General features: G+C 51.1%; 3 protein-coding genes and 1 long non-coding RNA gene across 13 annotated transcripts; 2 read left to right on the forward strand and 2 right to left on the reverse strand.

The window, feature by feature from the left end:
• The first annotated feature begins 22215 nt into the window (after positions 1-22215).
• Bgn (biglycan) lies at positions 22216-27434 on the forward strand. Its single transcript, XM_077106744.1, has 7 exons — positions 22216-22463; positions 22788-22900; positions 23444-23657; positions 24289-24399; positions 24615-24708; positions 24810-24948; positions 26304-27434. Exons 1-7 carry the CDS (start codon positions 22223-22225, stop codon positions 26499-26501), a joined length of 1110 nt encoding a protein of 369 aa, XP_076962859.1. The 5' UTR covers positions 22216-22222; the 3' UTR covers positions 26502-27434.
• Positions 27435-34574: 7140 nt separating this feature from the next.
• On the forward strand, positions 34575-104390 carry Atp2b3 (ATPase plasma membrane Ca2+ transporting 3). 9 transcript variants are annotated; one of them, XM_077106691.1, is made up of 23 exons: positions 34575-34790; positions 52225-52413; positions 52830-53163; positions 58998-59195; positions 59306-59563; positions 59998-60123; positions 60759-60884; positions 63786-63827; positions 65591-65755; positions 66377-66591; positions 67251-67493; positions 68013-68254; positions 73020-73254; positions 76701-76880; positions 77004-77091; positions 77556-77662; positions 78833-79024; positions 81059-81272; positions 81564-81775; positions 83132-83239; positions 85518-85700; positions 90402-90515; positions 101048-104390. In XM_077106691.1, exons 3-23 carry the CDS (start codon positions 52956-52958, stop codon positions 101366-101368), a joined length of 3777 nt encoding a protein of 1258 aa, XP_076962806.1. In that variant the 5' UTR covers positions 34575-34790; positions 52225-52413; positions 52830-52955; the 3' UTR covers positions 101369-104390. The 9 variants fall into 9 exon arrangements, with proteins under 9 accessions (XP_076962806.1, XP_076962801.1, XP_076962805.1 ...); XM_077106686.1 differs by having other exon boundaries at positions 90402-90555; positions 101048-101171; XM_077106690.1 differs by lacking the exon at positions 101048-104390 and adding an exon at positions 90022-90088 and having other exon boundaries at positions 90402-90484.
• LOC143638800 (uncharacterized) lies at positions 85673-98574 on the reverse strand. The gene is made up of 3 exons (XR_013154632.1): positions 98258-98574; positions 95803-95921; positions 85673-85739 (listed from the first exon to the last, which is right to left on the reverse strand). It is a non-coding gene; the product is annotated as an uncharacterized LOC143638800 (long non-coding RNA).
• Positions 104391-109513: 5123 nt separating the features above from the next.
• Positions 109514-120240, reverse strand: Ccnq (cyclin Q). 2 transcript variants are annotated; one of them, XM_077106693.1, is made up of 5 exons: positions 120034-120240; positions 117331-117514; positions 115622-115754; positions 113597-113824; positions 109514-109983 (listed from the first exon to the last, which is right to left on the reverse strand). In XM_077106693.1, exons 1-5 carry the CDS (start codon positions 120149-120151, stop codon positions 109954-109956), a joined length of 693 nt encoding a protein of 230 aa, XP_076962808.1. In that variant the 5' UTR covers positions 120152-120240; the 3' UTR covers positions 109514-109953. The 2 variants fall into 2 exon arrangements, with proteins under 2 accessions (XP_076962808.1, XP_076962807.1); XM_077106692.1 differs by having other exon boundaries at positions 109514-110043.
• Positions 120241-141095: the final 20855 nt, after the last annotated feature.

Consider the following 141095-nt stretch of genomic DNA (forward strand, 5'->3'; position numbering starts at 1 on the left):
TGGTCAGACTCCAAGGGTGGGCTGGAGAAGCTAGGCCTGGGAAGCTGGGAGGCTGGAAGGCTGTGAGGCTGGGAGACTGAGGAGATATGCTGGAAAGAAAGCACCTCAGGTCACTGAGCTTCTCTGTCTGCCCTGTAGGGCTCAGCCATCTGCTGACACTGGAGGTGGAAGGAAATCAGTTGCATGATAGGGATATCTCCCCTCTGGCCTTCCAGCCTCTGCACAGCCTTCTCTACCTAAGGCTGGACAGGAACCTACTATGGACCATCCCACCTAGCCTGCAGGTGAACTGGAGCCTCAGGATAGGGAGGTGACATCATTACAGTCCAATGACTACAGGGTCTGAAGAAGGGCATAGTGCAGCCCCTCAGGGGAATTTTTACAATGAAACTCACAGGACTTTGAAGGCAATAGGCCTCTCCTCAGCCTGAGTTAACCTTCCCAAAGCCCAGAGTTGGACCTCCTGGAGTGCTGTGGACATATTGAGCATCCCTAAGTAAGGCCCATATTCTCTCTAAGCCACAGATTCCTGAAAAGGTCACTACTATTGGTGGTACTCTCTGAGGGTGTATCATGGGGACTCCCAGAATCCTTTGCATGGATATCCAGGGACCTGAGAGTACCAAGACGATGGCACCTGGATCCCACAGATGGGGCTGGGTGGAAGGGGGCAATGCTAGTAGGCAATGGAGACAGTCAGAACCAGAACCTGGCTGAGCCACCAGTGAGTGGCAGGTGGGCCCTCACCGTGATCTCTGGCTACATCTTGGCACAAACCTCATTGAGGAGGTGACAGAGAGTGTGCTGAAAGGCAGCCACAGCCTCAGCATGCTGGTGTTCAACAACAACCGGCTCCAGGAGGACCAGCTGGTGCCCCGTGCTTGGATAGATCTCCCGTGAGCATTCAGAGAGGAAAGAAGGGATCAAGGAGAACCAAGTGGGGAAAGTAAAGAGGGTGGTATGGAGCCATAAAGCCCAGGAGAGGCCAGAGAAGGCCTGAGACACCAAGAGGGAAACTTGTTGCTTGGGCCTGGTCTTAGGTGGGTCACTCAGGTCACCTCCCTCCCAGTCCTGTAACTATCTGGTCCTCTGAATTGTTGCCAGCTTCTAAGGCCTTCTCTCCGGCTCTCCTGCCCAGAGAGCGAGGCTCCCTCACACATCCATACCCAGATCTGCCCCAGCCGGTACCCAGGAAGCCTACCAGAGGCAGTGGCAGCAGAGAGAGTTGGCTTAAGGCTAATTTAGCTATGAGGTGACAAGGACAGAAGGGACATGGAAGGGAAGGGGCAAGGCAAAGAGAAGAGTCTGTTTTCTTATGGCTGCCATCACAAAGCACCACAAACTGGGTGGCCTGAAACAATAGGAGTGGATTCTCTCCCGGTTCTGAAGGCCCCAAATCTGGAATCTAGGTGTTGGGGTGCTGTACTCCCTCCCAAGTCACTAGAACAAAATCCTCCCTTGCTTCTTTCAGCTTCCAGTAGCCCCCAAATTGTTCCTTGGTTTGTGGCAGCATCACTTCAGTCTCTGCCTCTGTCTTCATTCTCTTATAAGGACACGTGTCATTGGATTTAGGGCTCACCTGGGTAATCCAGGATGTCCTTCCTCATCTCCACATCCCTACTTTGACTATATCTGCAAAGACTTCACTCACTACAAGAAATGTCTAGCATGACTCCCCAGATTTGGTGTGGACAACTGGGTAGGGGATGCTGGCACTTACAGGTCTTTCCCAGTGACCAGAGGCTGCAGGGTTAAGGAACCAGCACCTGGTCTTGGGAACAGTGGGGAAGGCCCGGAGAGGCTGAGTGCCAGGTCACAGGCTGAAGAGGGTCTGGTGACTACCAAGACAGGGTGGGGCTGGAGTGGGGAGGGGAGGTGGGGGTCCCCAGACAGTCCTACCGCCATTCCCTGAACCAGAGCCTCCCGCCCTGCATCCTCATGTTCCAGGAAAAAGTTACCAGGACGTTTGGGTTTAATTATTCCTTTTTCCTCTCCCCCTCCTGCCAAGGGGGCAAAGGAAAGCAGACAGCAGCCTGGGAGGGGCCGCCCAGCCGAGTTCCACTCCTGCTGCCTGACTGCCTGCCGCGGGGCCTGGGCAGGGGGCTGGCGGCCAGTCAAGCCCAGGCAGCACAGCCCCTGCCTCTTCTTGACTCGTCTTTTCTCTGCTGGTGGAAGGGGAGGAAGCTACGGGTCTGCAGAAGTGGAGGCAGGGGAGCTGCCCACAGGGCTGAAGCACTCTCTGCTTCTACAAATATGCAGAATCTAGGTTTTTCTCTCTGCTGGGGTCAGGGCCTCAGGGGTCCACCATGGAGCCACAGGGGGCTCACAGTGACCCTGCAGATGGTTTCACTCTGAACTTCATCATCAGCTTCCCCGCATCCCTATGCACCAGTGGACACTGAAGTCTACATGATCCCTCAGGGTCCTTCTGGGAGCCTGGTTTGTCTCTCCCTGTCCATCTGCCTTCTGCATGGCTGATGATAAGACTGGCTGAGGCCTGAAGAGGACAAGAGGAGAGAGGGAGGGCTCTGAGGCCTAGGATGTAGAATGGGGGGTTGGGGGGTGGCAAGGCACAGAGGGAGTGGAAGGAGTGGGAGAAGAGTCTGCTGTCTCTGCAGAGGTTGGTGTAGCTAGCCCTGCAGAGAGAGAGGAAAGCCCCACCCAGTTCCCCTCTCCCTAGGCTTTAGATGACAAAAGGTGAAACAGAAGCCACACAGGGTCAGGCCTGACTCAGAGTTTGTTTGAATCCCTGCTGTGGAGAGGTCCAGGTGGCAGCTGCCATCTAGGGTCAAATCCCCAGGATCCTTTTGGGTGTGGGTCCAGGATCCTGATTTGGAGTTTTAGTTTCTGGAGCTCTTGCAGCTGGGCATGGCACATTTGAACCACCAGCTCCCTGCACACCTGTGTCTTGCTCCACAGGAAGTTGGGGACCCCTCCACCTATCTCATAACTGGCTGGTGCACGTCCCCCCTTCAGGCCTCAGGGCCTACAGTGCTTGATGCTGCATCACAGCCTCATCGAGTGCATCTCTGGCTATATGTTTGCACACATGAAACCGGGCTTGGGGTTCCTGCACCTGTCCCACAACAGGCTTCGTGCTGATGGTGTCCATGGCATGTCCTTCCATGGCCTGCGTGCCTCTCTGGCGGAGCTGCTGCTGGATCACAACCACCTGCAGGCCATCCCGCGAGGCCACCTGGGCCTCAAGGGTCTGCAGGTGCATGTGCCTGAGCCACAATAAGATCAGGTATGGTTACCTACCTGTGACTTTCTACCCGCAGTCCCCACCCCCAGCCAGGGGAGGGAGAGGCGGCCTTATGCCAGGAAGCCTTTGGCCTTATGCCAAGCTGCCTTTCAGCTTGACTAGAGTGGTCTCCTCATCCACAGTCCTTAGAGGCCTAGGAGAGGCTGAGGACAGGAGTAGGGTTTTCACTCCCTCCCCATAATCCATCCATCAGTCCATTTTAGTTGTCATGATTGGAGGCTATGCCCGTGACTGCCAGGCCCAGGCAGCCAAGGAAGAGGGCTGGAATAGGTGAATCTGGACAGATTTAAGCCACATGCACTGGCTCTCCAATGTCCATGAAGTCCCTGAGCCATGCCCTAGATGCTGCTTCTTTGGCAGGGGCTTCAGAGGGCCTGGTTCCCACCCGCCTTCACTAGGATCCTGCAGTCCCTTGCAACTGGCCTCCCTTGCTGTACCTGAGCAAAAGCGTGAACAATGGAGGGCAGGGCTGCAGCCCAGAGTAGCAAGAGCAAGGGCTGGGGTCTAGTCTCAAGTGTTCAGCTGGGTCAAGGCCAGAAGGGAGTAACAACTGCTGCAGTGTCAGGAGCCCGCCTGACCTTAGCCCCGGGTTTTGGTCTCTAGGCCTCCATCGTAGCACTCGTCTCTCTGTGGGTCTCTCTCCTTCTCTCTCTCTCTCTCTCTCTCTCTCTCTCTCTCTCTCTCTCTCTCTTATTTTAATTGTAGTTGGACACAAATACCTCTGTTTTAATAATTTTTTATGTGGTGCTAAGGATCGAACCCAGGGCCTTGCACATGCTAGGCGAGCACTCTACTGCTGAGCCACAACTCCAGCCCTCTCCTTGTCTCTTTTTGCATGGTGCTTTCCCCTGCTTTGGGGGCTCTTCTCTCCCCTGATCTGCCTTGCTACCCCCTTCACAGTTATGTGCCCCTGAATTCCATCTGTGACAATGTGTGTGGCCCAGGACTCCAACCTCATCTCCACACACCTGGAAAACAACCTCATTGACCAGCGCCGCATTACACCCACTGCCTTCTCTTGCAGCCAGGCATCAGAGCGTGGTCCTCCAGCCCAAGCAGGGGAGGAGGACTCCTAGCCCTGCCATACCCACCTTCCTCATACATACACTGCTGATTATGTGGGGAGTCACCAAGGGCAGGCTCCACTTGATCTTTGCAGACTGGGAGAAAGATTCACTTCTCATTGACTGATGGAAACCCCTTCACTTAGCAAATGTCCCAGTGGAGGACAAGAGGTTGGGGAAGCATTGGTTTGTACTTGAACTAATAAATGAATTTCACTGAAGCCTGAGGCAGGCCTTCCTCTCTCCAAGATTTAAGCTGTAAGTGTTGGCTCTGCAGTGTCCATGGAGTTCCTGGGTCATGCACTAAATGCTGCTTCCTAGCAGCGGGTTCAGAGGACCCACTTCGTACCCACCCTCACCAGGGTCCTGCAGTCCCTTGCAATTGTCCTTCCCACCAACTGAACCCTCTTATTCAGCAAGCATCCCTGTCCTGGGCCAGGATCCAAAGAGTGGGTTCAACTGTAATTGCAGGCTAGTGCAGAGGCCCACAGCACCTGTCTTTTGTCCTAGAGGCAGTAACTACTTTACAGTGTCACCTTTGAGGAACCAACATTGCTTCTCCCTCTCCCACCATTCCAAGTCGCAGGACCCTATTTCTGGTCCTCCCATGCATCTCTAACCCCACTCAACCTGCAAAGTCCCCAGGGCACCAACTCCAGCTCACAGACAAGAGGCTAAGGTGTGGACAAGTCCAGTATCTTGCCCAAGGATGTACAGCTTGCTTGCTGTGGGACCAAGTTGTGCCCCAGTGTGGCCTGGTGCCAGAGTAGTATCCATTCAGTAATTATTGGGGCCAGAACCCTGAATCTATACAAGACCCAGACCTTGCCCTGGGGACTCAGTGGTCACTGCTGTCTGATCAGAATTGCCATCTGTCTGAGCAAGGTTAGCCTGTGGTGCTAAGAACAAGAGTCTCTGACCTGAGGACAGGACTGGGCTGCTGTACTGAATAGAGACGCCAGTCTGCAGCCCTTGAAAGCACTGAGGTGGTTGCCCTGTGCCTTTGTGAGGGGAGCCACAGGGGTGGACTTGAATCCCTGGGTCAGCTTCTACAGCTCATGATGCCAGGTGACAGGCAGGCAACTTGTGGGGAAGGGACCAGTCCCTGCCTTCAGGGATGTGGATGGAGGAAGGGCACAAAGATGTGCATTGGAGGGACCACACTGCCACTGGCTCCAGCTGGGCTCTGTGCCTGGGAACTTTATCTTGCCTCTGTCCCATTCTGTGGCTGATCCGCCCCTGCCCCCGCCCCCAACCCTCTACCTCCACCCCCACAAGAGTGTTCTCAAGAAAGAAAGGGTCAGACTCTGACAGGGGGCGGGGAAAGGCCTGGGAAGCTGGTGGAGTGTTTGCTTTGGACTCATCCCTGCATTCCTTCTCTGGGGCCTGGGCCCGCAGATATGGCACTTCCTGTTTGGGCTGGGTCAGAGGTCAGCAGCCCTCAAGGCCCTGGCCCTGCTTTCTCATCTCTCACGACCCCTACTCCCTGGCCTGGGGGCCCTAGCCCCTGCCCCTGTCCCTCCTGCTCCAGCCTCCTCCTACAGCCCCCACCCTCTTCATAGTTCAGGCCTGGAGGCACAGGAAGTGTGGGTTGGGCAGCAACATCCTCTCCTCCCCATTCTTACCTCTGCTGAGCAAATGAGGCCAGGAAGACTGCTGTGTGCAGGGGCATCCTGGCCCCAGGCCCTGCTCCAGAAAAGGGGGAAAGAAAGGGAGAGAGGAGCCCCTAGCAGATAGACAAGGACAGGGGCAGGCACTCCATGGGTGGTTCCTGGGCTGATTTCACTTCTCAGATGGCTTGTCCTTGTGACTGCTTTCCAGTGGCAGAGCCCAGGGTGGGGAACACTCCCTCTGTGACTATCCCCATTAAAGGCAAGAGTTTAAAATTCAGTAATTTTGCTAGGGGCTCTTGGGGGTCACCCCCTGGCCAAGTGAGAAACTGGGTTGTCACTGACAATATAGGTCTAGGTAGTCCTCAGCCAGTTCTGTGAGCACTTGGGAGCTGGGCTGGCCCTGAGTTGGGAAGGGGAAATCAAGCCTTTATGTCCCCAGGTCATCATTAGCTAGGAGACATAACTAGGGAATATGGGGTACTCTCTCCAGTCTAAGAGATTCCCCAAGAGAACCAAGAGGTCAGTATGGGGGTAAGTAGGGGCCAGGGGCTTCAGTCCTGTGACAATGTGGGAGATGCTAGTCAGCAATCAGCCAGAGTCTTGCCAGCACTACAGTGACATCCCCAGACAAGCCCAGCCTGGAGAGCAGGTTCAGCACAGAAGGGCCTGGGGCCAGGACTGAGCCACTCAATGCCTATTATTGCTCTCCCTTACGCCTGCGCCTGCGTGGGGCAGGTAGTTACTGCCCTTCTCCTGAGGCAGGCACCAGCTCTGTCTGAGCATTATAGTGCTATGTGCAACCCAGTTGGTAACCCCCAAATGCTGGGCCTCTGGAAACACATGGTGGTAACGATCCTATTGGTGGTGTTGATAGGGTAGAGGTGACTGGGTTTGGGTGGTGAAAAGGGAAGCATTCATCAGTACCCAGATTGAGATAGGGACACCAAGATGATGGGGCAGTGGGAGTGATGGTAAGAATAGTGGGGACAAGAAGAAGAAAGGGGTGGAAAATGGGAATGAAGAGTCATGCATTCCTTGGGATGGGGCCTGTGTCTCCTGCTGGGGACCTCAGCAGGACCTTGCATCTCCACTCCAGTTGCAGAGTCCTGTAGTGAGTTCCTCTCTTATACCCTATGGCAGGGCAAGCCTTGCTTAGGTATCCTCCTCCAGAAGTTGTCCCAGGAAGGAATGTCTAATGTGTTGTGCCCTATTCTCTACCACCATGCAGTGTACACCCATAGGAGTTACCACCATGGTGGCTATACAGGGATAACCTGGGACATGCTGGTGAGAGCAGGAGATAGAAATGCATTAGGCAGACAGGGTTAAACATTCCCTTCAGGAGTTTATGAATGGGGTACATAGGTTGTGACCAGTGACTCCATTGGAGCCAGAAGGTGTGGGCAGGAACTCTGAGCCAGACCCTGAGTGAAGTGGTATATGATCCATGTCCTGTTTGGAAAGGGGCATACAAATACCAGGTACCCTGGTGTGACTGGACTCAAAGACCAACTTCTTTAAAATCTCTAGCCCGTGGTCTTCCAGATCACCTAACTCCCCTCTAACATTATTGTATAAACCCCTAGACAGCAGACACCCAGCACCAACCCTCCTTGGGACCCCTCCTGCTGCAGGAGCTTTGCCTACTTTCTATTTCTTCAATAAATCCTGTTACTTTGCTCTCAACCTTCATGTCCATGGATCTCATTCTTCAAATTCATGAGACAAAGAACCCACAGATCCCTGTCTCTCACTGAGATGTTCAGCCTTCAGGCCAGCACTGGCCTGTGTCAGGCACCTGGACCAAAGACTGCTCCAGGTTGGAGTCAGGCAGGGCTCAGGACAGGGCCAGAGCCTGACCTCTCCCTGCCCCTACCCAAGCCTCCTGGTCCTGAAGGCTGCAGGCAGAGCCAGGCAGTGTTGCTAGGATCTGGCCTTAACCCAAGGGAAGAGCACAGGGTCCTGGGGTGCCTCCCAGCCTCTCTCTTTACTTGTCGGCTTTGAAGGCCATCCACAGAGGCCACGGTACAGCCCCTGTCCACTTTCCCTCCTCTGGCCACGCCCCAGACCAGGCCTCTAAAGATAGCTAGACACTGGCCGGGCCTCCAAGGAGCCCCCTTCAGGCCCTGAAATTACAGCCCTGGTGGCCCATAGGGGAGAGACGCTGTGTGATTATGTCCTCAAGGGAAGGTCAAAAAAAGCTCGTGGTGTAGAGACTGCCAGCTTTCACCAGCCACGCCTGGGCCATCGGCACTGGGAAGCTTCCAGACAGTAGAGGCTCAGCTCACTAGCACCACCTCAGCCACCTCTTGGGCATGTTGGCATGAGTCTTGTCTGTAACTGCCCCCCATCCCCACACCCAATAGGTCCTCCTGGATATCTGTTTCATGGGACTTCAGATCGTCACTCAAGGGCCACTCAGCTGGTGGCAGAGCTACCTTCTAGAGTCTGTGGGGGGTGTGGGCAGCAGGCCTGGTCACAGCCAGCAAGCTGGGAGGGAAGACCAAGCAAGGCTGTGAACTGGGATGCTCTTGGCAACATTGCTGTCTCAATGTGTCCATGGATCTCATTCTTCAAATTCATGAGACAAAAAAACCCACAGATTCCTGTCTCTCACTGAGATGTTCAGCCTTCAGGCCAGCACTAGCCTGTGTCAGGCACCTGGACCAAAGACTGCTCCAGTGATCCTGATGTACCTGTGACGTGTCCTTGGCTAGGCTTTTGTCCTAGAGGCTGAGACATGAAGTGATCCTATGCATGAAGGACTCCTTGCTGGGCTGACTTTGTAGGGGCCCATGTTAGCACAGGGTGCTAAAAGGCAGCCCCTGGACATAGCCTTTTCTGGAATCCCTCCCTGCCCCTCAGTCCACTATATACACTCATTCCACTTGGTCACCTTCTTCAGGCTTGGCTTTGTTTGTTATCTGGCAGCATGGGGTCAGGGCTACTGCACATTGGACTTGCTCACTGTGGTTCCCACTATTTCCCAGGTTTCCCCTCTATCTCTGGCCCTTCTCTTCACGCTCTCAGAAGAGATGTGAAGGAGTCATGTGGAAGGTTCAAGAAGTAGGTGGGGCCAGCTGGACATACTCAGAAAGCAGGACAGAGGGAAGCTGGGAAGAGACACAGAAAGGGATTAGCAGAGGGTCCCTGAAGCTCAGACCTGAGTGGTTCTTGTTTCCAGGCTCCAGAAAATTATGGGACAAGTAGCTGAATGGGCTGGAGATCTTGTGGGGAGCTCTCTCAGCAGCTGTCACATTTGCAAGAGGCTTTCCACACAAAGGGCCTGCACCTTGGGCTACCTCCCAGGCTTCCATGCCCTGTTCTCCAGGGACTCATACCAAAGCCCAACATTTTGTTCCCAAAGGGGACCAGAAGGCTCACAGCCTTCCCTCTGGGTGCCCTGCTTCTTTCCTGGGCCTCCTCCTTCTAGCTTTGAAGTAAGGGCACAAACAGCTGCAAGCCAGCTGTCGGGGGACAGGCTGCAGCTGACGCCAGGCCCTTCTCCACACACAGGCCAAGGGGATGGCAGCTGGCTGAGATTCCCCTGCCCAGGAGAGGTAGTCTCCCCTCCTCTCAGTTCCCTTTCTCTTGGCCCTTTCTCCCCCGCAGATATGGACTCTCTGCCCTTGCCTTGTCCTCCCCTCCCAGAACCTTCCCCATACTCTTCCATGAGTGTGGGTGGGCTGGGGGAGCAGTTGCCCAACAGGGCTGGAAGAGCTGACTGCTCAGAGCAGGAACCTGGGGCAGGAGGGGTAGGACAGCTTTCCCTGAGAAGCCAGAGCCAGCTACCCAGGACTGCCCTCTCTACATGTCTGAGGGGCTGGGCTCCTTTTCAGGCTGAGAAGGCTGAGTCCTTGGCTCTGAGTGAAAAGAAGGGGCTTCCTGGGCTGATAGGCAGGCAAGATGAGGCAGACTGGTACCAGCAGGATGACCTGACCTTCTCCAATCCTCTGGGGAAATGTCCAGGGCTTCAGAGAGCTGTCCAGTAGTGTCCCACAGTCATACACAGGACATGCTGCAGGGTTATGGGCTCTGCCTTCCCCACCCCCCTGGCGCCCTGTCTGCCACTGGTTCCTGGGGAGCTAAGACAGCTGTGCATTTTGGCCTCCTCAGGAGCCCTGGGGGCCTCAGGAAATGCCTGCTCTTCCTTCCTGCCTTGCCCCCAATGCCTGCCCCTCCTACTAGCCCTGGGAGGCCACAGGGTAGGAGGCTGCTTGAGGCTCCACTCCATTAGCCAGCAAGGACACACTGTTTCTTGTGCACTTCAGCTAGGATCCAGGTTGCTCCTGCATTGCAGAGAGTGGAGGCCTGGGGAGGGGTAGAGGGAGGAGGAGGGGAGAGAGGCAGGCCCAAGGACTGAGGTGCTGCCTGGCTGGTCTGGGAGTGGCCCCCAAATTAGAGGGCCAGGCCGAGTGACTCAGTGGGCCCTGGGCTGGGCATGCAGTTATAGCTTATTGCAGACTGCAAACCACAGAAAAAAGAACCTTCCAGGCACAAGAACCGTATTTACAGCAGTATTGCCCCCAACACATCCCCCAAATGTGAAGACAAGCTACAAAGGTGAATATGTGTCCCCCCCACCCCCAGAAATATGCCTAGCTGAGACCTGAGGGTCAGGTCTTAAAGGGAGACAGGCCAGCCACTGGTTAGCTTTCTGTTGAACTATAGGGCATTTTCTCTCTGCTGCTCCCCACACCCTCTGTAAGACCATGTTCCTCTTCCCTACTGTCCATGTCACCTCCAGGAAGCCTTCCTGAGTCTCTGGTGCTGTATGTGGCCCTGGCAAGGCCAGAAACAAGAGTGCCCCTGTCCTTTCCTCGTGGCACACAGAGCCCAGCCCTAAGAGTCCCAGGAGGGGGTAATGGAAGCTTCCTCCAGGACTCCCACTGCTCCCTGACCACTTTCTTCAGGGCCATTTTACCCCCACTGGGGCTCCTGGAGGCCAAGGCTCTGACTAACTGCTCCAAGAGTCCTAGCCTCCAGAGGGGTACAGAATGAGGCCAAGTGGTGCCATATTCGATAAAGAACTTAAGTATAAGCATCTCTGGCAGTAGGTGCATCTTATATATTTGTTTATTTTTTTTTAAAAAAATAGCTTTATTAGCTGGGCATAGTGGCATGCTCCTATAATCCCAGGTGGATCACATTTGAAGCTAGCCTGGGCAACTTAGCCAGATCCTGTCTCCAAAAAAAAAAAAAAAAAAATTTAAAGGGTACCAGGCAAATTGGTGCATGCCTATAATCCCAGCGACTTGGGAGACTGAAGCAGAAGGATCACATGTTCGAGGCCAGCTTCAGTTCAGCAACCCAGCAAGGCCCTGAGTAACTTAGAGAAACCCTGTCTCAAGATTAAAAATAAAAAGGGTTTTGGATGCAACTCAGTGGTAGAGTGTCGCTGCCTTTAATTTCCTGTACCAAAAAAACCAATCAATTAATTAATTAAAGGCTGGGGATGTAGCTTGACAGCAGAGCATCCTGGGTTCAATCCTCAGTACTAAAAAAAAAAGTCCAAGTCAATGTTTTTTACTCAGTAATTATATATTCTCAGTTATAAAAGCATCACTACAGAAACTTTTAGAACATTTTCATCACCTTAAAAAGAAAGCCTTTAGCTGTCACCCCTATCTTTTGCCACTGTCTGCTCTTATTGAACAGATTGTTCTTATGTGCCTTGGACCCCCTTTGACCTTTGCAGCCTGTACCCCAGTCTCTGCTGACATGTGTAGCATAAATGAGTACATATCAACAGTCAAAACATAAAACACGGAGCTGGGGATGTAGCTCAATGGAAGAGTGCTTGCCTCACATACTGGAGGCCTTGGTTTCCATCCCAGCACCACAAAAATAAAAATGTAAAAGAAGCCAATCAGCAGGCAGACAAACCAACAGCCCTGGTCTGCAGGGAAAGTGATCTTCAATCTCTTCCCAGCCCAGACTCTGTTTTGTCCACTTCACTTCGTGGCCTGGCCAAAAAGCTTCTTACAGATGGCGTTCCAGTTGGGTCCTGCACTGATGCTGGCACCAGGCAAGGTCCTCATGAAAGCATCTGCTTGGGTCTTGGGACTTTCAGACCCCACCCCATAAGTGAGTGACAACATTTAGGTGGGTGGGAACCCTCATCCCTCACCGTAGTCCTCTCTACAGTGGACCCCCACCTCTTCACCTCTGTCCACTTGGAGCTTGTCCTTTCAGTCTTCTCATGTCCAATTCTCCTTTTGCAGATTTCAGAGTTGCTTCCTGCTTTGAGTGCTCACTCTAAGACCTCACTGTGATGTCTTGGAAGCTGCTCTGGCAAGGAGGGGATGGGACATGAATGGACAGGGAGTAGGTGTTGTGCTGGGGACTTCCCTAGCTAGACAAAAGCAAAGCTGGACTCTCTTGGGCCCTCAGGAAGTGGCTGAGGCTTGGCGGGCTGAACAAGTTAGCCCCTGAAAGTGACCAGAGGAAGTGCCCCCCACAGAGTGGTTATCACATCCTAGGGGGCCTGCAGGGATTGAGCAAGAAGATGACTCTTCTCTGAATCAGCTTTCCCACTCTAGGGAGGCCAGCCAGCAGGCTCCTGCCTGCTGTCACACAAAGAAACTTTGCCTCTTTTTTTTTTGGGGGGGGCGGTTTAACCCAGAAGCACTTTACTACTGAGCCACATCCCCAGCCTTTTTTACTTTTTATTTTGAGACAGGATCTTGCTAAGTTGCTTAGGGCCTCAGTGAATTGATGAAGCTGGCCTTGAGTTTGTGATCTTCCTTCCTCAGCCTCCTGAATAGCTGGGATTACAGGCATACCCCACCATGCCTGGCCCATAGCCTCTCTTTGAGGAAGGAAAGACTGAAGTTGCGGGAGGTGTACAGAGTGCCTGTGAGTCTAGGGTCAAGTTGTTCCAGAAATCCACAGGAGCTCCTTCTCTTATTCCAGAGAAACCATTTCCTTGTTGCAGTCTGGGTTGCAGGAGGTTCTGGGCAGGCTCAGGACGGAATTCCAGGGGCCACTGGTCTTGCAATCTGAGGCCATCTCCCCCCATCCCCCTTCCATTTTTCTGTCTTCTCCCTTTCCTCTGCCTAAGGACATGCCAGCACATGCCTCAGTGTCCCTATCTGGTCAGCAGAAAGTTTGACTCTCTGAGGTATTGCCTACCCAGAGATGCCAAGGGTCCTTGTGTGAGTGCGTGTGAGTGTGTGCCCTTTCACAGTGTGCCTGAGGCGGGGGCTGGGGGGTCGAGGAGGGGGGTGCAGCTAGCCCGCCGTCTACAAGAAAATTGCTCCCTTTGAAGCTGCCAGGGGGGCGGGAAGCTTCGCCCTCCCTCCCTCTCCACGCCACCAGCCCCCTCCCTCCTTGCTTCCCTCCCCGCCCCCTCCCTGCCGTCCCCTCCCGTCGGCCCGCCCGCCCAGCCTTTAGCCTCCCTCCCACCGCCTCTGTCTCCCTCTCTCCACGAACTGCCCAGGAGTGAGCAGCTGCTCTCAGTCGGCTCTGCCCGACAGACGCACGGACGGCCCAACATCCCAGCCCACCAACTAGCCAGCCCGCACCTGGCTGCTTCCCCTCCCCAGGTAGGGCCCCACGCCAGCCCCACGTTGTCCCCACTATCCTGTACTGGCCTTAAGCTGCTCTCACTGTCTCATCTCTGACTGTGCTGTCCCCTCACCAATCTAGAGATGTCTGCTGCCTCTGCTGTCTCAGCCTATGGTCCTGCTGTCCTTCCTAGTGTCCGTGGATCCACTGCCCCCTCTTGCCTCCAGGGCACCCATGGATTTCCAAGGCACCCACTTCAGGATCCTGGTCCACGCCCCTTCAACGCCACCCTGCGGCCCCCTTGGTTCCTGTCCCATTTCTGCCTCTTCTCCCCACCTTCTTCCAGGCTTCTTCCTCCCACCCCTTCCCTTCCCTTGCCCCTGCTGACCTCCTTCAGCTGCTAGGTTCCATCTCTGCCTCCGGGTGGGGGTGGGGGTGGGGGTGGGGGTGGGAAGAAGGTGCTTCCCCAGGCTGCTGCCTGCTTGGAGCATCTCTGAGGCCTGGCTGGGTGCTGACACCCTGGATCAACCAACAGCTCCATCCCTTTGCTGCAAGTCCCAGGCACACTCTCTGGAGCTTTGCTTCTGGCCTGGAGGGAAAGGACCTCAGACACCCACCAGCTCAAAACCGGAACTCCCCACTGCCGGAACTAATCCTTGGTGTGGGTCTAGGAGGCTCAGTTTCCCTGGCACAGCCCAGGCACCTTGCCCAGGTAGTCCTAGCACAGCACAGGCTGGTGCCCTGCCTCTACTTCCTCTTAGGCAAGGTGTGGGTCAATGGAGTCACAGCTATTGTGGCCCTGAATGGGATGCCTGGGTGCCTCAGAGCATCAGAGGCACAGAGACACAGAGTCCTGTCTGTGCCCAGAACTCTCTTGGATTGGGACACAAAGTGGGTAGAAGACAGGGAGGAGAGAGAATTTGGCAACTGTGTCATGTTCCCTGGGGAAGACCTGGCTTGGGTTTCCAGAGGCGCCTTCCAACGAACTCAGGAGAGAGAGCAAGAAAGAACAGAGTCGTCTGGGTGTCCACCAAATTCTCTGGAAGGTTTGGAAATGAGAGCACCCCTACCCACTGCTCCATGGGTGGGGCTTGTGCCTGTGTACTCAAATCAGGAGGCAGATCTTGCTCTCCAACAGTCTTCAAGGCAGGTCCACTCTCCTGGCCACACAGGAAGCTCAAGTTCTGACCTTAGGAAGCTCCTGCTGCTGGGCCTCTCCTTTCCCTGGCCTGCCAGCTCTCTGCTCCAGAGTGATGTTTGGATTGAGACAAGCTGGGGATGCTCCATAGGTGCTGGGAAGGGACCTGTATCCAAAGGTGCATGTGAGCACATCCTGGTGACATGCAACTGCCTGTGCCACCCGCACCCTGGGAGAGCTGGTGGGCAAGACGGAGGTGACTTCATGTGGAACATGCCCATGTAAGGCTGCTGTGGGTCACTGTGGGTGAGCCTTTGAGGGCAGGCCTGTGTGGGAGTATTGACAGGAAAACAGAGATGCCTCCAAGCCACTAGGGCTAGGCAGCGGTGGTTGGCTTGGCCAGGGAGCAGAGGGGGCGCCTGTGGCCAGTTGGGCATGGTAGCATGGCCTCTCTGGGCAACCTGCACACAGGCAAGACCTGTCCCTGGAGCACACTGCTTTAGCACACTGCATGAGGCTGGGGCCAGCCTCCCATTGTGTAGATATGGAGTCTGTGCCGGGCCCACAGAGGAAGGATGCCAGTCTCCAGCCATTATGCAGGGTGCCTTGCAAGCATTGGCCCGAACTCCTCCCCAGCCCTTCCAGTCCTAGGATATTGGATTGAGAACAGGGAAGGACCGGAGAAAAAGGGATATTTTCAAGGCAAGAAAGAGTTTCTTTTAGCAACATTCCATAGTCAAACAAGACCATGGAGTATCCCTTCCAGAGACAGCATCAAGTCCCCAGAGGAGGATTTTTAATGAGGCCACGCTTGAGAGTTTGCATCTGGAGGCTTCCCAGAGGGTTTCTAATTCCTTGGCACTCTGCAGGGTGGGGAACAGGGACAGAACTGCACTCTAGTCTCCCTGCTTCCTGAGCCTACCACCACAGTCCTTCTCACACCCTGGAAAGACAGTGCAGTGCAGACAGTCTATCCCAGGAGTCACTTGTCCTTAGCCTTATGGGACTTCCCAGCATGACCTCCTCTCCAACAGAGCCTCAGCCTCAGGGGTCTCTGATGATGCACTTGCTGGAGCCCCTTAACTTGCTTGCTCACCCCCTGACAGCCTTAATTGTTAGAAAGGTGTTCCCAAACCCATCATGACCCTCCCACTCCTCCTCATTAGTCACCCAAGGGCCAAAGAGTTTAGTCCCTGCCCCAACTAACCCATCCATCTTCTAGGCTGGCCATTGTACTCCCAAACTCCTGGCAATAGGCCTTCTCTGTGCACCCTGAGACTATGGTGGGAGGAGGACCTACCAACACGAGGATTCATTCACACTGAGGAGCTGAGGGTGGTAGTGGCTCTCTTTGGGCTCCAAGTCATGGGCTAAGGGGTAGGTGGGCCAACCTGAGGTCCTGCAGGCTCTGGTTCTGCCCTTCCTGTGATCAGTTGAGAGCTGAGGCTTTTCTGTTTTGTCCCTCACCCCTCTGCCTCCAGAGACCTCCTGTCCCCTTATGCCCCACAGTGGGCTGGGGGACGCCAGGGGCCACACCACCCTTGGCCACCCACAGTACCCTTTCTGCAAATCTTACAGGGACAGTGGGGGTGATGAGTAGAGGAGGGCAGGAGTGGCTCAGACCTGCTCCATGTTCACGCCCTCCTCCAGCCTTCCAGAAAGAATGAGCTTCCCAGCCTTCTCTGGGGAAGGCATGGGGCTTGTTGGGCCACCTCTTCTGGGATGGGAGTTGTGCTTTGTCCTCCCCTTTCCTTTCAGGCCAACAAGTCCCTTCCCCCACTTGGAGTGTATAGCCAAGGGGCTTCCAGGGCCTCCTTGGATACCTCTGGGATGCCAGGTGACACCCACCTTCTTATTGCTCTGGGTTGGGGCAGACCCTGGGGTGGCCATGGAGCAGGGAGCCTTCTCCCCTGAGCCCACCAGCTTCGGTGTTTCCAGATACTACAGAACACAACCCTCTGACTCCCCGTGCTCAGCTCCAGTTGCAGCCTGAGGGGCAGGAGGCTCTCTGCTTCTGGCCAGGTCCACACCACATGGCAGACATTCCCAGCCCAGGGAAGACACCGCCCCTCCCTCTATGTGGTGGCTCATCTCTCAGATTTAAAGTCTTGGTCTCTACCCAGTTTCCTTACATTGACCTCTTCAGGTCCACTACATCCTGACTCCCAACTTAGCAGACACCCAGCCTAGGCTGAGCAGGAGGACAATGAGCAGGGGCTTGAAGATGTCCTGTGATGCCCCAAGTTCCCAGATTCTGAGTGGGGTGACTCTTGAACTTGTCTCTGCTTCCCCCCCCCACCCCCCGTAAGCTGCAGGCATACGATACCTTGTCTGGTCTCCAGAGGGTCAGCTGGCCAAGGCTGAGGCCTGGGTAACCAGGGTTTGGGATTTTGTGAACAGTTCCACACAAAAGAGGGGTGGAGGGCAAATTCAGGCTGGGGCTGGCAGCCCTGTCCCTGGGGCCACTTTTATCCTCTCAAAGTCTGAATCCCTGGGAATCTGCCATGATTGTGTTCCCATGGGCTTGAGGGGATGCTGAGCCGCAAGGAGGCATTTGTATGCAGGACTCCAGCAGCCTGGGGGCCTGAAGATGGGCAGGATCCTGGCCTCCCTGGCTGGCTGAAGAGCATTGGGTCTTACATCATCCAGAGTCCTTAGCAGATAGAAGGGGACCCAGATGCAAGGGAGGGGCTGCAGAAAATCCCAGGCCTTGAAAGAGAAGGGGTTCCCTGACTCCAGACCCAGGTGCCTGGCTGCTGTCCTTTTGTAGAAGTGCATTCTCGCAACATGGGCAGGAAGACACAGACAGACAGACAGAGGAGTCCTGGATCTATTTCCTCATTGTGTGGCCTTGGCCAAGAGGTTTTTGGGTTTTTTTTGTTGTTGTTTTGGGTTTTTTGTTTTTGCTTTTTTTTTTTTTTTTTTTTTTGGTACAGGGTGCTAAACTCGGGCACTTTACTACTGAGCTACATTTCCAGCCCTTCTGTTTTTAATTTTGAGACAGGGTCTTCCTAAGTTGCCCAGGCTGACCTCAAACTTGCCATCCTCCTGCCTCAGCCTCCAGAGTCAATGGGATTATAGGCATGCACCACAGTACTGGGCTAGGCAAGACTTATGATCAATAGGGGAGAGCAGTGGCTAGGTAAAGAAGTCACTTGCATTCTACCCCACTGCTCAAGATTCTAACGCATGACAAATAGGAGTCCAAATTTCTTCAGTGAGTGAAAGATGGGATGGCATGTGGCCCCGGTACAGAGGGACCATAAAACTAAGGACCCCCCGGCTGACCAGGGTCATCTGCTACTGACTCCTTTCCAGAGGTTTCTTGGCAGGGTACAGAAGGAGATAGAAAGTTAGCCTCTGTCACCTACATCGAGGTAGAGTCTGTCCATCAAATCTGCCCAAGTACAGGACCCAGCTCTGTCCAGTCACTGCAACAGTGCCAGGGCCACATCAATAAGGAGCTGCCCCACAGCTATGCTTGGGCATCTGCTCCCCTTGCAGTATAAAGGACATGCTGGGGCAATGGCTGTGGGCTCAGGGTGGAGCCAGGTGCAGATGACATGGAGTTCAGAGTCCCCCCTCTGGCCCCAGCATCCACATATGCACACCACATGGCCTTTTGACAGACCCATGGGCAGCATACATCCCTTCTGTCTGGTTGACACTCAGAATAGGCTTGATTTGGCTGGTGCAGGGGTTAGGTGTGCTGGGACCAGGGAGTAGGCCAGGTGTCAGCTGGCTGGTCGATGCTGGACTCAGATGACTTCAGTGACCAGGGGGGAAGGAGGAGAGGTGCCCAATGTCACCTGTCTCCCTCTCACCTCTTTCCAACCATGTAGTTCTAGGGGTCCAGCAGGGCTGTGTGAAAGGCAGAGTTCAGGTCGGGTTGCTCAGTGGAGCCAGATGCCCCAGGCTGAGGCCACAGAGACTCTGTCCGACGTCTGCTCCTTGGCAGCTGCCAGCCACACATCTGCAGGCGAGCTCCCAGCACCCGCCAGACCTCAAGCCCTGCTCCCGCCGCCCTTGGCCTGGTCTGAATGCCTGGCACAGCCCCTCCATGTTCTCAGAGGCTGCCAGCGCATCTTGTTTGGCTGTGAGCTGGAGCAATCCTGCATGGAGGACTGCACTGGCTTTCAGAGGGGCAGACAAGGAGGGCCCTATTGTGGTGGCGTTGCAGGCTCCAGGAAGCCCAGCCCCTTCCCTCACTCACACCTGCGGTCGTCCAGTCAGGGCTCACCACCATGACCACTTCTTTCCTTTGCTCTGAGGAGGTGGTGTCCAGCAAACTCAGAGCATACTTTAAAATGGGGCTTAAGGACACACCAAGGGAGGCTGATGAAAGGAAACCACCAGTGGTGGTGGGGAGGTGGGGATGGGAGGAACTTGCTGGGGGTCTCACAGTTCTGCCATGGGAGGCTCCAGCTTCCTGGGCTATAGCCTGCCTGTCTCCTCGGTGTGAATACGTGGGGAGAAGGGAGGCAGCCAAACACATCTACAGCACCCATCACCACCATGGCCAGACCCAGGATTTCTCCCTAGACTCTCTGGATGGCCCACTTGTGAGTTGCCAGGCCCAGACCCCCACCTATAGCTGAGGGGCAGGGGCAGGGCTGCTTCTGGGCTGAAGGTTCAGCACCTGGAATCACCACAGCCAGGCTCCAAGCCTCAGGCTGAGTGAGCTGAGTGACTTGGGAGAAATCAGTTCCTCTCTCTAGGCCTCAGTTTTCTCATCCATAAAACGGGGATACTAATTGTGCCTGCACACTCTGGGGTCCTCTGGCTGTGTGAGGGTCCTTTGCCATCTCCTAGAGACTCAAGGTCTGGCTTGCCTCCTTCCCTGTAGAGTTCTGGGCCCTGAGTCTGGTGCCAGTTCTCTGAGGGGAAATGAGGGCTGTGCTGGGAAGGCTGCCCGGCCCCCACCTCTTGAGCCAGGAGCCAAGGAAAACCAGCCAAATGTTGTCTTGCTTCTTTTATAGGACCCTGATGTGCAGGCCTCCAAGCCCTTTGCTCACCCCTTGGGGTAGCCCTGAGCTGGAACTGAGAGGCAGAGGGCTGGGCTCTTCCCTGTATCCCTTTCTCAGCCCCTTGGGGACCCCCAGACTTACTATGACACCAAGCACTGCTGCTATGAATTGGTGAATTTCATCTAGGGCCTCTAACCCCACAAAACTGGTCCCATGAGCCCACCTGTGCCCCCAATGGCCAGACTTTCCCAGTGCCTATCTGTCCTCTACCTTGGTGGGGACTCTCCACCTTTCCCAAACTGCCTGTGAGGCAGACTTAGACCCTGAGTGTCTGGAAGGAGTCTCAAGAGACCCTTTCCCTGGGGTCAGGGGGTGGGGGTCCAGGCTGGTCACAGGTTGGTCATCTGCTACTCCCCCACCTCTGCTTCGGCAAGGCTAGACCATCCTACTCCCACCTGTCCAGGTGGACTGGGTCCCAGAACTTCCCAGGGCTCTGCTGGGCATACCAGCCCTGACTCATCCCCCTGTGAGGTAGCAGTTTGGCAGGGGCAGTGAGGAGGGGTTGGGGCAGCTCCTCCTTCTTTCCCATTCCATCTTGTTCTCCTGCCTTCAGCCTCCCCTTCTTGTTCTCTCCCACTGCTCCTGCTTCTCCTCCAAGCCCTTGGAGTCTAGCAGCACCTGGGCAAGGACTCTGCCTGTGGCAGCAGGCACAGGAGGCTTTGCCCAGCCCTGCCCTGCCCTGCCTTGCAGGCTGCAAACTGAGGGAAAGAAGGGGAACACTACTTAGGTAGGTGAGCTCGGGTCTTTCTATCTACTCTGGGCCTAAGACCTTTGGGAGAGGGGGCCATCTCTGGGGGCCTCTGGGGAGCCTGGGGCAGGCAGACCCTGGGGTGAGAATGTGGCTTGAAGGAGCTAGGGAGGCTGGTCACTCCTTTAGCAGGGCACTTCCTTCGACCCCAGGGGTTAGTACCAAGTCCAACTCTCCATGTGAGAGAAAAACTGGGCTAGACCTTGGGCTCTTCCCCCATTGTGTGACCTGCCGGGCTCAGGAGGGCTGCACCACTCCCTCCCAGCTCTGATCTCCCTGAAGTCCCTTCTGTCCACAGGTATGGGTCCAGGCCAGGGCCAAGTTATGCGAGCCCTCAGGGAGATACATGTCTGTGCCTGTGGAATGTTCGAGGAACACTGCAGGGCCAACAGGACAGACCTCCATCCCACCTTTCTCCTGGCATAGGTGCCGCAGGAGGTGCAGTGCTGGCACCCAGCCAACCAGGCCAGGAGGGCCCCACGCCCCTGGCCTACTGGTGGCATTGACTCCAAAGGAGCAGCCCCCAGCCATGGGGCCTATCTGGGAAAGCTGCTCCCAAGGGCCTCATATCTTTGCAACTAGCAGCTAGACTCAGGCTTACCTAGCCCTGTGTAAGCCCCAAACAGTGCTTCTCCCTGCTGGATTGGGCCCCAAGTGAGGGCCTCTTTGGACTGGAACTGATTCAAGTTGGCAGGCGGGTCCTGGTGCTCAGTTGTGCTCCCTGTCCACAGATGCACCCAGCCAATCCTAGAAATGCAAGCTTGGAAGGCAATCAGGGCTGACATATTTATTCCCATTTAACAGATAGGGAGAAGGAGGCTGAGACTCAACCTGAGCCTTTAGCAAGGAGTCATGGCAAGTGGGATTGTAGGAGAGGTGGGGGCTCTGGTCTTTTTCTCTGGGGTGTGTTCCAACAGGTACATGGGGGGCAGTGTCTGATGAAAGAGGAAGAGGCAGGTAGATATGGGTCCAGAGACAGGCTCAGGCAGGGTAGCTTCTCCTCCACCTCCACCCCATTGCCTCAGCCTGGGGGGTCTCCAGACAAGCCTGACCCTGCCTGCTACCTTGGCAGTAGCCTACTCCTGTCAGGGGCCTCTCCAGGATGCCAGGGCCATGGACACAAAGGAAGGGCAGGGACAGATCTGGGAGCCACAAGCTCTGTGGGACAAAGTCCTGGGGAGCAAAGGGAAGGGAAGGCAGTGTGCTTTCTGCCTCACTCCTGCCACCTCCACTTAGCGCTGCCCAAGCTTCAGAAGACACTGTTTCTGTCTCCAGCTTGTTTCCCATCTCTTGACCTCTGGATCTTGTCAGAGAAATGTGGGCATGGTCAAGGGGGGCTCAGGCACAGAAGGAAATGACTCACGGTCAACTAATTTAACTAATTGTGTCCAAACTGCTGAGCCCCAAACTTCCTGAAGGAATTGACCCTGGCAGCCGGCAAGGCCAATGGGTAGATTTCCCTCTGCTTCCTCCACTTGACCTTATTCACTGCCCCTCACCACCCAAGGCAGGTTCTGGCTGACTTAGTGGATGGGTGGGAGCCATAGATCCACTGATGAGAAGGCATTTCATCTTCCAGTGAAACGAAGTCCTGCCTGGAAGGAAGGGAGGGCAAAGAGGTGCCCTTCTGGCCAGTGTGTACCCCCATCATGCCATGTACCTGCTGTCCACAGCCCCTCAGTCTGCTATCCCCTCCCCAGGTCTGGCTGTCTGGTGAGGGATGGGGGACACGGTGCCAACACACACACACATGACGCCAGCCACTGATGCTGGGAAGACAGGCAGGAAAGGACTCAGAGAGTGGTCCTGGTGCTGATACATGACCCTTCCTTGCCCTTGGATCACAGGCACACCCACCATGCGGCCCCTGTGGCTCCTCATGGCTCTGCTGGCCCTGAGCCAGGCCCTACCCTTTGAGCAGAAAGGCTTCTGGGACTTCACCCTGGACGACGGGATGCTCATGATGAATGATGAAGAGGCTTCAGGCGCTGACACCACCTCAGGCGCCCCGGACCTGGACTCCCTTCCACCTACCTTCAGTGCCATCTGTCCTTTTGGCTGCCACTGCCACCTGCGGGTTGTTCAGTGCTCTGACCTGGGTCAGTCCCTGGGCAGTTGGGGTGGGGAGTGCAGAAGGCCCAGGCCCAGCCTGAGAGCCTCTACTAAAGGAGATGCACATGCATCCTGTGGGACCAGTGGGGATGGGAGAGCCTGGGGGATCATGACATGAGTGCATAAGGAGCAAGCAGAGATTCTGCAAGCTCTGGAGCCTCACCCATTTGTGGCAGAGTCCCTGTGTTTGTGCCAGTATCCCTGTGTGTGTGTGTGTGTGTGTGTCCCCTTGATGTCCCCACCCTTCCACACCAGCCATGCTAGAGAGTTGGGTGGCTCTATGCTCACATTGGTGATGGTGCTGGCTCCAGGTCTGAAGACAGTGCCCAAGGAGATCTCACCTGACACCACACTGCTGGACCTGCAGAACAATGACATCTCTGAACTCCGCAAGGATGACTTCAAAGGCCTCCAGCACCTCTATGTAAGCCCCATCTTTCTGTGGAATGGGAGGGGTCATGAGCTGTGTAGCTAGAGGGTATGTGTCAGATGGATGCATATTTGTGGGGATGCGACAGGTCCTGGGGATGCATGGAGTCCTGACAGAAGTCAAGCCAGCCATGATGGGAGCTCCCAAGGTCATGGGTCATGGGTTGTGGGTCATGTGTGTGTGTGTACAGGACAGGATCACTCAACTCAGTTCCCTTTTTGTCTAACAATTTTCATTGTATTTGTTCCTCCAAGCAACAGATAAAGAACAGATTTAATGGTAGCCAGTGTGATAATGGGGAAATTGATGTGCAGAGAAATAATGACTGTGCTGGGCATTAGTTGTGCCTGGGATTGGAACTGGGCCTGCTTGTTTGCTCTCACCCTGCACTCTGCCCATGAGTACAGACAGAGCTCCTTGAGACCAAGCCCGTTCAGACACCTCTCAAGTGTCATAGCAGCAAACTCGGGAGGAGAAGAGAAGGGTAGTTGGGGTAGGAAGCTGGGGCATTCACTTCCATCACCTGCCCTGCCTCAGGCCCTTGTCCTGGTGAACAACAAGATCTCCAAGATCCATGAAAAGGCCTTCAGCCCCCTGCGGAAGCTGCAGAAGCTCTACATCTCCAAGAACCACCTGGTAGAGATCCCTCCCAACCTGCCCAGCTCCCTGGTGGAGCTCCGCATCCATGACAATCGCATCCGCAAAGTGCCCAAGGGTGTTTTCAGTGGGCTCCGGAACATGAACTGCATTGGTGAGTTCAGCCCTGGCCTGTGACAGATCCAAACCTGTTAGTACTGATAGCAGACAGAAAGGAGTCAGAGGAAGGAGCCCTCTTCCAGCTAGAGTAGCTGGGTCCTGGACTGTCCAGTACAGCCAAGTAGGGGGCCAGCAGACCTCATAGAAGCTCCAGATATTTGTCTCAGGGCATGGTGAAGGAAGACTGGGGGTGGCTTTAAAGGCTCAGCTCAAGAATCTTAAAACAGTTGAAAGTCCAATGTATTTCTTGGTAAATCACCAATTTGGGCAATCACTGTGGCTAAAGAGAACATGAAGGGTGACTGGGCTGGCAGAGGAGAATTGAGAAAGGTTTGGGCATGGAGGGGCTGGGGAGCATCTCAGGAGTCCTGTCTTCATCTCTGGGTCTCCTCCCTTTCTGCTTGTTTCCGTGCTTCCAGAGGGCAAGGCCAGGGCCAGGGCTCTTGGGGCTAATGGTATTGAACAGCTAGGAGTTTGCAATTAGCCAGATAAATTCATGGAACTCTTTCAGGAGGGGGTAGGGAAACTGGCAACTCACAGGTCCATCATGCAAGCCTGACCTCAGAAGCCCCAGTGGTGCCAAGCATCACTAGCTGGCTCCAAGGCTGAGAGGGCTTCTCTCCTAGAAATGGGTGGGAACCCCCTGGAGAACAGTGGCTTTGAACCTGGAGCTTTTGATGGGCTGAAGCTCAACTATCTGCGCATCTCAGAGGCCAAGCTGACCGGCATCCCCAAAGGTAGGAAGGTGACCCTTCCTTTGCATCCTGCTTCACTTTCAAGAACACAAATGGGGTGGGGGGATGGGACTGAACCTGTACAGTCTGCTTGAGGTAGGACTTCACTGTACCCTCCCCTCACCTGAGGCAGAAATAAGGCCTTTGCCCCCCACACCTATGCACATGCATACACCCAGCATTGGTGTTCATCTTCAAGCACCCTCTTTTCTGGGCAGATCTCCCTGAGACCCTGAATGAACTGCATCTGGACCACAACAAAATCCAGGCTATTGAGCTGGAGGACCTGCTCCGCTACTCCAAGCTGTACAGGTGGGACTGGGCATGGGGCAGCATCAGAGAACCCCCAGCACCCTGTTCCATAGTCCTTATCCACTCCAGCTTCTGAATACCTCTCATTTGCCCATCTGCAGGCTGGGCCTGGGCCACAATCAGATCCGGATGATCGAGAATGGGAGCCTGAGTTTTCTGCCCACCCTGCGGGAGCTGCACTTGGACAACAATAAGCTGTCCAGGGTGCCTGCAGGCCTCCCAGACCTCAAGCTCCTCCAGGTGAGAGTTGGGTTTAGGAAGCCCCTGGGCATCAGCTTCTCTAAGACTTGGGTTGGAGTAGTGTCCCTTGTCTCCAGGGCTGTCTTTATGCTCCCTGCCCCCTTTTGGGGGGATCCAGGGTACAGAGCAGGACAGGACCTGGACATGCACCTGACCAGTCATTTCTGTTCTTTGGGTCCCATCTCCTCATCTGGGAGGGAGAAGTCCCCATTCTCCCTCCCTTAGCACCAAACCCCCTGTTTGTACTGAGACTATGCCACCCTCCATCTGTAGGACCTCTGTCCCTATCTTGGCTTCCAGTCATATGGGATAACCTGGTCTTACCCAGCCCTGCTCTGGGTTTCAAGCTCTTCCTCAGCCCCATTCAAAATGGTAGGAGCATTACCATCCTATGCAATGCAGCCCATGCTGGGCTGACTGTGCCCTCTAGTGGCCGGAGACCTCTCTGCCACCACTGGGCTCCTCAGTCAACCTTCTGGGCCTTCCTTGTTCCGCTCTGCTCCTCCTTAAGAAAGCAGCTTCAGGGATGGGCTAGGGGAGGCTTCTGCCAGAGGGCAAATGCTGCTAAGGGCTGGAGGAAGGGAAGGGGCACCCTGAGGCTCTTTCTCCTCTCACACCCTGTGGGAATCTGGAGTGAGTGGGTGCTTTTCTGGGGATGGGTCGGAGCCCGGGGAATCCAAAAAGAGAACCATATACCACCTTTCTCATACACACACACACATGTTATATTTTCACACATATATGTGTATATATACATATATATATATTTATAGATGGACATAATACCTTTATTTTATTTATTTATTTTTATGTGGTGCTGAGGATCAAACCCAGTGCCTCACATGTGCTAGGCAAGCACTTCATCACTAAGTCCCAACCCCAGCCCTAGTACCACCTTTCTTGCATGCATATCATATCAGGATCAATTTTTGATTCCTACTGCCCCGCTCCACCCAACACAGCCCCCATGACCCCTCTGGCCCAGCCCCCAGCCCCACCTCCAACCATCCCCCATCTCCCACTCACCACACATGAGCCCCTCATGATGGTCACACATCAGTGCCTAATCCTGACCAACACCCACCCAACATATCCAAGCCTCAGTTTCCTTCTCCTATCCATGGGGAGAATCCCAAAGTGGCCCTGAAAGGGTGGTGCAGACATACTACAATGAGATGATACCTGGGAAGCAGCTGGTGGGACTCAGCATGGAGGCAGGGCCCAGCCCCTTCTGTGTCTGCCCTCCGTTTGGCCTTTGACCCACAGCACCTACCCAGGTCGAACAGACTTGTGGAGGGTGGCCTGGGGCTACTGGGCCCTGACAGTACACCTCTACCTCCTGTCTGTGCCCCCAGGTGGTCTATCTGCATTCCAACAACATTACAAAGGTGGGCGTCAACGACTTCTGCCCGGTGGGCTTCGGGGTCAAGCGGGCCTACTACAATGGCATCAGCCTCTTCAACAATCCTGTGCCATATTGGGAGGTGCAGCCAGCTACCTTCCGCTGCGTCACCGACCGCCTGGCCATCCAGTTTGGCAACTACAAAAAGTAGAGGCAGTGGCAGCCACCATGGTGGCCTTGGTTGGGGTCTTTGGGGAAAACAGCCAGATGTCCCAGAAGGGAAGGCAAAGCAAAGAAGCGAAGCCTCACATTTGGTCTCCAACCCTGACTCACTACCCCATCACAGCCTCTTCCTGGCTCCCAAGCATGCAGGTGGACATAAGGCCTGGCCCCCATTACCTGTCATTCAGCTCCCGAGCTGCCCTGCTCACCCACCATGGCCACTCAGAGGCACCCCTATAAAGCTTTCTTGTTCACCTTAAAACCCAATGGTCGGAGGCTCCAGCCCTAGGAAAACAATCCATGAATCTGTGGGGCAGGAAAAGTTAGCAGGGATGGAGACAATGGACTCTGCCACAGCCACCACCCTGTCCAGGCTTACATCCTCCTCCTCCTCCCCATCTACTTCCAGCCTTCCACCTCTCCTGGGCTCATCTATTGCAGTTGGCCTCTGGTGCCCCCACTTCAGCAAGTTCATGGCCTATCCATCCCAATTACCTTGCTATATTGGTCCCTGGACTAGTCCTTTCTCTCTCTCTCTCTCTCTCTCTCTCTCACACACACACACACACACACACACACACACACACACACACACCCTGACTCTTCCCTGGGCTATCTCTTCTTTCCATTTCAGGCCCTGCCCAGTCTCTGCCTGGGATGGCTGCCTCTTTCACTGTCCTACTGAGGTCTTGCCCCCAGATTGGAGGAGGCTGGAAGATCAAAACCAGGAAGGTGGCCATGCTCCACTCTCAAGAGCCACCAGAGTCCTGAGCACCAGTTTTCATTGGCTCCCACCTCCCCGCAAGATAGTTGGGTCTCCTTCCCTCACCTCCTGGTCCCTGCCGTGGTGGGCTGTGAGCAGTCACACCCAGCTCAAGGAGGGCTGCTTTTGAGGTTGGTTGTCTTTCAATTAAAGAAACACTGTGCAATAGGGCTCTGTGTGCCACTGCTCTTGGGGCAGCACTGGGGACCAAGCAGAGAGTAGAGACATGAGGGACTACTTCTGCCATCTCCCAGGCTCTGCCTCTCAGCGTCCAGTCTGAGCTTCCTAAGAAGAGGGTCCTCATCACCCTTGGGTCCAAGGCTGGAAACAGGCCTCAGGCGATCAGGCAGAAGGCCCAGGGGCAGCCACTTCCCCTCCCTTCTCTCTGTCCTTAGGCCAGGCCTGCCCTCCCGGAATGGAGCATTTGTCAAGCACGTGATGTCTGGGTGGCACCAGGATGAACCTTCTCCCACCAGTAGGGGAGTCTGGATATTCAAGAAGGACTGCCCATCTGTTTCAAAGAGTTGGGAGATCAGAATATGCTGTAACTTAACTGTTGTCAGGGCTGTGCTCTGCTTGGGAAGATCAGAGGGGAGAAGGCATATGGAATCAGGGCACTATGCTGGTATGCTCAGTGTGCTGGCCTGGTCTGGCTTCCCATCCAGCACCCCCATAAATCCCACTGGGTGCCAGAAGAGCCAATTGCAGATTGCAGTGCATGGGCCCTGGTTCCAGAGACAGGGTCCAGCTCAGAACCAGGGTAGCCTGCTCAATAGGGACACAAGGCTGTCCTGGAAAAGGACAGTCCCCAGAGAAATGCCCACTTGGAAGCTTGTTCAACAGATTGAGGTGGCCCCAGGCTAGGCCTGTGGCTTTCCCTCAGTCCTGCATGAGGGGCCTCCCACTCATCTGGCAGGAGCCAGAGCCTCCCTGGGTAACCACGGGCAGCCAGGAAAAACAGAGCAGATAGGGCCTGTGTGAGTGACAGCCCAGGAGAGGTGGAGTCTAGAGGAGCTGGGCAGCACCTTGTACAGTGCCATGCCCTTAGGCCTGGCCTGGCACTCGGGACACCCAGCGTCCCCAGGTTTCTCCTTTTTGGGATGGGAGGCGCCGCTCAGCGTGGTGGCCCAGCGATAGAATGTCACCCGGCAGCATCATAGCACTATTCTGGGGCATGTGCTCTACAGCCCGGCAATCTCTGCTGAGCTGGGCATGCACAGGGCAAGGGCACTGGCTGGGGGCCAGGAGCTAGGGCCTCCGTCAAGTCTCCACACTGGTGGGGAGGAGGGGCAGTCAGCGCCAGGACCTGGCAGAGATAGAAACATGGAGCCTTCAACCTGCTTCTCTGTGGATGTGTTTGTAGTGCAGGGTCCACGTTCTGTGTGTCTACTATAGCCCCTGGGATCTCTGTTTTCTTTTGCTGCTGCCCCCTTAGTCTTCCTAGATTCCCCTTTCCTCTGTCTCCCTCTCACCTTTATTCCATCCTCTGTGAGTCCCAGCTCAGGGCACAATGGGGCAGTGGTGTCACCATAAGGTTGGGGGACGAGTTTTACAGAGGTAGCAAGTGCAGAGGAAGGCAGCACGTATACCAGAAGCCATGAGCTGCCCAGGCAGGAGCCCTGGGTGAAGAGGGCTGCACCCCATAGGGTTTGTGGGCCATGGTAGAGGGGAGGCTCCATTCTCAGATCACCTGCTGACCACAGTATAAAGATGAATCCCTCAGCTTCACTCTACTACTAAGTGTGTTGCAAACCATTCGACTATAATAATTTACTGAAAACCTACAGTGAGACCAAGGTCTTCCCTGTAATCTGGCAGCTTCCCCCACACATGTTCACATTCACGCTGCTTGGAAAGTAGAGTTGTGTTCTGGTCCCTGACTATGGTCACAGGAAGTTCCAGGGTAACAAAGCTCCAGAAAGCACTGAGATAATGTGCCCTGAGCTAGTGGGGCAAGAAAGGTAGAGAGCAGGGAACAAGTTTCAGCCCAACTTTTGCTGGATTAGGAGCCTATGGACTTGGGGACAGATTGGATATGGAGTGAGAGGAAGCAAGTGGGCAGGGTGTGGGTATAGGACCACCAGGTTGGTTGTGGCACACTGGTGCCTAAGTCTCCCAGCAGGGCAAGACATGTTGAGGAGAATAGGACTGTGAGGAATAGTGCCTGAGGGTACAGCTCAGAGCAGGGCCCAGCTGGGGCAGCCATTGGAACATGTGCACAGAAATACACTGATGCACACTCATAAACGTGTGCACACATGAACACTCACATGTATGCACACATGAGCACAGCACACACAGGCAAACCCAAATGAGGGGTCTAAGAGAAAAAAAAAAACAGGAATGAACACAAAGTCACATGTACACAAACACTCACACACACAGGCACACAAACTTTCCCCCAGGAACACAGCTCAAACAGGCACACATACAAGCGTATGCAAACACATGTGCACATGCATGCATAGAGAAATGTGTGTGCAAGAACACAGAGAAATGCAAACATGTACACGCACTCACAGCACACATGAGCACACACACAAAAGCCCTCATGGCAGTGTCATGTGAGCTGCTCACTTGGGGAGGGCTGCTCTGTGAGAGGGGTGGCCGCCAAGGAATGGCCTTTGAGGGGCATGGGGCAGGATAGGGGAAACTTCCAAGCACTTACTGCAGGTCAGGTGCCTTCTGGATGTGGCAGGGCCCAGCTGGAGCCTAAGCCGAATCCACTGCTTGGGTTTAGGCAAGTCAGGGCTTGTCAAGGGGCAGCCAGCCAGGTAATCCCAGGCCTGAGCCCAGAGGAGGCAGGGCCCCCTCGGGGACACGGCCCCTCCTTAAAGGGCCTGAGGGAGCCAAGGTGGAGGGGCTGCTCTGAGACCTTGAAGATGGTGTTCAATGTTGAGTGTTCGTCCCCTATGGCTGCACCCCTGCACCTCTGACTCAAATGGCTGGTCTTCAGGTTTGCCCCCATGGGTTCCAAGCTCTCACCTCAGGAGGATAAGGGCCACAAGGAGAGGCAAAGCCCCGTCCATTATGGACATGCGGCACAGGGCCCATCACTGGGGAAAGTCTTTGTCTCCCTTGGCTTCTGGGAGGAGCACAAACCCTCTGCAGCCCTGGAGAACCTGGGGATGCCTGAGTACTGAAGTTGTGCTGGTTTCCACTATACAAGGGGCAGCCAGGGCAAGGGGTAATGGCCTGAGGACTGAGCTGGCCCCCAAGCCTGGAGCCTTGCAGGCAGCTGTGGTGCCAAAGGGCCATTGTGTGCGCACACCCCCATAGCAGACCAGAGCTTTCCAAAACTCCCAGATGTGGAGTCTATTGAGGTGAACCAGGCTGGGAGGCAGGAGGTATGCATCAAGCAGGGGGCTCTGTAGGGTGGAGCTCCTTGGCGTCCAGTTGGAGTTGCTGTGATAAATGACTACAGACCAAGTGGCTTCAAACATCAGGAATTTATTCTTTCACAGTGCTGGGAGCCTGAAATAGAGTCAGGATGTGGGTAAGACTATGCTACCCCTGAAGTCTAGGGGAAGACCCTTCCTTCCTCTTCTAGCCTCTGGTGACTCCAGGTGTCCCTTGGCTTGTGGCTGCATCACTGAACCTCCACCATCACAGGGCTTCCTACTCTGAATGAGTGTGAAATCTCCTGCCTCTCTCTTATAATAACATTATTGCATACAGGGCCTGTCTGGATAATCCAGGATAATCTACCCCCTCATGATCCTTCACTTAATCACATCTGCAAAGACCCTATTTTCAAATGAGGTCACATTCCACTTCTGGGGTTGAGGTCATGGACAGATCTCTTGGGGCATTTTCAGCCTGCCAGACAGGGCTGCAGGCAGACATTGACCTGGTGGTCCCCGGAGCTTTCAGGGAGAGAGCTGTGATCTCAGCCATGGAGACAGCAGGGGTGGTAAACAGAGGGCCCAGGCTCAGCCAGAGGGCCCTTCACTTGTAGGCCAGGCCAAGGAGTTGCTGTCCCAGAGGAGGCTGTGACAGCCACACCAAAAGTGGCAGGAGGAAAAGCAGGCAAGGAGGGGGCATGGGAGGAGGGGCAGGCAGCTGCAGGGCCTACAGGAAGGAGGAGCCTTCTGGTGACAGGGCAGTAGCTGAGGTTGGGGGCAGGGGAGTGAGGGCTGCAGGCAGTGAAGTGAGTCCACAGAAAAAGAGAGGGGACAGGGGCATAGCAGGCCAGGCTGCATGGGGAGGGACTCAGGTGAGGGTTCTCTGGGGGTTTTCTTAGGCTAAGGTTGCCTGAGAGGGACCATTGACAATGTTAGAGGCCTAAGGTCCCTGAAGATACAGGTCCAGGGCACAGTGGGGGTAGGTGCAGGACCAAAAAGAGAGAAGGAAAAGAATGGGGGAGGGTGTAGGGAAACAGGGAGGTCTGGGCTACTTGGCCAAGTGGTCTGTCCCTATCACACCTCCAGCCTCAGCCATGGGCCTCCCTGGGGTTGGCTCCATAAGTATTTCCAATGCAGAGGACAGGGTGTGGTGTAATAAAGAACTTTCTAGCAAAGTGCCCCAGCCCACCTCTTTAAAAATGGAAGAACTAGGATGGGGCTGGCCAGTGAACCAGGGTCACTAGTGACAATGGCGTAGTTGGTCTGGCACCCAGGCCTCATTCTCAGGCCTGGGTCCTCCCTTTTGGTCTCAGGGCCCAGGCTGGGGACCAACCAACTGGAACTACAAAAAGGAGAACATTAGTTATTTGAGGACCACAATTTCTAGGGACTAGGGACTTCCATGCTACCTTGTTTCCTGGCCATCTGACCTTGACCTTGGTGGGACTCATCACAAAGTTGTATAGCATGGTTAACTCTTAACTGTGTCAGGCCAAGGCAGTATTCCAGCTCAGAGGAAGAGGCAAAGGGGCATCAGTAGGTGATCCAGCCTTGGATTTTCCCCCCAACTTGCTTCTTCCCCTGGTAAGAGAGGCTCTGGGTCAAAGGGCATGTTCATTTAACTGATGGCTGCTGTCCACATGGGGGACATAAGTACTCAAGCCTTACAAAACAGTTTGGAGCTCAGTGATCAGGACAGACTTCACAGGCTGATGCCAATTTTCCCATATGGACAGCAGCCATCAATTTAATAAACATGCCCCCAGAGTGATCAATATGTTCCCTGGTCCCTGAGAGAATGCAGTGACACAGCCCCAAGAGAGTCTTCTCTGGTTTCTGCTCTCACAGTCACTTCCAAGCCTTTAAGTGGAAGTCTCTCCCTCCCATCTCAGCACCCTCCTCCTCTCCACAGGGGCCCTTTCTGGTGTTCTGTCCCACTCCTGTCCTCCCAGAGCTGCCAATACATGTTTGCTAAAGGGCAGCCAATAACTGAGGGCACTGTCATCAGCAGAGTGTACCCCTTATCCAAGGGATGGTCCTGCTGGAGCCACCAGAGGAGGCTGACTCATCTGCCTTTGCCTACCTCTTCTCACTCTGGAGCCAGGGCCTCAGGACAGGGAGGGAAGGACAATGACCCCAGGGAGCCCACCACACTATAGAAAGCCAAGAAGGGGGCACAACCTGAGCATGCTAGAGGAGGGAGGCCCTGGTCCCCCAGGACATGCTCTGGTACTCAAAGTTCTTCTGTCCTCATGAGGGGAGTGGGGATGGCCTGGAGCCCCATCTCCTAGCCAGGGGCAAAAAACCAGTTTCACAACCTGTTCCAGGTAGCATCTAGTGACCCCCCTGAGCTTCACTTCCCCAACAGGAATGTGGGGTAGTAAGAGGAGAAACTGAACAGTAACTCGTAGCTCAGAATAGGTGCTCAGGAAGATTGGGAATCCCTCCATTTTTTTAATGTAAATGTGTGTGAGAGTAAATGAGTATGCCTGAGCCAACATGTGTGAGTGTGAGAGAATGTCTATAAGTGTGTGTGTGTGTGTGTGTGTGTAAACCTCTGCTCACACTGAGAAGTGCCAGGGGCTTGGCTCTGACTCCCTGCAATGCCAGTGCTCATGGGCTTTCCACAGAACCAGCTGCTTCCTGTGGGAGGGGGCAGGCTATAGCAATTGTGACTGTCCTCTGGCCCTTGGGGGGGGGGAGCAGTATCTTTCTGTCGTTGAGATATCTGGCACAGTGACAGCTCCTCAAAAGAGGCGTTCCCTAGCTCCCAGCACAATCTTTTGTTGCCCAGATCAATGGATCAGTGGTCTCCCATGGCCCTTACCAACTGTGGGCAGTCAGTCAGCCTGCCACTACCTTTTATGGAATCCTTGCTGTGTCCCCAGCACCCAGACCAGCACACAGGACACTGTAGGATCCTCTGTATCCTCCCACCCTCATGTGTGTGCACACGGTGGGGGGGGGGGGCGGAGAGAGAGAGAAATGCTGATATGCTGCCTAGGGACAAGTCCCTTCCCTTTTCCACACGCTCAGCCTCAGCCCCATCCTGAGTCCCCAACCTGAGTATGCCCACTGCTCACAGATCACAGCAAAGACCGAATCTGGGGTCAGAGGACTCTGCTGTCACTGGAACTGGGAAGCTCTAAAGACTAGTGGCAGAAGCTAGTCCCAGGGACACAAACTTTGGTGTATTTGCCCATGTATGTGAAGGTATATGTCAGTTGGGACAGGTGGTTGTCTGCACTGCAGTTTCTCTGTGTGTCGTTGCCACTTGTGTCATCAGATGTGTGTGGCTGGTGTGTCTCTCTGGATGTCCATCTGTGTTCAGTCTCCCTGTGTGTCCTGCAAAACGATGTTCATGAGATAACCTTCCTGGGTCACAGACTTTAAGAATTTGTTGTAAGCTCCAGCTTCTTTCTGGGAAAGCATTTGGATGTCTGCACTCCCAACACAGACAGTGTCAGAGGACCAGCAACCCCTTGGAGTCCACCTGGGGCTCAAGGACCCCATGCTACAAGTCAGTTCACCCAGCTCCATGCCCCATTTTACTGTTGGGAAAATGCATTCAGAGGGCAGGGGATCTTGAGAGGCAGTGGCAGCCTGGACTTCCAGTCGCATGCTTGGGGTACTTTCTCTGTACTTGCAGGTGGTGGTAAGCCCCCCCAGTTTCCAGCTGATCCCACCCCCACTGGGCCAGTGCCCTTTGAGAGGGGCAATGTCAGGCTAGGAAGGACGGGCAACCACTCGCATCCTGGGGGCAGAAAGGCACGCACTGGACGCGAGGCTCCAGAGCCCGGTGTCCCCTGCGCGGTGCACCGGTGCACCGCCCCCCGCGCCCGCTCCCTCCTCCCTCCTCCTCCTCCTCCTCCTCCTCCTCCTCTTCCACCGGCTCCCTCCCTCCCCCACCCTCTCCCTCCCTCCCTCCGCGCTCAGAGCTGCGGCTGGAGCCGAGCGCGCCGCGTCGCCCGCCGCCGCCGGTGCGGAGCGTGGGGAGCACTCGGCCGCAGCCGTCGCCCGCCGCGGAGGGTGCTGCTCCGCGCCGCTGGCCAGGCCGCCCTGTGCCCGGGCCTTTCCGTCCTTGGAGCGGATTGTTGCCCGCCGGGCGCCCGCCTAGAGCGACAGCACTCGCCAGAGCTGAGGCCGCGGTGGCGGCTGTGCCCATGCCCGGGTAAGTGGTGCCCGGGGCGCACGGGCGCAGGCGAGGTGGGCGCGGGCGGGGGCGGGAGGGCAGCCCAGCAGGTGGCGCGGCTGCAGGTGGGGGGACGCAGGTCTGCTGCTGAGGCACCTGCGCCCAACGTCAGGCCTGCGTGTCCTTGCCGCACCACGGCCGCGCGTCACCCCCGGGCCCCGGGGCTGGCAGGCAGCGCCCCACACCCGCACCTTGCGCCCCGCATCCCGCGCGCACGCGCATCTGAGTCTGGGGAACAAGGCCGCTGGGGGCTGCGGGCGAGGGCTTAGGGCGGGCACAGCCAGGGACGCCGGGCCTGGGCCAGGAGCCCCGCCGGTGAGCACGCACCTTCCAGGAGCCTCGCGGCACCCCTCCCCCCGCACCCCCCCCCCGCGCCCTCACACTGTGTCATCTTCCCCCTCACACATTCCCACACTGTCCCCCTGCACGCCCACATAGCTACCCAGCCGACCCCGCTGCTGGCATGGACAGTGCCTAAGGCAGGCGGCCCCTGGCCACACTTGGGTAGTGCCTTCTCCATCCCTCCACGGACGATTGTTTCCCCCTTCTCACCTGTGTGACCTTGGCCAGAGGGCTTCTGCATAGGGGGCTCAGTGTTCTGAAAAAGTGAAAGCTCCAGGCTTAGGGTTCTGGAATTCTGAGCCGCTGGTGCAGCATCTCCTAAAGCCTGGGGAGACCCACCCCTCTCTCTAGGACCTGGTCTCCTTCCTTCTGCTGGCTTACTGCAGGGCTTAGTGGCCTGACCAGCCGAGGAGGAGTGGAAGGTAGGGTGAGGGGCCTGATGCCTGGGCAGAGCAACCCAGGAAGGAATCTTGGAGAATCCTGGGAGAGGTTTAGGAGAGAGCGTGCAAACACCACTTGCTGTCTTACCTGCTCCAAGGGCAGTCCCCTCCACTAGATGCTTGCCACTTCCTGGGCTGGGTGAGGGAGTAAAGCCACCCCATCTTTCACAGATGAGGCCTTGGGGCTCTGACCTAAAGTGAGCCCCCGCCTGTTGCAGGATTAGTCCAGCCTGTCCCTAGCTGGCTCCCATCTTCATCTCCCCTGGCTCCCTATAAGGACTTGAGCATAGGCTTGGAAGGTGCCCCCTGCACCTATTCCCCTCACTTAATCCACTAGCACTGCAACCCTCAAGCACAGTCATGACCTCTCCCTAGTCTATGAGCATCTTAAGGCAGGGGCTTTCTCTTAACCTACATGGGCTGCTCAAGTGCCCAGCACAGGCCTGGCAGAGTGGGCAGTAGTTTTCATATAGCACATTCATGACCTTGACCTCACTGAATCTGTAGACTCACCAGAGAATAAAGGCAAGGCCTGTATTTTTGTCCCCATTCTTCAGATGAGATGCTTGAAGCCCCAAGAGGGGTGGGAACTCAGTAGTGCATTGAGCACATGGGTGGAGGCCCTTTCTGTCTTGAGCAGGTGGCTGGGGACACTCCCGTGGACTTGGTGGGGAGGTATCCTAATAAGAAGCCAATCCCCTTCCTGAGCACCTACTACAGCCGCGCATGGTTCTAAACATGTTCTTGGACCTCCATCTGAGTCTCACCTCAACCATATGTGTGAGCTGCTGTTCTCATCAGCCCCTTTTTCACAGATGGGGGAATCAAGGCCAGGTGGCTTGTGAAGAGAGCTAGGATGCAGAGGAGAGGCTGGGAGGCTGCCCAGGTCCCTAAGGGACTTGGCGTAGCAGAAGGACCAAGGGTGAAATTACCCCTTGAGTTTGCATCTGAAGAGCGAGCCAGTCGGAAGGGGCTGGGCTTTGTGGCCCCAGACCATTGATTGTCCCTGCTACTAGCCTCCAGGAGGGGGAGGGCCAAGGACACAGCTAGTCTTGATCAGATCAACCTGGTGCATGCCCAGCACTGCCAGGTGGTTTGAGTGAAGGGGCAGGCATGCTCTGGCACAGAACAGGGGGGAAGGCAGGCAGATGGAAGTGGGACGGGCGTGGGAGGGGGCTCTGCACACAACCAGAAGGAGAGCCAGTCCTTTGGGGAAGGAAGCCCCCAAGGCTGAATGTGCTAGGGAGCACTCCAACAGCAGGCAGCCGAGATGCTGTAGCCAGCCCCAGGGGCAATAAGGGGAAGAGGAGGCTTGTAGGAGGCATCTTGGGCTCTAGTGACAGGATCTCTGGGGTTTGGTGCCAGCTCTGTGCCTGATGGTCTTTGTGACCTTGGCCAAGTCCCTTCCCTGCTCCAGATCTAGAGACAGTGGAGGTGTGCCCTGCGGACTCTGCACTGACATTTCAGGATTTGGAGCTGGAGCTTTGGAGTGAGGCTGAATTCTTCCCAACCAAGCAGGAGAGGCCAGGTCTGGGAATCAGTGAGCACGCTCTAGTCCAGTCCAGACATGCAGCCGGAGGGTGCTGGGGTCAGCTGCAGAGGCCTCTCTGAGCATGACTTGTAGAGAGGGGCCCCACGCTTCCTGGTAGGGGACAAGAGTGCCCCCAGGCCCCAGGGCTTCTGAGAGCTGAGCTCAAATGGGACTCTTGGAGCCAGCACAGTCAGACCCAGCTTCCTCTGGACATTTGCACCTCCTCCCCCACCTCATAGAGCAAGTCATCAGCACACCTGTACTCCCTTTTGATCTTATACTTATGGCTCATATATTTCATTGATGGCTGCTATTTGCATCAGAGTTTACCCATAAAGTAATGTCAATAAGGACAGTAATAATAACAGCAGTCACCTTGTGCCATACTGGTTTAAGTTTTTCACAAACATCTCCTCACTTAATTGAAACAATAATCAAATGAAGCAAGTGTTGGTATTATCCGCATTTTACAGCTGGTCACATGAGACCCAGAGAAGTTAGAGAGTTTAGGTAATTTGCTCAAGGTCGCACAGCCAGTAGGTGGTAAAGTCAGGATTGCAACATAGCAGTTGGGCCCCTGAGTCTGCTCCCTGCCTGTAGCCACTTGTTCTATAGAAGTTTGTCTCTAGAAGTGTGCTAAACTTGGCAGAAGGGGGCATTGTGCACTCGCTGGAGCTGAATGTCCAAGGAACCCTGCTGGGGTGAGGCTAGGGATTCTTTTGAAAACCTTGCAGCTCAGAAGCTGAAATACCAGCATCCCCACCCCCATCTTCCCACTGAAAGATCAAAGGTGATTTCTACCCATCCCAAAGTAAGCTCCTATGACCTCTTCAGGGCACCCCTAAGAAGTAGCAGTTCATAGATGGGGTCCTGGGCTGTGACAGGAGGCAGATCTTCAATCTAAGCACCCATGAGCCCCACCAGTGCCATCTCTGTGACAGCAGAAAGTGCCCCAGCAACACCCCAGGCTAGGCATGGCAGGCAGAGATCTGGGCCACGCAGATGGCTCCTCCCTGTCCCCTGTCATTTCCCAGCTCCTCACTGTACTTCTCTTCCCTGCCCTGGCTAGGCTGGCAGAAGCCAGGCCAACCGTGCCTGGCTGGAAAGCCCTTCCCTGCCTGAGCACCTTCTGTTGGGTGGGTGGTGCTGGCAGTGGGCCCGGAAGCAGCCTGGGGAGAAGGGTCTGAGCCCCACATCACCAGGACAGAGGGAAGAAGGCTCTCAGATCTAGGGGATTTGGGGCATCTGGACAGTGTAAGGTTGAGAAGGGGATAAGTCCAAGGTCACAAAGCTGAGTAGATGGCAAAACCCAAACCAGAGCCACAAGGCATGGACAAAAACATTGAGGCTCAGGGGCTCTTGGGGCTGGTGGGAGGACTCTCTGTGAGCACAAGTGGTTTCCAGAGACTTAGGTCCAAATCCAAGTTGTGCAAAGAGGTCTTGAGTCTACTTCTGTTGTGCTGAGGTGGGTCCCTCAGCTCAAATGAGTTCTTCCTTGAGCCTGTGGACTTAAGGCACTTTCTAGAGCTGCATTGTCCTATGTAGTACCTATAGCCACAAGTCAGTCACAACTTAAAGTAAAATTACAACTTTTATTCCTTAGTTGCATGACCATATTTCAAGTGCTCAGTATCCACAGTGGCCAGTGGCCACCATATGGGATGGTGCAGGTAGAGAATTTTCCAAAATGTACTATCTATGTCACCACTTCAGTGAAAATGAAGGGTTGATTCCTCCCATGGATCTTGAAGTCACCCTCAAGGCCACTCTCCTGTGGCATATGGTCACTGATGGTCTGAATTTGGCCAGCCTCCATGGTCAGGCTCCCCTAGGTAATCACCCAGAAGAGAAGCCCTCAAGGAATTCTGGGTACTCATGGGCATTTGAAAAAGTGTCCTGTGATTGGCCAGGCTCTGATCTGAGCACTTGACAACTGGGGGAAACAAGGTGCTTGGGTAAGTTGCCTTTCAGAATGAATGTACACCCTCATCAGAATGTGGCCTGCCATGCCAGGGCCACATCATATGGGTGTGATGACCACTGGGGATTCTGGCCCTTAGTCATTCAACCATATTTATAGGGGCCCATGCCCTGTGTTAGTTCTGTGTATACAATGGAAAGGAAAAAGCAAAATGTACTTCCTGCAGCAAAGGAAGTACACTTTGCTAAGTGTTCATCTATGGCAACCAAATACAAGTGCTGGGGTCAGGAGGATGCATTGAGACCATGAGGCCAGGCAGCATCTTCCAGGGCTCAGGCCCCCACAGCACCCTCACTGGCCCAACAACCCAGATTCAGCCAGACAGTCCTGACCCCTTACTCCTCAATGGCCACATATGGCTGGTGCCTGCCATATCAGACAGTACTGAGACCTTGCACAGATCCTGAAGCCACTCCTAAGCCACTCCCCCATGGCACCTTGAAAGGGAGTAGGTGAAGGAGTTGCAGATGCCTCAGGGCAGCCTGTCCATCCCCTGGGGAGTCTGGGGCTGGTGGGAGGACTCTCTGTGAGAGTCAGTAGAGCCAGCGTGTTGGCATCAAGATCCAGAGTTGTGCTCCCTAAGGACTGGCCCAGATGCCCAGACACCCATGGAGAGGGAGGCATCCTTCCAGGCACAGCCTGACAGGCCATGGGGATGCCAGGCCTGGCCTCAAGCTGACTCCAGCAGTCCTCCCATGTCCAGCTTGGTCCTGATTAGGTCCTGCCATGTACCCAACATGCTGCCAGAGCTTGAGAAAGAGCAGGGAAGAGTTAGGGCTGGGGTGCAACCTCGGAAGCGGCCCAGGTCACCCCCCCCCAGATGGGCAAGGCAGTATTTTTTAAAAAATAATGTTGATTTCTTCCTATTAAAAATAGGAAGCATTATAAAAATAATGCTTTTACTGGAAACAGTGGCACATGCCTGTAATCCCAGACACTAAGGAAGTAAAACAAGAAGATTCCAAGTTCAATGCCAGCCTGGGCAACATCGTGAGACTCTAGCTCAAAATAAAAAATCAAAAGGACTGGGGATATAGCTCTGTGATAAAACACCCTGGGTTCAATAGCCAGCACCAAAAAAAAAATTTAATAATAATGATGGTGATGCTCTTAACATGCATGCTCTTTATAGAATACTCACACAGAGACATCAAAAACATAGAACCTCCCCCAGTCCAATCCCCAAAATGTAAGCTACTGTTTTCATTTTATTGAACTTGTTTCTGCTCCCTTTTCTTTGCATAACCTATTTATTTTCACATTACTGTAATTATACCATGGGCTCAATTGTGTAATCTAGTTTTTACTTCACATAAGCATTTTTTTATTAATATAATCCCTTCCTATAAGAACATTTTTTTCAAAATGGATATAGTTTAATTATAGTTTAATTTTTAAAAGATTATGAAAGCAGTAAGTACTTATTGCAAAAATGAAGAATGAACTTGAGTCGTGCAACGAAGAAACTCCAAATGATCACTCATTCATTTGACAGTTATTTATCAAGCACCCAGGCTATATCAGGGCAGTTCTCAGTAATTACAATTTTTAATGGCTGAATAGTATTCTCTCAAGAGATCCTAATTCACTTAATTATTTGGCTATTTTTGGAAATCCAGGCAGTCAAATTTGTTTCGCCCTTATACACAAGGCTCTGCTAAGCATCTTGGTGCGGAACGCTCACCCTGTCCTGAGGAGAGTACCCAGACACAAGACTGTTCTGCCAAGTCACTATCCAAAGGGGCTGTTTGAGTGTGCCAGAAGGACTCGCGTATGCACCCTTGCCAGCATTAGGTATTACAATCAAATAACCTGCCATAAGTATCTAGGTCAGCAAATATCTCCTTTAGTTTGTGTTTCTTTAATTGCAAGTGACAGTGAGCATTTTTCCATGTTTATAAATTATATCTTTTCTTTTAAGTGAATTACCTGTTCCTATACCCAATTTACTGATGACTTAGTGTTTCTCCTTTGGGGTTGAATGAACTTTAGACATGAAAAATAGCAACAAATTAATATCTTTGTTGCCAAAAAAAGTTTAACCTCTTTGTTCTTTGACTTTTCTCTCATGTAAGAGGTAAACATTTTTTGTCACAATGTCTTGTGGTTTCTTCCATTGCTTCTGGGCTTACAAAATCCCTTATGGAAATTTGTGCACTTTCCACCTGTGTGTATGCATATGTCTGTGTGTAGTTTGCATGTTTAAGATGTTTAAATCTTTAACCCAGCAGTCAGCAACTTCTTTTGCAAGGGCCAGACAGTAAATATTTTCTACTTTGTGGGCCACATGGTCACTGACTCAAGGACTAGACTCTGCCTGAAAGCATGAAAGTAGTCACAGATAATAAGATACATAAATGAATGGGTGTGGCTGTGTGCCAATAAAACTTTATTCACAAGCACACTTGGCTGCTGGATTAGGCCTTTGGGCTGTAGTTGCCAAACTGTTTAACTCAAAGGAGATTTGTGTTGGGGAAGTATGAGGTGAAGGAGGTAAGGTGTGTCCTTTGCCACTTGTCCCCATTTCCTTAATCAAATTAGTTGTCTCCTGGAGGAAGGTCCCCCTTCCTCCCTCCTCCCAAAATCAAGCACTCTGGACATGTTTGGAGTTCCTGAGCAGCAGGAACTCCAAGGTGTCCCCACAGGGTCAGGTGGCAGCTGGCTCAGCAGACCCTGTGTGTTTGCCCAGAGTAGGTAGGACAGGCAGAGGTGTTGGCCTCTTTGCTCCTCTTTTAGGGAGGTGCTGAATGAAGGTGTTTGAAAAAGAACTGCCACATCTTCTTTATTCGACTCACCTGGGAACCGTCAGTCCCTGGACTATCTCAACACTCTGAATTCTTTGCACTCTGGCATTTTTGACACAAACCTGAAACCGGGTTAAGACACGCAGAGTGGCAGGCTTGTTGCTGAACCAACATTTGCACGGATGGCTGGCCAGGGGCATGATGGTGGCACAGGGCATGACAGAGAGGGGAGGAGCTTTTTCTCCAGATTAGACCAGCCCTGCTGAAACCACTGATGCCCTCAGAGCACAGCAGGACAATATAGCTAGCCCCACTTCCCTGGCAAGGCAGGCCTCTGATTGCCTCGCCAGTTACAGGGGACCTTGCCTACCTGCTCTCTCATGGGCCTCAGCTACATTTCTCTTGGGAGAATCCAAAACCAGACATACCATATTTTGGTGTGGAGTCACAGGCCTGGGAGGGATGGCTGTGACCCAGAGGTAGCTTGTCTGGGCTCCTCTGGCCCCTGGGGTCTCTGAATACTGCTGTAAGTGGGAGGCAGAGTCTGTCCTCTGTGCCCCTCCCACCCAGCCTAGTCTCCCTCACAGCCTGGGACTCATCTGCCCACAACTCAGTGACCAGCAGTTGGGCCTTTGCTCTTAGAAACCTCTGCCCTGAAGAGCAGATCAAAAGTGTCTCCCTGTAATGTGTCCTTTGGAGCAAAGGGTAAGAGTGGGCTGCCCTAGAGGCTGCTGCCCAGGATCCCTATCCTGACAGCCCCCAGAGAGACCCACATGGCTTCACTTGTAGGTGAGACAGGGTGGCAGGAGAGGGTCCAGGCAGGGCCAGGGACTGTCTCCTGTGGCCCTGCCACTCTCCCTAGGAGGAGGAAACAGCTCCACAGCGCTATCATCAAAGGTGAGGCTAGGGTGGCAGGTCAGGGTTTCCCCCAGAGAAGTGTACAAGGTATATGTGCTGTAAAGAGGACCCTCTAGTGTTCTCATCCACAGTCCTTGCTGCACTCTCTTCCAACTTCCCAGAGAGGAGACTTTTGTAGCCACTTCATGACCCACTAACTCCCCCCAAGCTCATGGCCTCAGACATCATCTGCTCATGAGCACACAGAGGCTGGCAAGGGAATCTAGGAGAGGGATGAAGCTGGGTATGTGATGGGCTGTGGGGCTTGCTCAGGGAAACACTTAGACGCCACATTGGTGTTTCATCATGACATGAGATGGAGCCCCCCAACCCTAGTCCTTCTGGGTATCCCAGACCCTGCATGAGCTTTGTGGTGCAAAGCTCAGTCTGTGTGATTCAGATGGCAGCCAGACCCTTGGCGACCTTCAGGTCTTGCCATTGCAGCTAGTTGGGGTTGGCAAGGATGCTGGAGCAGGTCCTGGCAGCCTTTCAGGTGACCCTCCCTGGGCTGCAGCTTCTGAGGCATCCTCTTTCGGGGGCGTTGTTGGCTACTGGCTCTTCCTCTGTTGCTGCATTTGACAGCGGGCATCTGGCCTTGGATAGCCTGGGGAAGTGGCATCAAGGCTTTGTTGTGCTAGTTCTTTGTGTCTGGGTCACAGAAGGGCAGCAAGTCTTGTCTCCCGTCTTTAGCCTGAACTGGACTTTTCTGTCTCCACTCCCTGCCTTACTCATCCCCTTCCAAGAGTACCATGGTCAAGGACTTTTCTAAGGGCTCAGAGTGGCCTGGTACCAGGGAAAGTGAGTTTCAAGACCCCCATCCTGTGTGCTCAGAGTTCCATAGAGTTCACCTAGTGAATTTCTCTACTTTGTGTTGACTTTCTACCATCAGTCAGGTCAAAAAGGGACACAAAGAAGCTAATTTGCAATCAGTTGGAGAGAGCTGGGGGCCCACACAGCTCTAGCCCCTGACCTTATCTCCAATGAATGCCCCCAACTTGTCCTCTCAGACCTCAGACTGTTTCCAGAAAACAGCAATCACCGCCCCCTACCACACATACCAGGCTCACTCTGGGCCCTGTGGAGCCCAGGCTCCCAGAGGACCCAAGTGTGAACCAGTAGTCTCCTTAACTAGTCACTGCCTGTCCTGACTGGAAGGACTTAGCCTATGGCCTGCAGCCCCCATGGCCTCCAGCTGTCTGTAATTTCCTTAATTACCTGTTTACTTGGCGGCTTCTGTCCTTGGAGCTGACTGTGGGATCAGAAGCTGGCAGGGGCAAACACCATGGTACCTCGGACAGAGCTGGGGACACTTGGGTACCTCTTATCCTAGCCACGTGTTCTCTGGCTTTGAAAGGCCAGAGGACAGGGACCTGGCCCTCTTGGAGCCAGACACAAGATCTTGGCCCCTTTGTGAGCTGGCGTCTTCCACAGAGGCCAGCCACAGTGTTCCTGAGTCCCCTTGCCTCTCCTGAGAGCACAGACTGGCCAGGGCACCTCTGCCATTAGGGCAGGAGAGGCGTGGGGCCAGCGTGTGTGGAGCGCGTGCGGGGGCGGGGCACAGGGCTGGCTTGGTCTCCTGCTGCAATGCAGCTCTCTGCCCGCACAGCTCACTGTAATTGGATAATTAGTGTCATTACGCTTCCTGCCCATCAGCTTCTCCAGCTCCTGCTCCCTCACTCTCCCTTTCTCTAGCTCCCGCCTTCCCTGGCAGAAAACAAATGAACGTTCGCTCCTTCTGCATGGAGTCATGGCCCCAGTAATGATACTTCAAGGCCCCAGCCTGAGTGGGGCTTCCAACTTTCCTCTGGGGCCCAGGACCACCCAGCACTATGAGGGCCACCTGTGTGGAAGTTTTGACTTCTCCCTGTCCTAGGTAGCCCAGAGTGAATAAATAGAATGTTCTACCCTCACTGGTGGAACCTGGCTCTGCCCTATGAACTCTGGGATTCGACTGGTCTAGGATTCAGAGCAGGCAGAGGGAAGGGAAGGTACAATGAGGTGACCCAGAAGGGATCACATGGCCAGGCTTCTCTGACTCCAGCGCCTGCACTCCCAAGCCCTGAGGTTTATAGGAACAGATTTCCTGTCCAGTCACTTTATTGAACTCTTTTTTAATTGGTTCTAATCATGTGTTCATTGCTTTCTGGGATTTTCGGGGCAGTTACTTGGCAGAGGAACCGCATAGAATCCTCTGCAGCCAGACCACCTGAGTTTACCTCAGCCTCTGCTCCTTGCTGCCTGTATGTCCTTGAGTAAACCTCTTAACCTTTCTGTGCCTCACCTGCTTCAGCTCTACAGTGGGCATAATCATTCATTGCCATAGAGGCCTAGTGTAGTGCTGCCCTGGACTTCAGGGCAGACAGAGGGAGGGGATGATGGGGTGACCCAGGAGGGGAAGCAGGTCAGGACTAATGGACTCAACAAAGAGCACTGTCATGGCTGGTCGTTCTGGCACACGCCTGTAATCCTAGCTTCTTGGGAGGCTGAGGCAGGAGATCACAAGTTCAAGGTCAACCTCAGAGACTTAGTAAGACCCTGCCTCAAGATAAAATTAAAAAGGGTTGGGGATATGGCTCAGTGGTAGGAAGCTTGCCTAGAATACACAAGGTGCTGGGTTCAATCCACAGTACACCCCACCCAAAGAGCACTGTCATAGTTTCTTTTCCTGGAGGCTCATACCACCCTGTACACAGAGCAAAGTGCCTGGTGGTTTTTTTGTATTGTAGTAAAATAGACCACTTAGGCAGACAGTCCAGTGACACAAAACTCATTCTCTTCACTGTGCAAGCATCTGCACCATCCCTCTCCAGACTGGGTTCATCTTACCAAACTGAAACTCTAGTGCCCCTTCCCCCAGCCCCTGGCACCCACTATTCTACTATCAGTCTCTGTGATTTTGGCTATTTTAGGGACTTCCTAGGAAAGCAGAGTCAGGCAGTATCTGTCCTTTTGTGCCTGGCTCTTTTTGCTGAGCCTCATGTCTTCAAGGGGCATGTGCATTGTGAAGTGTCAGAATCCCCTTCCTTTTTAAGGCTGAATGATATTCCATTGTATGAATACACACAGTGTGTTTGTCCATTGATGTATCCCTGGACACCGTAATGCTGCTGTGAATGTGACTGCCCGAGTATCTGTTCAAGTCTCTGCTTTCACTTCTTTTAGGGATGTCCCTAGAAGTAGCACTGCTGGAGGCTGTGGTAATTCGATGTTTAATTTTTTCAGGAACTGCCATACGGCTTTACACAGTGACTGCATCATTTAACATTCTATGGTGGGGCTTTCTTTTTTTATGATGGGACTTATTTTAACTGAAGAATTCGGGGCCTCCTCAGAGCCTCTGAAGGCAGACAAATGCATGGTCTCAAGCTTGGCTGGGCATTAGATATCCTTGGGGATAGCTTCCCACCCTACCCCTTCAGGATGGGCAGCTCTGGGCCCAGGATCCTGTATTTTTAAAGTTCTCCAAAGATGGGAGGGGCCTATGCAGGGCTGGCATGGACTGTTCTAGATAAGACTGAAGTGCTTGGCCATCCATTAGATGTTTACCTACCCAAAAGCAGGGGTGGAATTGGGTAATGTCCCTGTCTCTGTCACCTCCAGGAATCTAGACTTAGGTTTCTCTGGATTCCAGAATCTTGCTTGGCTGGACCCTTGGTAGCAGGGACTCTGGAGTCTGTGCATGTGTCTTGGTACTGGGTGTGCAGGGCCCCTGTAGGGTGGCTGGCCATCCCCTAGTGGATCTGCCAGGTGCCCTTGTTGTGCTTGCAGGTCCCCAAGGGACTGCCTTGCAGGGGCAGAGCTTTAGGTAGGTGGGTGTGTGTGTGTGTGAGTGGGGTGGGGGCACTATGGTGGCAGTTGACCCTTTTCTGTTGTTATTGTTTTTGCCCAAAGCTGTTCCCTGCTCAAGAGCCACTTGGCATGTGCACAGATTGTACCAGGAACGGGGGAGGAAGGAACGGAGCAGCAGGGGGCGGGGGAGCCTGTCCCTTTAAATCTGTTTTCTCGGTTTTATTTCCTTCTCTTCTCCCATCCTCCTCCCTCCACCAGTGCAAGTGGTGGGGCTGTGAGGGCCCAGAAGCTGCAGTGACGGTGCCTCTGAAATATTAATGAGGCTGTTCTCTGCCTGGCTCCTTCCCTCCCCCCTCCTGGGCTGCATGCAGGCCTCGTCCTTGGAACCCTCCTTGCCCCTCCCTGGTGGTCACCAAGGTGCAGCAGGCAGAGGGGAGGGGATGGGGTGGGCAGGAGGGAGGGGGCCTTTGGAGGGGAGGGGAGGTCAAGGGTTAAAGGAGTTTCCCTTGGGGTACACAGGCCAAGTCTGTACCTGTCCTGACCATACCAGGTCCAGGAGAAGGCAAGGCAGTTACTAGTCAGGGTCCCCTCCTCCCACACCTTCTCTCCAGTTGCTCCCTACCTGGTTTCCAAAGCCCACTCCAGTCTGCAGGTGTGCTGCTGAGCCAGGCAGTGGGGAGGCCCTGGATGTGTGACTATGGGGCCTGGGGCTTGGCATCTAGCTGTCCCTCGGGCTTGCTCTTTCTCTCTCTATTCCATGGGGCCAGGTTCACATTAGAGGTGCCTGGAGGTGGAGAGAAGCTGGGACTGTTATTTCAAGGAATCCCCGTGTGAGTCACACAGCTGAGTGATGGGCACTTCTGGAAGGCAAGGCTTACTTGGTGGGTCTGCAGGCAGATGCTGATGGGCACTTAAGGAGGGCTTGTGGTAGAGGGCATGTGCCTGGCAGGCTCCTAGGCCTTCATCTCTTGCCTGTGAACCTGCTCTGCTTCTGCTTCCTTCACATCTCAGGGCCATGTTGTTCTGGGCCTGGCTCTGGCATCAGGACAGTGGAAAGCCCCAGGTAGCAGAATCTGACCATTTACCTCAGGCATCCTCCCTGTGGACTAGTGCAGGGGTGGGATGTTCTTGTTGGTGAGGACCCAGTGACTGCAGAGCAATCTGGGGCTGGGACTTCCTGGCTTCTAGCTCATGCTGGTGACTAGCTCCTCGACCCCAGGGGAGGCAGCAGCTTTTGGTGGCAAATGCCCATTATGGGCATGGGGATACATGCCCACATGAACTTGGCTGGTGCCAAGCAGGGCTGGCCCTGGGGCTGTTTCCAGACTTGAGAATGGGATGAATTCTAATGCATTTTTGAGCTCTGACTTGGGGATGGTGGTGGACTTCCTCCCACCATTCACTGTCCCCTCTGAAGGTGAGGCCAGACACCCCACACAGAGCAGGTGGTCAAGGAAGTACAGCCTGGGTCTGCTGGAAAAGTTGCTTAGGGTGTCATCAGGGTGTCCCATCCTGGGTGGCTGTGACTCACTTCAGGTCACATGGAAGGCACAGCCAACCAGGAACCTGAAGTTTGGCATCTGTGACCCTCAGGCAGCCTCAGTTTCCCTGTGTGCTCTGGGTATCTATGTGTCTTCTATGAGAGCTGTATGTAGGCATTGGCAGGTGCTGGGATCCCATGGACACTGGCAGCTCAAAACTCCATGTTGAGAGTGAGATCACAAGAGGGGAGGCTGGGGACAAAGGTGTCCCTCACTTGGAAACTTTACAGCTCCCTGGAGGGCAGCCCAGGACCTTAGGGGAGTCTAAGGGGATTAAATCAGAGGAACTAGGAGGTTCCCCAAAGCCTCATAAGAGATGGTCAGAGAAAGACATCACAGGGAGGGACCCCAGGGTTTTGGGTTAGGCATGTGCACTGTTTTGCCCTGAGGGGGAGGTGAAGGTGTCTGGGCCCCATGAGGGAAGATTGTAGAATGCATTTAGGTGATGGGTCTGGACTTAGGTTACATCCTTCAACAATCCTCTGAGATAGCAACCTGTTGATAGTCACATAGTGAGGGTGAGGTAGGCTAGGGAACCCACACCATGATGTCACTCCACCCCATGATGCTGGCCAATTTGTGCCAGGATGGAGCAAGTGCCGGAAGGTCCCAGTGCCCCTCTGTGGAAGTTCTCAATTCAATTAAGCCAATTAAGGTCTGAAAGATGAAAGAGCCCAGAAATGGTACGTTCCCTGCCCTTTTGGTGCCTACAGGCCGTTCTCGGCAACCAGCCCAGGCCGGAAACTCTGTCAGGTCTGCAGAACTGATAGGCCTGGTCACTTCTGTTCTTGGCCATTTCAGTGATGTCTGTTGTCCTTATTCAAACTGACGGAGGCCATTTCTCAGGTTTACAGAGACCTAGAGAAAGAAGAATATATGCTGTTTGCTCTCTATGGTAGTCAACAGTTACTCAAACATGGACCTCACCTTGACTGATGGCTCCTAGCCCATGGCCTATTAAGTTCATAAAGACAAGGTGGGTAAATGTGAGTGCCCATCCCAATCTGCCTTACCCCCATTCACTCATTCCTCCAGCCCTGTCCCCAGCTACTGACCACACAGTAGACTTCCTGCCGACTCAATAACCACCCATCTCAAAGAGCTAATGACTTGGAAAGTGGGAGAAACAGAGTCACCAAGTATTGGTGCCAAGCAGAGCAAAATAGGAATGGCCATGGGATTCTAAACTCTGCAGTAATCAATTTTGGCTGGAGTATTAATTGGCAGAGATGTTTTGGAGAATGTTCCACCGGAATTGTGAGTAAAAAAAAAAAAAAAAATCATTGGAGGTCAGTAGGTGGGGATGGGAGAGAAAGGTGTGTGCCCAAGTCTCAGAGCGGTACAACTGTGGCAGAGTGAGCAGTGGCCATAGGTAAGCCAAAGTGGGGCACAGTGAACAAGGACGTGGGGGCAGGAAAGGATTCAGAGGTGCTTTGAAGGAAGTAGGCCCTTTGCTTGATGGAACTGGGGAAATGAAATAGGGAGCATGGCAGGACCAACGTGTTTTGTTCTAGAATGATGGTGCCTGAACAGGGGAAGATGGTGACTCAGAGCAGCATGGTGACCAGTTGCCTGATAGGGCAGAATGTCTCTGGCTGCAGTGAGGTGGGGGGGGGAGACACAGCTTGACCTCACCAGAAGCTCTGGCCTTGCCTCTCTGTTTGGTGTCCTTACCGTGAATCACCACTGGCCTAGTCAGCCACAATGATGATAGTACACCAGTCAGGAGCTTCTCAAGGACCTGGTGTGGCTCTGCCTGGGCCACTACTGCTGGTTAATTGAGGGCATGACCACACTGGGCAGCAGGAGCAGGGAGTGGAAGGATAGACCTAGCCTGGTCAGAGGAGGGAGAAGTACAAGACTGAGTAAAGGCCCCATACCTGGGTAACTGTGCCTGTGGCCTGCAGGTGCTTGCTCTGAAGAACAGGAATTTCTGTTGGGCTCATGCACTACCCAAGAGCCCACACACTCAATATACCATTCACTCTGTCCCCTGCCCCATGTCCTGTAGGTACTCTACAACCCCCTCTACTCCTCCAAGTGGGTGAAGAGGCTGAAAAAATGAATGCGCTCCAAAGGAACAAAATCATCCATCTTTCCTTTTAGAAACTGCCCAAGTAGTGTCCCTAGGCAGCTCAGCTGGGGACATTGGCTGGAGCCTCCAATACACATGGGCCCTATTGTTTGGGTCTCTCACAGCAGCCCTTCCTGCCTGGGGCCTAGGAAGCTAGCTCGCAGGGGTTTTGTATTGGTGTAAGCCAGTGCCTATGTGGATGAACCAGACCTGTCTATTCCTCAGTCTAGCAGCCAGCAGGCTGGAGGTGGCAGGGGTGGGGAACAGCCCAAACCTTACAGATGCTGTGTACTAAGGTTGCATGGGGCACCTGGAGCTCAGCTCAGAGAAGGGAGAGGAGAAGGCACACCTGGCAGACAGAGGCATTGTCCTAAGCCAAGGTTCCAGGGCAGGGGTAGGTGGAGGCAACCTGAAGACAAGGAGTGCAGGTATCAGTTGAAAGCAGCCATTGCTGCCTTGAGCTGTAAGAGGCAGCAGATCCAGCTTCCTCTGGCACAGCAATTTCCCTTGGTCAACCCTAGTTTCTTTCACTGAGAAAAAGGAGAGTGGTTAGTGCCACCACCTCCTAGATGGCTGGGGGTGTTCACAGGGCACCCCCGGAAAGAGCCCACCAGGGGCTGCCTAGCTTCCTGTACTCACATTGCTTGCCCTGGATATTCTTGAGCTCAGGGCTCACCTCCGCTGCTCAGTCAAGCAGAGGGCCTCAGCCCCTCCCACCACCCTTCCACCTCTCCTCTTTCTTTTGCCTCTTTCCAATTTTTTCTCCCACATGTCCCTTCCTGAAACCCTGTGGCTCTTGAGCCTGACCTTATCTCTGTCACCCTGCTTGTTATGTGCCTACAATACAGAGAAGGAATTAGCTTAGTCTTGTATACCCTCTGCCCCCACTTACACATGCCCTTGCTGGGCACACATAGATGCTCAGTAAATATTTGTCAGATGATTGGCTGGAGGAATGGGTGGGAAAGAGGTGTGTGGGAGAGGGGGAGGATGGTGCAGGCATGTGTCCGTCATGTTCCCACATCATCCGGAACTGAAGGCTTCTCCTCATGGCAAGTGTCTAGAAAGTTAACACCAGGTGTCCAAACCTTTCAGTTGGGGATCACTTGGGATAGGCATTTTCTGAAGCGGATCCCCTGACCTGTGGTTTCTTTTGGATTTCTCTTGTACGGGCTGGGGGCACATGTTGGAATAGCTCATTGTTTCCCAGAAACTCTTCTTCTCCCATGAGGGCTGTGGTACATCACATAGGGGCTAGTAGGATCATAGGATTGTAGGATGGAGCCTGCTGGGCTCTAAGAGGCAGGAGCTGTCCTGAGAGCAAAGGCCATGAACTTGCCCCACTCCCTTGCCTTCTCAAGGGCCTTTTTGCCTGTTTTTCAGGGGTCTGTCATCCTGGGTGGTTCTAGATCAGAAAACTGGAGCTTCCCCAAAGGTGAGGTCTGGCCCAACTGAACCTTGTCACCGGCGGGGGCTCTGCTGATGGCAAGGCTGAGGCCATGTGCACTGGACTAGTTCAGTTCCAGGAGGATGTATCACATGACCTTGGGGGATGTGCCCTCTTATGTGCAGGCTTCTAGGAAGAAGATATAGGAAAAGTGAAGTCAGGGAGGGCTGTGACCCAGCCAAGGAAGGGGGCAAGCCCAGGACAGCCCAGTGTTCTCACCAGCAGTTCCTTGGCTGAGGAGAGGGGCACTGGTGTGTAGGGGACAGTGTGAGGGATGACAGCCTCATGCTGCTCTCAAAGGGAGGAATGGTGTGCAGCCTGGCAGTGGCCTGGCTGCTCTGAGTGTGGAAGAGCCCAGCTCCTTACTGTGTCCTCAGGAGGGAAGCATGTTGGACGGGTATGGATAGCACTGTGCTGGGGGCAGGGTGTTGGCAGTCACCAGTGACCTGTGGCTGCTCTGGCCTTTTTCCCATGTGCCTTTTCCTGGTCACTTCCCCTTTACTTCCTTTGTCCCTTCCCTCTCTCTCCCCCTTCCCTTCTCCCACCCTCTCTCTCTCCTTCCCCCTCATCTCCCCTCTCTGCCTCCCTCCCTCTGGGCCTCCTCCTTTTATCCCTCCTGGCCCCCAGGTACCCTCAGGGCTACAGAAATACCTTGTGCACTAAGCCTTGACCTCGAGCCCAGCTGTCCCCGTCCATGGCTGGGCCTACTCTCAGGAGCCTTGCACAGCCCCAGGCCTGAAACTGAGTCACTGAGGCTGCACCAGAAGACCACCGGGATTTATAGCATGCCAGCTGCACCGGGCGAGTCTTAATCAGGCAAGAGCAGGGAGTGAGATGGGGGGACAGGCAAGGAGTTGACCATGGGACGCAAATAGTTTACCCATACTAGGCAGGACTGGCCACTGTCAATCCCAATGCACTGCCTCAGATGGGTTTCCAAATGGATTTGGGGACAACAACAGCTTCTGTGCCCTGGCTGGCCAGTGCTGTTGTCAGGAAGGTCCCTGACAAGAGGCACTGACACTTCTTCCATCCTTACCTGGGCAAGCCCTCCCAGCTCTGGGTGCTCACAGTGGGCAGAACTGGGGGTGGCCTGGTGGGTGGGGCCTTGCAGGGCATGAGGGTCCCTGAAGCAGCCTGGCTTATACCGAGTAAAGATTTATAGAGTATGTTCTGGAAGACTGGACCTTAGTTCTGTCTCAACCCTTGGCTTCTTCTCACCTCCTCCCCAGGTGTCCACACTAAACCACTTTCCCACCATCACCGCACCTTGCCTGGCCACTGGGACTGCAGGTGGCCACCTATTCCCATCTGTGGCTGAGCTGAGGCTACTTCTGTGAGAAGGCCTGACAGATAGAATGGGCGATATGGCCAACAGTTCCATCGAATTCCACCCCAAGCCCCAGCAGCAGCGGGAGGCCCCCCATGCGGGCGGCTTTGGGTGCACATTGGCTGAGCTGCGCACCCTCATGGAGCTCCGAGGGGCTGAGGCACTACAGAAGATCCAGGAAGCCTACGGGGATGTCAGTGGGCTTTGCAGGAGGCTGAAGACCTCACCCACAGAGGGTAAGTCTCTCTGGCTGGGTGGGGCCACAGGGGAGACTGGGGACACAGGGCCTGCTTACTCCTGAGGATTTGATCAAGGGATCCATATGCCCCTGCAGCACTTCCTAGAGGGGCTCTGTGGAGGGGAGGCCCAAGTGACCCTTGAGGAAACCAAGACCAGGACCCTGAAAGTGCCCGCCTCTTGAGCAGGAGATACCGTGCAGGAGGTGCTGTTGTTGTCCTTGAGTAACCTGAGTCCCAATGTGTGCGTGTGGCCTGACCCCCTCATCTACAACCCCATAATTAGCTCTTCTCCACCTTGTAGAGTGAAAGGGACAGATAAGAACAGTATGAGGTGTACACACACAGGCCAAGGGCCCCAAACTGCATCCCAGAAAATCCCTTCCAAGGAATGAGGCAGGGCTAGGTGGTTCCTAGTTGATAGAGGAGGAAACACAGCCCCTAACTGCATTTTGGAGGATTCCCTGTATGCTCATCTCTAATGTTCAGTTAAGGGAGCCAGAATAGGTGGGAGGGGTGTAGGGTACAAGTCTTCTGGGACTCAGGTTGCAAGCGGATTCACCCTGGGAGAGAGGAATGGCCTAAGGATGGCACAGGGCTATTGGAGTCTGGTGGGAAGGGATGGCCAAAGCTAGGGCACAGTAGGCCCATAATACTGATTGGAAGCAACAGTGGTCACAGGCAGTCCCAGAGAGGCAGTGCCACAGTGAGCCTCTAGGAAGCCTAGTGAGCATCCTCTAGAAGAGTCTGGGATAGAGACCTGACTGCCATCTTGGAACCCCACCTCCCCTTGCAGGAGGTAAAGCTCTGTCATTGCCTGTGTGGCCTTCCTCAGCCCTGCTGGGGTCTGCCACGAGGCAGGGACCACCCAGGAGCCAGGCACAGTCCCATATTCCAGGAGCTGGAGCACTTTCTGGTCCAGCTGGCACTGGGCTGGCAGGGTTGCCAGGGCTAGCCCAGCCCAATGCCAGGCCTGCTCCCCAGCCAGCACTGATTGATTTCATCAGCTGCCTGTCTCAGTGGCGGCACCTTGGCCCACCCAGTGCTGCTATCCCTGGCTGTCACCCTGGGTTCCTCCTACTTTCTGGCACCCCTGTCCCATCCATCACCAGGCGCTGCCCACTCTAGTTTATAAATCAATCCCTTGATGCATTCCCTCCTGACCATTGCCTCTACTCTGGTCTAGGCATGGCCCATCACTTTCAGCCTCCTTGCTCTGCCCTCACCCCCCCCCACTCAAACTTTAGGGCACAAATAGGATCCTGGTGCTCTGATCTCACCCTAGCTGGGCTTCAGAAAGCTCACTCTGTCTTCATGGGCCCAGGGGAAAAGCAGAGGTAGAAGGAAGGAAGTCCATAGGGCAGATGAGGAATTCCATGGTGGAGTGGCCTCCCTTGGCCACCTAGGTCTCCCTGTACCCATGGACACCCTGTCCCACCTACCGCACGCACCAGCCTGGAGCAGCATGCTATCAGGGCAGATGGCTAGGCTCTGTGCCAAAGGATCTCATTCCTTCCCTCCTCCTTGCCCACCCCCCTGAGGACTTGGGGCCTCAGAGGAGGCCAGGGTGGAGGGCCATTTAGCCACAAGGGCTCTGGCCTCTCCCAGATCAAAGGAAGCAGATGGGCTTCAGCTGGCAGCTCTTCCCTCTGCCCGTCAGGCCTTGTTAAATATTTAAAATGTCAAGGCCCCTGGGAACCTTCCTGATTCTGCCACAGAGCTCAGGAACTTGCCTGGTGTCTGAGGAGGGGGTGGGTGTAAAGAAGGGCAGGTGTGCAGGTGGGTGGCCCAGCCCCTGACATGCTTCTGAGCACCTGTGTCCCTATAGCCCCAATGGAGGGAGCCACGAGGTCTGGCTCTTCTTCCTGCAGAATGAAGTAGCCTGAGAACCAGCCCCTCCTCACAAGCTGCTCAGGCTTCAGCTGTCTGATGCTAGGAGCAGGTGTCTGTCACTCCCCTTGTCCCCTCAGCCAGGCCATGAGCCACAGGAAAGCATGAAGTTTTCAGTAGGCCTACTGGATTGGCCAAAAGTTCTCACCTAGGCTCAACTGCTCATTCCAAATCAGAGACAGTGGCCTGAGCTGTAGGAGGGGCTGGCTCCACATCAACCCCCTGGCAAGGTGGGAAGATGTGGGGGTGCCAGGAGGGGCTTTATGGGGAGGAGGGAGGCCAGATAGGTGTGTGGAATGTTGGGAGAGAGGGATTGTGACTACTGGAAATCAGCATATCAATCCAATGCCTTCTCAGTCTTTGTAGGGATCCAAGAGGCTTCCAGAACCTGTCCTGAAGAAAGCTGCTCATGTTTGTCAGAGAACCTCAGTGATAGACTTTCTAGGGGTACTTGGGCCCCATGCCCTCCCCTGTCTGGTCTCCACAGGCAGTCATGGGAAGGAGGGGGCAGATTAGCTGAGAGCCAACACGATGTGGTCCTAATCCAATTCTGATGGCATCTGGCCTCTGCTCTGGGCAGACGGCCCATCTGTGTCCATGCCAACCAGCAGGCCCCTGCCCCCATGCCCTGGACCCAGGCTGCCCTAGGGCCTGCTGGGCAGGCATGTGCTCAGAACCAGAGGGGCCTCAGCTGCCTCCACCCCCCCACCACAATGAGTATTGTGGCAGCAGCGGCAGCTGTTAGGACCCCCCAATCCCACAGGAAAGGGGCCAGTCTGAGGGCAGCTGCTGGTTTCAGGCAATGGGAGAGAATTGATGCAGTAGCAAGGGCAAATCAAGGCCAAGGGCAAGGTGGGGGAAGGGGAAGGGACCTCCAGGAAAGGGGCTCAAGGGCCCACTGCCCTTGGGGACAATCCAGGCATGTGCATCAGGACAGCAGGAGGCAGACTCACATAGTGCTTTGGGGACCTACAGGCTTCAGGGGACTTTGATCTCACTCTGGAAGCTCCAGGCCAGGAGCAGTAGAAACCCCAGGTATGTGGGAGGCTCCTGCTGCCTTCCTGGGGCATCTCTCATAGTTCCTATAGGTAAAGAAGATAAGGCCCAGTCCAGAGTGATGGACATGTCCCTCAGCTAAATCCCTGGCCTCAGTCCCCTACCCTATCCAGTCCCCTACCCTGGCACCACAGAAGCTGAGGTCTGGATTTTCTCCCAGACGTCCTACTGGAGAAGCTGCAAGCCTTCTGAAAGAGGCCTTTGGCCCTGGCAGAAATCGGAGCCACCAGCTGGGCCCAGGCACCATGAGGCCATGAGAAGAAAGGCAGGGACAGCTGTGGCCCTTCTGAGTGGGAAGGACACTGTGTGGCCATTGCCTAGCTGGGTGGACGTGCCAAGGCTGTGTAGGCTGCGGCTTTTGCTCTTGTTGGCCCTTCCATCTCGAATGGGCCTCACCCTGCCCCTTTGCAGAAACCCCATCATCAGCACTTCTTGTTCTCGAGTCATCTGGGGCTGAGCCTTCCCAAGCTCACTGCCCAGTGAGGGCCCCATGGACCGGATGGCCCTTCTGCTCACCTCCTGTCCATGCAGCAGGTGGCAGGAGTTAGCGCCAGCCACTCTGGGCCAGGAGCCATAAGCTGCTGTCTGTCCACCAGGTGTCAGTGTGGGGTTGGGCACTTTGGGGGTGCAGCACTGAGGATTTGTGGGAACTCAAGGAGGGGCTGGATCAGCCTGGACTGAGAATCCTGAGGGCTAAAGGCAGGGGGTTGAATCATCTTACCTGCCTACCTCTGAATAGGTGTATAGGCTCAGAGGCCCATGGCTTGGATGCCAAGCCTAAATGGGCCCGAGGAGATTGTGTATCCCAGCCCACAAAAACTTGCTCAGGGTGTGGAGGTAGCCTGAAGGGCTCTAGAGCCATGAGTGGAGTACCTCTGAGCCCCTGGGCCTACATCAATTAAGGAGCTTCAGCTGCTTAGGACTGAAGGGGTCCCCCACCAGAACTGGTTCCCTCCCCTCAGTATCCTTTGCCTGCTGATAATGTGCCATTATCACGAATAACTGATGATCTCCCAGCATCCCCACCTCTTGTCTTTAGGGATGATGGATGACAATTGGACTAGGAAAGGTAGCTGTCATTGTGAAGCCAAGGCCAATTGTGGGGCTCCTAAGAAAACTAACCGTGGCTCTGCCCTTAATTCAAGTCTCCATGTGTGCACACAGCCTCCCAGTTCTAGAGGAGGCAGTGGGAGTCCACGTCCTACCCCTTAACCTGGCCTTAAGGTTGGCACTACAGCCAGGCTCTGGGAGAGGTGTTATGAATGAGGCAGCTGTCTCCTTGCACACCTCATGGTCACCGTGGCACCAGGTCCTTGCTTAGCCTCTCACCATTCCTGTGTCCTGGAAGCTCAACATCTGGGAGGCTCCCTCAACCTGGCCTGGCCTGCAGTCAAGAACTCTGACTTGGAGCTGGGGTTGTGGCTCAGTGGCAGAGCAGTTGCCTGGCATATGTGAGGCACTGGGTTCGATTCTCAGCACTGCATATAAATAAATAGACAAAATAAAGGCCCATTTTTTTAAAAAAAAAAAGGAATCTCTTTAAAAAAAAAGAATTCTGACTCATGGACTCAGACCCCTTTTCATCTCCAACCTCGTCTGCCTCATTGAGACTGTGATGGGCAGGGCACCTTCCTCCCAAATGATGAGAAGCTCCCCACGCATCCCAGCCCAGGGGTCCAGGTCCCCAGGCATGGCTGAGCATATGATGCTGCCCACCATGGTGAGGTCAAGCAAGGCTTTACCACTGGGACTCTGGCTTTGCTTCTCCCCAGTCCACCCTGTCCCTCAACCTGGTTTCCTGGGTCTCTCTCTTCATAAGCCACTATTGGTCCCCCTGTCTGCACCCAAGAACTTGCTTCTCCCACTATCTCTCATATTCCCCCTCTCTGTTCCTTTCCTAAGAAACTTCTGGAAATCAGGCTTCCACTCCCTGTTTCCAGTAGCTGCTCTGTCCTCCTCAGCAGTTGTGGTTCCAGAGATTCCCATATCCCTGGGCCCTGGCTGTGCATGTGCTCCTGGTTGCCTCCATGCCCTGATCCCTTTTCAAGTTAGGCTGTGAGACCATACATTCTCTGGGACCAGCAGACCATGGGAGTAGGGTTATGGCCAAGGCCCACTGGCTTTTCTGCTCTTAGGATGTCCATGACCCAAAAGCACATTTTCATCTTATAGACCTATGTGGGGCCCAGTGACTAGTCTGCTCTGAAGAAGACAGGGAATCCATGTTTGGAGCTAGAGAGATCTTTCCTGACAGGAAGAAAGTCCTACTTCAGAAAGGGTTCTGGTAACTTCTTTGGCATCCAGTTGAAACCAGGCTAATGTCACCCACACCCCTTTGACTGGTAACCTTCCCATGAACCCACTGAAGCTATCTGGATGCTTACTTTTCCTAGGGAGCTGCTTGCTGCTCTCTTTTATTCCTGTTTCTGGGAAACCCTGGTCCATACTAGGCCCTAATGGGCCCCTCTGTGCTTTTCACTTGTTAGGCATTAACCGTCAGTTTCTTGCAAAGCCCCACTCAGAGACATTTTGGATGGAGCACAAAACAGCACAGGCGCCCCTTTACTCATGTGTGTATCAGGAGGAAGTTGTAGCCCCTCTACCTGGCCCAGCATCCCTTCCTTAGACTGGGTTTTCTCAAGCTAGCTGTGGAGAGTCACACACTCATTCCCACGTGCTTGGCCCCAAAGGTCTGCAGAAAGGCTCATGGTGCCATGTCTGCACAGTTCCTGTCTTCTACAACCATAGAGTCTAGAGGGAAAGGCAGCCCAGCCAGAGACCCCAAAAGCAGCAGGTCAGGCAGGGCCTCTTGGGGGTTCCTAGGACTAAAGCTGGCCTTCTCATCCTTTCCCTCTGTGCTTCTACTGCCCTCCTGGGACACTGTGCAGGACTGGCGGACAGCACCAATGACTTGGAGAAGCGCAGGCAGATCTATGGGCAGAACTTTATCCCTCCCAAGCAGCCCAAGACCTTCTTGCAGCTGGTGTGGGAGGCCCTGCAGGATGTGACCCTCATCATCCTGGAGGTGGCTGCCATCGTCTCCCTGGGCCTCTCCTTCTATGCACCTCCTGGAGAGGAGAGTGAAGGTGAGGGGAAGGGCTCTGGGCTGGAAGGAATGGAGGCAGGGTCCTAAGATGTCCCACCTGGGCTTGGCTCTGTAACTTCTTTTCCTCTTCCCTTCTCTCCTTGGGCAAAGCCTGCGGGAATGTATCCGGTGGGGCAGAAGATGAGGGGGAGGCTGAGGCTGGCTGGATCGAAGGGGCCGCCATCTTGCTGTCTGTCATCTGTGTGGTGCTTGTCACGGCCTTTAATGACTGGAGCAAGGAGAAGCAGTTTCGAGGCCTGCAGAGCCGCATTGAGCAGGAGCAGAAGTTCACAGTCATCCGGAATGGGCAGCTCCTCCAGGTCCCTGTGGCTGCACTGGTGGTGGGGGATATCGCTCAGGTCAAGTATGGTGAGTGTGCCAATCTTCACCCACCCCACCAAGGAAGCCTGACTCCCATTTCCAAGAAACATGGGCCACAGGACACCCCTGTATAAGCTGTCCCCAGTACACAGGTGCTTTCACCCACAGGGGGCATGAGGCAGCATGGAAAGGGAGTATTAGAGATACAATCACACCCCAAGAAGCAGACTGTCTCCACAGCCCCCCACTACTGCAGGAGGGAAATGTTGACCCTGTCCGCTGCAAGCTGGACAACATGGCTAGTTGTGGGTGGTTCCCTCCCCGACAAAGGAGGAGACTGAAAGAAGAGGGATTTCGACTCCTTTGACCACTTGGCTCATCATATCTAGAGGGACCTTCCCTGGGAGAGCCGGGAGGAGGTGGTGGGGAGAAAGGTTCCCTGGACCCACAGCCTCTGGTTCTGGCTCGGGGCGGACCTGTAGGAGACCTGCTGCCTGCCGATGGCGTGCTCATCCAGGGCAACGACCTGAAGATCGATGAGAGCTCTCTGACAGGCGAGTCGGATCATGTGCGCAAGTCAGCTGACAAAGACCCTATGCTGCTTTCAGGTAAGGGCTGCCTTCCCAACCAGCCCACTGAAGTCAGCAGATTGGAAGCCATTTGGCCCAATATCCCCATTGAAGCCATTTGCCAGACTCACCTCAAGGAGGGCGATTTCCCTAAATAGGTTTTCCAGTTAGGGGGTTTGAGGACTGCACCCATCACAAAGCCAGAGTGGGCCACTGGAGAACTGATGATGGTACCTACAGCCACAGGGCTCCAAAAGACCCTTGGTAGTCCTGAATGGGGAGGAAATTTCATGGGGATCAAAGTAGCACTTCTCCCAAATCTAGACCTTCAAGGAGATCCAAAAGAGGCAAGTGTTCCTTTTCCAGAAGGTTCTGACTTAGCCTAGCATTTATCCCAAGGGGAAATGCAGTATGAAACTGGACAGAAAGGCCAGAGCCCCCTGGTCAGAGCCCCCTGTGAATGGCTCACCCATGCTTCTGCCAAGTACCTACCCCTCTGGGCCTATGGGTTTCCTCTGAGCCAGCCGAGGATTTGGGTCAATACAGCTGTAGCAGCCTCTGAATGATGATTTCTTGCCTCTGGGATTCCTTGGGAACCCTCATGTAGGCACTGAACATGTCTCTCACCAGGTGGTGCAAATCTCTGTCTCAGTCTCTCTGTGTTTCTGTGTTAGGCACTCATGTCATGGAAGGTTCTGGAAGAATGGTGGTAACAGCCGTTGGTGTAAACTCCCAGACAGGCATTATCTTTACCTTGCTTGGAGCTGGTGGAGAGGAGGAGGAGAAAAAAGATAAGAAAGGTAAGGCAACCCTGACTTCTAGTTTCTAGTGCTGACAGGGACAGTGGGGCACTGCTCTTCTTCTTTGTCTGCCTATCAGCAGTCTCCTGCTGGCCAGTGCCAGGCTCCCAGGAGATCTAGCCCTCAAAGGATGACAGGCTATGTCCTCTCTTCTGATTTTTCTTGGCAATCCTTCTTCTAGGGTTTTGTCCCCAAAAGTCAGCAGGCCAGGGGCCCCTCCAAATCTGTGTAAGGGCAGCTTCCCTGGAATGGCTGCTTTCTGAAGGCTTTGGAATGCTCTGCCTGGACAGGAATGAGGTCAGAGGGACACAGGACTAGACTTGTTGGCTTCACTGGATGCTCTAGGAGCTTAATGACCACCCTCAGGGTGCTCAGCCCTTATACCCTTAACAGTGAATACACAATAAAATGCCAAGAATCGGGGGTCAATACAACAGTCAGGAAAATAGGGGTCATGAACTCAGAGGTGGAGGACTCTTAAGCACAGCAAAGAAGACATAGTAGAAAGGATAGGATTTGTGAAAGGACATTCAGGATCACAGGATGCTGGGATGGGATAGGGGCAGGACCAGATCGTAATGGGTGATGGCCCTTGTCCTAGGGACAGCAGTGTCAAAGGACAGATAACTTCAGAGAGCTCAGCTCCATGGTGGTCGTGACCTCCCTAGCACAGAGCTAGTCTGCTGCCCTGCAAGCGTGGCCAGAGTCTCCTTTTGTCCTCAGTCTAGGGCCTATAAGCTATGGAGCTGACCTCCATACTCCCTGACCCCCTGGATCTTGGCACTATGGATCAGGCTGTTCCCTTCTGTAACTCTGACCCACATCTTTTTATCACTCCCTTGGTTCTGGCCTGCATTCGCCCTCAGGCCTCTCCTGAAGCCCAAACCAAGTGGGGAATGGAGATTTCTAGATTGGTGCCTCCCAGCTGAGAGAAGCCACCTGGGCCCATCTACAAGTACAAAGGACCTGCACTGTGGGGAGAACTCTGCTTCCTGTGGGAAGCTCCAGCAGGAATCTGGGGCCAATGACCTGGGGAAGGGATGATTAGTCTTAGGCTGCCAGAGCCAAGAAAGCAGGTGAGACAGGTCAACATAAGGAAGAATGCTCTATCAGCCTAGTTGTGGGCCACCTCTTGAAGCTCTCTGCTCATGGAGGCAGTGACAGAGGAGCAGCATGAGCTGCAGTGGCCTGAAAGCTTTCATGGACCATCTCCTGGCCACCTGGGCCTGTGTGTCCCCATGTGGGCACCTCCCTGCTGCTACCAGGCCAGGCCTTCCCTCCACCACCTCATGTTTGCTGTACTGAGGCCCCTGTCCCTGTAAAGCTAGTTCAGAATCCTCCCCTAGTGAGAAGCCTAAGGGTGCTCAGGCAGGTAGTGAGCCCAGGCCTCATCTGGTCTGGGCTGGCCGAGGCTGGAGTCCCTAGACCTTTCTATATAGAAGAACAATTGACTCTGCCTCGTGGCCTCTTGGTCCCAGCTGATTAGCAGGGAGTCCCTTTCCACATAGGGCCACCTTCTCCCTGCTAAGGTTCTCTCCCTTGGGCTGTTGGAACATATATTTCCTAGTGTCCCCTGTGGTTCCTTTGCAGAATCCTGGCCTCTTGCTCTGTCCCTTAAATGTTGGTGTCCTTCACTGCTGGGTCCTAGGCTCTTCCTCTTTGAACATAAACAGACCCTCTCCAACCCCTACCAGGACCCTTTCTCCCACTCTCTTCAGCACCAATAGGCTGTGCAACTTAGTGGCCAGAGCTTCTTTGAGGAGGGGTACCCTGATGGGCCCCAAGGGGGAGCAGCAGCCACCATGCCCAATGTCTCCCCACTCCTTGCCTCATTGACTCCCTATGAGTCAACCCAGTCTGTTGGGTGTACTCTAAAAGTGCCCCCTGTCCACTTGCTGCCATTTGCCTTTTTAAAAAATATTTATTTTTTAGTTGTAGTTGGACACAATACCTTTATTTTGTTTATTTATTCTTATGCGATGCTGAGGATCGAACTGAGGGCCTTGCACATGCTAGGCGAGCACTCTACTGCTGAGCCACAACCCTAGCCCTGCCCTATAGTCTCTCCTTCCTTTGGGCCCTCACAACCCCAGGGCTTCCAGCAGCACCTGCCCTTGTTGTGCTGTGTTATCATCTTACTGTCATCCTATGTCTATGGGTGTCTCTTTCCCCTCCACCTCAGATATCTCCCTTACCTCTGAACTATCCTCAGCCTCCACAGGAGCCCTGGACAGAGGCCCCAATCTATGTTCCACCTCTGGATAGAAGGAGGATCTTGCCATGCTTTTTGGGGACCCCAGATCCCAATCCCCCTGCCTGGGAGCCACCTAGCACCTTGTCTGTGTCCCTGGATCCCCAATGACATGAGCTATTTTGTGGTGACTGATAGATCAAGTCCCTCCTGCCCTGGTCAGTTCCCCTCTGGATTGGGGCCAGCGTAGGTATGGCCCCCAGGATAGCCCTTCTAACTGCCACCTACCTTGTGCAACCCTCAGGTGTGGTCAGCACTGTGGGAAGGCCCTTCTCAAGACAGCAGTCCTTTTAGAAACTTCCCACTGCTCTCCTATGTGACTCAGGAATCATCCAGTCTGCCTTCAAGGCTTCACTGTATGCCTGGAGTCAAGGCCTAGTGGGAAGCCCTGGCCTGGGTTTTGTGTGGTAACCACATTCTGGGAGGTGGTGGCAGAGTGAGCCTGGAAAGTACAAGGTATGGAGAAGGTCTCTCTGTGGGCAGCATCAGGGCCACCAGCAATGGGACGCATCCTCCTCCCGCCCATCCCACGTGGTTCCAGGCTGCACTGTCTGTGCTCCAGCTCTGCCTACTGTCCTGTGCATGTCTGTTTGTCTTGGCCATATGGATGTTCTCAAGTCTCCGTGTCTGTCATTCCTCTTCCATTGTAGGAAAGCAGCAAGATGGGGCGATGGACAGTAGCCAGACCAGAGGTAATGTGTACGCAGCGCTGCTAAGGGCAGCTGAGGAGCCTGGGGTTTGGGGCTGGGTAGAGTGGGTATGTGGGAGGGGCCACCCACCAATGGAGCAAGAGCAGCACCAAGAGACCAGGTGAGTGAACTCTATGGTCCTGCCCTGGCTTGAGAATGGAGGAGCACCCCCTAGGGCTGCTCTGAGCCTCCCATCCACGGACACTTCTGGAAGCCCAGACCAACCACCTAGATGTTGGCTAGCAGACACCTGAGCTATTGGCCATTATGCACCTGAGATCTGTGCATACAGATAATCTGTGGTAGGCACCCTGGGTCCTCTGGCCAGAGAAGGAACCTGATATACAGAGAAGTTGACTTTCCCAAAGCTCTGGTCCTGGTCCTATGGGTTTCCCATGTCAGCTTCCTTCTGACTGACCCTCCAACGGGCAGAGGCCCAGCTCTCCTCTAAGCCCTGAGTCCCTAGTGGGCTCTGGCACTCTGTGGCTGGGTATGTGCCTGGCTGTGAAACACTGGAAGACGTAGCTGGATGGCAGATGGCAGCCCAAGGAGGAGAAGCAATCCAGGTCAAATCATCAGTCAGTTCTGGGTATTGGAAGTGTGACCTCAGGAAGGTTGTGGTACAAGAGATGGACCTTCTCAAGCAAGTATGGTGTCTACTCACCCAGGGACCTAGGGACTGAGACTGGATCAGATAAGCCAACTAGAGCTGAAAGGATAATTGAAGTTGGGAGAGAATTTGGGGAAGGGCTATGGGAGCATGACAGTAGTTGGGGTACAAGGATAGAAGTGGCCCAGCTGGGCAGGACTTGGCATATCCCTGAGGCTACTGAGAGGAAGGTGCTATGGTGAGTGGCCTTGGGCTAGAAGGTGGGGAGGGGGGATACAGAGGTGATGGCTGTATGCAAAGAGCCCCATTGCATGGGAGACAGAGTGATGGGGGATAAAGACAAGCAGGGAACCCCCAGTTGCTGGGTCAGTTGGCCCCTCCCTGAGGAGGAGTGAAGGTAGCAAGTAGAGTAGACATGATCACTTTGGGAATACAGCTGAAGACCCTGGAGCTCAGGGAGTGCATGAGGCCAGAGCTTGGCAGAGAGGAAAATGAGGAGCCGCGGGGTGGGGACATACCACCACCATATCAAGCACAGCAAGGGTGAGGAAGGAGGGGAAGGGGAAGGGGAGTCCTGTGCTCCAGCAGGGAGGCAGGGAGGCAGTTGGACGGTCAGAGAAAGCTTTACTACTGCAGCCCAGGGAGCATACGAGTGGGAGTAGACAGACTGAAGAGGGGTGGCTGGGATAGGAGGAGGGTCCACCAGGGCCCCTAAGCCTCCCAGTGGAGCAGGGAGGTGGCTTGTACACCAGTGAGCAGATGAGTCAACCTCGGGTTCTGGAATATTCCTTGGACCACAGACCTCTCCTCAGGTATTGAGATTTGGGGCATTCCAGGACTGGCCACCTGTCTGTGTGCCCAAGTACCTTGTTCTTGTGTCTGTCCTCCCTTTCCATGAGAGAACCATTTCTCTCTCCTACCTAGCACAGTGCTGGAGCTGTCCAGCCACCTTAGGAGGGTCTGACCTTAGGCAGCAAGATGGGGGAGGTCAATAAACTCCCTTTTGCCATGTTAAGCTCGGGATTATATAAAAGAACCCATAGTGAATTCCATTTCATTTTGTATGGTATGGCATGTCTTCCCCTGTGATAGCCCTTTGTAGCTCTTTCATCCTGGCTGTGCCCTAACCTTGGCCATGGTATTCCTCTGTGTGCAGCTAAAAAGCAGGATGGGGCAGTTGCCATGGAAATGCAGCCCCTGAAGAGCGCAGAGGGTGGGGAGATGGAGGAGCGAGAGAAGAAGAAAGCCAATGTGCCCAAGAAGGAGAAGTCAGTTCTACAGGGGAAGCTCACAAAACTGGCTGTTCAGATTGGAAAAGCAGGTAGGGATAGCCAGAGGTGGCAGGCCAGGGGCCACCAATCATGCATAAGGGACTCTGGGATCCTGGAGATGGAATCATGACATGTAGAGTCAGGATGAAGAGATATTGCAGGTGGTATGGGCCAGGCAGCCAGAGGCCAGCTAGAGCCATCAGGGTCTGGCCCAACTTTCCCCAGTAAGCATGGATTCCAAACCCTTCCCTAAGGCCCAAATCACAAGCTGACCTGTTACCCAGCATGCTCTATCCATGGCATGGTCAAAAGGCAGCCAGCAGTATTGAGGGCCTACTGGCTGGAACTCTTAACTTCTGAGGGTGGGCCAAACCTAGCCAGTCCCTACAGCTGTGCCTCTCATGCCATTGGACATAGGCTCTCTGTTCTCCTTTCCACATGTCTTAGGGGACTTGACCAAAGAACATCTCAAGCTCTTATGCAAACAGGCCTTTCTCTGCCCCCACTGAGCCATCCCCCCAGCTGTTTATCTCAAAACTCAAACCAAATCTGCTTTGAGCTGGCCACAGCCACAGTGTCCCTTACCTCTTCTTCCCTCTTTCTCTCTCCTTCTCAACTATGGTGGCCCTCTTCCCCACCAACCCTCTGTGGCCTCCATCATGACCGGACAGGGCTGGTGATGTCTGCCATCACTGTCATCATCCTGGTCCTCTACTTTGTGATTGAGACCTTCGTTGTGGATGGCCGGGTGTGGCTGGCAGAGTGCACGCCCGTCTATGTGCAGTACTTCGTGAAATTCTTCATCATCGGTGTCACTGTGTTGGTTGTGGCTGTCCCTGAGGGCCTGCCTCTTGCTGTCACCATCTCCTTGGCTTACTCTGTCAAGGTAATAATAGTGTTTACAGTTGTGGGCTTTCAGGAAGCACCTGGGCTGCATTGAGGACTAGGGGAGGTTGGGTACACCTTGGGGAGGAGGGAAGGCATTGAGTGGGGACCAAGGGGCATCTTTGCAGATCTGTTGATACAGAGAGACTTGCTGTATTCATGGGCGTTCCCCACCTGGATTCCTGGGCACAATGAGATAAGCCAGAGAGTAAGTGGGTGGTGAAGTAGACCTGAGGGTTAGCATCTCTGGGACACAAAAATAGAGAGGCCAGAAGGGTTAGGAAGTGAAGATACCAGTATTGTTTGTGGAGATGGGAACAGGGAGGCGCTGGGACATGAGAAGACTATGGGCAGAGCATGCGAGAGTCAGGATGGCATCAGGGAACCTCAGGGCCAGTGGGTAACCTGAGAGGGGCCTCTGAGAAGATGAGCTCTGAGGAGAGTGACTGCCTGAAGTCTGACTGCTAGCTCTTTGATGAGAGTCTTTGTCTCATAGGCCTGCTCCCTTGGTTTAGCCACCACATAGCCCAGTGCTGATCAGGGTTCCCAATGGGCTGTTAGTACCACAAGTACATCATATTTGTGTTGACTATTTCTTGTTCCCCTTAACCTGATGAGTGAACAACACAAGTGTCCCCACCCGATCTATGCCCTTTACAGAAAATGATGAAGGACAACAACCTGGTACGCCACCTGGATGCCTGTGAGACCATGGGCAATGCCACTGCCATCTGTTCAGACAAGACGGGCACGCTCACCACCAACCGGATGACTGTGGTCCAGTCCTACCTAGGAGATACCCACTACAAAGAGATTCCAGCCCCCAGTGCCCTGACCCCCAAGATCCTTGACCTCCTGGTCCATGCCATCTCCATCAACAGTGCCTACACCACCAAAATACTAGTGAGCTGGAGCAGGAGGGCAGGCTGACAGAGCTGCTGTGGGACAAGGGAAGGGGCTGGGCTGGGGTGTGGCATGAGCTATCCTGAAGACCTGACTATACCCCCTTAAGAACTTCTGAGAGGCTGGAGGCCCCTCAAAGGTAGAGCACAGGCCTAGAATGCATGAGGCCCTAGGTTCAACTCCCAGCATCACCAAAAAAAATTTTTATTTGAGCAGAGTCTTTGGGTTCACCCTCCTCTTAGTCCCTGATATGACAGGGTGCTCTGGCTACTGGGTGGGGCCTGCAGCTTCTAGAAGACCCTTCTAAGTCTGGTGAATGATGAGAATCCTGCCTGCAAGGGGTCACTTTGCAGCTGGGGCATGGCCCATCTAGTCCACATAGTCAGGGGAGCAGTCCTCTGCTCCCCTGACAACACACCCTAAAACACGGTAGCCACAACTGAGCAGGAGCCAGGCCCCGGGGGCAGCATGGAGGGTGCTCTTGGCCTCGGTGCCATCTTGGCTCTCCTCGCCCTGCAGCCTCCAGAGAAGGAAGGCGCTCTCCCACGCCAAGTGGGCAATAAGACGGAGTGTGCTCTGCTGGGCTTTGTCCTGGACCTGAAGCGGGACTTCCAGCCTGTGCGGGAGCAGATTCCAGAAGATAAGCTTTACAAAGTGTACACCTTCAACTCAGTCCGCAAGTCCATGAGCACGGTCATCCGCATGCCTGACGGCGGCTTCCGCCTCTTCAGCAAGGGGGCCTCGGAAATCCTGCTCAAAAAGTGAGTGGGCAACAGGAAGGAGCCAGGGGCTGGGTGGCTGGGGGCTAGTTTAAGTGTATATACAAGATTTCTTGTTTTATTTTTGTAGCAAAATAGACCTAATATAAAATTGACCATTCTCACCTCTTTAAAGTATACAGTTCAGTGACATTAAGTACATTCACAATGTCATGCAACTGTTACTACTCGAGTTCACAAACATTTCCATCACCCCATAAAGAGCCCCTGACCCACTAAACAGCTACTGTCCATCTCCCCACCAGTCCTGGAAACCACTGATCTTATTTCTGTCTCTGCCTATTTTGAACATTTCATATAAATGGAATCCTGCAGCCAGGTGCAGTGGTGCACCCTATAATCCCAGCTATTCAGGAGACTGAGGCAGAAGGATGGCAAGTTTAGGCCAGCCTGGGCAACTTGGTGAGAACCTGTCTCAAAATAAAAAATCAAAAGGTCTGGGGATGTGGCTCAGTGGTAGAGCACTCCTGAGTTCAATCCCCAGTATTGCAAAGAAAAAAAAGGAAATCATGCACTTTGTGGCCTTTGTGTCTGGCTTCTTTCACTGAGAATAATGTCCTCAAGGTTCATCCATGTATCATAATTTCATTTCTTTTTGATGGTTGACTAATATCTCATTGTGTGTATAAGATCAATTTTGTTTACCCATTCATCTGTTGCCAAACACTAGGATTTTTTCCACATTTTGGCTATTGTGAATAATGCTGCTGTGAACAAGGTTATGTTTGAAGTCACATTTTTTTTAGAGAGAGAATGTTTTCTTTCTCTTTCTCTCTCTCTCTCTTTTTTTTTTTTTTTTTTTGGTAGATGGACACAACACAATGCCTTTATTTTTATGTGGTGCTGAGAATCGAACCTGGGTCCTGCCCATGCTAAGCAAGCGCTCTACCACTGAGCCACAATCCCAGCCCTTGACTTCACATTTTCAACTCTCTTAGATATATCCTATTTTAGTCAGCTTTCCATTATAATAACAAAACCCTAAGCTAAATCACTTTATAAAGAGAAAAGGTTTGTTTTGGCTTATAGATCTGGAGGTTTTGGTTCATGATCACTTGGCCTCATTGCCTTTGGAGCTGTGGCAAGACAGTACATCATGACAAGTGTGTGTGATGGAGCAAAGAGTCACTTATTTCATGGCTGGGATGAGAAGGAGAAAGAAGAGACCACAGTCCCACAATCCCCTTAAAGGACATGCCCCAAGGACTTAACCCCCCACACACACTAGGCCCTACTTCCTAAGTTCCCACCCCTCCCAAGAGTGCCAAGCTGGGGACCAAGCTTTTAACACATAGGCCTCTGAGACACATTCTGTCCCTAACGCCCAGTGGCTCATGTCCATCTCCCAATACAAAATGCATTCAATTCTTCTCCATGAATCTCCAGAGTCTTAACTATTCCCACTTTGCTTAAAAGTCCAAGTCCAAAAAGTCTCCTCTGAGACTCAGGGCAAAATCTTAGCCAAGAGCCCCTGTACAATTAAAAAAGAAAGTTACATTCTTCCAAGATACAATGACATAGCGTAAGCATTCTCATTCCAAGATGGAGAAAATAGGAAAATAATATGGAGGGTCTAGACCAAAGTAAGACCAAAACCCGGGAGGCAAATCCTAAATCTCCAGGTCTGGTGTCCAAAGCACACCACATTAGTATGTGGCTCCCAAGGGCTTGGTCAGTCCCATCCTAATAACTTTGCTGGCTGCTTCCCACAAGGCCACTGTCTTGAGCAAGCTTTACACACTGTCTGCAATTTCCTCTGAGCATTCCTAGCATCCTCTAACTTCATGGGATCTCCATTACAACATGAGCTTCATTCTCATGGCTCCATCAGTGCTCTGGCAGAGACTGCCTGCAAGGATGCCAATGCTGCCACACACTGCCTGGCTCCCAGGCTTTCCTTTGAAATCTTGGTGGAAGCCTCCATGACTCCGTAACTCTTGCATCCTGCATGCCTGCAGAACCAGCATCACCTGGATGACACCAAGGTCTGGCACCAGTGAGAGTTGTATCTGGGCCCACTTGAAGCATGATTCTAGCTGCTTCTGGCTAAAAACAGAGAAATAAATTCCAGGGAAATAAATCCCTAGTCACTTTTAGGTGAGCATGGCACCCTGGGGCTTTCTTCTCCAAAGACTCTGTCCTGGAAATTCTTTGAAACCAATTTACAGTTCTACATTTCTAAGCATGAGATGGCACTCCATTTCTGCAATTCCCTCTAGGCATCTTTCCTATTATCCACTTGGCTTCTTTTTAGTTGCACTAGCAACCACATCAGTACCCTCTTTGGCTGGAACTTTACACGAACTTCTTTTTTGGCCAAACAGCAAGTTTTGCAAATCTTTCCACTCTATTCCTGTTTTCTCCTGTTTCTCACAGTAAATTTAGCTAAAAAGGATACAGGAATAAATACCCATGCCATATCCTGAATGCTTTGCTGTTTCCTCCTTCACATGAACTAATTTTTCACCTTGAAACTCAGCCTCCCGCAGAGTCTCAGGACATAGACAAAATGCAGCCAAATTCTTTGTCATAATGTAAAAAAGGATGGTCCCCTGTACCATTTCCAGTGGAGCCCTTGTTTCCATATGAAACTTTATGAGCACAGTTTTTACTATCTGCATTCCCTTAGCATTCTGGTCCTCTGAGCTCCCAGGAGAATTGCCCACGAAGCTGTGCTTATAGCATTCTGGCCTTTCCCTAGCCTGCTCCTTCAAACTTTCCAAACTCCTCCCACCCATTCTCAGTGTTCTTCCACATTGACAGGTGTAATCGCAGTGAGGACCCACTTCTTGACACAAATTTTCTAGGCATCCTGCAATCCAGTCAGGTTGTCACTAAAATTAACCATCATGTCTACCTAGGAGTGCCATGCTGGGTCATATTATAACTATGTCTTTTTTTCCAAATTGACTCCACAATTTGATGTTCCAAGTAGCTATGTAGAAGAATTCTAACTTCTCCTCATCCTTCCAAATACTTGTCATTCTCTGGTTTTATTGTTATTATTATGGTCATCCTAGTGTATGTGAGGTGGTATCTTATGGTGGTTTTGATCTGCATTTCCCTAAGGACTAATGCTGTTGAGAATTTGTTCAAGTGTTTAGTGACAAGTTTAGGACTTCTTTAGAGAAATGTCTATTGAAGCCCTTTGCCCATTTTTTAGTTGGTCTGTTTGTGTTCTTATTACTTAGTTTTAAGAGTTCTTTATATATTTGAGTTATTAGATCCTTATCAGGTATTGGATTTATAAATATTTCTTCCCATTGTGTGGGTTCTTTTTACTATTGAGAGTATCCCTAGACACATGATGTTTTAAGATTATGATAAAGTTCAATTTATCTATTTTTGCTACTGTTATTTTTGTTGGGTTTCTTTTAGAAGTGATGAAAATGTTTGAAAGTTGACTGTAGTGATGCTTGTACGTATCTATGAATACACTAAAAATCATTGAATTGTACACTTTAAATGGGTGAATTGTGTGGTATGTGAATAAAGCTGCTTAACAAAACATAAAGAGGGAGCATGCAGCCTTGCGTCCAAGCACCCTTGCTCCCCCTGCCCTTTCTCAGTCTATACACTTTCCTTTGGCCTTGGCCTCTCTCTTTTCCCTATTCCTTCTGCCCCACCCACCTGGATCCTCCCATACTTCCCCCCTGGGAAGCCTAGGGTTTCTTGCACCCCCAGGCTCAGTCTGCCCACTGTTCTCAGCAGACCTGATCACCAGGTGAGCCCCCAAATAGTCCAGGCACAGACACTGCAACCCAGGGCAAAAACCACATCCTCCCTGAAGCCCTGATGGGTTGGTAGTGGAGGCTGGACTTCAGGGCCTAGACCTCTTTCTGTGCTTCTCTTTTGATGGCCACTGTGGCTGAAAACCCAAATTCTATAGCAGAGCCTGAAGTCCAAACCTGACTCTACTCTTTGCTGGCCATGTGAACATGAGCAAATTACCTCCACTCTCCATGGCCACCACAGTTTCCCCTGATAACTTATTTCCTGGGAGTGTTGTGAGAATGACATAAGTGAATCCGTGTTCCTAGGAAGACATCAGTCTGTGCCAGCTCTTGTTATCATTTCCTTCTGTCTTGACAACCAGTTCCTGCTTCATTAGTGTCCCTGTAGTACCTACCTCCTAAGCCCATTCACTTTTTCTATCACACCTGTCTTTAGCTGAATCCTCCCAGTCATATCTGTTCTGAGAAGCACCTGGGTCCATCAGAGCTTGGACTGAGATTGCTGCTTTTCCCATTCCATGGTTACAACTGATACTCTGTGGCATTTTGTTTTTCCTGATGATCTTCCTCCTTGTCCCGTGGAGTCCATGGGAGAACTGCCATAAGCCAGGAGTTCCCACCTGCCAACTGGGGTCCAGGGGCTGCTGGAAAAAATGACCCCAAACCTGCTGGCTTAAAACAACAGTTCTGGAGGCCAGAAGTCCAATGTCAAGGTATAGGCAGGGCTGTGCTCCTTCTGACAGCTATAAGAGAGAATTCTTGCTTGCCTTTCCCAGATTCAGGTGGTGGCTACAATCCTCCATGCTTCTTGGCTTGCAGCTGCATTACTCCAGTCTCTACCTCTGTTATCACATGGCCTCCTCCCGTGTCTGTGTGTCTCTGTGTCCTCTGTTATCTATATAAGGACATTGGACACTGGCTAAAGTCCCACCCTATTCCACTGTGACTAGTGCTGCTTCCTCTTGTTTTCTCCCTGTCTCCACCTCACTCCACCACCCCTCCCCTTGCCCCAGGTGCACCAACATCTTAAACAGCAATGGTGAACTCCGAAGTTTTCGTCCTCGGGACCGGGATGACATGGTGAAGAAGATTATTGAGCCAATGGCTTGCGACGGCCTCCGTACCATCTGCATCGCCTACCGAGACTTCTCTGCAGGCCAGGAGCCCGACTGGGACAACGAGAATGAGGTGGTGGGTGACCTCACCTGCATAGCTGTCGTGGGCATTGAGGATCCTGTACGGCCTGAGGTAGCCACCCCTTGGTAACTGCTTCCTGGACCTGAGGTGTCCGATAGGTGGAGGGCCAGCCTTTTCCCACACTTAACCTCCACGGTGTACTTCAAACACAAGCATGCATGGCGAGAGCCACTTTCTCCTCACCTTCCCAGCTGTTACACCTCTTACTGCATAGTTACAGGTAGAGCAAACCAGCCACCTGCTGAAGTGCAGAAACACTGGATAAGGTGGTCAATGGCAGAGACTTGGGATCCTCCTAGGGTCATGGTCATTGCACCCCAGATCACACCCTCCTCAGTACACTTGATCTCCTTCCTGGAGGCTCTTGTCCTTGACCCACACAGAGGTTCTGGGCTGCCCACAGAAAGCCTCCTCCTGCTTGGCCCTGAGGCATAGCTCAGGCTTCACCTCCTACTGGGTGAATGAGTGCAGCAGTGAGCTCTTCAAACCTCACCCCCAGCCTCCTGCAAAACCAATAGGCTCAAGGGGATAGTGAGGGAGAGGGGGGAGCCAGGGATGACTGAGCTGGGAAGCCTGACTGATGCAGGTTTGAGGGACAGGGTGGACCATTCTTAGTCAAGGGTTTAGTTGGATCCAAATGATATTCAGGATATCCTCATGAAAATGTCAAGTAGGTCAGTGGCTATAGGAATAGAGAGCTCACAGCAAAGGTCCTGACTAGAGAGAAATTCCAGGAGCATCATTGTATAGGTGACGTCACTGGGACAGTGTGCACTGAAACAGAGGCCAGACAGGGAATGGAAACTTCAAGGGCCATGTGTCTGAAGCAAGCACAGAGGAAAAGAGGGTGAGTTTGCCCAGTCATGGCCTTGACATTGGGAAGTCATTAAAGACCTTGAGCTGAGCAGGTTCCATGGGATGGCTGCTTTTCATTCTTTAAAAATGGGAGATCCTGTCAGGATTGTGGCTCAGTGGTAGAATGCTTGCCTGCATGGATGAGGTCCTGGGTTCAATCCTCAGCACCACATAAAATAAATAAAAGTAAAACAAAATAAAGGTATTGTGTCCATCTACAACTAAAAAATATTTTTTAAAAATGGGAGATCCTGGAGAGAGGCAGAGTCTGGGAGGGCCTTCTGTCTTCACAGACCCTCTCTATTGCTGCCATCTCATGTCAGAAACCTGAAAACATATTTGTAGGAGCTGCAGTGGGGTGTGGGGTGACAGGAGAGGAGAAACTTCATGCTTTGGACCATGGACCAAAAAAAAACTCAATTCAGAAGAAAATGCCCAGTGGCCATGGATCATTATCAATAGAGCAGCCCTGCATTCCAAGAAGAACCCAGTGTGAACTGGCATTAAGGTGAGCTCCTAGGCCTGCTGCAAAATATTTTTATGTAAGTTTTCATCTCAGAAAATGTCAAACAGAGGCAAGTTGTGGTGAGGATATAATAAAGGCCTACCTTCAGTAGGTGCCCTAGCAGGTTAGGGAGAGGCCACCCCAGGCTGGGCATTGGCAGAGGGGCCCAAGGAATCAGAAATGGCTCCTTTTTGACTTGAGAGTAGCTTTAGATAGTCCAGGAGGCAGGTCACAGTGACAAGGTCATGTGGGAAGGCCATGAAGATTCTCAGGGAAATGGGCTAGCCAGGTAGTAACCAGGAAGAGAGTACAGAGGGCCCTGTGAATCCCTGGTGCCAATAGTAGGAGGGAAGGCGCATGGGCCTTGGGTAACCCTGCTGTGGGCTGTGCCTGCAGGAAGCTTGGTGTGTGCCACCTTAATGACTGAGCAGAGCCTGACAGCTCTTCCACTGTGCTGCCCATCCTTGAGGAGGAAGCAGGGAGTGCTACTGAACAGGTGACAAGGGAAATCTGTCCCATGAGAAGGGGGTCACCTTATAAAGAGGAGCCTTCCTGCCACCTGGTTGGGAGGCTCAGAGTCCCAAGACTACGTGAAGGATCTGGCAGCCCAGCCTCCGTCTGCAGCTCCCAGCTTTCAGGTTTGTCCCAGCCACTTGGTGGCAGCAGAGGAATGCCTTCCAGATGCTCCAGGGATAGGAGCTGCCTCATTGCCTTGCTGGGAGGGAAGTGGTCTCCTGGTAACATGTGGTCTTATCTATAGCACACCAAGGTCCTCAAAGAGCAGAAAGTATCAAGGGGACACATCACAGGGGGATGCTCAACCTTCCTGGTCACTTTTAAGGCCATTTCCTTCAGGGATCATCAGGTTTCACTGTCACAGCCTGAAATGGGGGTCCCTCTATTCTTGCCCCCACTCTCTCTGGCTGTTCCCAGGCAACTCTGCCCCAGTCCCCCACAGCCTGACTCTTACTCTATGATCCCTACACCAGAGGATTGGGCCACATCTGGGCCACCTGCACATCCTTACATCTTTCCTCCTTGGACTCTGTGTTTGTCCCAGGGAATCCATGTTTAGCCCATCAATGCTCACAGTGACCCCCACTGGAAAATTAGCAAGCTTAGGCCTGACCTCTTTCAATTCCTCAGGCTCTGGATGGTTTTTCCTTTCTGTCACTCCTTCCTGCCAGTTCATCTGTCAGACCCTATCTTGTCTGCTTCCTTCCCCGCTGCAGCCTCAGGGCGTGAATAGCCAGTACTTCATGGGTTTGGGAAATGTCCTTTCCATCTTCCTCTCACTGGAATGATGCCATGACCTCCTAGCTCGTCTCCTGGCTTCCCACTCTCAACCCTCGTTTTTCACTCAATGCTAGGGGGGTTCTCTTTCTCCTTGCCTTGTTCCAGAATTGAATATGATATTTGGAAATGAAATCCATGCTTCATAACCAAGCAACGTTCCATTTCCCCCAGCAAATAGATAATGTAAGACCCACATCTCTAAGAAAAAGATTAATGCCCAGACAGTAAGAGAGGAGCCCAGAGCTTAGTTGCAGTTCTGGCTGCTTCAGAGTCAGCTGACCGCTGAGTCCTCACCCTGAGTCAGGGTCCCAGAAGGATGGGCCTGTAGCAAGCACTGCCTGCCACAGGAAGCTAGTCAAGTAGCAGGGTTGGGAGGCCCCTTTCTTATTTTTCTTTAGAGTCAATGTCCCTGCCCTGCCTGCTGCCTGGGGACCTGGACTGGTTCTGCTCAGCAGCCCTGGAGCTCAGTTTACCAGCTGGAAAATGAGGTTAACAGCTGGGTAAATCTTATGGCCACCCAGGTACCCCTTCCAGACATGAATATGATGGTGTTGCTGCACAGCATGAAAGATTCCAATGGCTTCTCCCAGCCCTGCTCACACCACCAGGGCCTGGATCTGAGTCATTGCTGGTCCCTGGCATAGGTAGGCTGAGGATTGAGGGAAGCACCTGCCTACCATGGGCTGTTCTCTATGCCTTCTCTGGGCCCACCCTCCACAGACACCTTGCCTGGTACACAGGTTTGGCTTAACTACTAGCTCTGGATATTAGACACAGCACAGCCCAGACACAAAATAAGTTTTGCCTTACTGGCTTTGCTTTCTCTTCTTGTCTCTTGCAGGTCCCTGAAGCTATCCGCAAATGCCAGCGCGCAGGCATCACAGTTCGCATGGTGACTGGAGACAACATCAATACGGCCCGGGCCATTGCAGCCAAGTGTGGCATCATCCAACCAGGAGAGGACTTCCTGTGCTTGGAAGGGAAGGAGTTCAACAGGAGGATCCGCAACGAGAAAGGCGAGGTAGCTCCCTGCCACCTTAGTCCCGTTTTTGACTGTTTCTATGACCTTCCTTCCCTGCCCTTTTCAGTCCCTCCACTAGCCCTGCACCCATCTTACCTGTGTAGTATCATGTGCTTCCCCCAGATAGAACAAGAGCGGCTGGACAAGGTGTGGCCCAAGCTGAGGGTGCTCGCCAGGTCGTCTCCCACCGACAAGCACACTCTAGTGAAAGGTAAACTAGCTCACTCAGCCCCTTCCTGGGGGCAGCATGGGTGCCCAGGCATGTCCTATCGTCTGCTCATGAACACCTCAAGTCATGTTCCCATGTGGGTCTCCAGGGCCTGCTTATGAAGCCAGGATCCTGCTTCTAGAAACTTGTGTATAGAAAATACCCAAGCAGGAGGAGCCCACAGAGGCGGTCTCCTTACTGGAGCAGATCAAGAAATTGAGATCCACGGGAGGAAGACATTAACCCAAATCACACAGCGTCGGCTCCCTCTCTTCTACCAAATGACACCCCCCTCACCACTGCCTGATGGGCCAGAGTGGGAAGAGAGGGACTTGACCTACAGCTGCCCAGGAGCACAAGGACAGCCTGCCCCACAGACACCTTGGCAGGGCTCCAGGGGGACATGGTGTCTCCGTATCTACAGATGGCACTGGCCTTGCCCTGCCCTGCCCCATTCTGTGTTCCAGGGATCATCGATAGCACTACTGGTGAGCAGCGGCAGGTGGTGGCAGTGACTGGAGATGGCACCAACGATGGGCCAGCCCTCAAGAAGGCAGATGTGGGCTTTGCCATGGTAAGTCACCCAGGGCCAGGCCAGTCACCTCAACAGATGAGACCTTGAGTCTCGCAGACAGTAACTGTGCACAAGAGAGTGAAACACTGTGTTAGGGCAGGTTACAGTAGGATAGAAAGTTCTCTCACATCCTGGCACTTGGGCCTATATGAGCTCTGCCTCCCTTGAGTCTCAGTTTCCTGTGGTTTGTTTAAAGACATTTGACATGATGACATCTGCAGTGAAGTGGGGCATCACTGAGAAGGGGAGTAGGCAGCAGGGGCTCATCACTGATGGGCCCTGCCTGCCATTGCTCGCTCCTGGTCCACTTTAAGTGGACTCCTGGACCATATTTCTAAATCATACACTTTCTAAATTGCAAATATGGATGCATGTAGGGAGTAAGGAGGATTTGATTGACAAATGCCTAAAAGTTACCTTCTCATTTCTATGACTTTCTAGTAGAATTGAATTATTTTCTATACTTATTTTCTATACTTGTGATTAAGAGTCCCTAGTGGGGTCTCCCTCTGTGCTGCTTTCCTGTTGCTTACATAGAGCTGGTTCTTCCTTTCAAACCCACAGGGCTCTGGGCTTGGTCACTGAGGGCAGAAGCCTGGCAAGACCTATCCCTACTCTAGCAGAAAGGAGCACCCTCAACTCAGCCCACATTCAATGCAGCCCACAGGGGCCCAGTCCACCCCCTCCGGGCCCCCAGACCTGGAGGGAAGACCAAACTGAGCTTCCTGACAGCAGGTCTCACAGGGCCAGGCCTGAGGTGGAACAAGTGAGGGCTGGGCAGTTTTGCACAGGTATAGCCACATCTGCATTCTGTACTGGAGAAGCAAGGACCCACTGTTCCATCCAGGACCCCCAGGACCTACTTAGATAATCAGTTTCTCTAGAGCACTAAAGCAAACAGAAAGCTGGTGAGTGACCCTGTCATCAGCATCCTCTGAGTTTAGGAGCAAACTCCCTGTACTGTGACAGGCAATGACTCTCAGAGTATGTTTATAGCACAAATCATAATGGATTAAAACGAGTGCTGTTCCTAGCTGGGCGAACATCATTTGGAAGTACAAGACAGAAAACCAGCCCACAAGGGCTCGGTGGTCAAAGGGAGCTGAGGGATGGACTCCATGAGCACTCTGGTTTGGACACTCATGGATTCTGTGTTTGTCCATCCCCCAGGGGATTGCAGGAACTGACGTGGCCAAGGAGGCCTCTGACATCATCCTGACCGATGACAACTTCACCAGCATTGTCAAGGCAGTTATGTGGGGCCGCAATGTCTATGACAGCATCTCCAAGTTCTTGCAGTTCCAGCTGACAGTCAACGTTGTGGCTGTGATTGTGGCCTTCACAGGCGCCTGCATCACTCAGGTGGGCAGCACAATCCTGTGGAAGGTTTCTGAGGGCAGAGGCTCAGGCTGAAAAGCTCAGGCTTAAAGGCCAGGTGGAAAGCAAGTATTTTTTTTATTTGCTGCAGATTCTTTTTAATTGAAATCAAATTCACATACCCCCAAATTCACCATTTTAGGTACACAGTTCAGTAGATTTTCTAGTATGATTACCGTGTTATGCAACCATCCCTTGTATCTGGTTCCATAGTATGTTCATCAGTCCCAAAGGAAACCCTATACCCAATACAGTCATTCCCTATCACGCCCCTGGAAATCACCAGATCAGTGCTACCTAATACTATATGGCCTTTATTTTTAACATCTCATTGAGCACAATTTTTTCAAGATTCACCCATGTTATAGTCAGTACTTCATTCCTTTTTATACCTGAATAGTATTTCATAATACCATCTGTGTACATATGCCACATTGTGTTGCTCATTCATCAGCCAGTGGACTATTGGGTGGTGCCGGGTTTCTGTTCTCATGACTAACAGGCTCAGGGGTCACTCCGTTGAACTGGGCTAACTGGGCTCTGCAAAATAACCACACGAGACACAAATACCTTTTTTGGGGGGGATTGCTGTGATGGCTCCTCTGACCTTAAGGGTCCGCAGAAAGCAGAAAGAGAGAGAGCGAGAGCACGTGCTGACCCCTTTTATTGAGGAGAAGCTATTCAAATGAGGCAAGGGGTCAGGTTTCAGGGGGCTGAGTCTATCTTCATGATGTCCACAGTCAGCAGGTTGACTGACACCTGGGTAGGCCACACCCAAGGACACAGTAAGAGAAGGGGACACACACAAGGCACTTCCATGGAAGATTCTAAACAGGGCAAGGGGTTATATTACAAAGGAACAGGTGAGCATAGCTTCACTCATGGGGCTGTAGCAAGACACACCCATGCACAAGACACTGACCCTCACACCCAAGAAGGGTGGGGGAAGCTCTGCCACATTTCTGTGACTGAGCGCCTCAGCACCCAGCTGGGGAGTGTGACTCAATCACGTGTAAGGTTGGTCTCCCACAGGGTGGTTTCTACATTTTGGATATCATAACTGGTACTACTAGGAATATTCATGTGCAAGTTTCTGTGTGGACATATTTGTACCATTCTTCTGGGGAACTGCAAGTTTCTCCCTTGGTGGAATCTCCTCCCCTTTCTCACTGTCCCATTTTCCCTATCGGTGACAGTTCAGAATTGATTTGTTCCCTATTAGCGATGTCAAAGCTTATTGTCAACAGGTAGTTAAATTATTTGCTGATCAAGTTGGTCCTTTCAAAGATTTTTGGGATCTAAATCACATGACACAAACTTCCCCATAATAATAATTTTAAAGTGTTCAATTCAGTGGTTTTTATTATATTCACAACATTGTAAAACTATCATCACTATGTACTCCCAGAATAGTCTGATCACCCCAAAAGGAAACCCCATACCCATTAGCAGACATTCCACTCCCTTCCCCAACCTACAGCTCCTCTAATGTGCTCTCTCTGTGAAGATGTCAGTTCTGGAAATGTCAAATGAACTAAATCATATGAAACCTTGTGATCATATGATCATGTGAAACCATATGACGCCTTGAAGCCAATTTTTAAAGAACAATTTAGGGATGACAAGGCAAGTCAGATCAGAGTTCTGGCCTCTTCCTGCTCCTTGGGAATAGGAGACTGAAAGAGTGTCCATCCTTCTGTGGCCCCAAAGCTAGCCCCCTTTCACTGGACTATTTTTTTTAGCCTGGGATAACTGACTGGACCTCTCACACCTTCTAGATCACTGCCAGCAGGCAAGAGAAGGAGATGGGAAGAAACTAGAAGCCTAGCAGTAAACCCCTGCTAACATAAAGGACACCTAGGGCTGCAGACATTATGTGTTTATGGGAATTAAATTCTGATGGCATTGACCGCAAGCTGAGTTCCTTCCTAGGAGCTACAGGTTTTTCCACCCCAGGCTGTCCCCAGTTGGGGAACTGGGCAGCCTACTTACAGAAGGGTGACCATCCCTTCTCCACAGGACTCTCCTCTCAAAGCCGTGCAGATGTTGTGGGTGAACTTGATCATGGACACGTTTGCTTCTCTGGCCCTGGCAACGGAGCCTCCCACAGAGTCACTGCTGCTGCGGAAGCCTTATGGCCGGGACAAACCCCTCATCTCTCGCACCATGATGAAGAATATCCTAGGCCATGCAGTCTATCAGCTCACCATCATCTTCACCCTGCTCTTCGTCGGTAGGTTGGCCCCAGAGTGCACACATTGCAGCTGGTGTGTGCAAGGCATTCACGACAGTGTGGCTTCCCCTCATGCTTGGGTGCTGTCTGGCACATGTCATCTGGATCCCCAGCACAGCACAGGGTAGAGCAGGCTCCACACCCTTGGCCCTCACCTCCCTGCCAGCCCTCATTGTAGGTCTCCCACTGGACATCCCTAGGGTGGAGGTGGTAAAGACCAGAGGTGACTGATGCAGGGAGCACCCCCCCCCCACAGCCACAAACTCAGCCCTGCCTCTCTCCTCCCTCCAGGGGAGCTCTTCTTTGACATCGACAGTGGGAGGAATGCACCTCTGCACTCCCCGCCCTCAGAGCACTACACCATCATCTTTAACACCTTCGTCATGATGCAGCTCTTCAATGAGATCAATGCCCGCAAGATCCACGGTGAAAGGAATGTCTTTGACGGCATCTTCAGCAACCCCATCTTCTGCACCATTGTCCTGGGTACCTTTGGAATTCAGGTAGGAGGGGCAGTTCCACATTTATTCTGTACTGCTTTTGAGGGGTGGGGATAGAGGGCTTCAAGGCCCTAGGACTCCCCTGGTCCTGGCCTTCCTGCCTCCAGTCACAAAACCAGTCTGGACCATCTTGGTTTTCCTCTTACCCATACCTTACTGTGCCAGAGAGGGGTTTAGTGGACCTGAATCAGAACTGACTTTTCTCACCTATGGCAGAAGTAGCCTTCCCTGACTCCCTTCCAATCTGCCATTCCTATTTCTGACATCTAATTCCTTGGTGTGAGGCTACTGGAACTCCAGGAGGTTCTTTTGGAGATGCCAGCTGTGCCCAAAGTTGATGTACTGAACTTTACCTGCCACAGTGCAATGGACAAGTTGGACATCTCAGGTCCCCAGCAGGGGCTGAATGTTCTAAAATACACTGTCTTCAAGGAAAACTTGAGCTACAGTAAGGCTCACAAATTGGAAGATGGTTGCCATCAAAAGATAATTATCTTTTATTCATAATTATTCAGTGCTCACAGATCCCAAGCAGAAGGCATGCCATACTACAGAGGCCACATCACAGAGGCCACTCAGAAGTGTCAGTCAGAAGGCAGAGGGAGAGAGAGCCATGGACAAAGACCTTTATTGTGGCTTCCCCAAGACAGAATGGGCAAAACAAGATCCACAGGCTTAGGACTGGCTGGTGTGAATCATTTTAGCCCATTCTGGGGCATGGGGGCTGTCTGGGTTGTCAGACACTGCCCTGAGAGGGAGTTCAGGAATGGGCTCTGGATTGGTTGGTTTGTACTTCTTGAAGAGCTTGCCCCTGGGAATAGGAGCTCTCTGAGGTGGAGAGGGAGAGGAAGACAGGAAGCCAAATCAAAGTAACCTTCATGTTATGGGTTACCCAGCCCAAGGGAATCTGGCATGTGCATGTGGACTAGGTATTAAAGCATCAGTTCATGAAAGCTGGAAATGTGCTCAGCACAGCTGAGCCTCATCCAGAAGCTGGAGTCAGGGGGTACATAGCCCCCAGAGAGGATGTGGGGGTGGTATGTAAAGCTACATGCTGGCCCATCATGTAAACCTTGGCCCTGTAGTCAGCCAGTCTGTGAATGCACCTTCACACATTTGTTGAGGCAAAAAGGTAGGGAAAGAGCTCCAGCAAAGGAAAGTAAGGCCCTCTCCCAGGGTGCAGCTGGTCTGCCTGCAGGAGTCAACAGTCCTCTGACTCTGAGCAGGATGGCCTGGCTCTCAAGAAAGGCCATCCTGGTAGACAAGACAGGTCAAGGGCTGGGTAGATGAAGGGCAGCTGGGATATGTACCAGTGGTCCACTGCTGTTGGACCCACCCCTTCCCATCCCCCTTCTGCAGATTGTCATCGTCCAGTTTGGCGGGAAGCCCTTCAGCTGCTCCCCTCTGTCCACAGAGCAGTGGCTCTGGTGCCTGTTTGTTGGTGTTGGGGAGCTGGTCTGGGGACAGGTGAGTATCTTCCTAGTCAGCTTTCTCACTCTTCCATTTGGCTATGCTGATGGCACCAGTGATGCCAGCAGTCCAGGCTGGCCTAGGGTCCCACTGACCCAACTACCTGTTCCAGAGCCTCAGAGCTTGTGCCTGGGAAAGTACTTGCATGACATGTTCAAGCGGGGAACTCAGCACAGTAGGCTCAGGCCTGTGACATACCATGACTAAGAGGCAAGGCCTCAAGTGACGGCATCAGCAGCAAAGGATCATGGCTGGGATGTCCCAGGGCCCAGGAAACAACCCATTGTTCCACTTTCTGTGATAGTAACCAAAAATTGCCTCTTAAGCCTGGGTGGCTTGGGAGCTGGGGCATAGCTTGGTGGTAGAGTGCTTTCCTACCATGCATAAAGCACTGGGTTCCATCCCCAGAAAAACACACACACACAAACACACACACACACACACACACACACACACACACACATACAAAATTAACTGGGTGGCTTGGAAAATGCCACATATTTGAAATTAAACAATGCCCTAATAAATAATCTGCAGGGCAAAGAGAAGTTCTTGAGAAATCTTAGGAAGCATTTTGATCTGATGGAAAATGCGAGAACCACACAGTGATTAGAATCAGGAAGCCTCAGCCTGGGTGGCAAGAGTGAGCTCCTCCTGCCATGGATGCACAAGAGATCTCAGAAAGCATTTCTCTGGAGTTCCGGAACCCTGGCACAGGAAACTGAGTGCAGGATCCACCTCTCTCTGTGTCTTAGCTCAGGCCATCATAACAGAATATCAAACAGACAGCTTAAATTACAGATGTTTATCTTCTCATAGCTCTGGGGGATGAAAGTCCAAGATCAAGGTTCCACCAATTTTGTTTTCAGTGAGGGTCTTTTCCTAGCTTGTGGCCAGCTGCTTTCTCACTGCATGCTCACAGGGCCAAGAGAAAAAGCTGGAGCTCTCTGGTATCATTTAATTTAATCTCCTTCCTCCAAGTATCACGTACTTGCGGGGGGGGCGGGGCAGCTAGGGATTCAACATATGAAGTTAGGGAACACAGTTTAGTCCATAGTACTCTGGATTTGTTTCTTGATCCACTGGCATCACCCCAAGCCACCCAGAGGGGCTCCTGCAGTTGCTGCAGAGACCAGACTCTGTTGGTACCTGGCATTAGTCCTCAGGGATGGCCTGCCCAATTCCTCCATCTTGTTTTTGGAATTCTCTTTCCATCTGCCACTGCACCTCTCTTCCCAGTCACACTTGGGCTTGGTCATCCTATGGAATCCCTTGGCTTCCTACAGCCTGGATTCCATAGAGCCTAGATTCCACAGAGCCAGGACAGTGCCAGCACCTTCTTGATCTTTGAGTTCCCAGTTCCTGACACAGTGTCTGCTCTAGGCCTTTCCTAGGACAGGTGGCACCAGCCTGAAGCTTTGTCCCATAAGGCTATGTACCACTCTTTTTGTTCTTAATTGTTTTCAATGACAAAAAAAAAAAAAAACATGTTAAAACCAATGAAAAGGAACCTCTATGAAAAGATCAAGTCCCCTCTCAGCCATGTTTAACAAAGTTCAGACACACAAGATGAACAGAATAATCCACCGTTCTCTGCCCAGACAGGGAAACAAAGCCAAGCCTTCCCTTCAGCCCTCCCTGGCTCTTCCTCCTCTTGCCCTTGCCAGTTGTCACCTCTCCCTCCATGGATGGACCCTGATCTTGGCCCTTTTGTAGACTGAGCTTCCTCAGGAGATGCTGCCTCCAGGAGAGCCCAGATGTGAGCTTCCACGTGTCACTCCTTGGGAGTAGTATAACCAGCAACCATGAGGGACAGCATGTGTGGGGTATTGTCAGCTAGGAAGCTTAGCTCTGGTATCCAGGGTTTTTCTTTGGGGTCTGTCACATGGGCCTTACTCTCCATCCCCTCTGTGGCTCAAGGTCCCCACTGTAAATTAAAACGTTTGCATAGACTAGTGGGAAGCCAAGGCCTCCATGCGCCACACTTCTTTCAGGCAGAATGCTCCAGGTTTCGAGATCCCTCCCAGGACCCATCTTTACTGCACAGTACTCTACAGATAGGCTTCTCTGACTACTCCTGGCCCTTTGGCAGGGACTCGATGGAGGAGTTGTCTGCCTGCAGGGAGGGGAAGTTTAGGAAACACGGGTCTGCAGGCCCAGGGGGGTGGCCTATGTTGGTGGGAGGTGGAGACTCTGGTCTCTTGCTGACTCCAGCAGAACCTGCTCTCATGGCCACCTCTGCTTGCTGTCTGTCCCTCGACTGTGGCCTCCACAGGTCATCGCCACCATCCCCACCAGCCAGCTCAAGTGCCTGAAGGAAGCTGGACATGGGCCTGGGAAAGATGAGATGACCGACGAGGAGCTGGCCGAGGGGGAAGAGGAGATAGACCATGCTGAGCGGGAACTGCGCAGGGGTCAGATCCTCTGGTTCCGGGGCCTCAACCGGATCCAGACGCAGGTAAGCCGCCGTTTCTCTTGGCTCCTGTGGCTCTTCTTCCTTGAGAGGTTAGAAAGCAAGCAAGAAGTAGAGTGAGCAAGTGGCCTGAGACCAATGGGGAAGCCACTAGGTCTTGTCCCCAAGCACACAGAGGCAGTTGCTAGGCTCCCCTTTACCATCCTAGGTGTGCTCATCACTGGCTGGGGCACTGAGATTACCTCTCCCTGACACCTCTCTCAATGCCCAGGTGACCCCCCCATAGTGGTGCAGGTGCCAGCTAAAAGTGTGTGCTGGTGATCAGTGGCTGTGTCTCAGAGGCACCATCTGCTTTACTTGGTGGTGGCTGTCCCAGGTTGTGGACAAGTTACTACTGTGCAAATGCTCCTAGGTCAGGGATGGTCAAGGCCAACACCATCAACTATAGCCCCTCTGAAGTCAGATGGGCACAACTGCAGTAGCCACTTGGGAAGGCTTCACAAGATCCTGAGGGCTGAAACTACCCTGCTCTCTGTCTCTGTCTCTTCTTGGCCAGCCTTCCTGCCAGAATATTCCCTACTCACGCACGGCCTCTCTACACAGTCCCCTTGCACACTCATGATCATACTGCATGCCACTCCCCAGAAACAGTTCTCCCCATGCTCTGCAAGGTCTCCTTCTGGATGCATTGTTACTGTTTCTCAGTCACCCTCTGAGATGCTGTTTGCCCTGCTGGCCCTGACACAGCTTGCTGTCCTATCTGTTCCTTGTTCTCTGTCAGCAATACACCTCCGGCTCAGCCTTGCACTGCCCCAGCCTTTCCATCCCACCAGGTCAGCCAGCCCCTGTCACACTGCAGCCTACTGGTCCAGCCTGACCCCCATAAATTCTCCATGGCCTACCCCTCCCCTGCAAGCCTCCAAATAGCTCACCATCTCTTCCTCATGCAAGGCCCTATCCACCTTGTCTCAGGTGAGAGTCCTACTGCCTCTAACATAGGCCCAGTTGCTTCTTCTCCTTGGGGTCCTACCCAGGACCACCCAGCTAATTCCCTCTTGGGGGTCTATTTGGGCAACTTCTTGGGGAACGAACTGAAGCCAAACCCGTCCTTGACAGTATCTGCCTTCAACTTGTCTGTCAAACATGGTCAAGGGCTCATCCCCCATCTGTCTTTGGTGCCCTAGGTCTGGTATTCCCTCCCAGCACACATGGCTGTTCCCGTACAACCCTCAGTGGTCTGATGATGGGGCCCAGCCTGGCCACACACTTCCAGTCTCCCACCTGCTCCATTGGCTTTGCTCAGCTCAGCCCCTCTGACACTACTCTCTTCACTGCAGCCTGCAGAACCTCTCTCTGTTATCCTGAGTATAAAGTCCAGAAGGCCCCTGAGCACGGCCTTCAAGCCCCTGCCTTTTGGCATTTCCCTCCTCCTCTCCATGCCCCATGAGTCTATTTGTCTTGCCAACATACATCCTCTCCTTCCCTGTGCCGCTGTGCATCCCTGCTTACTGCTGCACCCACCCCCCATTCTTCCATCTTCATGCTGCAAAAGCCAGCTCAGAGGCCACCCAAGCCTTGCGAAGCTTCCTCACATTCTATCTCCCACCACTTCAGACCATCCATGCAACCAACCCAGAGCACTAGTCTAGGTACATCCAAATGCCCTAGAGAACTTTCCAGAGCTAGATTCCCCAAGCCCACCCCTATGTAATAGGATTCTGCAGGGCTCAGTGAGGTGGCACCAAAGAAGTCCATGTTGAAGGAGTTCCCCAAGGGCCTGAGGGGCTTCTCCAGCTGGAACCTACCCCAGCTTGGCCAGGAAAGGACTTCTAGGTCTGCATCTGGTAGTGTCACCTCAGCCCAGAAGAAGGGGAGCAGCCATTGGAGCCATGGCCTGAGTCTCCTCTCCCAAATGGGAATGCTAATGCCTCAAGCACAGTGCCTGAGACAGGCCAGGAATGCAGCACAGATAGTTTTTTCTTATTCCTTGCAATGTAGATTTATGTGCTAAATTTAAAACATACCAAATGTTAGAAAACAGCCCTCACATCCTCTCCAGTGCCCGTGTGGCCACTCAACTGTGCCATCTAGGAGACTGTGGTTATGAGTTCTCAGGACACCCTGCCCTGTTCTGGCCCAGGCAGGCTCTTGTCTGTCATACTTCAGTTCCAATGCAGATTGCAGAGCTGGCCTGAGCTAGGGAGGGGTACAGCAGGACCTGGCTCCTCGTTGGCTCATTTCCCTGCTGTTAGCTTTTCTACCAGCTGAGACAGCAGCCCTGCCCCGATATGAGGTGTCAGTGGTAGCCTGGCCACCTGTGTGTGTGTGTGTTGTATCTTTGTGTGCTTGTGGGTTCCTGCACCTGCCACTGCCACCTGGTTACCAGCAGTGGGTCCCATCACTTGGAGTCTTGGCAGTCCATGCCATTCTGACTAAATGGTTGTCTGTGCCCATATAGATGCTTTACAAGTGAGGAAATGGGGCCCCAAGGGAAGAACCTGGCCCAAGGTCACCGATTGAGAGCCAGGTCTGACCAGGGCCCAGGCCTCTTGTGCCTTCCCCCCCAACACACTTTATTCCGTTTAATAAAGTCACTCTCATTCCTCCATGAGCTCTTGACACCTGTGGCTTTTCGGTTTGGCTTTGTCATGTCAAATTCACCATGCCTCTAAAGAATGCTTATTTCAGCTCAGTTGTTTAAGAACATCTTCTCCCTTTGATGCAAAATACGTGCTTGAAAAACAGAAATAAAGCCTGGGAGAGGCCCCACAGATTATGTGTAAACCCCAAACCAAGAAAAAGAGTTTCTAGGCAGCCAACCCCAGATTTCTGGATTTTGTGAACCACAGAATTGTTCCCCAGGTTTCAGAGGCCTGCACAACTTTTTCTGTTGCTAAGTAACCTGCTACCTGCTCTCACACCTGTTTCATACTAACATATCAATATACCAGATGGTAGAGTGTCATTGCAGAATAAAAGGAAGTCCTTCAAATCCAGAGCATGGAGCTTTTTGAATGTTCATGATATGATCTGTTTTTTTGCATTCCATTATAAAACAATGAGAAGCAGCAGCAACAACTAAGCCTTGTTCCTGGCCTGGTGCTTGGAGGAAGTCCAAGTGGTAGTGGTGGGGTGATGATGGCAGTATCTTCAATGATGCAGTTATCCTTTGGGGACACCGTATGGAGCCAGGAAAGGCCAATGTGAATTTGAGAAAGAAGGGCATGTTTCCTGTCCCTCTTCACTTTTGCTGCAGAAACAGTCCTCTCTTGAGAGAGACCTGTCTCTATAGCCCAGAAACATTTAAATCTGAGAGGAGACCCCCACAAGAGATCCCGACGCCATCGCATCGATCATCTGCCTTCCATGTGCTGATTCACTGCGCGGTGCCACCCACCATGCGCGCAGTACACGTTCCTCACGGCTGCAGTCACAGCTCTGAGTTTCCCTTTATCCCAAGGGAGCCAGCGGGTTGTGCTGTGTGAAAGGGGCTCTGGGTAGGTGGAGTCAAGGGGTGATGAGTCTTTTCCGCAGTGCGTCCAAGGTTGAAATGGCATCCATCTGCATTTTGGTTGGGGAATTCTGAACACTCAAGCTGCCTTCTTCTGAGAAGCCCTGGCCCGAGTCAGAAGCTCAGTGAAATCTGGTGGCCACTAATGGCCACTGCATAGCCTCTGCAGAGATTGAGGGTGGGCAGCTCCCTTTCATTGGCCTAGAGCAGGTAGCAAGGGTGCTTTGGGCTCCAGAAATGCATGCTGGCTTTGCTGCTCATGTCATCCAGTAAACTACATGGTACTTTCCAGAAATCAGGTCCACCCTCCAAGGCCAAAGATTCTCCCCAGTGAGGTCATTCCCAAACAGGTGGCCATGACTGTGCTAGGCTTCTGGTCTCCCAGAGTCTGGGCATGTGGTTTTCCAGTGAGGGGACACTTGATGTGGCCAATCAGTTGAAGTCCCTTGCACTGCTTATGTCTGATCCACCCCAAGCCCCAATTCAGTAAATAAAAGTCCCAGGCAAAGACAGGGTTGGAGGTCATCCTGTGGGGTTTATCCACATTGCTCTCCTATAGGTCTCACTTTCCACAGACCCACTTCCCTTTCAACTTCGAGGAAGCTTCAGGGTGGAGACAAAGTAGAAGCCATGCCATCTTTGCTTCCCAATCCTCCTATCCTAGGAGGCTGTGGGTCTGTGGGAATTGAGTCATGACAAGACCAAGTGTGTGCTTTGGGAAATGCCTTCCTCCTCCGTCTAAATCCATTCTTCTGCTTGAGGGTGCCAGTTACCTGGATGAGCTGCAGAAGCTAGGGTGATGCCCCCACCCAGTGGAGAGGCCTCTTCCTAATGGGAGCATGTCATGTCCCTCAGGTGTGTTGGGGCGGAAAGAAAGGTTGAGAACTGCCGAAGTAGGATAACAAAGTATTGGCAGACACAGGTACTGACTGATGAGTGGCTTGCAATGAGCATATCGTGATTGCAAATGACTACTTCCAAAATGTTTGCAGTGTGCCCTATCTGTAACCTGTCCCTCCTAATCTGATGACCACTAATCATTTGCCCAGCAAACCCTCTCTTTGTCATGGCCTGGTCAAAAGCATCAGCAGCTCCCAGTGAGTGGAGCTGACCTAGCTGAGGCTTTGCTGTCACGATATGTCCCCAGTGTGGCCCCTGTCCTCGCCCAGCCCCACCCCCTGCGGTAGCCTGGACCGCAGTACAAGCCAACCTTTATTTCGTTTTCTCTCCCACAGATGGAGGTAGTGAGTACCTTCAAGAGAAGCGGGTCATTTCAGGGTGCTGTGCGCCGGCGGTCTTCGGTCCTCAGCCAGCTCCATGACGTAACCAATCTTTCTACCCCTACTCACGTAACTCTCTCTGCCGCCAAGCCCACCAGCGCTGCTGGCAGTGAGTCTTGACTTCCCTTTTCTCTCATAAATGGCATCTCGGGGGAAGATAAAGCCTCCCCAACTCTGCCTTCTCTTTTTTCCAGTCTTGCACTTCTGCTCACCGTGGCTTTTCCGTTCCTTCTTTACTGCCCTGTCCAGTCCTTCCCGCCAGGCGGTGTGTCTCTCCAAAGCCATATTCTCTTATGAAATGTGCCAAAGCCATGGCACTGCCGGGCCTTCCGTCCTTTGCTTTGTTTGATTTTTTGGTTTGTGTTTAGTGCTCCTTCTGCCTATTGGTTTTCTTTTCTTGACCTTATCTGTATGTGCCGATGGTTCTTCATGAACTTGGGCCTCTTCCAGTAGTGTCTGACACCAGGCTGGGGCCTGGCTCCATGTTCTGTGGGGAGTTTCAGGGAAGTATGTGTCTCAGGGCCAACCTCCTGGGGCTGGTGTAGGAGGTAAGTGCCGCCATGTGGCACCATTTGCAGCAGAAGAACCCAGCCCACCTCCTGGTGGACTAAAGCAGTCATGTCCAGCATTCTCCTGGAGGTGGCTTCCAAAGGATGCCACTATCGCCTGTCCCCAGGCAGGCTCAATGGTGGTGATGTGCTCCTTTGTAGGTGGCACCTGCCCTGTGTGGCCAGACCCAAGCCAACAGACATTAGAGGTGTTTGGAGAACTGGAGCTCAGAGGCCAGGAAGACACGGAGGGAACCACACTTCCATTGTTACCAAAGCACCTTTGCTCTCTCCAAACAGGCCCCAGGAGTGGAAGGTCTTAACCCACTGGTCCATGCTCGCTCCTCCTTCCTCCAAGAAGCCAGGAGAAATCAATTCCCTTCGGTACATTTCAGTGAAAAGGTCCATTGTGTTGCTCACATTTTAGAGAACCCAGGGGCCATCCTAAGTAGGTAGAAACTTCCATAATCACATTTTTTACAAAGACAAAGGAAAGGCCACTAGACTGCTGAACCTGCCACCCTGGTTCACCCAACAGGAGAGACCACAGGAACCACGTGAGGTCCCCCATTCCCACCCAGGCAGCCTGCTATTTGTAACAAACTCAGGAGATTTCAAAACCAATCCGTAAGCCTTCAAACTATGATCCCACAGCCCCTGACGGGATGGTTGAATGCTACCTCTTCCTTGCCTTCCAGGGAAGCCCCGCAGCTCCCACGCAGACGCGAGTCCTTAACTATGCCTTTTTCTCATCACAGACTCTTCGAGTTTCTTTTTGCTTGATTTCTTTCTTTTCTTTTTTTTAGGAACCCGTGAGAGGTCCCCGGTGGGGGGCACCCTCCTCTTGCTTAAGCTGTCCTTTAGGGCCACCCTGGGGAACAGTACAGGCGTGCGTGCACACACTCCCCTTCTCCAAACCACAGGCCACATACCCCTCCAGCTTGTTGATACACCCACTGGACCACCCACCTGGGTCAAAAATATGGGCTGAAGCCCACCACCCTTGAGTTGGAAAGCAGCCAGCGCTCCTGGCACACACAGACAGAGGCCCCAAAGGGCCTCACCTCCACCCCACCCAGAGAGGCCATCAGCAGTCTCTGCCAAGTCAGTTAAGGACAGAAATGAAGTGTGGTCTCCCAAGCACACTTTGACCAGGGCCCAGGTGGGCAACTGCACCTTCCTTCCTGGGATGTGAGGGGCAAAGGTGGGTGCAAGTGTCCCCAAAGGACACATGTAGATCTGCCCTGTCCTTTCCTTCCCATTGACTTCCTACATATTTTCCTTTGCCTTCTCTGCATTTCCTGTCTGTCTGTCCATCTGCCCACATGTCGACTTGAGGGGGAAGGCAGCTGGCAGAGCCCTACTCCACACGGCCCTCACACATTCTCCACAGCTCTGGCCTTGTCCCAACCCAGGGCCAGCCCAGTCTCTGTGGACCCCCCTCACCGGCCTCCAGTCTCTGGAGTGAGGCATGCTGTCTCTTCCCTTCCTCTGAATTCCTCCAACTTCCTCCCTGGGGGCAGCCTCTCTCTCTCTTCTTCCTTGGCTCCCAGCACCTTGCTTCTTTCCTTTCTTCCATGAACATCTGTCCCCCTCCTTCCCATCTCTGGAGCCCAGCAGTGCCTGGTAAGTACAGTGGGAGAGATGCCACCCTCCCGCTGTTCACAAGCTATTCCAGGGGGGGACCCAAGCAGTGGCAGCAAGGGTTGGGTGGCAGGGCCTTCCAAGGAGGGTATTGGTATGAAGAAACAGGGGTCCCAAAGTCCCAACTGACAAAGGCTGGCCTAGAAATCTCAGCCCCATTGAGCAGCAGCACCTCAAAAAGGACTGTGAAGGAAGATGCTGGCTCAGACATCTAGTAACTCCAAGGGGGAAGCTTCTGGAAGCTACTGACTAAAATCACTTCCTGCCATCATCACCTGTGGCAGACTGGTTTAGAACTCAGAACCTAACCCCCACCCTGACTTACAAGGACCCCAGAAAGTCACTGAGCCCAGCACCTTCATCTTACAAACCAGGAGAAGGCAGGTGCCCGCAAGGGCCAGGACCTATGCAGGGTCCCTTAGGCTGCCAGGCCTGGTAGAGAGGGGACTAGCCCCAGCCCCCCTTCTGTCCTTAAAACTTTCCAGAGGACCAGAGCTGCTCAGAAGGAAAGCAGGGTGAAGGCCATGACAGAGCTCCCCTAGACAAGAGGCAGCATTGTACAAGGTGTTATAGTCACAGGCTCATAGTTTCCATAAGTCACACAGTTTCCTAAGGAAAACCATGGCTCCATACATGAGGAATTCCTACCCGCTTCACGTGCTCCAGGCAGGTCTTCCTTTTAGCCCCACAAGGAGTCAGGACTGTGCCTGCAGCTCTCAGAGCACTGGAGGGGCCTGAAGTTCAAAGTCCTTCCCACTAAGGACCCTCAGGCTCTCCAAGGAGAAGGGACACACCCTGTGCCCTTAGGGCCAATGAAAGAAGTGGCCAGAGGATGTCCTCCAAACCAAAGGGTAACCAGGATCCTGGGGGCTAGGTGGACCTCCCCACCCTTTTTAGCCTCCCACACCACATGACTGCACACACCTCTGCTGCTTCTGCAGGCAGCAGTCCCCACTCAAGGGATTGTCCAAACACACCACTGTCATATCATATTACAAATGATGTGATCTGCTGACTCCTAGCTATGACCTGTGACTCCTAGCTCCAGCGTAGCTTCTATAGCTTCCTCCCAGCTGACAGCCACTCCTCCTCCCAGCCCAAGGTGGAGTGTGGAGTGTCTTTCCCTCCACTGCTGCCACCTCATTTCACATTACCTGGGCCATGACCCTGAGACCAGCTCATTGGGGTGGCTTAGGAAATTAGGGGGCTGTGAAATCCTGTTCCCAGTTTGGGTATCAGTCCCACCTCCAACTGTGCACTCACAAGCTAATGCAGTGGGAAGCCCAGCATCTCTTTCCCAATTGGTGTCAATATCCCCAAAGTGTGGCTGGAGATGGTATATTGAAGTAAGCCCAGGGCACTGTAATCTGCCTTCTGGTATGAACAGGTGGCTGTGGGATCTTTGGGACAGCAAAGCCAGGTCCTGGTACCAACAAAGCCTCTCTGTGGGCTCTGTAGCCAAGGATCCTTTTGTCTTTGTTTTCCATGGCAACAAGCAGGCATATCTCGGCCTCCCTGCAGCCACATCCAAAGTCTGTTCTGTAGCACCTCACGCTGATAGTCCTCCCATTCCTACTGATAGCCAAGCCCATCCCATCCTTCCTACAGCAATACTGGGCCTCTATATTCGAACTTTCACTATTGTAGTAGTTCAGGAGTTGGCTCCTGACTTGGTCCAGCAAAGGGACAGGGCTGGTCAGTGGATTTGGTCCCATGTAGACAGAGAAGCTTACTCTGGGCATTTAGTTCTGATTTGCCAAGTGGAAACAGATCACATCAATTGCTTTATTTTTCTTTTGCAACATGAAAACCCCTTTTCCCATTGGGTCAAACTGGGCTAGATAAGGTGCCACTACTTCACTTGGACATACTTCTCCAGAACCCATGGAAGCATGTTCATCTCACACTCATAGTCCCATGGTGGAAGGAAATGGCAAAGAAAAAAATAGTCTTGCTTTCTGGAATTTATTGTCAGGAAGTTAACTGATGTTAAGCCAAATCTCCCCACTTGGGTTTCTGTGAATAGTATATTGAAATTTTTTCTTAGCTATCTGACATTGTGCATACTGCCTCCACAGTGGGAAATAATCAGGCCCCCTATGGGATCCTTTCCCTGCCCCATGTCTCTCTGGAACCCAAGGCCCTACCACAGTGGAACAACCCTGCAGGCAATTCCTAAAGCACACACCAGAACCAACCTAGGGAAAACCCTGGAAGCCCTCATGAGCTCATGAGATTTTTTTTGAGGCCTTGCAGCTGGATGCAGCTAGTAAAAGAGGCAAGGGCTTCCTTCCAGTTCCTCATAGTCTGACTACCTGAAAAGCCTGGGCTCGACTGTTGATTTCAGGAGCACAAGCCTGGGATTTCATGGTCCTGGTCCTATGTGTGCATAGGAAGGGAGGCAGTTTTCACAAAACTCACCAGCAACATACAGAAAGCCATATCTTTAGTTTCTGGTGTGATCCCTTGGTGAAATGGCCAACTTTGGAGTTTGCATTTTCGTTTTCCTGATTCAAGCACACAACCCCTCCACAGGGAAGAAAGGGACCTTCCCCTTGCTGTTGCTGTTCCCCTAACACAGAGAAGTGAGGCCAAAGCTCACCTTTTCTAAATTTCCAGGCTTTCTGAGTTTGGCTTCTGATTTCCCAGATGGCAAGGCAGCTGACAAGTCCTTGCTTTCCAACAAGGTTCTGGACTAATGGTTGATACAGCAGTAGAAAAGCAGGGGAGGAGTTCAGACAGAAAAATCTGAGCTCCATGAGCCTTAGAGGCTGACACCAAGCAGCACCCCAGAGCTCAAGGAATTAGAAGAGATGAGAAGGCATCAGGCAGTTTCTGTTGTTACTGTCGTCACTGTGGTTCGGAGGCCTTTGCTTTTATTTCTCTTCTTTTCATTTTCTTTTCCATTCTTTTCAATGGGGTGGGCATTCCCTCAGTCCCTTGCCTGTCTAGTCCCTCGCTTTCTCTGCTTCTGCATCCCTGCTCCACCCCACCCACCCCCACATCACAAACCCCAGCACTTGAAGGCCTAAGCAAGTTGTGCCCTAAGTGGGGTGATTCCACACTGAGCATCCACCGATGGGATTGCATGTTTCCCTTCTGCTGCAGCTTGGGGGCGTTGTCGGGGGCTTGGTCTGCAGCATCACAGCCTGGGTAAGGCTCACCTCATTCATCCAGGTCAGCTGCCCACCAAGCTCCACAAGCTCTGTTGTCTAAGGCACACAGAGGCACTGGAGTCTCCTCTGGGCAGCAAATAAACAGCTGAGTGCAGATGATCCCAAGCCTCAGAAGGAAAGAACAGAGAGGAGAAGCATGAGAAGTGCTCTTCTGGGTCCCAGGTCATCTGGGACAGCCTCTGCGAGAACGGTTATTTCAGCTGGGTTCTGTCTGGAGGAAGAACAGTCTAGGGCAGGAGTCACAAATCAGCAGAGGTAGCGGCTTCTGCTGGGGTGCTCTGGAGCAGCTCCAGCTAGCTAGTTATGGCAAAGTGTGGGAACAGCCTCAGGTAGGGGGAGCCAGGGGCCAGTGGGGTGAGTCCCAGACATTGTGCACCTGCTCACTGAGCCCCTGCTGGGTGCAGGCACTTTGCTGGGTGCTGGGGCCATCAAAGAAGGCCACAAATCTCTGCTCCCAGGGGACTTATGCTCCAGTGGAAGGAGACAGGAGAGACAATGTGGGGGGCATGTTTGAAGGGGGAATGGGCAAGGGAGCAAGGGAGGCCAAAGTGGGTGCAAGGGTGCTGAGGAGGCAGGAGGGGCGTCCTGAGTCTTACTGAGGAAGAGCCTTCCTGGCAGAAGGAAGAGTCAGTGCAAAGACCCTAAGGAAGGAATGTGCTGGAAGCTGAAGGGCATGAAGGGTAACAGAAAAAGCCAGTCTGAGGCAGGGCTGGGGCAGGACTTCTCTCCTTCCTCTGCAGGAGACACAGCTTTGGGAGGCTTTGCATTGATGGAGGCTTCCATTGGAAAGGATTTCTCAGACTGCTATGCTGACGATAGACTGTGGGGGTCAAGGGTGGCAGCAGGGAGATGAGGGTGGGGACCCCACAACAGCCAGTGTGTACCTGGTGTGGTGGTGGCTGCAGTGGTAGTGGAGGGGTATGAAGTTGCATTCTGGATGTCATTTGGAGGGGAGCAGTAGAATTGATGAGGACTGGGCCTGGAGCTTTGGGGTCAATTAAGTTTGAGACTTGGCTTAAATATCCATGTCTGAAGCTGCAGAGAAAACAGTGGTTGGCAGACAGATGGATGGGAGGCCACAGGGGGATGACAGGACATGGTCAGGGGAAGGGGGCTGGCAAACAGGCTGGAAAGGAGCTGAGGGGAGGAGCATCATTGAGTACCCTGCTGTGTGGGGGACTGCTGGGGCATGGGAGGAAATAAAGTATCAACCTTCTCAGGGTTACTGGCCATAACTGGGCATGGAAAAATGGGGCAGCAACTGGAAGGGACTGCAGGAATGAGAGGGAACAAGTGACCTAGACAAGGGCAACAGAGTTGGCAAGAGTGACAGCCCACCTTACCCCCCTCTGCATTCCCAGAAGCCTCAGCCCTGACCCTAGGACTCATCTTTCCTGGAGTCTGTTTTATTTCTTTTCTTTAAAGGTTATCCTGTAGAAAAATGGACTTTGGGGAGTAGATGACTGTGGGATGAATTCTCCACTCAAAGTGAAGACCCAGGCCTGACCTATCACCTTCTAGAAAGTTTGGAGTCAAGTGGGGAGTGGCAGGATTTGACTCAGTAGCCAAAGCGTGCCTGAAAATGCCATCTGAAAAAGAGATAGTGCAGGTGACCATAGGGTCATCACACCTTAGTTAGGAGCCATGAGACAGGCGCTGAGGAAAGATCGATCCCCAGGCAGACAAGGTCTCTGACCACAGGGCTTGTGAGTCCCCAGGGGCCTTGGAACCCCAGGTGGGACATGGAGGCAGTAGTGGAGGTAGAGAGGGGCTTGATGTGGAAGACATTTCATGTAAGTAGGGCCCACCAGGCTGCTGAGACGGTGGGGTAGGGATCAAGGTGCCTCCAAGCTTTGGCAGGAAGAGGGCAAGGAGCAATGGGGTAGAGATGAGACAGGAGACATCCAAGGGGAGGCACCAAGGAGCCTGTGAGGGTGCCAAAGTCTGACAATCTGGATGAATGTCCCTGCTGCAGGTATACAAGTGGACATGGTGCAGATGGCATTGATGGTGTCCAGATGGTCTGACAGGCTGTAGACAGCACTACCAGCCTTGAAGGTAGCAAGGTCCCTTTGGGAGGAATAGAGATAAGCTAGGGAACGTGCAGGAAGCCAGGCAAGAACCTAAGAAGAAGCCAGTGCAAGCCAAGGTACAGGGGCAAGGCTTGGGCCATGCCTTTGCCAGGAACACTGAATTCCATGCCAAGTGGAGGAAGTCTGGGGCCGTGGGCTGTCCATGAGCACCTGAGTGCAAGCCCAGTCCCCAAGAGGGGCCTATCTTAGAAACATTCATTAGTTTTCACTAAAACAATTTCCCAGGAATTGCTTGCACCCTCCAGCTTAGGGTCACCTAAGAACACCAGCATAAAACCAATAAAAAGCCATTTTTAGTAGCCCCAGATTTGAGTGCAGGGAAAAGAGGACCTGGACAAAAAGTGACTCACCATCAGCTGTAAGACTCATGATGACTTGAGCCTGCTTCGAACACAACAGCAGAATGTTAGAGCACGGTGGCCCTCTCATTCTGGGACAGATCTCTCGTTCACACCTGTGCTCCCCAAGTGTTGGCTGAGAAAGTACTCCACTGGGCTGTGGCAGTAGGAAGCAAACATGGCAGATTACTCCCAAGAGGCACACCCTGGACAATCTTTTAGGGCCAGAGCAGCCATCGCTATAGAAGCGGAAGCAGCAGGCAAGGACTGTCCTATGGCCTTGGCCGCCCTTTGTGGGGGAGGGCTTTGGAGTTCAGCCAGGTGCAATGAGACCTGTGGATAGGTTTGAGCAGGGGCCTGGCCTGATCATATGACCCAGATCCAAATAAGGCCTCCTGCTCAGCAAGGAAAAGGGTGTTGCCAAGATCATGGGTGCATTGCTGGCGAACTTACTAAGCACATCCCCAGGATCAAGGGCACCAGTGTTTAGCTTTTTCTCTTTTCTGTGACTTAATAGGTGTGGCTGGCAGCTGGAGAAGGTAATGTCCTGAACATCAACACTCCAGTCCTGCACCAGAAATCCTAACTAACAAGGAAATATCTAAACTGGCTATAAAAAGTAAATTATAATCTTTATTAACAATGGCAAATGGGCCTCAATTTCTGTGATACCCCTATTTCAGAAACCAGTCTGGGATAAAGACCTGAGAGAGAATGGCTGACCATCTGCAATCTGGCAGATGTGGCTTCACCAAGTCCAGAGAAAATTCTCACTGGATTTCAACAGGGAGTTAGAAAACTCCGTTTTATGGAACATTTTGGCTTTTTTTTTTTTTTGCACTGCCCAGACTCCAAGGTCTGCCTCCTTTAAACTGATTTAGGAGCTCTGTGCTTGCCCTGGCTGAGCTATAGGCCCCAAGGTCCAGACTCTGGGGGCTGAAAGGGACTCATTGTAGTCAGGGTGATTCATTGTCTAAACTAGGGACCGGCCAACTGTTCAGAGAGTAAATATATTTAGCTTTTGGAGCCAGGTCTCTGTTGCAACTACACAACCCTGCTCTTGTAGCTTGACAGAAGCCGTGGACAGAACATAGATGAATGCCCATGGCCACTTGCCAATAAAAACTTATTTATAACCCTAGCAGAGCACTGGGGTTAACCCTCTGACTGTAGTTTGCTGACACCTTATCTAAAGCAAGAAAACCAAATTCTAGGACCTTGAATTTGGAAATGACATTAAGAACTCATAATATGTCCACTCCCTCACATAGGAAGGAGCTAACTGGGGCCAGGCAGACCCCAGTGTCCTACCTAGCAGGACAGCACTCTTTCCACTGCCCCCATAGAAGGGCGGCTGGACTGGCTTTGCTTATGTTGGCTTGTGCAAGACCTGACAGAAGCCTACCTATCAACTTCTGGCTTCTAGAAGCTGGAGGGAGACCAGCCTGGGAATACAGCAAGGGATCAAAGACAGGCAGTGGTCCTGTGGCTCCTAAAACTGATGAGACTTGAATCCATGTGTAAGTAAACATAGAGAAGTCAGAAGAGGGAGAAGCTAATTAATTATCAGAGCAGAGTCCTGCAGGAGATGCAAGGGGCTAGAGGACACGTGAGCTTTGCTGAAGGCTGAGGGCTCCAGTGGCTGGCTATGACAAAGTCCAAGGATGTCTGCATGGAAGAGTGAGGAGGAGGAAGAGGGCGGAGTGTGAGAGAGGTTGGAGGGGAAGGTGGCAGTAAATTGCAAAGGACTGCTGGTGGTCCCAAGCATGCAATCAAACCCAATCAGATACATCTAGCTGCTGTATGGAGCTGTGAGGAGATCACAAGGACTTCTGTAGTAGATGGGGCAGCCTGGACAGGGGCAGGTGATGTATTGCAAATCAAAAGTGTGGCCATTTTCACTCTTGGCCCCAGATTGGGGACTGACAGGCTCTCAGGCCTGGAGCTCTGATGAGGGGCCTATGCCACAGTCCCTGGTTCTAGTCAGATGGGCCCCAGCTCTGTGGCCAGGGTGGGGAGATATGGACAGAGGAGCAGGGAGAGGCCAAAGCTCTGGGGAACCCTAGGACAGAAAAGGGAGCAGTAGAGGATGTGGGGCCAGAACAGCTGGTAAGGTAAAAGAAGGTCAACAAGAACAGTGTCGGGGAAGTTTCCAGAAACAAACAGGAGGTCAGCTGTGTTGAGTGTCCCTGAGGGATCAATTAAGATTAAGATACAGAAGTGGCTGCTGGACTTAGCAGCAGGGATTGCGGTGACCAGATGTGACTGGGCATGGTGGGTCTTGGCTGCAGCCACAGGAGCCACGGTGATGGAGGTGAGGGAAGCTTATGAGGGAGAACCATTCCAGAAAGGCCAGCAAAGCACATAGGCTAGGACCTCTCTCTTATCAGAAAGTATTTAATTCTTTCAGGTAAGACACAGTAGAGAGCCCACTCTCCAGAAGTCTCCCTTTTAAAAATCATTCTTTACTACCAAATTGAAATTCAGACTGGACAGACCCCAGGAGCCACCTAAACTAGTCCTGCTCCTAGGTCAAGAGCAAAGTGTTCTAGAACATCTGCCCAGGTCAGCCATGTTTCCTGCATGGAGATCACTTAAGACCAAGGCCCAGACCTGCAAGCCCTTTCCACAATGCCAGCCCCATTCCGCGTCAGCCCCCCCATGGATGAACATTTATCATGCGATGACCCCTAGCCATTGATGTGGGCAGAACTTGGCAGCACCAGCCAGCCATTAATTGTTTCCTTTCCTTTCCCCCCTCCCTGCTCCCACCTCTGCCTTTCCCTCCACCTCCCACTCCAGATCCGGGTGGTGAAAGCCTTCCGTAGCTCACTCTATGAAGGCCTGGAGAAACCGGAATCCAAGAGCTCCATCCACAACTTCATGGCAACGCCCGAGTTTCTGATCAATGACTACACCCACAACATCCCGCTCATCGATGACACAGATGTGGACGAGAACGAGGAGCGCCTGCGAGCACCCCCACCCCCGGCCCCCAACCAGAACAACAACGCCATAGACAGCGGCATCTACCTGGCCACGCATGTCACCAAGTCAGCTACCTCTTCAGCAATCTCTTCCAGGCCCGGGAGCCCGCTCCACAGCGTGGAGACATCCCTCTAACCAGAACTTCTCTCGGCACATGCACACTTGGACTCACATGCAGTCTCACGCACACACACACACACACACACACACACGGGGTGGGGGGGGGAGCCCACACACCTGCCAAAGAGGGAAACGACTAAGGTGGCTGAAGAATATTCTTGTAAGAAGCCAAATCCATCCAGTAAGGTGCAGTCCGTCAGGCCTTCCATCTGGGACAGAGGAAGAAGAGGAGGAGGGAGTAGATGGGCAAGTGGAGGAGGAGGGGGGAGGTTCTTCACCCAGATGGGAAGAAGGAGAAAGGAGAGAGCAAGAACAGTTGTGCTCCCCACTTTTTTTCTACCAATCCTTTTTTAAAGAACACTACAATTTCACCATGTGTTCGCCATTTTGGCTGTGAGGTGGGGGCAGGGGCTGGTTTTGGTTTATTGGGAGCTTCATTGCACCCACCAGCAAGCAATCAGATCTACATACCCGCACCAAAAAAGGCCAGCGCTCTGCAGGGTCAGGAAGGGTGCCACTGCCCAGACAGGCCACCGGAGGGAGCCGCCTGCAAGTGTACCTGCAACTGCAAAGCGACTCATCCTGAGTACACAAGACCCATCTGCAGTCCCTGTGTGTGCGTGTGCATACATATGTATGTGTTTGTCTATATGCATATACATATATATGACAAGATGCATATCTAAAGAATAAGGAACTATTGGCATGATATTTCCATTCCTCTTATTAGGCGTTTTCCTTTTGAAATTTCATTACTGAATGTAGCAAGTTTGTTTTTTTTTCAGGGAACTAGGCTGCAAGAATATGTTCTCAGTTAATATCTTTTCTTTCCTAACTCCTGGCCCCTCAGGACCCCACCCCCACCCTACTGCTTCTCCTTCCTAGCCCTGCCAATTTCCCAAGGAGGAAGTCTGGGGAGGGATGCTCGAGGCCTGGAGGCCTTACAATTGGAACATTTGCACTTTGAGACCCCTGCCTATAGAGGAGAAAAACCTTTCAATGGAATTTTTTATTTAAAAGGAAAATACCAAAGTATTGATGAGAATGGCCCCCCTCCAGTAGGTGGAAGGGGAATTTTTATTTTGGCTTCCTTTGGTTTTGATTCCAATTCCAAATCCTTCATTCTGGCTGATGGTTTTCTTTGTCTAACTCCTACTTCAAGAGCATGAAGCACTGTGTGTGAGCTGTGGGTTCTACGGCCCCTGACCCATCTAACCCAATGGGTGGACCCAGAGTCCTTGGGAGAAGCCCTGGAAGAGCAGAGACTGATCGCCCCCAATGCAAGACCAGAGTCCAACAGAAAACAACTGAAGAAGAGGGATCATCAAAACCTAAGAAGCTGGGCTGGAGGTATGGCTCAGTGACAGAGCGCTGGCCTAGCATGACAAGACCCAGCACCAAACCAAACAAAAAACCCAAGAAGCTGACTTGAGGGAAACCATCCAGACCCCATCACCCTTGACACCACTGCCTGGGCTCCCACTTTGTGTTTTGGCAAATGCCAGGAAGCACTCACCGGCCCGCCTCAGTGTCTCAGTGTCTGCTGCAGCACGGGTAGTGCCCCCCTGTCAGAGTACTCTCCCAACCCTGGTCTTCTCATCCAAAAGATAAACATAACCCACAAAGGCATGGATTTGTGTCGCTGCCACTTCTGGCAACATTAGAGAAGCAAAGCCTCTTGGAGCAATGGCATTTTGTCAGTGTTGCTGTCAGTCTCATCATGCCAGTGATTCAACTGGGGCCATAGTGGTTGAACAAGGGGCAGGCAGGGCTCGGGACCATCCAGGCAGGCAGGGCTGGTCAGCAGGCCAGGAGAGCTGGGCCTGGGGTTCCTGAGATGGATTCCCCAAGCGTCTCTCCTGGCAAATGTAGGCACCCAGCACACCAAGCCTCGTATTCCCCTAAAGAGCGATAACCCAAGAGGAAAATGCAGGGAAGGCAGGAGTGAGAGCCTTCTGATGTCTAGGACAGATGTGCCCCTTTCCCATGGAAGGCCAACACCCCCTTGTGCCTCCAGGTTCCAAGTGTGGACATCCACAGTGACACCAGTGAAATGGGCAGCACTTTACCCATGAGGTTCCTTTACCTTCTGAACTCACGGGTGTCACCCATCACAGGGAGGTAACTGGGGTCTCACCACAGACCCCACATAAGCCTATTGCTTAGGGCTCAGCATCTGGGACACAGGTGGAAGCCAAGGGGTGTACAATGAGAATAAATGGAGCTCCCCAGGGAGCTGGGCCTGTCACACCCCCATCCTGTACTAGAAGCCCAGTGGTGGCCTTGCCTCACCTCCCCAGCATCCATGCAAATCCAAAAGAAAACATGCTCTGCCCCAGCATTCACATTAACGCCATTTCACCCCTGAGCAGGAGTAGTCAAATCTCGGGCAAAAGAATTTCAGTTAGAAGAGCAAATCCCACTTTCCAATGCCAGCTGCGGATACCTTAAAGCCATCCCTTTTTTCTAAAGGGCACATTGAGAATGTTACTCATTTGTAAATTGTTCCCTGATGTCCTTGTTCAAACCACCACAACAAAAAAGGGCAACTCAATTTGTTGAGGGTCTTTGTGTTCTTCAACAAGAAATAAAATTTGAAGCGTTTTGGTTGAAGAAGGTCAGCTGTATATGGCCACACTCATGGGCTTCTTTTCATCCTCTGTTGTAGACACATCGGTAGAGCAAATGGCCACTATATATTAAAAAGCAAACCCTCACTGCTGCTGTGTAAAGTTGCCTGATGTAAATGTTGACTGTGTGGTCCCTCAGTTGCCTTTGCGCTGGGCTGTGGGGTTCAGGAAAGGGGCACTGTGAGCTTGCATCTTTTGCTCTGATTCTTGTACAGTCTTCAGGCTGAGGGAAGCCCCTCTTTCTAAAGCATTATATTATATGGAATGGCTTGGTCAACTGTGTTCAGTTAATAAATATGTTTTACATTTTTATCTGCCTGTTATAAAGATGAACAAAAATATCTTAATGAGGAAGACCACAGATGCATAATAATTTTATGTCTGTAGTGGAATTTTTCCTAGTTTAAAGAATAGACCAAAATTTCTGTGTATAAAAAAAATGAAAGGCTCCTACAATCCTGGTCTGGGCAACATGTGTGATTTATTATTTGCTGAATTCTCTCTCGGCGGAAGCAGAGATATGTTCATGCGACTGGGCCAGAGTGGAAGCTCTGTGTGGGGTCCTTGTCAAGAAGCAGCCAGTCCACCTATGGGATTAGAGCTTCCAACTGGCTTGACCATCTTGACTTCTTTTCTAGTTCTAGGGATAGAACCCAGGGTCTCATACATGCTGTGTGAGTGCTCTGCCACTGAGACATACCCCAGCCCTTAAACCATTTTTTAAGCACACAGGTCAGTGGCTTTGAGCACTTCCATAATATTGTGTAAACATCCACCATCCATCTCCACACCTGTTCATCTTCCCACACAAAAACCCTCACATCATCAGACAAGTCCCAATTCCTCCTCCCCAGCCTCCAGCACCCACCGTCCTATTGTTTGTCTATGAATTTGGCTATAAGACTCTCATCTAAAGCCTCTCGTGGAAGTAGAATCATACAATATTTGCCCTTTTGTGACTGGCTCATTTCACTGAGCATCATGTTCTCAAGGGTCATCCATGTTGAAGCATGTGTCAGAATTCCCTTCCTTTTCAAGGATAGATAATAGTCCAATGTATGGACAGACCACATTTTGTTTATCCATTCATGGATGAACACTTAAGTTGCTTCAAGCTTTTGAGTATTATAAATAATGCTGTTGTGGAACTGGGTATACACATTACTCTCCTAGACCTTGCTTTCCATTCTATTTGCAGCAGCTATGCCATTTTACATTCCCATCAGCAGTGCACAAGGATTCCAGTCATAGACTTCCTCTTTACCCAGAAGCCATGAAAGGAAAGTCCTCATTTCACTCATGCATTTACTCCACATGCCTCATTCCTGTGCTCCTCAACTCCCTCTGAATACCCGTGAAAATGGACATCTGTGCTTCATAGTGTTCTCTTTAGGCCAGGAAGAGCCAGGCAGACAATTCTATGACCCACAATTCCAAGTCACCACTGTAGCAACAGTGCTAAGACTCCCTTATCCTATTTCGCTGTTTCTATTTCCCTGCTCCACACATCTCCGTTTTAGACTTGGCAGCACCAGAGGACACATTTTGCAGGGCAGCAGCCAAGAAAAGAGAAAAAATGGCTTTCAAGCTCCCTCCAACCACCAGAGTCTGTGTTTCTACAGCAGGCAAAAAGACAAATAGCAGAACACCCTTGTTTTATTGCTATGCAAGTACATATTGAACCATGCAGATAAGAAAGTCTAGATTGGCCAAACTCCATATCAAGACAGCTGGCACCATCTGGACAGACATGCCCCTCCCCAAAGAATTGGGAATTTGTGTCTGACTTCTCTTTCCCACAGGTTTCTGTGGGGAAAACTCAGTACTTAGCCAAATGGCTTGGGGCAAGAAAGCACTACTGCAAAGGAGCCCTGAGGGTCTGGGGGAGGGCTGCCTGAAGTGTCTTGGGGCTGCCATAGCCAATTTCTACAAACTGGGTGGCAAGGAAGAAAAAACAGAAATTTATCCTGTCACAGTTCTAGAGGCCTGATGTCCAAGGTGAAAGTGTTGGCAAAGCCAAGCTCCTTCTGAGGGCTCTCAGGGACAATCTGTTCCAGACCTTTCGCCTAGCTTCTGGTATTGCCAGCAATACTTGGTGTTCCTTGGCTGGTAGAGGCATCATTCCAACCTCTGCCTGTGTCTTCATGTGGACTTATCTCTTCTAAGGATATCAGTCCTTGGATTAGTGCCCACCCTAATGACCTCATCTTAATTTCATTACATATGCAAAGACCCTATTTCTAAATAAGGTCAGATTCGTGAATTTCAGGTGTGGGACATGGACAGGTTTTTTGAGGGACACAATTCAGTGAGTCATAGCCAGGAAGGAAGAGATGGGCCAAGTCTCTACCAACACTTGGTTGCCCTCCTCCCCTTTCCACTGGATTTATAGGTCAAGTAAGACTCAGCCATTGATCACTTTACAGTAATTAAGATATACTCTGCAAAAAGAAAACTCCTAGAAGCTTCAGATTCTAGAATATTTTATCTGAATCTCTCATTGCCGGCCTTTTGAAACCCAAAATAGAGGAAATAGAAGGCTGTGCATCTTTAATCTCTAATATTATTATTATTATTATTATTATTATTATTATTATTTGCAAAAGCCTTGGTAATAGGAAAAATAAGGAAACAATTACTTTAATTTTACCATGCATAGAAAAAGGCCTCATGTACTGGGCATGGTAGTGCATGCCTGTAAACCCAGCCACTAGGGAGGCCAAGACAGGAAGATAGCAAATTGGAGGCTAGCCTGGGCAACTTAGCAAAACCCTGTCTCAAAAAAAAAAAAAAGGAAGAAAGAAAGAAAGAAAAAGGCCTGAACCACACTGTCCCACCAGCACTGACAGACACTAGCTGAATATCATTTCAGGAAAAACAGACAGGTAAAGTGACAAGCACTAAGCTGATGTGACCAGTAGCACCAATCAAGGCCAGCATGTCCCCAGAGCAGTATAATGGGCACACAAGCTATGGAAAGGCATTTTCTTTCTTTCCTTCCTTTTCCCTTCCTTCCTTCTTCTTTCTTTCTATACTGGGGATTGAACCCAGGGGCATTCTACCACTGAGCTACACCCCAGCCCGTTGCATTTTTTGAGACAGGGTCTCACTAAGGTGCTGAGGCCAGACTTGAACTTGTGATCTTCCTGCCCCAGCCTCCCAAATTGCTAGGATTACAGGTGTGCAAAACCATGCCTGGCTTCTTTTTTAAAATTTTGACACAGGGTCTTACTAAGTTACTTAGGGTCTTGTTAAATTTCTAAGGCTGATCTTGAACTTGAGATCCTCCTGCCTTAGCCTCCCAAGCTGCTGGGATTACAGATGTCCACTGCCACATCCAGCAATAGGTGGAACAAGCAAATACAATAGGAAACAGTTATTTGCTACAGCCTCAATTTACAGAATGGAAACTGGGAATTTCAGGTGTGGGACATGGACAGGTTTTTTGAGGGACACAATTCAGTGAGTTCCACAGAGAGAGAGGAACTTGCTAATACTCAATTACTATGAAAGAAAATATGAAGTATTTTGAGGCTGAGCACTCCTGGTGCAGTGTGGTACTCTCAGCTGGGGGTGGGAGGATGCTCCCCAATCTTCCGAGGAGCTTAATTCAACTATCAGCTTCCTCATGATATGCCCTGGGGAAGGACTGAGAAGAGGGGAGAAAGACTGGAACAGAAGTAGAGAGAGCTTTCTAGGGGGTCTGGATATGCCCCATCATCCAGCCCTCTCAGTCCACAGGGGAGGGCTAGACCTTCGGAGAGGCTTTTAATTCCTTGGGGTCCCCTCAAGTTTTTGACTCCATCAAGGCAGCCTGGGCCTATACTTTTGATGTGTCTGTGAGGCCCATTTAAGTCAGCAATAAGCATTGGCCAAGGGCAGTGCACCATCAATGGACAGGCAAGGTGCTTGGCAAATAGAAGGCAGAAAGGACAGTCTGGAGCCCTGGTCTATCCTTGAAGGTTTGCCACCTGGGCTGTCCTCCTCCCCTCAGCGCTCAGAACCCCTGCCCTGAGCCCTGGGTCTAGGCTACTGCCGCTACCTTCCAGGGGCTCCAGTCACACTGGACAGACGCAGAAATTACACAGTGGGAAAAGGGTATTCTAGGGACAGCAGAGCCCAGAGGAAGTACCACCAGACCTGTCTGGAGCAACCTCTCATCCAAGTCTAAAGTCTAAGGAAAAACAAAAAATACATGAAGGCAAAGGGCAGGGGCAACAAAGGAAGCCAACTGCAAAGAGCCCAGCATCTTAAGAAGCCAGGGTGCAATGAGAAGAGGAGAGATGGGGATGAGGATGCAACTTTGGAGGTCACTGTCCAGGACACCTGGCCAGAGTCCTGGGCAGCCAGCAGAGGCAGTGGGTTTCAGTGTGCACACCTCCTTTCCCCTTTTCTGGCTCACCTGAAAAGCTGCCTGTGCCTCCCAAACAGGTCAATGGTACATCTCTAAATTGGTGGCAGATGGATCTTCTTCCATTCTGACAAAAGTACAGGACTCCTGTCAGGCTCATCATTGTTAGCACACCAAGAAGGAAAGTTAGAGGCCTCACCCTCTCACACATGCCTTTTGAGGCTCTCTCAGCACAAGGCTTGGTGACAGAGGTTACATTTGTATCTGGAAGAATCCAGAAAGATTGCCTCAAAAGCCTGCGTGGTGAGCAACTACACTGTGCCCCAAAGCACTCAGGAGAGTTGTTCCTTAGCAATTTCCTCTTCTACACTAAAAGATGGGCAAGGAGTTTTGCCTGCTTTCTTAGCTGAGATGGTACACAGCAGCTGCTCGATAAACGTTGTAGCATGACCACTTGGTCTCAAACAGATGCCAGGTCAGCCCACTGGGGAGGGCTGTGACATTTGCTCAGCTTCCTCACCCTGGGGACAGATAACATGGTTACTCTGTAAAGCTAAGCAAGTTCCTTGGCTGACCTACCACTACTATGCAACCATTCCCTTTGCCTCCCACCAGGGATGAGTACAGCCCAGCTAACAGGAAGCTCTCACCTGGAGCCCCATGTATGACTCCAGGCATTCCCAGGGCTCAGAGGCCTGTAGGTACCAGATCCTACTCCCCTATGGTAACAACTTGGCAAATGTGGGGAAGCAGCCACCATGTGCTCAACATGCATCGAGCCCAATGGGGGACTGAGGGAGCAAGTGCCGGGCGGGTTGCTCACAAATCCAAAAGCTAGACTTTCTGAAGAAAGGACTTGAGTGGGGAGTCACAGGGGTGCAACGCTTTGGCATCTCTTCAGATTCCCCTTCTAGACTGGCTGTCTCAACATAAACATTACCTTAGGACTTCCCGCTACACTGGGATCACGTCTGGTTTTCCTGAATACCAGTGACCCTCCCCAAAGATGGGCTGTGCTCTCAGCCCGAATGGGCCAACTCCCAGGCTGCAGGGTTCCAGTGCACCCTGGAGCACAAGGGGCACTCTATCTGGGGAGCATGTCAAGGGAAAATCAAATTTCTGCCAACCCCCATGAGCCCCTGAGGACAGCACAGGTGCAGAGCAAAGACAGGGTCTCTGTTGATTTGCATCATCTTTTATTACACAAAATAAAATTCCATCTATGTTGCACATTCATACTTTCTATAAATCTGGCTTTACAAAATCCATAGGGTACAGTCTCATCTGTTCTTCAACTTTCCTGCCAGTGATATCACATCTCAACTGCAGTTAAGAGTCCTCTCAAAGGACAAAAGCAGCTGCAGCCACCCCAGGGCAGCAGCACATTGTGCACTCCCAGCCTGCCCGCTGGAGGTGCACTTCCCAGCATCATCTGGACCGCGGCTGCTGGGGACAGTCAGAGCGGCAGCATGTCATCGCCTTCACCAGCCCATCTCCAGCAGCACAACCAGTCCTCCCAGCTGGTCCTCTGGGGACCGGCCGTCACAGCGACGTGGTGGCACCGTCCCCAGGCAGCCGACCATCCTGGGCTTCTCTTTGGGCAGGCCTGGGCCAGGGCCTTAGGGGATCTCTGTGTCCATGGTATAAATCTGAATGAGATCAGACACAATATTATCAATGATTGGCTTGGTAAGGTCGTCACTAAACACCTAGAAAGGAGAAGGAAAACAGGCTCCAATTAGACTCCCTCTGTGTTAAGCAAGGCACCATCCACTATCACAGAAGGGCATTTCCCGGTCAGGGCAGGGGACATGGGGACTTGGCTATCCAGACGATGGTGGCTTGCCAGGCACAGTAGCGCATGCTCTCCTAGTGCCGCCATGGGCTGAAGCAAGATTACAGCTTGGGCAACTTAGCAAGACTCTGTTTAAAAGTTTAAAAATAAATAAATAAAAGGGCTCAAGATGAAGTTCAGTGATAGTGCATCCCTGGGTTCAGTCCTCAATACCAAAACCAAACAAAAAAGGAAAAAAACAGACCATGGTGACTCTCCTGTCAACCAGTTAAGCTCCAGCCTACTGAGGCTGATCAAAGACTATACAAAGCAAAGAACATTCCAGATGGAAGAGGCCTTATAGATCATTTAACCTAGGCATGATAAAGGACTTGGCTGAGATCACCCACAAGGGTGGAGACAGAACTGGGCCCAGAGCATAGGCTCCTCCCTCCTATCTGGGTCTTTCTTAAATCAAGGGTCTCCAAGGATGTTGGCAAGAGGAAAGGGTAGAATTCTTATTTCCAAAAACAGGTAGACTAAGTAACTTGGACCCTACCCCCAGCCTAAGGAACAACTAGAACAGACATCCAGATTGAATGCACAGGAGTGCTCCCAAGACTGAGGATAATCTTTAAGGGGCCAAAACTAAGGGGGAGATACAGTATAGAACAAACTTACAAGCCCAAAGCCTGAACCTCCCAAAGTTGAGTCTGGGTCCTGCCTAGCTCCTAGAGGATGACCTCTAAGGCCCTTGAACATCCTGCCTGATGAGCATGTCTGGTTCACCTGGGTTTTAGGGCCCAAGCCAGGTAATCTATGCTGATGCCTTGATGCAGGTGGGGGCCTTGGGCCACATGGAACTAGATGGACTTTGGGGTGGCTGGTGCCTGAACCACCCAGGTCAGCCACAAGGGTTCCTCCAAGACCAACCCCAGTAAAAATCCTAAACACAAGGGACCAAGTGAGCTTCCTGGGTGACAGTACTCAGTGCATACTCTCCCAGCAAATCAAGCCTGAGGGTGCTCTGAGGGATCCCTGACTGCAAGGGAAGTTAAAAAGCAAAGCAACCTGGTAGGATGCCACAGTCATCCTGCACTGGGGAACCAAGATACTAAGAAGGTCAAGGCCTTAGGCTGAATCAAGGCAAAAACTGGACCTGAGTCCACACTTTTAAAAATCCCCAAAGGTAGGCCCCTCCATATCCTAGGGCCTACAACCTCAGATGGGAGACAGTGACCTGGAAATGTTCCAGGGCCTGGCTTAGGAAGCACAGCTGCCATCCTGGGTTCCATATTGAGAAATACAGGCTTGCTTGTTAGGTTCTGCTACCCATGCACTCCTGATAGATGACTATTAAAAAGTATCCAAGGCCAAAATGTGAAAGCTACTCAAGTGTGCATCAGTAGATGAATGGATAAATACAATGTGGTCCATCCCTACAATGTAATATTATCCAACCTGACACATACTTCAACATGGATGATCTTTGAGGACCTGATGATACTCAGTGAAATGAGCCAATCGTACAAATATTGTACGATTCCATACATAGGAGATCCCTAGAGCAGTCAAATCTAAAGACAGTAGAATGATGTGTGCCAGGGGCTGGAGAGAAGGAACGAGGAGTTACTGTTTAACGGCGACAGGTTTTCCCTTTTGCATCAAAGAGTTCTGGAGGTGGTTAGTGGTGACAGTTTCACAGCTATGTTAATGTGATTAATATCACTGAACTGCATTTAAAAATGACAAAGGGCTGGGCATGGTGGAGCATGCCTGTAATCCCAGAGAATCAGGAGGCTGAGGCAGGAGGATGGCAAGTTCCAGGATGGCCTCAGCAACTCGGACAGACCCTGTCTCAAAATAAAAATAAAAAGGACTAGGAATATAGTTCAGTGGCAGCATGCCCCTGGGTTCAATCCCTAGTACACCACCCCCTCAAAAAAAAAAGTGAAGATAGTACATTTTATCTTATGTGTTTGTCACCACAAATTAAGAAAACAGTCAAGGGTAGGTGACAAACCCTAGAGCATCTGATCACATCTCCAAGTCCAGTGGTGAGACACTATTGGCCTCTGGAACCAAGAAGACCTAGTGGCTTGACTCCACCTGTGGGAGACATCAACTTCCTAAGCATGGATGGCCTGGGTGTGGCTCTGGCTATGGAACTTTCAGCAACATTGTGTGATAGCCTGAGGCATTTCTGAGCCTACTGCCATCCCCACTCATCTTGTTGGCACATAGCCTTGGCACACACAGTACAGGCTGGCTTCCCATAGGGAAGGCTCTTATGCTGAACCCATGGCCAACAAGTAACAGAAGCAATCATGGAAAAAAGTTGCAGCTAAGAGCACATGAGGAGAAAAAGTGTTTCAAATATCAGACGTGAGCTTCCATGCACCCATGCAGCCGGGGCCTCACCGGGAGCAGCTCATCCCAAGGCAACTCACACTTCACCAGCCCAAAGTGGTGTGGATTCTGGAAGCTCCTGGTGTATGCAGCTCTGAGCCATCCAGAAAAGGTGAAGTCAAGTGTGACAGACTTTTAAGAAGAGCTGGGTGAACATGTGTCTGCCATCCCAAAAATGGCAACTTCTTTCCAGGCTGAGCAATTACTGGGTGAGTACAATGCCCAGAAAACAGCCTTGTGATAGGACCACTTCCTGGCTGTGCTGGGCCAGGGCAGCCGGTACTCCTCTTGGCAGGGTTGAGCATGAGATATGGAGGTGGTGCTGGTACATCAAGTGAAGTTTATAACTAGTGAAGACAGAGTAGAAAGAAAGCAAAATGGAGGAGGGCCAGCACAATGGGAAGCAAGGGAGGGCACTGCAGATCCAGCAGTCAAGGGACAGGATGACCATGCCCACCAGATGTCCTCAGAGAGCAGGGCCAGGAAGTGGTAGCCCCATCTGCTGCCATCTGATTCCAACGGAGCAAGGCCACTATATCCTTGTTATGTGAAACTCCCCGAGAAGACCACACGTGAAGCAGTACTTCTGTCCACACAGGTGCTCTTACCCCAACATGATCTTAAGGGTGTGTCTGGCCCAAGACTGCAACTAAGGCCATGTTCATTCAAATGATCTGTCACCAAATGGCAAGAGTGCCAAAGAGAAGATGATTATAACAGGGTATTTTTAAGCTTCAATATTACCAAGTGGCCGGGCACAGCAGCACATGCCTGTAATCCCAGCAGCTCAGGAGGCTGAGGCAGGAGGATCGTGGGTTCAAAGCCAGCCTCAGCAACAGCGAGGCACTAAGCAACTCAGTGAGACCCTGTCTCTAAATAAAAATACAAAATAGGACTGGGGATGTGGCTCAGGGGTCAAGTGCCCCTGAGTTCAATCCCCAGTATCAAAAAAAAAAAAAAAATCCAAGTGGCCCATGTCTTTCATCAAGGACAATTAACAGAAAGAAAATGGGTGAATGCCCAGTTAGAAGGACTTCTGAAAAGGGGGCACAATTCAACACACTGAGTGGCTACCTCACCTGCCACCATGGCTTCTCAGCCTCAGACTCAGCAGGTACCTCGACTCCATAGACCTGCAGAGCCAGGTAGAGCACTGCCACAGCTAGGTGCTGAGCCCGGAACCGCAGACATAGTCCCCCGTGGTAGCTGTCACGCAGCAGGGCCCAGGCCGTGACGGAGATGGGGGTCCGTTGCCAGCTGTAACGATTCAGCCAGTTCTTGAGGGAAATCAGGTAGTGGAGCAAGTACTGTAAAGACACAGACATCAGCCAGTCTGCCTTTAGGGCTTTGGCCCCCCCATAACCCAACTCTTCATCGCTGTACTGTGGTCCCTTCACCCTCTCTCCATAAGTAGTCATAATCATTCCAAATCATTCCACCTCACTGCTTAAACTTTCCAATGACATCATGTCATTTAGGAAAAGCCCCAAAGCCTTCTGCTGGTCACCAAGAACTGCTTCCCTCTCTGACCTCATCTCCCAGTCCACCCTCCCACCATGCTGGAATGGGCATGCTCTAGAACCATCTCACCCCCACCCCTGTCTCCACATGCCTGGCCACTCTCATTCTCCAGACATAGCTCTGGGGGAACCTATTCAGGCCATTCTTGAATGCCATCCCCACAGCAACACCCTCGATCCCAGGACCCTGCTCAATCCACCATGAGAAATCATCTGGGACCCAGTGCTCCAGCAAGCAGTGCCTTTACCTGCAGACTAGAGGACTAGTCTGCACTTTATGTGCCCAGCCTCTCAGGAGGATTAGAGACTAGAGACTGCATTTCTCCAGTTTGTGTCAAGACCATAAAGTAGTGTTGGCCTCAACTCCCATGTCTCCATGACCTCCCAGTTGGGAGGTCAGCCTAAACCCCATGCAACGCATAAAGATCATGGCAAGCACTTAAGCTTGAGCACACATATGACCCAGACACATCCTGGAGGGGTGACCTATATTACCGAGATTCTCATCTGCCTAGAGGAAGAGGAAGGGGCCACAGGCCAGAACACTGTTTCCAAGTCTTATCACCTTGACAACCCCACCCCACAGCTGCCAGCACAGTTCTCACCCTCCCCTGGGATGCTGATCAGGTATTCTGATGACAAAAAACTACTGTGTAAAAATCCAAGACCATAGGTTTCCAGGGCAAGGGAGGGGAGTGAAAGGGTAGCATGAGATTTTAAAAGGGCACCAAAGGATCCTTGTGTGGATGGAGTTGTTTTGGACTGTAATGGTCATGTGATAAAATAATACAGAACTAAATATTCACAAAACCAGTAGACTGTATCAGTATCAACATCCTGGCTGTGACACTGAAGGGGTCCCACTGGAGTGACTAGGCAAAGATCACATGGGATTGCTCTAGATTATTCCATACAACTGCATGGGAATCCATAATTACATCAATAAAAATCCCATTTAAAATGAAGAGAAGTCTTAGTATAGAGCCCTAAGCCACACTCTCTGCAGGCTATCCTTCCAGCAGCCTGCACAGAGAATTGACGTACCACAATGGCACATCCAAGTGCTCCTAAGAGTGGGCCTTCCCCTGTGCTGTTGTTTGTAATGGTCTTCTGTTAGACTTCTGTTGCCCCTAGAAGTTAAAAGGGTATCACCAAGACTCAGCAACTTGGCTTTCCTCATGGATTTCTAAGCACAGCTGAGCTGGATGCTAATAGTAACTCACAGGAAAAGGGACTTTGACAGGTTATAAAACCAGCCCTTCTCAGAGGCTCAGTGAGCACTCCACCTAGATGGGTAGTGGGCACTGCAACATGGTTTCCAAGAGCCACACAAGTTCCAGCCTGTGAGAACAGATGAGCAAGCACAAAGGGGGCAGCTGAGATAAGACCTGCCCCAGAAGATTCCAGGATTGGGGTAAGGGAGGCTGGCTGAGCCACTGCTGCGTGTAGAATCAGAAGCTCTGGTTCCTTTCTGCTCTTCGCTTGCTATACCCTCGGACATTAGAAGAAACATGCTTTCAGGCAATGGAACAAAGTCCTCACAGTCTCTAGAAATAGTTGTCAGTTTCCCCAGCATGCACGTACCTTGTGTGGATGCTGGAAGGAGACCTGGAAGCGCAAAACTCTCAGCATGAGGAGCTCACACTGCACAATACTGTCTCGGAGCTCCCAGAAGCGGGAGTCCAGCTCCAAGGGCTCACTGCTTGGGTTAAAGTACCTGTGTGGAGGAATTGCAATGCTTACAGTGGCAAGAGACATGTTTCCCAAGCAATGGGGCAGCTTCCAGTGTTCCAAGCACTGAAGTCATATGATGTCCAAGCATAACCTACAGTTTCTTCCAGTATATTAACATGGGGTCACTTTATTTCTGTTTTTATAAAATGACTCCTCATTTACACATCTAGTGTACACAATGGCAACTGTAGGCATTGAGGAAAGAAGCTGGCTCCGAGTTTTAGTCCAATGGGCCATCCACCATCATTCAGCAAGATTATCAAGAGCTAAGACTGGGTTTGTGCAACAACTCCAAAGGAAGCAGAAGCTTTAGCATGCCTAGTCTTGGGTAGTATAGCGTTGGGGAGACTCTTCCTCACCTAAGGTACAGCACCCAAGGCTTGCTCTTAGAGCCCAAGGAATGCATATAAACAGCCTAGGAAACATGTATTCTGAAAGGCAACATATTTCACTTTTATATTTCTTGGATTATTTTTCCTTTCTTCCAGATCTTTCTGTCCTTATTTACACCCTGTATGTCCACAACGCTTCCACCTACGCAAGATCCCCAAGTGTATGTGAACAGAGTTCACACTCAAATGCTCAGAACTCTCTGCCAGTGACTCATCCTTCCTCACTGCTCACTCGTTTTCCATGATCCCCGCAGAACCCTGGGCCCCCTGTGCCCACATCTAATTAGGGCTCCACACAATTTCCCCTTCTACTGCTCCTCCCTGCTGGGGGCCATGCAATTATGGGTGGACTCCAGCCGCACTCTCTCACTCCGTGCCTGTTTTTATCTTAGTCTCTCCCTGTACAGCGTGAACCTGTCAGGCTTAGGGGGTGGGGAGTGCTTTTTCCGTTACCTGTCTATTAAAAAAAGAACAAAATAGTTTTCTTCCTAATTAATTACAGTTCCTGGAAAGGCCCATGACGCACAGCTAGTCAGTAACTTTCCATAAATTTCATGTCTGTCTCCTGGCCACCCAGCCCCCTGGGGCCTTGGTGCAGCCTAAATGGATAGGCCCCTGTGTCCTTCCCAGCAGCAATACAACTGCTTGGCCCAGCTGTGCAACCCACCTCCCCCATGACCCCTGGGCAACTGGGACTCAGGTTCTTACACCACCTAAATATCCTAAATATGATGACTGCCCTGCTGGGTCCATAATCCCCCCCCTCCAGGCCACTCAGGCCTACTGGGCCCCACAATCCAACCAGGAAGGTTCTCTTCCATGCTCTTCTGCCCTCAGCCATCTCCCTCTGTCCTGTCCAGGACAACAGATAACTCTTCTCTGACATTCTTCTCCAAGCTCCTTCTGCTCAACCTACCTCCACCCTGGTTATCTTTTGAGGCTTCCCATAATGTGGCCAAGCTTTCCTCCCAGAGGCCCCTGGGCTCCTGACCCCAGGCTCCTTCCTGCCTTTGCAGCTAGTGCTTCAGACACTGGGTCAAGCCATTTAATTGCTTCCTTCTGAGCCTGAAAGCTGGTATCTGGGCAGCAGGCCCAAGAAAGCATTTTCTGCCCCTGCCAGGTGAACAGCAGGAGGCCCTCCTAAACATCTCAACCAGGACACCGTACCTGTTGGACACGTTGATGATGTCCCGAGTACGCAGGTGTTGCTCCTCCACTTTGCCAGCCAAATAAATGGAAGACATGGCAACCAGATAAGGGTCATAGGCATCCAGGTTGATCTCGCAGAAGAACTTATGGTATATGGTACAAGCAGTGGCAATGGGAATGGACTGCATCCCTAGCTTGACACCTACAGAGAGAAAGCAGGCAGGAGAATCCTTCAGTCCAATGCTCATTCACACTCTGCTCAAGTGAGGGAGCTGCTTGAATAGGCCCTAAGGGTGCACACCCTAAGCAGAGAAGATCAAGAACGATTAGCCTTGCCACTCCTTGCTGCTCAGTCTCTTGCTGGGTACCCAGAATTCCCAGACTCCAGAAGGTTAGCAAAGATGCTGGGGATGAGACTGCAATGCAGATGCCCCTTCAGGAAGACTGGGGCTCTGAGACTGTGCACTTCTGACAAGGCCCCAGGTCCTCCCCACACTATGGTCTGCAAACCAATAGTGTGGGTAGGACCAACCCAATAAGCAAGGTTCTGACTATTGCTCAGTTACCAACTGGCATATGGGTTTCTGCACAGAAGCTTGGAAAGGACCAAGGACTGTTATGTGTCTGTTTTCACCCAAGCAGGCACTGAGCTGGAGGTTACTCACCCCACAACCCACCTAACAAAAATCCTGTTAGGAAGACAGGAGGTAAAAGCCGGGGGGGGGGGGGTGGGGGGGGCATCAGAAAATGCTAGACGTTCCAGTGTTATAGTTAAACATTACTCTCACCACTGGTTTCCTAGTCCACAGATATGGTCAGAAAAGCAAGCTGAGTGACTGATCAGAGCAACCACAGGCAGAGAAGAGAAAAAGCAACATTTATGGCCATGGACATGCACCAGAGAAGGAGTCCAACTCACTGAGAAGTGAGCAGAACTCAAAAATCACAGGTGAAGGGACTGGGATTGTGGCTTAGCGGTAGAGCGCTCGCCTAGCACGGGCGGGACCCAGGTTCGATCCTCAGCACCACATAAAAATAAAGGCATTGTGTTGTGTCCATCTACACCTAAAAAATAAATATTAAAAAAAATCACAGATGGAGTGGAGTGGAGGGGTCAGGGCTTAGCCTCTCCCCTCTCACCCTCTAAACAGTTCCAAAGGGAATTAATGTGCTGGGTCCCAAAACCAATTTGCAATGACTAGATTAACAAGAGAAAATTAATAGATGACGGTGGAAAGCAACCAGTAAATAATCAGACTGCTCTCAGCATTCTCTATCTAAGAAGGCAGATACTGTCTAAGGATACTGTAACAAATAACCACTAATTTCAGTGGCTGAGAAAACATTTATGCTCTCCCTATCCTGGAGATCAGAGTTAAAAATGAGACTTAGGGGGCAAGTCAAGGTGTCATCAGGTTTGGTTCCTTCTAGAAGATACAGGAAATAATCTGTTTCCTTGCCTTTTCTAGCTTTAGGGGCCTCCCACATTCCTTGGCTCCTGGCCCCTTCCTCATATTTAAAGCTAGTGACACAGCATCTTCTAACACTGCTTTGGTTGCTATATGGCCTTCTCCTCTGTGACCCCCACTGCTTCTCTTTTGTATGGACAGATGTGGTGAAAATAGGCCCACCCCCAATAATCTAGGATAATCTCCCCATCTTAAGGTCCTTATTTGCATCTGTGAAGTCCCTTTTGCTATATGACATTCACATGTCCCAGAGATTAGGACAGGGACATCTTCAGGGAACCAGTATGTAGCTTCTACAAAGGGCAATGGTATACGATGCTTATAAAGCAGCCCTTCGAAAACGCCTAAAGAGTATGTTAAGGTCTAAAAATCAGATAATTCCTACATGGGATCTCATTTCAGAAAATGCGAGATAAGGCAGTGTTCTAGCCTGACTGAGCAGATGGAAGGTAGCCAGATGGAGGGGGGCAACACATGCTTCCTTAATAAACTCTACAACTCTTGTAAATTTACAAATCACTGTGATTAGCAGGTCTTAGGCTATTTCCTCAGACCGTCTGGACCACCTTGACTTGAAAGCACACGTGCCCAAGCCTGTGCTCCAAGAAGTGCACATAGTGTCAAGGAAATAATTGTTAGCCAGCTTAACAAGATACTACTGAAAGAGAAAAAGTGTTTCTATAGAAATCCCTGTGGCTTAGCTGCATCACTCTGGAAGCTGGCTGCCCAGCACTATGGTAGATTTAGCCAAGACTCAGAACTCTAGCTGCATCGTGGATGCCCAAAAGCATGCTGCAAAAGGCTCCTAGAGACCAAGTGCCAATCTTCTAGCATGCAGGGATAGGCGTGGCGGAAGGCGTGGAGGAAGGCGTGGCAGAAGGCGTGCCGGACACTACAGAGTAGCGGGCTCTCAGACTCGGGCCCCGCCTAGCCGGAGTCCAGTCCCTAACCACATCCGCTCTTTGGGCCTGCGCGCTCTTCTGTGCAAGGGGGATAGCAGCGCCTCCCTCGCATCTCAATGCCTGGTACACATGGCAGACCGGAAAGGCAGAGGCCCTCAGTCCTGAGCAGACCTCCCAGCGTCCGCTAAGGCAGGTCACGCTGGCAAGGCCTGGCCTCTTCCCTTGGCCCAGCCGCGCTTTCTCTGCGAAGCAATGGCCTGCAGGCTGGGCGCTGTGATTGTACAGCTCCGCGAAACCCGGTTTCCATGCCCCGTCCATGCAGGAACTGCCCTTTCCCTGGCGGCGGTTACCTGCCTCCATGATGAATCTCGTTACTCGGAAGTGCACCCTTGCCTCCGGCGCCGGCCGCCCCTGGGCCCCAGGCGCCACAGCCCCTCCTTCGCAGCTCTCGGGGCGAACGGTTTCCATGAGGCCCCGCCCCACGACCCCCCAGAGGAAGGAGAAGCGCCCCCGGCGCGCCGAGGCCGGCTCCGGGGGGGTCCTCGCGGCGGGCGCGGCCGCCCCGCCCCGTAGGCCCCGCCCCGGCACGCCTCCTCAGGTGAGCGCGGCTGCGCAAAGGAAGGCGATTCAGATAAGTGCGCAAGCGCAAGCGCAGGCGCAGAGGTCGACACCTCCTGGAGGCCTCCTTGCGCGCCTGCTCACTTCCGGACACCGTACAACCAGTCGGGGGAGGCGCACGCCCCGCCCCCTGGAGACACACCCCCTCCACACTCCACTTGCCGGATTTAGGCGTCCAAGTCACGCCCTTGGGAAAGTCATGCTTTGCCTGTGGGAGACACAAGTTCTGTCCCAGGGAGCGGCAACCGACCGTGCTACTCAGCGAGGACTCAGCGAAGTCACGGAATGAGGGTTGGGGCGGGAGGGCACCTCCACACACCCTAGCGGCCAGTCCCCGCATTCCGACTAAGGCATAGCCCTGGCTAGTGGCCCAGCATGGCTTAGGACAGGGAGAGCAGTAGCATCTGCCAAACACTGCTAAGGGCGTTTATGAGCGTGCCTTTTGAGGCGTCAGTGTCTGAATAGGCAGCTGCCACTAATGGGAGATGTTAGTGTTTGTAAAACCCAAATCCAGATTTGTAAGAGTGTTCAAACATGCAGATGAGACCTGATGAAAAGACTGTCGAAAAATGTGAGGAGGACCTTTTCTAAAGGAAGCATTTGTCTGGATCTAACAGGCACCATGCATCTGTTGGGAATGTAGTTTTTGCTCACCTTTCAAGCCTGGCACACAGTAGCTTAATAAATATTGAAAGAATGTTGAATATCAAACTCACATATTTACCATCCTATATTTCAATCGTGTCTTCCACAAGCAAGAAACTGTGCATCAGGTGTTAGGAACAGAGAGCACCAAAGGAACGCCCAAGCTAGAGACAGTCACTTGGGTCATTCTGACACATTCAGAAAATTACAATAATTGGAGACCACCGAGAATGCAGAAAAGAAGAAGCTGCTGATCCCTAGGGCCTTCTGCCTAGGTGATTCTATCTCATGATGCTGTAGAAATCTCCACCTCCTATCTATCCAACTTGTCCAACCTCAATCTCCTTCCTTGGCACCGCTATATCTTTTCTCACTGGCTAAGTGTCATGGGGCAGCTGTAACAAATTACCAGGTGGCTAAAAACAGCAAAATTCTGGTGGCTAGAAGTCTGAAATCGAGGTCAGCAGGGATGTGCATGCTCCAGAGGCTTTAACAGAGGATTCCTCCTTGTTCTTCCAGCTTCTTGTAGCCTGAGTTGTTCCTGGACTTGTGGCAGCATCACTCTAATCTCCACCTCCATCTTCATCTGGCCTTCTCCCCTCTGTGTAACTCTGTCTTCTCATCTGTGTCTTATATGGACAACTGTCATGGGATCTAGCCAGGATGACCCCCTCTCAAGATCCCTATCTTCATTGGTCAATAATGTCAGATTCATTCCAGTCTTTTTATTTTTTTATTTGAGACAGGGTCTCACTAAGTTGCCCAGGGTGTCCTTGAACTTCCAGTTTGCCTCAGCCTTCCAAATAGCTGGAATTACAGGTGTGTGCCACCATTCCTGGCTCCCTGAATGATTCCTATTCTCATTTTTTTTTCACATTCCTGAAACTGTAACTCAGGCACATTTAAAATTAAAGATCAAAAATCCACTGGGGGGAAAAAAAGATTCCTATCTTCACTACATCCGTAATGACTCTTTGCCAAATAAAGTCACATTCACAGGGTCCAGGGATTAGGACATGGACATATTTGGGGGGACTGCCATTCAGCCCATGACACCAGTTGCCAGAGTAAGCTTCCTAAAATTTGAGGCTGGAAGGGCCCTGGCCCTTCCTAGCACAGTCCAGGGATCCTTCACTTCAGGAGAAAGTCTGACATGCCAGTCCTTGCACAGTCACCCTGTTGACTGGCCAGCCTTAGGTCTCACCATTTTTTCTCTCATGATGTTATGATTTAGACATGAAAAGTTCCCCTCAAGCTCATGTGTGAAACAATGCAAGAATTTTTAAAGATGAAATGATTAAATCATGAGAGGTGTAACCTAATCAGTGGATTGACCCACTGATTCCTTCAGTGGGTTTAATTGGGTGGTAATTGTAAGCATGTAGGAGATGACTGGTGGAAGTAGGTCATGAGGGGTGGACCTTTGGGGTTAATACTTTGTCCCTGGTGAGCGAAGCTCTCTGCTACCTGGTTGCCATGCCTGAGCTGATTCTCTCCACCACACCCTTCTGCCATGATGTTCTGCCTCATCTTGGGCCCAGAGCTATGGAGTCAGGTAACCATGGACTGAATCTCTGGAGCCATGAGCCAAAATAAACTTTTCCTTTTCTATGTTGTCAGGCCTTTTGGTCATAGTGATGCAAAACTGGCTGAAATACATGACAAGGGTCTCAGGCAGTTTCCCCAAAGGAGTTGGTCTCCCATCTTAGTGTCTTTGCCTGGTGAAAGGATTTCTGCCCCACATGCTTCTCCCCAACTTGCTCTGGGGTGTATGTGCATAGAAGGGCACATGTATGAGTGAATTGAGTGTCTCTAGGGCTCCCAGCCCCCTGTGTTGTTGACATCTATACTGCCTTGGGCATTCTGTCACATCTGTCTCTTCTCAGGCTTTGAGCAATCCCACCCTCTTCACAGCCTGAGGCTGAAAACCAGGAAGTGCCCAGAACACCTGTCTCCATTCATCCTCATGGTCAAGTCCAGGTCCTGTGTTCCACCAGTGTCCTGGGACAAGCAAATTGCTGTTAAACTTGGCAGGTTCAAGTCCATGCTCCCTAAAAGGGCCTTTCCACTTCTCACCCCACCTCTACCACACATCCATTCACACTACATATGCACACAAACACATACAACATGTATCCTTGTGCGCGCTCGTGCGCACACACACACACACACACACAACATGCGTGTGCACACATACACACTCCAAATCATATGGCCCTTCCCTCTGGTCCTGGGTCCACTGACCCTCCCATCTTGTCCACATGCTGGGTTTGCCTCTGGGCTTACTGGTTAAACAGCACTGTGGGAACTCCTCCTTCTCCCCTGGGCCTTCTGTGGTGTGAAGAGTGTGGGCTCAGCAAGCAAGAGGGGTCTGTGAATGTGATTCGAGGGAATGACTCAATGAACACATGAATTTTTAAAGCCCTGGGTCACAGGGCACTCTCCTGGCAAGCAGCCTCTGCACAGTGGTTGATGAATTAATAATTCACGAGCCACCAATCACAGTCAGCAAACCTCTAGGCAGTACCTCCTGTCCCACTGACAAGCCACACCCACTGTATGGGCCCTCAATTCCCTGCCACCTGTCACTATTATCCCAAATGTGGTATCTCCCCTCTAATCCCCCTAGATCCCTCATCCCTGGCTCAGACAGTGAGCTCCTTGAGGGCTGACGCCTGGGTCTCATCTCCAGGCCCAGCATCTTTTTTTGCTGCTCAACAAAGGTGGGGTGGACAGTCACAATCAGAAAAGATTATATCATCCTTGCCAGCACTTCTTTATCTAACCCTCACCACATACCCTCCACATTGATTAAGTCACAGCCACCTCTTCACAATGGTGCTATTATCAAGTGGATGAATGACTCATTTCAAGGAATCTGACTCTGAGGCTGAAGCGCAAAGGGGGAAGCACAGGGCAGACTGTGCACAGGCAGAGCCCCCCCACCCCAAGCCTTGGTGCTCTTCAAAACACAGTACTGTCCTGCCTCACCTACCTCCTGGCAGCTGTTCAGCAAGGAGCCTCATCGCAATCCTTGGAAACTTCTCTTCACCTGACAGCCCTGCTTCTTCTTTACCTCTCCACCAGCATCTATGTGCAAGCCCTGCAGTCCCCTTTTTGTCTTCCCTCCCTGTCCTTCCTCTCTTGTCCACTCCACATCTCTGAAGCCATCGTGTCTTTGGACTCCAGAGCCCCTCCACTGTGGCCCCTGCCTTCACTGCATGCCACAGTCTCTCCACTGCAGGGACCTGCACAGTCCCACTGCCTCCTGCCAGCAGCCCTCATTTGCAGTTGACCCTGTGCAGTAGAGCCAGGCTCCATAGTTTGATGTGTAACTGCTAGCAACTTCCTGAGCCTTGCTCTCCTTCTTTCCCTTCTGCCCTGCATCTGGGAAAACCTATAAGAAAGCCTCAACACCAGTGGAAGTTTCAAGCAACGCATGGGAGCCCTTGCCCTGGCCCCATCCCTGGTGCTGAGAAGACCTCTGCCAGTCTCCTTTCCTTGCCCTCTCATTCACATCCTGGGAGGCTGTCTGCTTACCCCAGAGGGCCTCATCTTAGGAGTGATGATATTTTCAATATCCTCTTGGGAGTGTTGGGGGTGGTGCCAACAGTCAGTTGAATTTCAAACAGACAGGGTCCACCCTGTTCCTACAGAGTGACCACAACACACTTCCTCCTGCCAACACTTTCTCTTCATGCATTACAGGACCCTACTCTCCTGGCTCCCTTTCTACCCTCCTGGCCACTCCTTCCCAGGCTGGACCTCCCCCTGCCCAGACCTTGCCCATTGGAGAATGCATCTCTCTTCATATACCCCAGTGGCTGCAATACCCATGGAGGGACAATGAGTTCTAAACTTACCCGCCCACAGGCCAAGCCTGGCACCTGCACCCCAGACCCACATATCCCCATCTCCATTCCCATTCATCCCACCCACACTGAGTGTGTGAGTGCCTGCTCAGCCAGGCCCAGGGCCTGGTGCTGGGGAACACAGCCGTGACCACAAGCAGACAAGGTCTCCCTTCAGCAGCCTCACCCTCCTCCCCCACCCCATCTCTGTGCTCCAGACAGAGCGACCTTTGTCAAACCACAGTCTGATCAAGGCCCGTCCTGCTGTGAGCCTGCAGCAGCCATACCAGCTGCCAGGACACAGCTCTATTCACCTGGTGGGTCCGAGTTGGTTTTATAAGAGAAGGTGCACAATTCCTTACAAGTGGAGGCACTGGTGGAATTGGCACTTCTTGGTGAATTTAGTGCCTGGGATTATTTTCTTTCTCAGATTCAAGTAAAAGGAGTCCCATAGAGAAAATCTTAGCACAAGCTCAAGGCACACACAAGATGATGTATGTGAGTGAGTGGGGTGCAAGACGTGCTGAGAGCACTTAGGGTCGGCAACAGATCCCTAAGAACAGCAGCGATGAACCCTCAGAGTTGGGAAAAAGGAATGACTGTCAGGAGCTGGGGGTGGGTGGTGTGTGGGTACAAGGAGATGACTGCTAATGGGGGCAGGGTTTCTTTGAGGGCTGATGAGAATAACCTGGAACTAGATTGTGGTGACAGACACACAATTCAATATATTTTAAAAACCACTGAATTTTGGTTTAAATGGATGAATTTTATGAATTATTCCTAAACAAAACTGTTTTTAAAAAAGACTCTCAATTACGCCATTGAGGAGCAAACCTTCCCATGGGGAAGAGCTGAAGACTGGCCAGTGGAGGAAGTTGGAAGGCAGAGGAAGGGGTAGGCAGGTAGGACACATGGTGTGAGGTCTCTGGAGGCCCTGGATTCTATGGAGACACTTAAGCTCAGACCTGAGAAGCCATAGGGCATTGTCAAGGGGCCAGCGGCAGCAAGGTGGCAACACTGTAGTGCAGAAAGACCTAGGGGTGCTTGATGGAGGTGGTACAGGGAGACAGTGGGAGGGTGTGCCCTCCAAGTTCTGGAAGGAGACAAGTACTGTCAATGCCAAAATTAGGCTCTCTGTGCAGGGCTCATCAGGGAGGGAGCTGGGCTAGAAGGTTGGAGGTGCGGGATCCCAGGCTTGGGAGGTGCTGGTGGAGGACCCTGCACACCCAGAGCCCACAGATACACACATCTTGACTCAAGTCTCATGGATGACCCCTGAGTCCATCCTGCGATGGGGTCCCTAGTTCCTGAATGCATCATTCTAATAGATTTATTTAGCGGCTGGCAGCATGCTCATGGTTCCTTGGCTCAGGAAGCAGAGACTCCTAGAGTAGCAGGGGCTCAGTAGAAACCATTGTCCCACAAATCCATGATGACTCCACTCACAGCTACTGATCCAACTGTGATCCTCTAGCTGGAGTAAATCAGGAAAGCTCCTGGTAAAAGGCTTGCAGCTCGGTTTCAATGAACAGAGAATCCAGAGGCTTTCACCTATCCCAAGCACCAGCAGTGTGCCTTTGCTCTCTTCTCCTATGATACTTCAGCTCTTGGGCTCCATGCCACAGGGCCATTCCTATGGACCCTTCTCTTGCTGTATGCCCAGGATACCACACAAGTCCACCTCATGACAGGATGCTGTCAGGACCTAGGGACCAGGAGGCCTCTCTCTCCTCACCAGAGGCTACTTGACCAGATCCATGAGCTGGAGTGACAGAGGGGGAAAGAAAGATTGTGAAATTGAGATTCAGGGCCTGCACCTGTTAGCAGTGATGAGCTCTAGGACAAGGCTGTAGGATCAAATAGCTGAGAGAGGGTGGAGGTGAAGATATGCAGAAGAGAGGAAGGAGGGTTGTCTATTTGTGAATTTCCATATATTGACATGACCATAAATGTGTTACCTTCACATAGGGCATAAGTATGAAGGCATCGAAGTACGTATGGATTAGTAACTTTGAGAGTTCCTTTCAACTGCTACAACAAAGTACAGAACAATACAAATTAGGTGCTTAAAAGAAACAAAAATTTTTCTCTCACAAATTTCTGAGTCTGAAAGTGTAGGCAGGGCTGGCTCCTTCCTCAGGCTCCAGGGAAGGTTCCTTCCTGCCTCTCCCAGCTCCTGGGGCTCCAAGAAGCCCTTGGCTTATGGCCCCATCAATGCAGTCTCTGCCTCCATCTCCACGTGGCTCCTCCTCTGTGTCTGTGTCTCCTGTGCTATCTCCTATAAGAACACTGTCATTGGATTTAGAACTAACCTGATCCAGGAAGGCCCCATTGCAAGATCCTTCACTAGTTATATCTGCAGAGACGCTTTTCCAAATAAGGTCCCATTCAGTGTCCAGAGGGTGAGGACCTGATTTCAGAATGCAGAAATCAAATCCAAAGGCTTCCTAAGTCTCCCAGGATGTTGTTGCTACTCCAAATGTAAGGATTTTGGCTCCTGCTTCAATGTTCTCCATGTTATCTCAAATTCCCCCTACCTATTGAGGTTGGAAACAGAAGACCTCACTAGTTTTACCATTCTTGCCAGGTCCCTCTCTCCTGTATGCTGTGCCATCCATACTTCCTTACCTCCAGCCATCTCAGTTACTTCTACCCTCTGGGGTCATGTTTGTATTGCTTAGGCTTAGGGTAAGAACCAACCCTTCCCTGTCCCTCCTTGTGGCTTCCCTATACTGGTATCTTTGACCTTAGTACCAGCACAGCCCAAACTGTCACTCATGTACCCATCATCATTTGACTGACCCTGCCTCTAAGGTTCTAAATCCAGAGATGGGGCTAGGGTTGTGGCTCAGTGGTAGAGTGCGCATCTAGCATGCGCGAGGCCATGGGTTCAATCCTCAGCACCACATTAAAAATAAATAAATTAAATAAACGTGTTATTTAAAAAATAAAAATAATAATAAATCCAGAGACAGAATCTCATTGGATAAGCCTAGTTTATTAACATGTGCCCCTGAAACAGGAAGCCAGTTTTGGACAAATCGGCTTTGAGAAGGGTCCTTCATATGAACAAGGTAAGTGGAATTATGAGTCAGGGAGGATCCTGTGGAAGAGAGTGTAAAGAGGAAGACAATTACCTGCCATTTAAGACCCAGGGCTACCCATGTGACAAGGCTACTCCAAAGGTACAGTGGGTCACCTCACTTTGTGAGCCATCCCATAGCATACATCTAGAAAGGAACTTGGAGAAAAAGATCAGTTAAAGTTAGTTGGATATCTTGTATTTGGTGTTAGGAAGTCAAACTCTTGATTCTCTTGGAAGCAGTCAATACAGAAGGTCTCAGCTGATAGCTGAGAAATAGCTGTGGAAATCAGTTATCTAACAATATAGAGGCAAATATCAGAAGCAGTACTACCAAAATGCAACCAGATTGGAAAGGGAGAAACAAAACTATCTCTACTTGCAGATGATATAACCTTGTATATAGAAAATCACAAGGAGTAAACACACACACACACATACACACACCTATTCAAGATAACCTGATCCAGGAAGGCCTCATTGCAAGTTCAGCCAAGTTTTGGGTTATAAGATCAATATGTAGGGGCTGGGGATGTGGCTCAAGCAGTGACGCGCTCGCCTGGAATGCGTGCAGCCTGGGTTCGATCCTCAGCACCACATACAAACAAAGATGTTGTGTCCACCGAAAACTAAAGAATAAAAAAATATTAAAATTCTCTCTCTCTCTCTCTCTCTCTCTCTCTCTCTCTCTCTCTCTCTCTCTCTCTCCCCCTTTCTCTCTCTCTTTAAAAAAAAAGATCAATATGTAAAAGTGAATTGTATTTTTCTATATACTACCAATGAACAGATCAAAATGAAAATAAGAAGACCGTTCTATTTATAATAGCATTGAATAAAATATTGGGCTGGGGCTATAGCTCAGTGGTAAAGCACTTGCCTCACACTTGCCTCAATCCTCAGCACCATTATTTTTTATTATTTTTTTTAAATAAAAAAAGAATAAAACATATTTAGGAACAAAATTTTTAAAAGAAGGGCAAGACTTGTCCACTATATCATTGAAAGAATGAAAGATCAAAACAAATAGAAAAATATCCCATGTTCATGAACCAAGTCAATACTATTAATATGACAGTATTCTCTAAATTGATCTACAAATTCAATGCAATCCCTATCAAATCTAGCTATTTATTTTAGTCAGTTTTCTTGCTGCTGTGATCAGAAAACTGACAAGAACAATTTTGGAGGAGGAAAAGTTTATTTAATGCTCACAGTTTCAGAGGTCTCAGTCCATAGACAGCCAACTCCATTGCTCTGTGCACAAGGTGAGGCAGAACATCATGGTGGAAGAGTGTGATGTAAGAAAGTGGCTCAAGACATGGCTACCAGGAAGGAAAGAGATGCTGCTTTCCAGGTACAATATATATACCTCAAAGGCACGCCCCCCTCAATGACCCACCTTCTCTAGTAATACCGTATCTGCCTACAATTATCACCCAGTTCAGTCATCTGATTATGCATTGATTAGCATTAATTCACCTCTAAACCTTCTTTTAGTATATGTGCTGCCGAAGTGAGCACTCTAAACCTTCTTTTATTGTCTCACACATGAGCTTTTGGGGGACATCTCACATATAAACCATAACACTATTTTTTGCAGAAATTGACAAGCTTATCCTAAAATTCATATGAAAATGCTAGAAATCCAAAATGGTTGCAACAATCTTGAAAAAAGAATAGTTAAAGGACTCACACTTCCAGATTTTAAAATTTACCACAAAGCTACAGGAATCAAGACTCTGTGGTATTGGCACAAACATAGCCATATAGATCAATGGAATAGAACTGAGACTCCAAAATAAACCCATACATCTATGGTCAGTTGATTTTGATAAGGGTGCCAAGATCATTCAATGGAAGAAAGTATAATCTCTCTAACAACTGGTGCTGGAACAAGTGGATATCCACATTCAAAAGAATGAAACTGGGCCCTTACCTTATCTCATGCCATGGTAAAAAATTCACTCAAAATCATAGACTTAAATGTAAGAGAAAAAAACAGGTGTAAATCTTCATGACCTTGGATGAGACAACGATTTCTTAGATATGATACCAAAAGCACAAGTGACAAAAGAAAAAAAATAGATAAATTGGGTTTCATCAAAATCAAGCAGTTCTGTGCTTCAAAGGACATTATCAAGAAAGTGAAAAGATAATCCACAGAATAAGACAACCTACATGCAAATCATACTGCTGATCATTGACTTGTATCTAGAATATGTGAAGGACCATTACAACTCAATAATCAAAAGACAAATAGCTCAATTAAAAGTGGACAAAGGAAAAAAAATAGTGGACAAAGGATCTGAATAGGCACCAGTATTTCTCAAAAGACTAGTATACAATGTGTCATGAGTACATGAAATGACACTCAATATCGCCAGCTAGGGAAATGCAAATCAAAAGCACAACGCAAGGGGGAGCTAGGGAAGAAGAGAGGTACTTTGGATAAGACAGACGGGAGTGAAGGGAGGGAAGGGGGAATGGGGGCAGGAAAGATAATAGAATGAATTATACTTTATGACCCTATGTGCAGATATGATTACATGACTGGTGTCATGTACAATCAGAAGAATGAGAAGTTATACTTGATTTATATATGATGTGTCAAAGTGCATTCTATTGTCATGTATAACCAATTACAATAAATGAAAAAACACAATGTGATACCAGTTCACACCCAGCAATTGCACTCCTAAGTACGTATACCCAAAATAATGTAAAGGTTTTTTTTTTTTTTTTTCAGTTCTGGGGGTGGAACACAGGCATTGTGCATGTCAGGCAGGTACTCTACCACTAACCTACATCCCCCGCCTACACAAAATCTTGTTCATAGTAGATTTATTAATCATAGTCAAAAAGCAGAAACAACCCAAATATTGATTTGTAGATGAATAAATAAACAAAATGTTGTCTATCCATACACTGGATCATCTTTTAGCCATAAAAAGCAATAAAATACTGACACATGCTACAACACAGATGAACCTCCAAAACATTATGCTAAGTGAAAGAAGCCAGACACAATGAACACATGATGTGGGCTGGGGCTGTAGCTCAGTGGTAAAGCACTTGCCTCACATGTGTGAGGCACTGGGTTCGATCCTCAGTACCACATACAAAAATAAACAAGTGAAATAAAGGTATTGTGTCCAACTACAACTAAAATAAAAATAAATAAACAAATAAATAATCTGTGTATTTAGCTACAACTAAAAATAAATATTTTAAAAAACACATGATGCATGATTCCATCTCTATGAAATATCAGAAGAGGTAAATCCATAGAGACAGAAAACAGATTAATGGTTCCCAGGGTTTGGAGAAGAGAAGAATGAGAAGTGAGTGCTTAGTAGTTACAGAGTTTCTTTGGCAGGTGATGAAAATATTCTGGAATAAGATAGTGGTGATGGTTGCACAACTCTGTTAATATTTTTTAAAAAACTATTGAAATGTATACTTCAAGTGGGTGACTTGTATGGTATGTGAATTATATATCAATAAAATTATTTTTAAATGGAAGCCTGATGGGAATCCCTGAATTATTACTACTCCTTGGCAACTCTCTCCCAAAAGACAAAGGAGGTTAGCCTGAGCAAAGGCCACAACACAAATCTCAGTGGCACTGTGTGAAGGCACAGGAAGATGACTCAGAAGCCTGGTTTCAATATTGCACTATAGTTCTGTAAAATGTCACCAGTGGAGGATACTAGGTGGAGGGTACACAGGAGGCCCCTGCACTATCTTTAGAACTTCCCATAAATCTATAAAACAATTCAAAATAATAATAAAAAAGATGTGGTATGGGCTGGGCTTCACCTAGAGGCCCAAGGAGTTCCTGCAAGTGTTGGGGCTGTAGAACGGGGGTTTCCATTTTCCTTCGGTCTTCCTACCAGCAGCACTGGGAGAACCCTTCCATCATCTTTGTGTCCTTCCGACTTCTCCTTTTGGCCTCAGCTGGAGAAATTCTCTTGTACCAGCTCAGCTGTCTATGTTAAGGTCAATTGACTAGTAGCTTTCATCACATCTGCAAAGTCCCTTTGGCCATGTAATGTAGCATATTCACAGACATGACCTCAGGGAACAAAGGTCGTAGAAGCCAAAATTCTATCACAAGTGGATGATATCAAAACTATTTGGTGTAAAACCCCCAGTACTGGTTACATGTTAGATGTTTCAGAGCAGGAAGGGGGACCTCGTGAAGTTCTCCCAAGTGCAGGGCCACTGGGTGGGTGAAGGGATCAGTTTGTGAGATGAACAGCAGCTGTGGGAAGGAGAAGATGAGTTTAATATAGACTTATGCAGTTTGAGGGGCCCCTGGGGTTGTCCCTGAGGGAAAAGATGTGGCAGCCATGATAGATGGGGACTGAGGCTATCCAAGCAGAGGGTGGTGGGTGAAAAGAAGAGTTGCAGAGGCAGTGGGCAGCTTCAAGCCCCTCCTGAAATCTCTCCTCTTACCTGTCCTTCATCTCCAAAGACCCCCTGGAAGGACTCACAGCGAATCTCTGGGGCAGCCTGCCGCTAGGGGGCAGAGTCGTCTCTACCAAAAGCCACCCAGCTCAACTGTGTGTGTGTGTGTGTCTGTGTGTGTGTGTGTGTGTGTGCGCGCGCACGCGCACGTGTGCAGATTTGTGTGTGCACTCACAATGGGGACGTGCTGGTCACTTGGCTGGAGAAGTGTGCTGACTCACGAGTATGTGGCTCCCTACACATAAGTACACATGCACACACACCGTGGGGAGCCCCATGTAGCCCCTTGGCATGGAGACTCTGTAAAGTCCCTTCTACCAGAGACAGGGAAGCAGGACCCTCAGAATGAGAAGAGGGCAGACAGTGAAGGGGAGCCTCAAGTGGATTTGACTCCTCCTGTCTCAGTCACCCTCATAGCACTCATCCTCCCCTGTTCTGCCTGAAGAGGAGATCAACTTGGGCTCTGGAGCCTTGTGTGGCAGCACAAATGGCCTTGGAGGTTGGAGGCAAGAGTTGGATCTTCTTCAGAGAAAGAGAGAAAGCAGGTTATTTATCCATCTACCCCCACCCTCAGGCCCAGCACCCTCAATGCCATCTCTCCAGAATTGAAATTCAGAGCAAAATATACAACTAGTGAATAACTGGGCTCAGGTCCCAGAAATAGGCTGCCCTTTCTAAGGGGTGACGGGAATATCCTCCCTGCTTCCTGTTGCCATGGTTTCCACTCAGCTACCAGGCAGCCTGTTGCGTGGAAGCCATTTTCTGCGATGGGATGCTGGTGCAGGCTGGGTGTACAGCTGGTAGCTACCAAAACAGACAGGGTGACAAACACCTTGGTCCAGAGATCCAAGAACCAGGGAAGAGATAGTGGGGCATCATGTATTCTTGAGTGCACACATCAAAAGGGCTTGAAAAGTGACAAAATTGACAAATGCTAAAGCCAACACATGGGCAGAACCAACAATGTGTTGGTGTAGATTGTGGAGTTTTCGGCGCTGGCCAGAGAAACCTAGCAGAGGGCTGTGTTCTCGGGGGACCAGAACACAAAGAAGTCTGAAGTCAGTCTGCTGCAGCTTCCACATTGGGCCCTGTCTGTCCTCCAGAGGCCCAGAGTCTCACACTAGGCCCACCCATCCCTGCCACCCCACCCCCACCCCCAGGAACTGGGACAAGGATCAAAGCCCCTCTGGCCTCCAAACTCGTTGGCTGCCCTTGTGACATCTGAGGGACTCTCTCACAGCCTAGTGATTTCTGTCCACCCATCTGTCCCTGCTCCTCCTCCCAGGCTCAGTGGGAAATATGTGCAGGGCTCAGAGGGCTGCAAGTCCACCTAGCTCCTCTTTTGAAAGGACCCCTAGGTGGCCTTGCTTGATTGCTTCTGGTTCTGCCCTATCTAGAGGGGAAGAGGTGAGGGGCCACTCCACCCCCCAGAGGCCAGGAGTGGGGATCACACATAGGCCTGCAGCCCCCTCCAGCACTTCCTGAGGCTTGCCGGTCATTCCAGACCTTTCCTGTTGCTGTAACTCATGACAGGCTTTGTTTATGCCGGTCACTGTGTCCATTAACTTTTCTGGTCCTTTTCAGTGATTAAAATTCAGACCAGACTCACATCCCATTGGAAGTTTCCCCTCCCCATCCTTGGAGCTGGAATTAACTGGAATGGAGGGGAGTGTGCCCTGACCTCCTTTCCCTCTCCTTCCTCCCCTCTCAAGCCCCTGCTTGAGTTGGGGGAGGCAGGGTTCTTCTTGTCTCAAGGTTGGGGATGGGGGTAAGGGGTGCCCCATGTTTGCCTGGGTTTAATGATGCCTGCTGATGGGGTCACCCCTTTTCCAGGGTGGACTCACCCCTCTCCTTGCTAAGGGCCCTTTGAGGCTGGACATCCCTGTCTTCTCTGGGCCCCACCAGGGTTTATAATGCAGCTCCCTCTCCAAGTGGAGTATCCTGCCCCTCCCAGCCCACTCATGCTTCTGACCCCATGCTTTGTGTTGCCAGGGTGAAAGGAATCTGGGGTAAGGGTGCCCCCCTTTCCTTCCTTTAGTCCCTCCCAGCCAGCTTTCTGCCTCCAGAAACTGAAGTCAGCTGGTGCAGGTGCTCAGCAAGGAGCTCAGCATGCTCCCCATCGGAGGGACACCCACCAGCTCTCCCATAAAGTACTCCCCAAGCACTCTCTGTGAGCAGATCCTGCCAGGAGAGAGCCAGGAGGAGTAGGCCTTCTCCACAAGTGACACTCTGAACCATTCCCTCCTTGATCTAGAGGTTACACCACTAACAAGACTTCTCTGAGAGGGACAGTGCAAGGCAGAATAAGCGACACAGGCTCACCTTTAAACCCTAATCCTAACCCCTGCTCTCTGAAGCTGGCCTTAGGGGAGGTGGTGTGACGGCCAGGTGCTAGACAGAAGGCTTTAGTTTTAGCTCTCCAGGCCACCCCTGGATGAGTGTGAACAGGTCACCCACAGGCAGCAAGTCCAGATGCATTTGGAAGCCATGAACCCCAGTGGACTCAGCAGTGCTTGAGCCCTGTTTCCAGAGGGCCACAGGCAGCCCCAGGTACAGCAGGCTATGTTTACCTCTATGGAACCTTATTTTCCCAAAATGTTTTGAGACTTTACAGATTACAAAAGCAATTCTCTAAGGGCAGCCTGCTTCCCTATGTGCTTCTGTACTAGTGAAGACAGCATAGCCCTAGGCTCTCTCCACCTCCCTGAGGGGTGTGATGCTTGCCCTGGTGATAGTGGCGCCACTGGGTTCAAAGGCCAAGATGAGCTGGGAGGACACTTAGCACATTGATGACATCTTACCCCTGTCTTTTTTCTGTTTTTTTCCTACTCTGGAATGTTTAAGGACCTTTTACCTTTGGTATAAAGACCTTGACCTAGGTTCTTAAAGTGTCCTACAAATAAGTACACTTTAAGATATTTTGCACTTCATTTTGTGTGTCCTAAGACAATTTTCTTTTGTGAGTTAGATCTAGGTGCCTCCCTCCTCTTCTCACCTGAGAGAATTGAACATGGTGGTGGCTGCTCTGGGTGGCCCCCATCCAGAGGGGGCAATGCCAAGCCCACAGGCAAATGGGCAACTGTATAGCAGATGCTGTGGTGTGGAGATGTATTTGTAGCTGGACACTTTGAAGGAAGAAGAGGAGGAAGAGGGAATGGGCCCTAACCCAGCTGAGACACAGTCCTTAGAAATCTAACACAGAGGCAGAAGGTCCTTTTGGGAATTGGTTCAAAATGCTTAATTTTTTAAATCAGGCAAATTGATCATTAGAGAACTGATTAAGCTAGAACCACTGTTGGAATAAAAGGGGAAAATAAACTCCTTCATTTGAATTCCAAATTTGGGCTTGGAGGTGACCTAGTAATGAGTTGAACTGGTTCTTAGGCAAACTGGCTGTGGGTGGCCAGGGCAGTGCATGGAGCCGGTGGGCACACGTAACCTTGAGTTTTCTCTCCCCTGAGAGTGTGGGTGTTGGGCCTTGATGCAGAGAGGGACCCTGAGGAGGAAGTAGCATTGTGGCCCCGTCACAGAGCTGCTCAGGGCCTGGAGCAAGCCCTCTAAATACCACTACTGTGCCCAGGAGGAGACATGGGTTCAGGATTAGAAGGAACTAGAGGTATGTCCTCAGGAAAGACAGGCATGATCAGCAGACATGGTTTGAGGTTTGGGGGCAGCTGTAATTTGCCAAAAGGTGCTGAAGTACTTCCACATTTTAACCACAGGCCTAGAGACACCACAGGAGGCAGAGCCAAGCCTCAGGATCCTGTTTCTCCCCTCACCTATTACTTGGGGCAGGAGTCGGGGGTGGCCGTGGTCACCAAGGCTCAGTGAAGATTTTGAGGTTTCTCAGCCAAGATAGGATCATGGTGCCCCTCTGTATGTAATTCAATAGAACTTTTACTTTAAAAAATTTGTCTTTATTAGATATTCAGTAGACTGAAAGGAACGTTTGCAAAATACTCCTAAAATATGTATAGATATAGAGAATGACAAAATGAACCCTGTATTTCTTTATAATTGCACCACCTTTGCAAGCATCCCCAAACAATGTGGTTTTTAGTTTAACCTACTTTGAACTTCATTTAAATAGAATTATTTGTCTGCAACCCGCTTTTTTCACTGAATATGGTACTTGAGACCCTCTGTAGAAGCTATAATCCATTCATCCACTGTCTGTTCGTTTGCTTGTGGGACTCAACTACCACTGCCAATGTGTTGACTGCTTGGTGGATGGCTGGGTTGTTCCCACTTTTTAAGCTAAACAAAGTGTCCCAGTGTCCAGCACAAGTTTCTGTAGTGGTTCTATACAGGGATAGATTACTGACAAGCACCAACTTGCCCAGGTAACCTCCTCCTTCTTTACAAGTATCTTAGCAATGACAATTTGGTGTTCTACATCAATTTAAGAACCACCATGTCAGGCTCCATTTTACAAAGTGGTATTTAGATTACAATTACATTCAGTCTATAAATCAAATTGGAAGGAGCTGGCATGTTCAAAGCACTGATCATTTTTTTATATATATAATTCTGAGTAGCCAAGATAAAGCCAGTCATGTATATCTGGAGCTCTCAACATAGCTTCCAAACAAAAATCATTTTTAAAAAGCAAGGAAAAAACCCACACAAAACCCATGCCCTCAGCATATCCAGAAGACAGACAGCCTTTGAGCTTCAAAGTGCCTAAAACAGATAGTTCCAAGGCTGACACAGAAGATCCTCATGTGAAATACAAATGAAAACAATGACCCAAACCATGTAGCAAACAATAATACAACCACCCTCAGGCTGAAGATAGAAAGTACCAGAAACAGATCTTGAACTCCAGAGAGAAGCTCTGTTCTTCAGAGACATGAGTTGACAAATCTGAAACTATTTTCCAAACACTCTAGGATTTAGTAAATACATAAATATATGTTGGCTAATGGGAGTCGACTTTCTCAGTGAGAGAGAAATTATAAATAAGCAAGTGGAAAGAAGCCTAGAAAGAACTTGGTGGATGGATTTCAAATTAAAGCTATCATTATAAACTCAAAGTGATAGATGGATGCATAGAAGGAAGGAAGGATGGATGGATAGAGATAGATATGTGTGAGAGTCTACATACATATATGCATTAGCTTTCTGTTACTATAATGAATACCTGAAATAGTTAACTCAAAAGAAGAAAGGTTTATTTTGGCTCATGGTTTCAGAAATTTTCAGTCCATAGTCACTTGGCCCTATTGCTATGGGCCTGTGGCAGTTTATTTCACTATGGCAAACACACATGGTACAAGAGGCCTATTCACCTCCTGGTGGCCAGGAGGCAAAGATAGAGACAGGAAGGGGCAGGAACCCCAATATTTCCTTCAAAGAGCTCCTATGACCTAAATTCTTTATGATAATCCCTACCTTCTGAAGGCTCCACAAACTCAGTAGATGCCATAGGCTGACAACCAAACTTCTAATACATGGGCTTTTGGGGGACACTTTTCCAAGTCATAGCAATAATATATATATATATATATATATATATATATATATATATATATATATATATATAATTATATATATTATAATATATATATTATAATATATATATTTATTATTATTATTATATATATCTACATATATGTCTGTTGTCTCTAGATGTGTGTATGTGTGTCTGTGATTTCCAATTAGGTTTCTAAATGCCATTATGCACTGAAAATGAACTAGAGATCCTAGAAGAAATGGCTGATTCCAGGAATACAAAACAAGGAAAGTCAAGGTGAGTCTAGAATTTTTTGCCCTTCCAGAAAGTAAGGCATCTACAAGTGCATGTTGATGTCAATCTATAAGTAAATGAGGGAGAAGAGAAGCTCTTTCTCACAGTAGAAAACCATAGAAGAAATAATAGCTGCAGAAAGTCACCACTTGGCAATAGTAATGACTGATTCCATGGATGAAAAAACTTATGGATAAAAGTTTATTGAGGGCTGGGGATGTGGCTCAAGTGGTAGTGCGCTCGCCTGGCATGCGATCGCATGTGGGTTCGATCCTCAGCACCACATACAAACAAAGATGTTGTGTCCGCCAAAAACTAAAAAATAAATATTAAAATTCTCAAAAAAAAGTTTATTGAGGAACAGGATGTTACTATTGTCTAAAAATGTCTCCTACAAAGGGGAAACTTGACAGAGGAGACACCTGACAGACACTAGTGAACCAAGTGACCATAGTGACCATCCAGTGATGGGATGCATGGGATAAACACTGTAGGCCTCCTGATATGATGGACTGAGAAGGATGCAGCACTTTTGTTCTGTTCTTCCCAACAATGCAAAACCTAAATGGAATAATGAAGAAATAGCAGACAAGCCTCAGTGGGGGGACATCTACAAAATAACTGATCTGTGTTCTTGAAAAAATGTCAATGTCATAAAACACAAAGACCAAAAAAGTGCTCCAGATTTAAGAAGACCAAAAAGATAGGCCAACAATGTGTGATTGGAGATGCTCCTTTTCTAGAGAGGACATAATGGGGGCAATTGACAAACTCCAAATTATAGTGTTGTATCAACATTGACTTCCTGATTTTGATAACTATGCTGTGGTTAACATAAGAGAATGATCCTTGTTTTTAGGAAATACACACTGAAGGATTTACAGATAAAGGAGCATAATGATTTGACTCCAACATTCCAGAGGGTGAGACAAGAATAAAGCAAATATAGTAAAATATCAACATTCAGGAAATCTAGAAGTGTAAAGAATAATTCTTTCTCTTTTAACAGCTGCATTGAGATGTAATTCACATGCCATACAACTCACCTACTAGGTCTATATCTAAACATGAAATTGCTGGGTCATATGGTAACTCTAACATTTGGAAAACTGTCAAATTTTGTAAAGTGATTATACATTATATGTTATATTCCCATCAACAGTGTATGAGGGTTTCAAATTCTCTACCTCTTCACCAATACTTGCTATTGTCCATCTCTTTAATTATAGCCATCTTAGTTTGCATGACATGGTATCTCGTGGTAATTTTGATTTGTCTTCTGCTAATGGGTAGTGATGGGGAGCACTTTCTTCATGTGCTCAGGAGCCACTTTTACATCTTATTTGGTGAAATATCTATTTGAATATATTGCCAATTTAAAATCAGGTCATATATCTTTTTATTATAGGGTTGTAAGTGTTCCTTTTATATTCTAGACACAAGTCCCTTATTTGTGTCTAAAATCTTTTCTCTCATTCTGTGGGTTGTCTTTTCACTTTCCTGAGAGTAACATTTGCAACACAGAACTATTTAAATTTGATGAAGTCCAATTTATGTATTTCATCTTTGGTCACTTGTGATTTTGGTGTCACAGCTAAGAAACTATTGCTTGATTCAAGCCATGAACATTTATGCGTACACTTTTTTCAAAGGATTTTATAGTTTTTGTGCTTGAATTTGAGTCTTTGATCCATTTACAGTTAGTTTTTATGTTTGGTGTGATGTATGGGTCTAACTTCATTCTTTCAAAAGGGGATATCCACTTGTCCCTGCACTGTTTGTTAAGCAGACTATTCATTCTCCCATTGAATGGTCTTGGCACCCTTGTCAAAATCAATTGAACACAGATGTATGGGTTTATTTTTGAACTCTCAATTTATTTCAATTGATCTATAAATCTATCCGTATGCCAGTACCACACAGACATGATTACTCTAGCTTTACAGTAAGTTTCAAAATCAGAGAGTGTAAGTCCTCAAACTTTGTTCTTCTTTTTGAAGATTATCTTGGCTATTCTGAGTTTCTTGCATTTCCATGTGAATTTTTGGGATTAGCTTGTCAATTTCTACAAAAATGTCAGCCAAAGTTTTGATAGGGATTAAACTGAATCCATAGATAAATTTAAAGAGTTCTGTCATCTTAAAAGTATGAAGTCTTCTGATACATTAAAATGGGATTTCTATTTACTTAGATATTCTTTATTGCTTTTTAACATGGTTTTTATACAGTGCTGGATACAGTAGTACATGTCTGTAATCAAGCTACTCAGGAAGCTGAGGCAAGAGGGTCACAAATTTGAGACCAATCTATAATGTAACACTTTCTCAAAATAAAAAGGGCTGGGGATAAAGCTCAGTGGTAGAGCACCCCTGGGTTCAATCCCCAGTACCACAAAAAAGATATTGTGTCTTTCAACCCATGAGCAAAGCATTTATTTATGTTGTTTTGATCTTTCCTTCAATGTCTTTCAAAGAATTATAAATTTCTACATAATTCTCTTGAATATCTCTATTAGATTTATTCCTAGTCATATATTTTATGCTATCATAAATCTTATCTTCTTTTTATTTACAAATCCTTCTTCTGTTGATTTTTATATATTGATTCTGTATCCAGAAATCTTTCTAGATTTTCTTATTAGGTTGAATAAACTATTTGTAGATTCTTCAAGTTTTTTAATATAAACTATTATGCCTTTTGCAAATAATTTCTAATTTTTTTTAATTCAACTTGTCTTACTACACTGACCACAAACTCGAGTACAATGTCAAATAGAATTGCACTAACCTTACATTGTAACTGATCTCAAAAGGGAAGTGTTGAACATTCACAACTGAGTAATAATTTTGTTTTCAGTAATTTTACCCTAATGTCTGTAGGCATGCATTTCTGCTCATTCATTCTGTGTAGAGGGTTGTTTGTTGTTTTTGTTTGTTTGTTTGTTTGTTGGTACTAGGGTCTGAACCCAGGGGTGTTTAACCACGAAGCCACATCCCC

The sequence above is a fragment of the Callospermophilus lateralis genome, chromosome X, assembly GCF_048772815.1.
Source record: "Callospermophilus lateralis isolate mCalLat2 chromosome X, mCalLat2.hap1, whole genome shotgun sequence".
Taxonomy (NCBI): Eukaryota; Metazoa; Chordata; class Mammalia; order Rodentia; family Sciuridae; genus Callospermophilus; species Callospermophilus lateralis.

Bases quoted from the DNA above. Each gene is read 5' to 3' on its own strand.
- Bgn (XM_077106744.1), top strand. From the start codon at position 22,223: ATGCGGCCCCTGTGGCTCCTCATGGCTCTGCTGGCCCTGAGCCAGGCC. The intron at 22,901-23,443 runs GTAAGCCCCATC...GCCCTGCCTCAG, and splicing joins AAGGCCTCCAGCACCTCTAT to GCCCTTGTCCTGGTGAACAA. The intron at 24,709-24,809 runs GTGGGACTGGGC...GCCCATCTGCAG, and splicing joins CGCTACTCCAAGCTGTACAG to GCTGGGCCTGGGCCACAATC.
- Ccnq (XM_077106692.1), bottom strand. From the start codon at position 120,151: ATGGAAACCGTTCGCCCCGAGAGCTGCGAAGGAGGGGCTGTGGCGCCT. The intron at 117,515-120,033 runs GTAACCGCCGCC...TTCTCTCTGTAG, and splicing joins GAGATTCATCATGGAGGCAG to GTGTCAAGCTAGGGATGCAG. The intron at 113,825-115,621 runs GTACGTGCATGC...GTGTCTTTACAG, and splicing joins CCTTCCAGCATCCACACAAG to TACTTGCTCCACTACCTGAT.
- Atp2b3 (XM_077106691.1), top strand. From the start codon at position 52,956: ATGGGCGATATGGCCAACAGTTCCATCGAATTCCACCCCAAGCCCCAG. The intron at 76,881-77,003 runs GTAGCTCCCTGC...TGCTTCCCCCAG, and splicing joins TCCGCAACGAGAAAGGCGAG to ATAGAACAAGAGCGGCTGGA. The intron at 83,240-85,517 runs GTGAGTATCTTC...TGGCCTCCACAG, and splicing joins GGGAGCTGGTCTGGGGACAG to GTCATCGCCACCATCCCCAC.